This window comes from Narcine bancroftii, chromosome 11 (assembly GCF_036971445.1).
Source record: "Narcine bancroftii isolate sNarBan1 chromosome 11, sNarBan1.hap1, whole genome shotgun sequence".
Classification (NCBI taxonomy): domain Eukaryota; kingdom Metazoa; phylum Chordata; class Chondrichthyes; order Torpediniformes; family Narcinidae; genus Narcine; species Narcine bancroftii.
This window is the reverse complement of record NC_091479.1, coordinates 80,746,389-80,890,567: the sequence shown is the minus strand read 5'-3', so window position 1 is coordinate 80,890,567 and position 144,179 is coordinate 80,746,389. Positions and strand designations below refer to the sequence as shown.

At 39.0% G+C, this 144,179-nt stretch overlaps 4 protein-coding genes and 1 long non-coding RNA gene across 12 annotated transcripts in view; 2 read left to right on the top strand and 3 right to left on the bottom strand.

Moving 5' to 3' along the window:
• Positions 1-32,336: 32,336 nt before the first annotated feature.
• Positions 32,337-42,039, bottom strand: LOC138745572 (uncharacterized). 2 transcript variants are annotated; one of them, XR_011346344.1, is made up of 4 exons: positions 41,922-42,039; positions 36,308-36,519; positions 34,823-35,261; positions 32,337-32,918 (listed from the first exon to the last, which is right to left on the bottom strand). It is a non-coding gene; the product is annotated as an uncharacterized lncRNA (long non-coding RNA). The 2 variants fall into 2 exon arrangements; XR_011346343.1 differs by lacking the exon at positions 36,308-36,519.
• Positions 42,040-42,096: 57 nt separating this feature from the next.
• wash1 (WAS protein family homolog 1) lies at positions 42,097-68,829 on the top strand. Its single transcript, XM_069903691.1, has 11 exons — positions 42,097-42,131; positions 43,494-43,653; positions 47,118-47,229; positions 48,539-48,685; positions 57,993-58,129; positions 59,620-59,755; positions 61,245-61,449; positions 63,130-63,264; positions 65,857-66,018; positions 66,774-66,842; positions 67,212-68,829. The coding sequence occupies exons 2-11, from the start codon at positions 43,514-43,516 to the stop codon at positions 67,376-67,378; spliced, it is 1,410 nt and encodes a 469-aa protein (XP_069759792.1). The 5' UTR covers positions 42,097-42,131; positions 43,494-43,513; the 3' UTR covers positions 67,379-68,829.
• A 46-nt stretch (positions 68,830-68,875) lies between these two features.
• On the bottom strand, positions 68,876-99,231 carry rtcb (RNA 2',3'-cyclic phosphate and 5'-OH ligase). 2 transcript variants are annotated; one of them, XM_069903689.1, is made up of 12 exons: positions 99,071-99,231; positions 97,203-97,281; positions 95,733-95,800; positions 93,395-93,494; positions 86,426-86,582; positions 80,994-81,150; positions 78,487-78,646; positions 76,101-76,276; positions 75,401-75,589; positions 72,661-72,771; positions 71,697-71,816; positions 68,876-70,274 (listed from the first exon to the last, which is right to left on the bottom strand). In XM_069903689.1, the coding sequence occupies exons 1-12, from the start codon at positions 99,161-99,163 to the stop codon at positions 70,167-70,169; spliced, it is 1,518 nt and encodes a 505-aa protein (XP_069759790.1). In that variant the 5' UTR covers positions 99,164-99,231; the 3' UTR covers positions 68,876-70,166. The 2 variants fall into 2 exon arrangements, with proteins under 2 accessions (XP_069759790.1, XP_069759791.1); XM_069903690.1 differs by lacking the exon at positions 99,071-99,231 and adding an exon at positions 98,703-98,805.
• fbxo7 (F-box protein 7) lies at positions 98,964-116,170 on the top strand. Of its 4 annotated transcripts, XM_069903686.1 has the most exons (10): positions 98,964-99,130; positions 100,766-100,876; positions 103,176-103,328; positions 107,296-107,782; positions 111,251-111,392; positions 112,261-112,344; positions 112,926-113,021; positions 114,141-114,317; positions 114,634-114,665; positions 115,223-116,170. In XM_069903686.1, the coding sequence occupies exons 3-10, from the start codon at positions 103,207-103,209 to the stop codon at positions 115,613-115,615; spliced, it is 1,533 nt and encodes a 510-aa protein (XP_069759787.1). In that variant the 5' UTR covers positions 98,964-99,130; positions 100,766-100,876; positions 103,176-103,206; the 3' UTR covers positions 115,616-116,170. The 4 variants fall into 4 exon arrangements, with proteins under 4 accessions (XP_069759787.1, XP_069759786.1, XP_069759785.1 ...); XM_069903685.1 differs by lacking the exon at positions 100,766-100,876; XM_069903684.1 differs by lacking the exons at positions 98,964-99,130; positions 100,766-100,876 and adding an exon at positions 101,713-101,815.
• Positions 116,171-130,595: 14,425 nt separating this feature from the next.
• Positions 130,596-144,179, bottom strand: part of LOC138746011 (synapsin-3-like) — a 226,831-nt gene continuing 213,247 nt past the window's right edge. For all 3 annotated transcript variants that reach the window (XM_069903681.1, XM_069903682.1, XM_069903683.1), the window contains 3 exons: positions 139,501-139,594; positions 138,478-138,784; positions 130,596-137,211 (listed from right to left, as the gene is read on the bottom strand). In XM_069903681.1, the coding sequence (XP_069759782.1) occupies positions 137,079-137,211; positions 138,478-138,784; positions 139,501-139,594 (534 nt within the window). In that variant the 3' untranslated portion in view covers positions 130,596-137,078. The remainder of the gene's footprint in view (positions 137,212-138,477; positions 138,785-139,500; positions 139,595-144,179) is intronic.

The following is a 144,179-nucleotide window of genomic DNA, read 5'->3' as shown; positions in this document are numbered from 1 at the left end:
GGTGAGTGTCTGATCCAGTGAATACTTTTCACTTGCTGTTCAGCAACTGTTCTCCTGCCTGGTAGGAGTTCTTAGTGATCTAAAAGGAGAAAGGTACAAGGATGGATTGCTCGAGGAAGAGTGGGTAAAATAAATGCTGTGTCTTTGCTCCAGGTGCAGTTTACTAATGTTAAAGTGGAAGAAGAGAAAGGTAATCTTTAACGTGGAGGATGAGACATGTAAACTATCATCTACAATGGTCTCTAAATAGGCAGTGGTGAAGAATTCTGCCACAGCAGCTCCCAAAAATGATTAGCATTTTTTTCTTCATTGAGGTAAGCCTTTAGCCCCTTTTCCATTGGCACAATGTCCCAGGAATTAACTGGGACAGGGTCCAGTGGAAAAAGAAAACAGTCAGCATGCCAGCATCAAATGACGTCATTTCACACTGGGATTGATGGCCTCTACACGTATCCCCGGTGTCAGCATGCCGATTAAACCAGTGGAAAATAGACAGCAGAAAGTCACCGGTTTCCAGTTGAAGGTAGATGCTCCGATCCCTGGACATGAGTGTGTTCAGTGGAAAAGCAGTCACGGTCCGAGTTAAAGGTGGCCTTGTGGAAACAGCACAAATGGCTTCCTATCCCGAGACACTGCACGACTGGGATGCCAGTGGAAACAGGGCTATTGATGCCAACTGGTATGTTGGTGCTGACATTGATTGTTTGGCAAATTCTTTTGTCTACATTCACACTGGCACTTTATCCCAGCAATTAACTTCCAATCTACTAATTAACGTGCCAGTGTGAATGCTCACGAATCAGCCCACAGGCATCAGATCACCTTGGGGATGGGCTGCCTTGGGAGGCTATATCATCGCCAGGGATGATCTGACATCTGAGTACTGGTTAGCCCAATGCGAAAGGGACATGGGGTATCCTGGGACAAATTAGTGGAGGATAGGTGCCTCTCTCCCCTGGGATGCCTGGTGATGAGTGTGAAAGGATGCAGAGATCCAATTAACAGTGGTCCAGTGTGAACAGCAAAAACTATTTCTTGAACAGATTCATTGAACAGCCAATTTTCTGATTAGCCATTGTGAAAGGAAGAGAAATAGGTTTGTCAAATATGCAATATGTGTGGTGATGTGTCTGTGTGATTGAATAACTCAGTCCTGCAAGCTCAGAGGTGCATGCACGAGATCTGAAGTATAGGGCTATAGAAAAATATGATTGCTAATCCCAGACTGATAGTAAGTGAGAGACAATAGTGTTTTAATTCAGCTCTTGATTAGGCTAAAATGTCATGATGTCCTGACTGATCGCAAGTGCAGAGCCATTAAGCACTGCAGACGTATGCCTTCTGGCTTCAACCTCAACTTCAATGTTCCTTGAAAATGGTTACATAGAAATCTGGCCCCCTGTTGGAACCAAAAGAATGAGAGAAACAGCAACATTTTTTTTTTTATAAATAAATTAGGAAGGAAAACTGACAAAAAGAAAGCTAGTCAGAAATGTAAGAACTGTAAGAGTTTCTGTAAATATTTCAAAGAGTTAACAAGATGAGCACTGTCTTGAGAAAGTGAGTTAGGTGATTAATAATGGTAAACAAGGAGATGGTAGATAAATTAAATGGGTAGCTTGCATTAGTCGTCACTATAAAGGATCCAAGTAACATTCCAAATATAGCTGTAAAATTATTCAGAGTGGAGGTGGGTGGGAGAGGGGGAGAACTTATTTGCAATTGTAATCTCTAGGTTTGATGGCATCTGCACTCTGCCCTGCCCACCCAGTATCTCATCATGTGTTAAACATATCTCGAACTTCTGAGCTAGTAGTTGCAAAAGTATCAAATCAAATCATCATGGTTCTCTTGCTGCTGCTGTGGGCCTAAAGTGCAGCCCTTGGGTTTCGAGAATAAAAACAATGGAACAAAAGTAATATTGTGATTAGATGGCCAAAGCAAAACAGGAGTGCTTCTACCCCATGCAGACTGTAAAGCAGAAAATAGTGTGGTGAGGGAAGGTAAGATGCAAGAAATTGAAGCTGCAGCAACTAATTTTAATCAATGACAGGACTTATGACATAATCAGCAATCCCTGTCCTAATCATGGTCAGTACCATCTCGCCCAGATCATTTAGCTTGTGCAGGCACACCCTTCCTTTCTGTTACAGCACAACGGTCTCAATATGTGCAGCAGGCATCTACCACAAAGGAAAGTAAAATATGTCAGTGCCAGGCAATTTGTTTGGATAATACCAGTGACTGAGGAGCTAGCAATGTGAGGAATCTGTGACATATGTTCATGAGGCTTGCAGAAGTGTGAGGGGGTGGAAGGATATCTCATACAATATAAATGTTAGCTACAGACCTGAACAACAGAGACCATTGAGAAGTAAGTAATGGAGTGTGATGCAGTAAGGCTACATTGAACTTGTGATGTTAGTGAGATGTGGCAGTAAAAGTGCATTTTTATATGATGCACTGCCCTTGGAAATCACTCCTACTCCCAATTCTTCAAGTTGGACTGGAGAGCCTCCTGGCTTCTTGTGGACAGGACACATTTTTTCCTATTTTGCTTCTCTTCCACCAAGGTCTCGGTGTGCCATTTTGAAACTGGCCTCTCTCCAGGGCCAGATTAACATAGTAGCAAGAATAGCAAATCGTATGGGCCCTGTAATTTCAAGGTCCCCCCATTTATGTACAGGTACTATGAATTATGAGAAATATTTTCATCTTTGTGCAGTGGCCATCAGATTCCACTGATAGTCTGTGTTAATAACCCCATTTAAAGGTGATAATTGTCTAAAATCATTAACCTTAAATGAAGGTTAGTAATTTTAGCCAATTATCAGCTTTAATTGGGGTTATTAACACAGTCTATAGGTTTGTTGTAATTTGTGCAGCGCCAGCGGCTATGAGAACCCACACTTGACAGACTGTGTTAATAACCCCAATTAAAGGTGATAATTGGCCAAAATCACTAACCTTAAATTTAACTGGGGTTATTAACAGACTATCCCTGGCAACTTGCATGACATTGCAATCAGGGAGCAATGGCCATCTTAGTTATCCATAATCCCCACACAGCTGAAACTGCTCTGCGTTTCCCTGGCGCGGACTCTGGCAGAGCGGTTCCAGTTGTGTGGGGGACATTGATCCTTCATGCCACTAGCCGCCGCCACTATAAGTTTTGTTTTAACAAAATGTGTAAGTAAGTTTTAACAGGGGAAGGGAGAGGATGAGAGGGGAGGGGCACAATTTCAGTGCAAGTGTTTTCCCCCTCACTGTGCATACATCAGCTGGGACAATTTAGGGCCCCTTTAAAATATTTGTTACAAGCCAAACAATACCTTAACCTGGCATTGCCTCTTTCCTGTGTTGGGCTTTCTTCAGTTTCTCCAATAATCAAAGCACAATCTGCTGGAAGAACTCTGAGTTGAGCAGTGGGAGAAAAAGAATTGTTGATGGGGCTGTTTTTCATGATCACTGGTTGTGAACAATGCAGATTGAGCTTTAACTAACAGCAGTCAATCCCAATATTGGTACTCTACTGATATCTTCTTTGGCTTGGCTTCGTGGACGAAGATTTATGGAGGGGTCATGTCCACATCAGCTGCAGGCGCGTTTGTGGCTGACAAGTCCGATGCGGGACAGGCAGACACGGTTGCAGTGGTTCCAAGGGAAAATTGGTTGGTTGGGGTTGGGTGTTGGATTTTTCCTCCTTTGTCTTACGTCAATGAGGTAGGCTCTGCGGTCTTCTTCAAAGGAGGTTGCTGCCCGCCGAACTGTGAGGTGCCAAGATGCACGGTTTGAGGCGATATCAGCCCACTGGTGGTGGTCAATGTGGCATGCTCCAAGAGAATTCTTTAGGCAGTCCTTGTACATCTCTTTGGTGCACCTCTGTCTCGGTGGCCAGTGGAGAGCTCGCCATATAACACAATCTTGGGAAGGCGATGGTCCTCCATTCTGGAGACGTGACCTACCCAGCGCAGTTTGATCTTCAGCAGCGTGGATTCGATGCCCAGCCAATAAACAGCACAATTCGCAAAGGCTGCATGCTGAAGTCATTGAAGTGAGCAAAGTAGCCTGAGGCCTGCATTACAATCAATGGGCTTGTGTTAATCTTGAACTGCAGTCATGGTTGTTGTTTTCAGGTCATTCACTTTAGTCACAAACCATATAGGGTTAATGTGGGTGATGGCTCCGCAAAATGTGTCATCAGCTCTTTGCCTCAAAACCATAACTCTGCATTACTTTGTAAGATTTTGTTGAATAGTTCTGAGAGTTCTACATTTATTTTACTTTACAAGCAGTCAATGGCAATTAAGCAGTTTTGCACCCAAATCATAATGGAAAAATCTTACTTTCAAATCAATTCTTAAATAACTTGATGTGCTTCCCTATGCATTTAATAGAATAGCAGGGACTTCCAAGATCCCTCCATGATCAAACAGCATTGTCATTAGCTAAAACTGTCTCAAATGGTAAATCCATTTAAATCATATTTATTTATTTTATTTTTATGCGTGTTAATATATTTTAACCTATAACAAGCAAATATCAGTTACAGAAAGCAGGTTTTGAATTTGTGAACCTAAACACAAGCCTTTGCCAGAAAGTTCACCATCACTTAGAATGAATTCTGCTGCACAATTATGGCATCATAGATCCCATTCTGTGCACGAACGTGATCCTCATCTCCATTCATGTCATACGTCGGTGTCTAATACAATTATTGCACCAGTTCCCCGTTGATGGTGGATGAGATAGTGAAATAGAATTTCAAACTGAATTTAAACCATCTCATTTACAATCAACAATCACAGAACAAATTCCTCATTTAACCCATTTCTTCCTCCCCCCCCCCCCCCCACCCCCGCTCCATTTGTTCATATCTCACTCAGTTCCTTTCACCCCAATGTAGAAAATAACTTTTCTTGCTGGGAACAATTTCAGTTGGGCAGTTCTGAAAAACAACATCTAGTTGTAGACTAAATGCTAACACGATAATGACCAATCATTACATTAAATATGTCACATCAGTAGCACTTTCTTGATTTCAAAGCAGGCCACTTCTATATTTAATCAAACCCCTGGTATTTTTCCATCATATTCACTTTCATGTTCAACATATCCTTTCTTTCACTCTCAAAGGGCCAAAAGGACACAGCTAACTAAAATTGTCTGGCAGATGACTTTTCTTAAATAATACACCATCTAGGGGCACAATTGTGCAATGATTATGTGACTGGGTGAATACGCCAAGAGGTAGTAAATTCAAACCCTCGACAATAGTTTCAGAGTTAAGATTTTTTTTAAATGTTCAAAATTAAATTGTTGAACATCTTGAATTTTTTGTAAACATCCAAATAATTAAAGTTTAAGTGTAGGAATCTGATGTTCTAATTGTGTGATTTCACAGCAACAATTTAAGAGCACTTCAGTCACATTTGTCAACATGAGACAACAATGGCTTCTAACCTCCAAATTTAATATTCTCACTCTCCACCCTGATGACTTGTGAATTCTCCATCGAATTACCCCACCAATATAACTTGTGCCTTCAGATGCACTTCCTTAAACTGCTCTGCTCTATACCTTCTGGAAATCTGGAAGTCAGTCCCCAGAGAATTTCACAAGTTAATTGACAGTCTCACATCAAAATAATAATTTTCTGTTGATCTAAAACAGATATTAAAAATGAGTGCAGATATAATTGAAGTACATATCACTCAACCTATTTTAATGTCAAATTGCCCCAATCGACTCTCCATGCTGTACTTTATTTAGGATCCACAGTACAATCTACCTTTTGACTATACTTTTGGGACTCCTGCAATACAGCTGTCTTTGGTTCCGTCTTCATTTAGTTTTCATCCTACATCTGCAGGGAAATTTGGAAAATGTTTCTACATTAAATGAGTTATATTACTGCAAGTCATTCATGTTATATACAATGGACCTGCAAAGCTGGATTGAGGCTCAAAGTAGGTAGAAAAAGTGCACAACGCACTGCTGTTGAAAGTTTTTGGTGAAACAAAATGAAGTGAAACCTGGTGAAAATGGTTTCTACCCTCATTAGCAATCATTTATTACAGGATGATTGATTTCATCAAAAGGTCATTTCTAAGTTTTGTGCATCAGCGGAATGAATGCCTTTGTTCAATTTATTCCTTTACAATAATAATTTGCAAGAACACCACCACTCCCATTGAATAAAGGTTTCCATTTGTATTGAATTCTTCGAATTGAGTTTCCAGTTGAAAAGTTAGCATGCACAGGTAGAAGATAGACTGAAGTTACTGAGACATTGTTAGTACTGTACAGGGATTTAAAAAACAAAAGTCTCCAGACTGGTTGAAGCTGGAGAAACTCACAGGTCAAACAGTGTACTTTTTTTTATATATATAAAAATCACCAAGATAAATATACATAACCACTGCTTCGGTCTTGAACCATTCAAGGAATGAAAAAATAAAATGTAGACACAGGCACTCCAAGTTAACAATGGGGGAGCAGGGGGAGGAGTACAGTCCTAAAAACAAGGGTTCATAGGTGGATAAGGGAGGGAGGGCACACCAGAAAGTAGGGGGAGGGAAGGGGTGGAGAGTTGGAAGAAGACAAAGGGAAAGGAGGGAGAATGGGGTGTAGGCTAGCAGGAACCAGAGAAGTTGATGTTAATGCCATCAGTTTGGAGAGGGCTCAGGAGAAAAATGGAGTATTGCTCCTCCAATTTTACAGGGAGTCTTGGTGGAACAGTACATAAGGCCATGGACAGACATGCTAGCATGGGAGTGCGGCACAGAATTGAAGTGGTTGGAGACTGGGACATCCCTGTCTCTGATGTAGACAGAACGAAGGTGCTCAACGAAGTGATCGCCCAGCCTACGTCCAGTCTCTCCAACGTACAGAAGGGAGTAAATTTTTGAAGTACAATAGGAGTTTCTATCTGTATCCAGTTTGAAAGACATTGAAAATGTTGGTGATACCAGTAAACCAATATGCAAAATTTACAAAGTCCTTCATTATATAGTAATGACATACCTCATACTAAGCACTGAAATCCAAAAGCCATTTATTCTAATGCAATTACCTACACAGTTTAAGATGGGAATTATCAAGGCACATAAAAAGGTAATTAATGTAATCAGTCAAAGCAGATTGCAATCAGCACACAACTGCACATCAAAAAAAAAATCAGATTGTATATTAAGAATGAAGCATATTAGCCTTCATGATAAACTTAATGGAAAGCTCTGTAATGCAACGTGTTAACTCTATGTTTGATCATAGAATAAGACATTTGAGATTCTGAGATCAAGCTAGGACTTAAATTTACTTTTACACTGCATTTTATATGCAGTGAAACAGAACTGAAGAGTGATTACAAAACAAGAAAAACACATCAAAAGAATCCTATGGATCAAAGTTGTTAGAAACAAAATTACCTTTAAAGAAATTGCTCGAGACAAAAATTGAGAACAAAGAACATTTATTACAACAACAATGCAAAGTTGGGTGCTTCCCCTTACCCTGGGAATACACACATACACTGGGGCTCACCCAACTTTTATACAGTAAATTTCAGTATCAGAATACCCTCCCCCTTACATTCTTCTGCCCCCTGGATGGGTTTGGCAGAGGCAATCCTTCCTGCCTACGTGCAGTTTCAGTATACTTGGAGGACCAGGGGGTATCCTGTCAGTGTCCCTTCATGTTATTGTCCTTATTCACACCTTCCTGATTCTCAGAGCTACAGTCTCTTGGTATGTAGAGTTGGCTCATCCTGTCTAGGGTTGGCTAATTTAATATGTATAACTTTGTAAATCTGTGTAAGATTAACTAATTAGATATGTAGAACTTGGCACTTCTGTCTATCCAGACTACCTCAACTTCCTACATTCTATTGTTCCTTACCACTCCTTATCTTATTCTTATGGTGGCTCATTGATCTTGTCACAAAGACTAGAGGATTCTTATGTTAATCGTGCTGACTCTGCTTTCCTGCATCCTAATTCCCAAGCTCATCCTGTTTGTACTGGTTACAGCCATTAACTGATGTATGAATTTTAGTTTCCTTCATGTTCATAATTTTAGATCAGTTTTCCCATCTCTCACAAAGTTAAGGGGCAAATACCCACCAAATGACAGAAAAGTTCTGTTATTAGCAGCAAGGACTAAGAGGACATTTTGAGGGATAGGCAACAGCATATCTAGGCCTAATGGCCTTCATAGCACTTGAGTATATTATGCAACTCGGACACATTACATAGTCTGCGACAGAAGACTATACCCAGCACACGCCATCCCTGATCAAAACATCTACCTTGATCTTCAAACCTGTGATAGGACAAGTGAAAGAGAATAAAGACCCTGCTTCCACCACAGACTTGGGCTAAAATTGAAGACTGAAGGGGAGAGAGCTTCAATTTTTCAAAATTTATTCTTGAGAAGCAGTTTTTTTTTTATATATAAATGTATTTACTGATTCACAGGTCATGAGCATTACTGATGATGCCTGTATTCACTGCACATCCTTAATTACCCCTCAACAACTGAGAAGCATCAACTTCATGGAGGCAAGACTGAGTAAGGGCATAAAATTTCTTCACCGCAGAATACTTGACCTCAAAAATTTAAGGTTAGGTTACTAAGAAGTGTTTTTTTTAATTTCAGATTTTAATTGAAGTATCCATTATCTATATATCCATGTACAAAGTTATCTCTGGAACAATGATCCAAGCCTTTTTTTCCATGAGTCGAGGACTTAGCCACATACACCATTCCAAATATGGAATTACCAGTATACAGAGAAGCTTGTATTGAACTGCAATCTCCAATACTGCAAGTATTTTTGATGCTGAGATTACAACATGTTCGATATTATTTCTGCACAATTTCTGTTAAAATCTGTTAGCTCTATTTCAAACAAGTAGAATATGTGTCATATCTATGAGGCCGACCTCTGCGATTTTCACTTTTTCATTTAATCGACCAGACTCAATGCAATGAATGTAATGGAATATACAGAGCAACTTTCATCATAATAATTTGGATTAATAATTGACAGTGCAGATTGTCAGACTGTCATGGTGAAAAATAAATTATGTTCTTGAAACTATCCAGGTTCCATAATAATCTATTAGATCACCATCAAATTGCACATTTTAAAATTGTGACAGCTGATAATCCTAGAATTTCAATATTTCTGAACTGTGGATCATAAAGGTAAAACAGTTGTTAATTAGTACAAGGACTGCTTAAAGAAATCTCTTGGTGCCTGCCACATTGACCACTGCCAGTGGGCTGATATCGCCTCCAACCGTGCATCTTGGCGCCTCACAGTTCGGCGGGCAGCAACCTCCTTTGAAGAAGACCGCAGAGCCCACCTCACTGACAAAAGAGGAAAAACCCAACACCCTACCCCAACCAACCAATTTTCCCTTTCAACCGCTGCAACTGTGCCTGCCTGTTCCACATCGGACTTGTCAGTCACCAACGAGCCTGCAGCTGACGTGGACATACCCCTCCATAAATCTTCATCCGCGAAGCCAAGCCAAAGAAGAAAGAAAGAACTGGAGGAAGAGGAGATCCTTGTCCATGATTTGAATGGCAGCTATCTGAATTGAGGTGATTAGACATAATTTACTATGGAATTGATGGTTAAAATTGCAGAATGATAAAGTGAATTTTGGTAGATTAACATGGCTTCTATTTGAAAGCACATCAGCTAAAGAATATGCACTTGAAAGCCTCTCTGTAAGGCCTATTTATAAGAGAGAGTTCAATGAATTTTATATTGAATCCTAGTCATAACCAAAATGTTATTGAGCTTTGCTGCAGACATTGGAATGGATAGAGAAAAAAAAAATTTAAACTATAATAGGTATGTATAGACCATTCAGAAATACTAATGGCAGAAGTTTTTGACACTGGTAGAGGAGCAAAGAAAAAGTGGAACATGCTGTAGACCAGACTGAAATGAAGGAGAATGCAAAGACTGAAAGAAACATGATCAAGAAGGAATATTATTCTTAAAAGAAATCTGAGGGGTAGAGCACCAGTGGAGGTTGATGGAAATGAGACGAGCAAGTGTGATTTTGTGCCAGAAATTATATACTCAGTGATTTTGTACATTGAAATTGCATTGGAAGGAATATGCAGATTCAGGATTAAAAGCTTTAAACTGTGTATGATGAGGTTTAGTGAATTGTTTTTTTTTTAAATATATTTTTCAGATCTGAGTATCACTGCCAAATCAGCACTTATTGTCCACTCCTTATTACCTCTGAACCGAGTGGCTAGCTAGGCCAACTATTAACCAGGATTATGTGCTTCGGTTTCGGAATGGACATTTTCCACTTAAGATTTTAGTTGTATACATCGCTACAAATTAAATTGGGATAGGTTTTTCTCCGGAAAAGATGTACGAGGTAAGTGGAGGACCTTCAAAGTTGAAATTTTGAGAGAAAAGAGTTTGTGATGTTCCTGTCAGGATCAAAGACAAGGTTAAAAGATCTAGAGAATTTTGGTTTTCAAGGGATATTGGGGATCTGGTTCAGAAGAAGTGAGGAGTGTATAGTAGGATAGGTAACATGGAGAAAATGGGGTACTTAAGGAGTATAAAAACATGCAAAAAAAACCTCAAGAAAGAAATCAGGAAGGCCAAGAGAAGACATGAGGTTGCTTTGGCAGACAATGTGAAGGAAAATCCTCATGGTTTCTACAGGCACATTAAGAGCAAAAGGATAGAAAGAGACAAAATTGGTCCCCTTGAAGATCAGAGTGGTCGGCTTTGAATGGAGCCAAGAGATGGGGGAGATCTTGTATAATTTCTTTCTCCCTCCCCCCCACCCCCCCACCAAAATCAGTATTCACTCAGGAAACAAGCAGAGTTATGGGAAGTAAGGAAAACAAGCAGCAAGTTAATGGAACCTATAGAGATTAAGGACGAGGAAATGCTTGCTGTCTTAAAGCTAATGATAAATCTCCAGGGCTTGACAAGATATTCCCTTGGACCTTGAGGGAGGCTGGTGCAAAAATATTTAAAATGTCCTTATCCACGGGTGTAGTGCCAGAAGATTGGAGGATAGCTCACGTTGTTCCATTGTTTAAAAAAGGCTCAAAATGTAATGCTAGAAAATAGAGGGTGATAAGACCTATATTCAGTGGTACATAAATTATTGGAAGGTGTTTTAAGAGATTGGATATACAATTATATGGATAGCCAGGGAATGATTAGGGATAATCAACATGGCTTTATGCAAGGTAGGTCGTGTTTAACCAATCTTAGAGTTTTTCGATGAGGTTACCAGAAAAGTTGATGTAGGAAAGGCTGTGGACTTTATTAAGGCCTTTGACAAGGTCCCGCATGGGAGGTTAGTCAGGAAGGTTCAGACACTAGGTATTCATGGTGAAGTGATGAACTGGATTCAACAACGGCTGGATAGGAGAAGCCAGAGAGTAGTTGTGAAAGATTGCTTCTCAGATTGGAGGCCCGTGACTAGAGATATGCCTCAAGGATCAGTACTGGTACCATTGTTGTTTGTCATCTATATCATTGATCTGGATGATAATGTGGTAAATTGGATCAGCAAGTTCACAGTTGATACTAAGATTGGAGGTGTTGTGGACAGCAAAGAAGGTTATCAAAGCTTGCAGAAGGATATGGACCAGCTGGTAAAATGGGCTGAAAAATGGCAGATGGAGTTTAATGCAGTCAAGCGTAAGGTGTTGCATTTCGGAATGACAAACCAAGAAAGGACATACACAATAAATGGTAGGTCACTGTACAAAGGAGTGCAGTTGAACTGAGGGATCTGGGAATACAGATACATAATTTCCTGAAAGTGGCGTCACAATGGTTAGGGTTGTAAAGAAAGTTTTTTCACATTTAGGCTCCATAGGTCACATTTAGGCTCCATAGGTCACATTTAGGCTCCATAGGTCACATTTAGGCTCCATAGGTCACATTTAGGCTCCATAGGTCACATTTAGGCTCCATAGGTCACATTTAGGCTCCATAGGTCACATTTAGGCTCCATAGGTCACATTTAGGCTCCATAGGTCACATTTAGGCTCCATAGGTCACATTTAGGCTCCATAGGTCACATTTAGGCTCCATAGGTCACATTTAGGCTCCATAGGTCACATTTAGGCTCCATAGGTCACATTTAGGCTCCATAGGTCACATTTAGGCTCCATAGGTCACATTTAGGCTCCATAGGTCACATTTAGGCTCCATAGGTCACATTTAGGCTCCATAGGTCACATTTAGGCTCCATAGGTCACATTTAGGCTCCATAGGTCACATTTAGGCTCCATAGGTCACATTTAGGCTCCATAGGTCACATTTAGGCTCCATAGGTCACATTTGGAGTATGGTGTGCAGTTTTTGTCACCTAACTACCAGAAAGATATCAAAAAGATGGAAAGAGTGCAGAGAAAATTTACTAGGATGTTGCCTAGACTTCAGGAATTGAGTTATAGGGAAAGGTTAAATAGGTCATATGCATTAAATGGTAGGCTATTGAGATGTGCAGAGCAACAAAGGGATTTAGGAGTGATGGTAAATAGTACCCTCAAGGCTGATACTCAGGTAGATGGTGTGGTGAAGAAGGCATTTGGAATGTTGGCCTTCATAAATCGGAGTATTGAATTCAAGAGTAGGGAGGTTATGATGAAATTGTACAAGGCATTGGTGAGGCCAAATTTGGAGTACTGTGTACAGTTTTGGTCACCAAATTATAGGAAAGATATAAACAAATAGAGAGAGTGCAGAGAAGGTTCACGAGAATGTTGACAGGATTTCAAGGTTTGAGTTACAGGGAAAGGTTGTGCAGACTGGGGCTTTTTTTCTCTGGAGCGTAGAAGATTGAGGGGGGACTTGATAGAGGTGTTTAAGATTTTAAAAGGGACAGACAGAGTAAATGTGGATAGGCTTTTTCAATTAAGAGTGGGGGAGATTCAAACTAGAGGGCATGGTTTAAGATTGAAGGGGGAAAATTATAAGGGGAACAGGAGGGGAAATTTCTTTACGCAAAGGGTGGTAGGGATGTGGAATGAGCTTCCAGCAGACGTAGTTGAGGCGGGATCATTGGTTACATTTAAGGATAGAGTGGATAGTTACATGGAGAGGAGAGGACTGGAGAGGGATGGACCGGGTGCTGGTCAGTGGGACTAGGAGGGTGGGGATTTGTTACGGCATGGACTAGTAGGGCCGAACTGGCCTGTTCTGTGCTGTAAGTGGTTATATGGCTATAGGTTAGGACTTTATTCCCTGGAGCATAGGAGAATGAGGGTAGATTTGATAGAGGTATTTAAAATTAAAAGGAGGGTTGACAGAGTAAATGTAGATAGGCTTTTACCACTTTGGGTAGGTGAGATACAACCAGAGAGGACATGGGTTAAGGATGAAAGGGAAGAAGTTTAGGGGGAACACGAGGAGGAAATTCTTCACATAGAGTGGTGGGAGTGTGGAATGAGCTTCCAGGTGAAGTGGTACATGCAGGTTCAATTTTAACATTTAAGAAGAATTTGTACAGGTACATGGATGAGAGAGATACTGAGGGCAATGGGCTGGGTGCATGTCACTGAGACTTGGGGGGAAAAAAATGGTTCAGCACAGACTAGAGGGACTGAGGTGGCCTGCTTCTGTGCTATACTTTTTCAATGGTTCTAGAGTCCTTATTGGAACATTTGAAATCTTATTTCATTTTGAACATTGTGGAATTTGCCTGGGAACATGGCTTAGAAAATTGTCCAATCCAGGGAATTTTAAAAAAGTAATGTCTGACTTTCAGCTTCTCAACTCAAGGATACTTAGACTAAATTTATGAACCCTGTAGAGTTCACCTAACAGTTGGAAAACTGGAATCTTCCTCATTGTATGACTCAGTTACTCACTGTATGGATGTTTCAACTTGCAATAAAAACTCTGGTCCTATACTGCAGAGAGGATCAGTTGAATATTCATCGTCTGATACCACGGGACAATGAAGATTTTGCTTCCCGAATACTTTTGGATGTATTTTATGGATTTTTGGCAGCTAATCACAAAAATCACCTTTAACATTTTCCTATCACATTTTTTTTTAGATATTACTTATTCTTGTGATTTCCTGTCATATTTTAAGTCTACCTCAAGCATAAAACACCATAAAGCACAACATGTCATTGAAAATTCATTTTCTGCATTCTCACTTGGAGTTCTTCCCTGCTGATCTTGGTGCAGCCAAATGATGAACATGGCGAAAGATTTCATCAGGACATTGGGACTGTGGAAAAGCAGTATCAAGGCAACTGGAATCTATCAGTGCTGGCCGACTATTGTTGGACACTGACATGAAAGGCATCAGATGCTGGGCACAAACAAAGGTCAGCGGCAAAATATTTTACGGCCATTTGAACTAACAATTTGTCAGTAGCATTGTGGTTCAACATGCTATATTCAATAAAAGTTAATTTTCCTATGTGATACAGTAAATCAGAAATGATCTTTGCACTCAGCTTGTAGTTGAGTATCATAATTACCGCCCCCCCCCCCCCCTCATTATTCAGGAAGTAAGCCTTTTGAAAAAAATTGTCCAGTGTAATTAATGAATTAGACCATGCCAGTTTTGGCTTGTTTGATAGCATTTCGATCGGAATCAAAAAGTTATGGGTTCACATCCCACTGCAAAACCTGAACATACAAGTTTAAGTTGGCGCTGGTATAGAACGGAGTGCTGTGCTGGCAAAAATGCTGTCACTTGGATAAAATATTCAATCAATGTTTAATTGACTCCACCACTCTTACAGTAAATAAATTGTAGATCATTATCACTCTTTGCACATTAGAGTTTCCTCAAACTGTTGTACATTTTGCTCATCATTTTAAAATCGCCATTTCCTATTCTTTGAACAGTCTGGTAACAATAGCAACTTATCTCTATTTATCTTGTTTAACTGGATTGTGATCTTGTACATCTCTATCGAATTTTCTCTCAAACTGTATCTCCAGTTGAATCTTGTAGCTAAAATCCCTCATTCCTGGAACCATTCTTACAAACCATTTCAATATCTTCACTAAACTTAACTATTGTTAGTCGAAAAGTGTGATGAGCTAAACTCTGTGCAAAATTCAAGTGCCTAGAAATTGGAATATTGCCATTTTTAATGTATTAAACGGATCCAATAAATATGCTGATGCCAAATTGCAAGTCACAATACAAATATGTAACTGGAATATACCCACTTTGGAATCATTACCAGAGTTGCTTCCCTTTTAGAGTGTTAAATCTCAACCTACACACTTCACAGACAGAAGATGCTTTCTAGACAGGCAGCTGCCACATCATTTGCACACTGGCCAAAAGAAGTGGGTCAAAGCTTTTAAAAAGTGCTTTTCATGGCCTTTGGCTGCCATGGATCAGAGAGAGAACGGGAGTTTAGAGTGGGAGGTGAATGCATAATCAAAATTTATTTCATGAATATGTCACAGTGCAAACATTTGTACAAACAACATTCCAAAATAAATAAAACTGCAAGTTAAAAAAAAGACCAAGTGAGGTCATTCAGGAATCTCATGACAGAGTGCAAGAAGCTGTCCTTGTGCCACTGAGTGTTCATCCTCAGGCTCTTGTACCTTCTCTTCCTGCCACCCCACCGAAGGTAGCAGAGTGAAGACGGCATAGCTGCTTTCTTAAGACACCGCCTCTTGTAAATATCCTCAATGGAGTGAAGACTGGTGCCTGTGATGTCACAGGCCATGTTAACAATCTACTAGAGGTTTTTCCTGTCCTGAGCATTAGCACCTCCATAATCAGACAGTGATGCAACCAGACAGAATGCTCTCCACAGTACACATGTAGAAGTTTCAAAAGGTTTTAGTGAAATACCGATTCCCCTCGAACTCCTCACAAAGTATTGTCATTGGCAAGCCTTCTTCATGATTGCATCAACATGGAGGCTTCAGGACAGATCCTCAGAGATGTTGATACCCAGGAATGTGTTCTTAACCCTCCCTACTGCTGACCCCTCGATGGGGACTGGTTAGTGTTCTCCTCAGTCCACAATCATCTCCTAAGTTTTCCTAATGTCAAGTGCAAGATTGTTGTTGTGACACCACTCAACTAGCTGATCGATTTCCCCCCCTATATCTCATTGCCATCTGTGATTCTGCCTGTCATGCAAAACAAGGGTGGGAGAGAGTCAATGGCACATAGATCTTTTAGGAATGACCCCTGTCTTTAGAGCAAGCCTATGAATCCCCTAGATCACAGGTGACCCCAAGATTACTTAATCAGAACCAACCATCAGATTCACAGGCTCAATCTTTTGAAATGACTTTTTAATTTTTTTAATATAAATCAGAGAATTTAGTTTGACATTTGAAAATCATGTTCCTGGAATCACTTTAATCAACATATAGCTTATTGGTTTCTCAATGCTGCACTCCTTCTCATTCAAGATTCGATTTATTGTCATAGTAATAAAACAGTGCCATATTACATGAAATTTCTTTTTGTCTGCTGCAAGATAGACAGATTCACCATCGGCAGGAATTGCCTAAGCGCCTCTTACAGTCAGAGAGAGAGAGAGAGAGAAAAGCAAAAGAATCCCTCAGAGTCACCAAGTGTCCATAGATTCACCACATAAAGTCCAGTCCACACCATTTGTAACCCAAGTTCTATATCTGAAACTCAGGAACCCTTCAGCACCTCCTCACATCCCAGTTCCGATACTTGGTACCCTTCCAGCCAGTCTCCACAGCAGTCCGCAGCCCAGCATAAGTCTCCTAACAGCAGTCTCCAGTAGCCCACCACTTCCACGGTTTCCTCGCTTTGAGTCGCCAGCAACCTGCCGCATGAACTGGCCCTTCAGCCGCAGAACCCCTCACTGGTCCGCCACCATGGTCACCATCCCCGTGGATCATCTCCTCTACTTCTCCTTCTCAGACCAAGGGTTGCAGCGGGGGGGGTGGGGGGGGGGGGGGGAAGGGGATGATTTTCCTTTCCTTTGGTGCCCTGCTCCAGTCTTCCACTTCCCCGGAGACTGCGGGACCTCGTGGCTACTGCTGATTTATAGGCACTGCCATCTTTTCAAATAAAACCACCATCAGCTCCCTCAATGGGCCAGTAAAAATCTGTGCCGAGCCGACGGGAGTCAACTGGGCAGATGGACCCTGTGGGAGCACTGCATCTCCTCTCCCCATGGCTCCACACCAGTAGCAGTGTTGCCGCTACAGTGGCTCTGGCAGCGCCGCCATCCTCCTAAGGCTCTTTATCTAATTATAAAGATCATTCATCATGACCATTTGATTTGTTTTCTGTCATTAAGTCATTAAAATAAGCTGCACATGTTAATAATCATATCGTATGTACAAAATACAAGTGAAATTTGTATTACGTTGAATTATCACAGGAAGTCGAATTCCCCAACGATCAACTGGAAACAAGCTAATGATTCACAAGAAATGCAAACAATCTGCATTTGCACAATTTACAGATAAAATAAAGCTCAATTGGGACCAATTTCTAAGCACAGTTATGGCCTACACTAATCTTTTCATAAAAGTTTAACATCTCCTATTTGCTTTTGTACCCCAAGCTTCAAGAAGTGCCAAGCAAAGATTTTAGAACATTCCATGCTTCTAAAAGACATTATAATAAAAACATCATTTCTTGCAGATGAGGAACTTGCAATTGTTAAATTTTATTTCAGATAGGTGCAAAGGTAATACGGGTGTTAATACATTTGGAACTACTGTACTTTCTTGTTTGATGTGCTCAGAGGACAAAGTTTAAAAAAAATGATTTTGAGGATCTCAAATAAGATACAATCCTACTTTACATTTTAATTCCTTCAAAAACACTTGATATGAAAATTCTCACACTGTTTTAATTGGCAATAGCTTCATCTTTTGTGGGCTTCAGTTCTGTTTAGCTGCTTTATAGTGGCTTCATATAGCTCAACCTAGCATTATTCAAATTACAAAGTGTAACCTGACAAATTAATGACATTCTCTTATATCACCAGGCATCTCTGCATCACATGTCTCTCTAAGCAATCCACCCACTGCATCTATCAAAACAAAAATCAAATAATTGCAATACTAAGTTGCCAAAAATGCAATAAACAAACAGAAAATAGCAAATGGTGATAGCAATTAAACAATCTGAATCATTTTGCAAAGTGGTCATGAAAGGTACAAACAAAATCTTCATGTCCAAGCTTTGGGTATCTAACTCATCTTTGTTCACCTGTCCAGGGTGGGCACAGGAACTAAAGTTTAATAATTTATTTGAAGGAGCACTTTAAACAGAACATTTTGTGTAGAGTGCACATACGTCATGATCATTGGGAGAGCCCACTTTGCCTCCATTTTATATTTACTTCCCAGTAGCTTATACTGATGGTTCTGCTTTCTTGAAGGTTCATTCCCTAGACTCCTTGGAAATAGTTGATTTGAGACCAGGCAGCAATGGTGGTAATGCTATAATCATCTCAAGATACTGACATCAAGGAATTTCCATTCCTGAATAATATAATGAGAGCACACTTGCTGATAATGGATTAGACTGGGTCCAGAAATGGCCAACATCTACACAGTATTTAAACAGTGCACTGTCAACATTAACACAGAAGTGGCCACCTGAGAAAGAACCATACCTTGGTGTGTCAATCAAGTTATGAGGAGATAAATGGAGAGAGAAAGGACACGGAAATTGTTAAAATAGGATTATCATTGTTGAAAAATTAGTAAGACACTGTAGCAATCAAAATATGATCATTATGTAATTTGAGTGGTCATACATGTCACATATGGAACTAATTTCCTCAGTGTATTTTGCAACCAAATTCCACTGAGGAGTTATTCAACAATGGTCTAAAATTTCTTGTGCCTTGTTTCATATTGCTAAGAACAGTTAATGGAAATTAGGATCGGCCACATTTCTAAAATATTCACAAGGCAATCCAATCACAAAATGAACCAATTAATTATTCCCATTAATCATGATTTGCCTCAGAATCGTTTTCATGCAACTCAGCATGAATTTATAATGTGGAATCTTCTGGGAAGGAAAACTTATATTTGAATTTCAATACACTTTATGACTGAACTAGGCAACATTACTGTTTGAAAATCTATATTTATTGGTTCAAACAATAATGCTCCTTGGAACTCATCTTTCTCATATGTAATTCTTATAACACTTTCCTTTGATTCTAATATATAATTTATTCCTGGCATCCATTATTTAGTACATAATTTATCAAAAATTCTTAATTTGTTGCTTGATTGGAGTTCGCTACTGGAAATGGTTGTTTGATAGATTTTAGCCACCAATCCACCCTGTGCTTTTATTGAAATTTTTAATACTATCTCTAGGTCTGGTCTTAGTTGATATTAGCAGACAGTATAATAGATTATGGATCACAATATTTCCCAGTTTCTATTGCACTGACTCAACTAGATTACAACTGTTGACCTCAATATCTCTAAGGGATAAGGGAAAGGACAAAAAGATTAGTCAATAGCCATTCGCTTCTATATTGATAACTATCTAAAGTTCAAATTTATTGTCAGAGAAAACATCACATATAACCCCGAGATTCTTTTCCTACAGATTTTCTACTTAGTAGTGCAAAAAAAATTGTACTTGAGAAAAGATATATGTACAAAAAGGGCAATAAGAACAAAGAAATGTAAACAAACAGTGCAAAAGAGAGAAAATTATAAATATTTCACATTAAATAATGTGCACAGTAAGAGCCCTTAAATGAGTATCTGAGTTTGTTATTTAAGAGTCTGATGGTGGAGGGTAGCAGCTGTCCATGAACCTGCCAGTACAAGTCTTTACTAATGGCACTAGCGAGAACTAGCTGTTTGGATCCTTGATGATTGCTGCTGCTCTCCGATGGCAGCATTCCATGCAATGTTCTGATGGCAAGGAGACTTTTGCCTGTGATGTGCTGGGCTGTGTCCATTCCCTTTTGCAGGGCTTTTCACTCAGAGGTATTGGTGTCCTCATACCAGGTCATGATACAGCTGGTCAGTACACTTTCCACTGCTCATCTGCAGAGGTTTGCCAAGACTTTTTTTGCTGTCATACCAAACCTCCAAAAAGTCCTGGGGAAGTAGAGGCACTGATGTGCTTTCTTCACAATAACATTAGTGTGTTGAGTCCAGGAAAGATCCTCCAAGATCCTAACTCCCAGGAATTAAAATTTCCTCCCCCTCTTCACATTGGATTTCCCCCAGTGATTACTGGTATACCTCTGGTTTTCCCTTTCTAAAGTCCTTTGCAATCCAGTGCAAGAAAGTGTTCATTAGATTCATCAAGTTCAGATGGGGCATAATGTTTCTCATGCTCAATTAACACATGGAATCGGTTCCTCCATGAATAATAATTGCTTGACTAAAATATCAGAATGCTGGGTATCCATGTGGTCTTCCCTTCATGATTAGTGGAAAAAAAATGATCATTTTTTTAACCCTGGTTTGAGTAACAATTATGGCAGCCTTCTTAATGTGACATTAGTTATACAAAAATAGTCATCACAGTAAAAAGAAACACTGAAATGAAGGACTGTCAAACCTAATCATGATTTTTCTTAACAGTGGTTTAAAAAAAGGGTTATCAATGATGACGTGCTCTTCCCACACAAGGCTGGAACTGATTGTCTTACTAATCCTTGCACTAAACATTTTTAACCTTCACGTTAACCGTGACAACTTGAAACCTTTGGAAAATAAGCCTGTCAGCTCTTTTGGCTCTGATTGCTTCTAATGGAGGCCTTGTTCAAGTGCATGCAGAGAATACAAAATGTTCTGACAATCCCTGCCACCAACCTCCTCTAAAAGTCATAGTATTTATGATGAACAGGTGGTTAGAAATTACTACTGACAATATTAGCTGACTTAATGTTAAATCTTAGCATAACCAATTAGTTGTGTTTTTTTCCTTTACATGCCTCAAAAAAACTTTATTAATATGGGTTAATGTCTCAGTGAAGTCCAGTCCTTTTTAAAAAAAAAAAGACCCAGAAAACCTGGAAGGATCAAGGTTACTATTCTCCAGGCCTCATGCAAATCCTACAAAAAAGATGTGCTAACATAACAAATAAAAACAGGGGGAAGCCATTCAGCTGATAAAGCCTATCCCATCATTCAACAAAGAACTTTTTACCTCCAATCCAGCTTTTACATTTTTCCTCATATCCTTTCAAGCATTAAATCCAAATACCTTATAATATCTACTTTGAATTGTATACATGGTCAAGCATTTACAGTCTTTCTGGGTCGAGAATTCAGAAACCTCCTGAACCAGCCAACTTCTCTTTCCAATAGAATTTCAAGTGTCAAGCCAGGAAAAGATCCTTTGTTATCCCATTTCAAATTTTGTATATTTTAATCAAATCACTTTTTTCTAAACTCCATAAAAGAAAGACTTGTTTTTTTTTTAAAACCATGGGACAAGCATCCATTCCAATTTCATAAACATTCAATGTTCTTCCACTTAGACAAGGAGTCTAAAACTCAATACCACTGAGGATATCACCACTCCTTTGATTATGACCCCCATCCACCATCTAAATATTTATTTCCTCCACCACCAACTCTTGGGTGTATTCTCTACTGTAGTTATTAACCCAAGCTACTCCAACAAGAAGCTGGCTCATCAGTGCATTCTTAAAGCCAATTAGTAGGAACAATAATTGCTGGCCTAGATGCAGATATCCTAAAAACCAGATAAACTAAAAACTTCTCACCAAATCTAGATATAATTGCAGTAAGGACTTGTTTACTTTTATCCTCCAATTCTTTTGCACCATGGCTAAAATCCCATTTGATTTTCCAAGTGTTTGCTGCCTCTATCCATCAACTTTCTTTGATTTGCATACAAGAACTCTATGGTCTACACATTTCCCTGAAGAAAGTTTTCAATCCCTCATGAATTCCAGAAATATGTTCTCCATGATGCACTCTAAAAGGAGGTCAATTTTCAGATTCAAACTGCAGTCACGTTCTTATTTTTTCAACACCAATTTCTTAATTGAATGTTTTTCATCAGATCCAAAACAGGTAAATTCTCAATAACTATCCTTGCTGGAATTTCTTGGAGACAAGATCATTTGGTTACTACAAATGCCAATTGTCACTCCTTTTCTAGTTATTAGCATTTGCATAGTTATATCAGTAACACATCATCCTACTTTGCAGTACTTTTTGAAGGAACTTGCACTAATCAAGATCAATATAATAAATGGAATAATTATTTCACTTTGTTCTTAGAATCAACATCATGCATACCCAGTTCAAATACAACAGGGGTTCAATATTTAGGTTAATTAAGAACCATTTTGAATTTTCGAAAGGAGGCAAGGAAGTATTTGATCCTATTGCTCCTAGATGAAATCCAAACCAGATTTCAGAGGTGATTAGTGTTAATCAACTGCATCACTTAATTATTGTAATCAGTCAATTTTCCACCACACCGATTCAAAATTCAATCCTGTATGTTAACAAAGCAATTTTCCCTCAGATATTATCTTGACAGACATCAGACACAAACTATCATGAATATTTATTTTATGCCACTTTAGATTATATAACTAAGTAATCTCTGTCAATTAAGATGTATAAGTCATTTAAAGTTAAACAAATTGATAGATTTGGTAAAGGGAAAGTGCAAAAGACCTCGGATAATTGTATAACAGTATTTTCAAGCATTCATTTAGGTGCAGGAAACAGTTGGTAATGGAAATGCATTACGCATTGAGTACAGGAACAAGGATTATTGCTGCAGCAGTACAAGGCATTAGTAAAAAGTCTTCTGGAGTTTTGTGTGCAGTTTTGGTTTTCTAATTTAAAGTATGGAGAGAATACTGCAAAGGTTTATGAAGACTGGGTTGGTAAGACTGATAGACAAGAAGAGATTGGGTAGTTTGGGCCTCTATTCTTTGGAGTGTAGAAGAATAAGAGGGAAGCTCATAGAAACCTTTAAAATTCTTCTGAGACTTGATGTTTGTAGTGGCTGGAGAACCCAGAATTACAGGGCAAAGGGAGAGAGAGGGAAAATGCAAGTTAAACTGTCTTCAACAGAAGGAGAAGACAACGAAATGAACTGACTCAGTATATAAAAGTAAAAGAAAAATTTCTTGTTTATTTTTATTGAATGACAACATTGTTTAATGGGTTTAATGTATCTTATAGATTGAACTTTGAATAAATGGGAAGGGGGTGAGGGAGGGAAGGGGGTGAGGGAGGGAAGGGGGTGAGGGAGGGAAGGGGGTGAGGGAGGGAAGGGGGTGAGGGAGGGAAGGGGGTGAGGGAGGGAAGGGGGTGAGGGAGGGAAGGGGGTGAGGGAGGGAAGGGGGTGAGGGAGGGAAGGGGGTGAGGGAGGGAAGGGGGTGAGGGAGGGAAGGGGGTGAGGGAGGGAAGGGGGTGAGGGAGGGAAGGGGGTGAGGGAGGGAAGGGGGTGAGGGAGGGAAGGGGGTGAGGGAGGGAAGGGGGTGAGGGAGGGAAGGGGGTGAGGGAGGGAAGGGGGTGAGGGAGGGAAGGGGGTGAGGGAGGGAAGGGGGTGAGGGAGGGAAGGGGGTGAGGGAGGGAAGGGGGTGAGGGAGGGAGGGAGGGAGGGGGAAAATGGGGAGAAAATGACACTGTATATATTCAAGAGAAAAATGTCTGCATGTATTTTGGTCAGTATGGTTTATAGTGTGAAAAATTTTAAAAATTAAAAAAACTAGAGGGTGATGAACTTGTGGCATTCTCTACCACAGCCAAAAACAAATTATTATATTCATAAAGGGTATTAATTAAAATATAATTATATTTTTAATGCCAAATGGATTTAGGGATTATGGGGTGAAGGAAGAAACAAATTACCTGGATGATCAGATGGTGAACAGCCGAAAGGTCAAATGGCTCTTATTTTCTATGGAGATATCACCACACGTTCTTATTGCTGTTATGCAAAATGTACTATACATTGACAGGCACTGACATTGGAACACTTCAAACCATCTATTATCAAATGGACGGAAATTATCCCTTTACATTATCAACATTGTTTATGCATAGGAGCATGATGGTAGCACGAACCATATAATTAGTGTTTCCTCTTCACACTGCTCTTCTTGTATTCAATGTCAATAACTATTGCTATGTACATTTTAATCTTCAGAAGACTGTTACATGCCAGCAAAGCATCATACAATTACTAAGCTCCAAAATAAACAGATAGGCTATAGAGCAAGACTATTCAGTAATTTAGAGCTCAGCAAACCTTATTCGATTAAGCAACATTCAATTGCAATGATTAAAATGAAGTAGTCGTACACATGTGGAGAAGATACCACTCATCTTTTCAATAAAATAATGTGCTAAAAATTAATTACATTAAAAATGGAAAAGGTTTTGGAAGAATATCTTTATTTCCTCTTGGACAAAATGTCTAAGCACGGTAAAGTATTTTTTCAATAATGTCCATGCACACAAGATAGTTACCCTTGTTGTCAAATATAACCAGAGTCTGCACACTTTTCATATTCAATCTTAGCATGTGAGGAATGCAGGTGCATGACCCAATACTAGACACCCTTTCACAACAACTGACGCAGTACAGCACAGTGCGGACCATTCAGCCCACCATGTTGTACCAACCTGTGTAAACAGACTCCATGATCATTCTAATCCTTCCTTCCCTCACAACCTGAATCCTTTTCTTCCATCCATGGGTCTATCCAAAAGTCTTTATTGTATCAGCCTTCTCCACCACTCTGTCTCCTAGACCTAGACATCTCTCCTAAACTTTCCTCTGCTTGCCTCAAATGGACATATTTTGGTATTGCCCATTGCTGCCTTGGATAAAATATGCTCACTGTCCATTCTATGTATGTTTCTCATAATCTTTTACATCTCTAGAAACCTTGGACCAGACACCTTGGATATTGTTATTGTCTAATTGGAAAATAATTTCTGTAACTAAGCAGGTGCTCCTCCAGCTATGATATAGCAGTAAGTAAAGCCACATGACAAGCAGTAGTTCAATCATAATGAAACTAGGCAGAAATACAGAAACAAGTATTTCTATCTCATAATATGGATTTCACTTGCTTTTGAAATCATGTAAAGCTTCAACTAAATTACTTGCAGTTGGTCAAAAATTGTGATTAAAAATACTACTATATATTTGTTCCAACCTAAACAGAATAGATAAAGGATGAAGTATGGTTATTTGGACATTCAAAATGGCCTTTGATAAGGTGTTATACAGACCTTCTTTAATAAAATTAGAGTGACTGGAACTGGAAAAAAAAACAGGAATGGATTGAAGATTAGTTAATGGATTGAAAAAAAAAGAAAAAATGAGCAATTTTAGGATGTTATGTTTGTCAGGCCAGTACTCTACTGAGTAGAGGAAAATAAGTGGCAATTTCATCGAAATATACAAATTTTTAGAAGGTTTGACAGATCCAATGCAGAGATGACATTCTTGCTGGCTGGCATGCTTAAAGTCACCATTTAAAATAGGTGTCACCATAAACATAAAATGAAGATAAATCTCTTCAGCCTAGGAATGGTGAAGTTATCCAAGAAGGCTGTGTGGTGACTGAGCATATTCAAGACAGAGACTGATACAATAATGGATATTGAAGGAAACAAGTTGAGTACAGGAAAGAAGTGTTGACACTATAAACGTACTCTTTGGCAAAGTAGGCATGAGGCATCAAATGGTCTATTCTAATTTCTTTTTTGAATCTTCTTCTATTCAAACTCTCTGCTTCAGGAACTAAAGAAGTCAGGATAAATGAGGTCGCTGCTCACCAAATTATATTTCCTTGTAATATGCTTCCATTTGTCACACTAATCAACCAATCTACAGTATTGATATGCACATCAACTAGGGGGAAGGAGAAGGATAAGGTGCATTTCAGTTCATGCCAAGGTATGAAGATCTTTTTACAATTTCAGATGTGTGCTGAAACAATGCTAATCTTCTGTGGGCATTATAGTGAAGTCAGAAGTAATAATGTTAATTTTTTATATATATATATATGTTTATGCAGATGGACAGAAAGAGGCAAACACAAATACAGTGAGACAGATCAGCTAGAAAGAGATACAGACGAACAGAATAGCAAATAAAAAGATGTCAACACAAAGGCAGAAATACTCAATAGTAAAGACAGGTAGAAAATAAAGACACTTTCACTTGTGTATTCTCAAAGCTTAAAGCCAGTGAAAGGAACAACAAGGGCACAGTTAAGTTCATCCTAACACAGAGGAAAATGCAGGGGCGAGAAAAACTAAAGTGGACACCGATTAAAAAAACATTTTGGGAAGCAGAAACAGAAAAAGAAAAAAAGAATTTAAGTAAGAAGGAGTCAGAACCAAATGAATGAATTTGACAAAAAAAGACAGGCAGCTATGGGAAAACAGGAATTAGATATACTCCATCCAATCAAAGAATTTTTAATTAGTTGCAAACACAAAACTTAATTTTTGCATGGTCACATTTATATAAATATACAATGATTAAGAAGTAGTTTATCAGAGTCCACATTGCAATGTAACCGAGAAGAGTCTCTTCAAATTCCTGTATTTACCTAAATAATAGTGTGTACATGCGTGCAGATTGTTGAGGGTTAAGAGAGGTTGGAAGGAACATCCAGCACCAGCTTATCAAACAATTAATATATCCAACACACAAAGCTAGGCACAAAAAGCAAAAACATCGAGTTGATGTCTTTAATCGTCATTCACAAGCTACATTTATTTGCCATTGCAATAGTTTCTGAAATTCTTCACTCTTCTTCCCCTGTGTGCAGTAGGAATCACATTTTCCAAAAAAAATCAGTCTTTGCTTGCCTCCTTCTTCAGTCTGACTTATACTGCAAGTTATTGGTTCAAATCCACTTTTCCCACCCAATCCTCCTCAAAACTAACTTGAAAACACTGATAAATAAAAGAAGTCAATGCCCTGTACTTCGGTTTAGTGGACCATTAACCTCACTAAACAGATCTTTATAATTGGCGTCTTCTTCAGTTCAGTGAGGCATTTCAGTGTCAGTAAATAAACAAACGTGGGTTATGCATTTTCAGCTTTGCCAGGTGTGTGTGTGTGTGTGTGTGTGTGTGTGTGTGTGTGTGTGTGTGTGTGTGTGTGTGTGTGTCCACTACATAGAATGTTCAGTGGGGATTTTCCACTCCAACTACAAAGCTTGCAGATGAAGAATCTAAACTCCACTATGAAAATCTCCTCGTGTTTTGGATGATCAATCCTCTAAAATAATTATTCGCCCCGAGCACTGGGGCAGTTTTGATATAAACTTGGACGCGTTTCTGCAAAACGAAGGCTGGAAATAATACATTAAGATGAATCTACAGACAGAAAAATGCCGCGGATCTGAATGAGATGGAGCAGAGCTCGGTTACATCAATAGACACGGATAAAGTTGAGGAGGTGCGGGACTCACTGTGGGCTGCAGGGAATCGGTGCCCTGGTGCTGATGGCGGGGTGTTTGTGCTGCGGGTCCTGCTGGAGATCTCGTTGATGCTGGTGGTGGTGGTGGTGGTGGTGGTGGTGACGGTGGGGGCCGCCGCCGCCGCTCGCCGGCTGCTCTTTGAGGCTCCGGTTCTCCTCCAGGAGCTCCTCCACTTTCAGCTCCAGCTCCCGGATCCGGTGCCTCTGGGTCTGTATGAGGGCCTGTTGGTTCTGCACGATGGTGGTCAACTCTTTGAGGTACAGCACTGCCCTCATCGGATTCTCCATCAGGCTCTCCATGGCCGGGGAGATGCAAGAGACGGGATGCAGCTGCTCCGCACTCAGGCTCAGCTTCTCGTGGACCAGCTGGAAAGTGACGTACAGCCACGCTACTTAAAGGGACAGGCGGCCTGAGTCCGGGATCACCTTCAACCGCGCACCCACAGCATTCAGCGACGTGTCCTCCCTGGCGTCACTCGAGGGGGTGCAGACCGCACCAGGTGACACCGTCACGGGGTGGAGGGGGGGGGGGAACACCAAAATGACTGTCTATAAATTTTCGTGCCGTCTTTCAACAGAAATGTATTATTTTTTTCAATAAAAATATCCTTGTAATTAGTTATAACAACAAAAACATTTTTCGTAAGCTCATCAATATACCGACAAGGCTAAAACTCGATGCTAATTTACTTTTTGAACCTTGTCAGAGCGGTCATTATTACCCAATTACAACGACGCTTCGAATCACGTGGTTTCATCTGCAGCGCTACAAGCAAGCGCTGTTGTTTTCCTTGCTGCTGGTGTTTTTACAATTGCTGCTTTCGTCAGATTTTCTAGTGTTTTAGCTACAATATTGTGGGAATTAGTATTTGTGAACCTATATCAATAACTTTTTTTGAGAATGTAGTATGATATTGCAATTTAAAGGTGTAATATTAATTTTGCTAGTTGTTTATTTCACTACTATTGCCATTACGTTCAATGATATACAGGAATTACGATTGACGAGTAACATTAGTACAAGAAACCCTAAGGATTCTGTATGGCCTGGTACAGGAGGAGGTCCATGAGATGGGTGGGGGGGGGGGGAAGTGCAACACTATGAATTACCGCACTAGGTGACACCAACCCTAGGGACGCCACTGCGTATATGAACCTCTTGTGATCTACAGCCTTATTTCCATTTTCTTCCATGACTTGCTTATTGGAGCAACATTGCATCTTTGATTTGCAGATCTTGAAATTTATTGTCAGAGTACCTACACGACATCACATACAACCGAGATTCTTTTTTTCCATACAGGCTAGGTAGTGTGAAAAACTGTGCTCATGTAAACAAATAAAGAAATGTAAACAAACTGACTGTGCAATACAGAGAGAAAAAAAATCAATAAAGTGCAAAATTAAGAGTCTTGAAAGGAGTCCCTAATTGAGTTTGTGGTTGAGGAGTCTGATGGTGAGGGGGGAGGGGGGGGGCGGGCAGCAGCTGTTCCTGAACTTGGTGGTGCGAGTCTTATGGCACCTATTCCTCTTTCGTGATATGTGGATCCTTGATGATTCCTGCTGTTCTTTAATCGCATCATTCCTTGTTCTTGATGGAGGAGAGGGTTTTGTCTATGATGTACTGGGCTTTGTCCACTGCCTTTTGCAGGGCTTTACATTCAGGGGTATTAAAAATGTTGAAGGGGAGATGGTGTTTTATATTGAGCTTTCTTTTATAATCCTTACAAAAGCACTAAGAAGCTTGTTCCATACCAACTTAATGAAGGCTGCTGGCAGAGAGTGTAAATGGACCAGAAGAGTTTTTAATTTGAGATGGAAATTATGATTCTTTGATCATTTTTCAGGATGTGGGCAAGGTTCTAGAATTAAGAATCAGTGATAATGAAGCAATGGCAATAGGTTTCCAAGTCATGATGGTGTGCAATTTTAAAAGAGTGGTGCTAAGGTCTAGAGTGAATGAAGAAGTCCAAGGTCACTCCCACTCACCAGTATACAACTGCTTTATTATAGGGGATTATAAATTGACTGGGTCATGTTCTCTAGAATTTAGAATGAAAAATTATCTAACTGAAACATAAAACAACATTATAGGGCTTGATAGGGTGGATGCATAAACAAAGTTTCCCATCGCTGGGAAGTCTAATTGGATACTTGGACTTCTCTATCTAAGAGGACAGTGAAGGCACATTCTCTGAAGTATATTGAAGGCTGAATTTGATAGATTTTCATTTTTCATGGAATCAAAGAACACAGAGTCAATGCTGGAAAATGGCACTGAGAGAACATGTCAATCACAGTTTTATTGTATAATGTAGCAATTGCAAGTGGATGAATGGCTTTCTTCTGTTTTTATTTTGTTTGTTATGTTTAATTCTATTCCTCTTGTCCATTCCGTTAGTTTTACACTGTATAATTAATTCACTTTCTTTTTTCATCAATGATTTCCTGTCAAGTACAAGCTGCTCAACAAATATTTTGGATCAAAGAGCAAAAACTGGGAAGTATTAATGTGAATGGAAGAGAACATGAGAAATGGAAGCAGAAACAGGTTGTTCAACCCCTCACACCTGTTTTGTCATTCATTGAGGTCTTGGTTGATCTTTTATCTCTGTGGCAATCCCAATTTAATCCCATACTCCGTAATCCCCTCAAAAATCTATACATCTAAATATCTTTTCTTCCTTCTTGTTCATATACTAAGCCCTCTTGGATGGAGTTCCAAATATTAATTCCCCTCGAAATACATTTCTTCTCAGCTCTGTGTTGAATGGCTGACACTTTGTGTTGAGATGGTGAACCTTAGTTTAGATACCCCATTTAGGGGACACATCAACTCCACTGTGTCATTAGAGACACAGATAATCTTCATTAACTGTCTTAAAGCATGGAAGAGACACCATCTGTGCCTTCTCTGGATAATCCTCCAAATCCTTAGGTAGAATTGGTGAAACAATGTCCACAATCACTCCCCAGCTAGAAGGTTTTAATCAGGGATAACCAGGTCCAAAGGTGGGATTCATCATCCAAATTCCTGATTCTGAATTCATGATGCAGGTAAGGGAAAATACTTCAAGTATATTTTCAAATACTTTTTTTAATGTAACTTCTCCTGTTATCTCAGCTTTGATTATTCAGAATGAAGGAATATCCAAAAAGCAACACATCAAGTTTCTGCAATTGATACTCATGCACAAGCAGCAGGACTATACAACAACCCCAAAACCTACCCAATGATTACCAACCCCCTCGCCTCCTCCTCCCTCAATCAAATGTCACCTTCCCCATATGCTGTTGCATCTGTGGATCCTGTAAAGAATTTAGTCACCTTAGAACCTTAAGAATCCAAGCAACCCTCAGAGAGACTGTCAAAGAAGGATAGCAGTTAGCTCATCTGCCATCAAAACTGCCTTAAGTGTTAGACTCCTGCTATGATGCACAGTGATTGAATGGAAATGCATATTGACAAAGCATCAGTATACTTTTAGTCAGGACTCTCAACCTTTTTACTGGCCTCCCTGTACATCATTTTGTTCCCCATATACATGAGATACATTTTTCTGCTCATGGCAATACAATAAAAAATCTGTGTAAATGTTCTATTCACTGAAACTAAGAGTGATGTCATCACTCTCAATTAGATATACCCAGTGCTGCCACTACCTCCAGGACATGCTCCTGCTTACATGCTTCACAAAGTCAGACCGTCTAACTCACTATCTACCCGACTCAGATTGGAATCTTTTCACTGTGTTTGGGACAACCACTGTCGCTACTTTCACATCAAAAGCTTGGCTGCAGGGATTGAGGTTTTCAAGTTGATTGAAGTTGAATTGCTCGTTATTCCCAAGTAGTGCAAGTGAGATGAAGTGAAAATACTGTCGTGATGCCAGACTCCCCTTGTCCTCTCTCACCAATTGGGCATTTTCTTCATGCTGTCCAGATAATATGAAGATGGAAAGAAGGTGAACTTGGGTAGATTCATTCTTTAAGTAGATAGCTTGTGAGCACTGCTAGAAATTACATGCTGAAGTTGTATTATTACCGATTGTATTATGAGACCTGACCATTAAAGTAATCTGATCTCACTCTAAATTGATGTGTTTCCAAAGATCAGCTCTGCCTTATGGACAAATAAAAACACACACACACACGTGTGCAATCTCAATCACTCCGGTATGTTTCTAGGGGAAATAGTCCCTCAAATAGCGGTAAAGTGAACTAATATAATTCCATAAGGGATAAGACTGTTGGAGATAAATACAATTTCTTATACAATTGGTAAGATTTAATGAAGTGTTTGAAGAGTCCATGAATCATAACCTGGTCTCTCTGACAAAAGTTAGCACCAACAGTGAAATAATTATTGAAATGATTTTATTTAAAGTTGCTGTCTTTGAAATTGTTCCAAAACAGAAATAAGATATTTTTATGGTTATGATTTCATTTATTTCTTTTGAGTTTCTTGGGTTCACACCAATGTTGACCAGCACTAAACCTCCAGATTTGCTACTGAACTGTGTTGACGAGACTTGTTAATTCACTAAACCAGCATTTTTATTTACTACACCTTCTATCAATACTTCCCCTACCCCAATTCTGTGAACCCTGGAACAAGTCATCAGCTTCCTTTCTGAATACATTAATTGATATGTAGAGTTTAAGTAACAAAGAAGTGGAACTGAGGAATGAGCTGGTACAGAAAGGCAGAAAAGTTATAGGGAGACAGAAAATGAAGGAAAGAAACAGAGAAAAGTTAACTATTTAGTAGTCAGAGAAAGAAAAATAATATACTGAGAGAAAGAACATAATGACAAACATAAAGAGAAAAAGACCATCCAAGAGATAAGGAGTAAAGGATAAATAAACAGAACAGATAGAGATGAAAAATAGACATTTATACGAATGAAAGACAATAAAGAGAGAGGAGGAAAAACAGTCAAATTAAAAGAAAGACAGAGTAATGGTGAGTTACATTTAAACAGAAATATAGATGGAGAAAGACAGAAATGCATGTGGGCAAGTGAGTAAGGACCATCATTCCACATACACTATTAATAAAAATAAGTAAAGGCAGACCCAGTTGGAGGTACATGAATGATGAAAGCTTTTAGCTAACAGCATTTCTCCATGGGTCTTGTACTGTGATAAAACTGAGCAGTGATGAACAATGTGATCCAACAGTGATGGAAAGAATTCCCCTTCTGCAGCTTATGACTACTTCAAATTGCGTTATTTAGTTCTATCTACATAGCCCAAGGCTATGCAAAACAACCATAATGAAATTATGCATTCATTTCGCATGGAAGACAGTGAAGCAGCCTCTTGAATTGTACTCCAGAATGTCATTGTAGGAGAGTGAAAAACTTAAAAATAAGATATATGCAGATCAGTCATATTAAAGTAATGGTGGTTTAAAAGCTTTGGCACGTCTCCAATGTTCAAGTTGTGTGATTCTTCTACCTAAAAAAAAAACACAGGATTTCTTATTTTTCCTTGGAACTTTATTTTTGTCACGTCGACTGCAAATTATAATATAATTCTGGAACTAGAACACTTAAATACAATTTTGATCTTCTTAATGCACCCAATGACAGGCAGAATTTAGCTGAAGTACAGTAATAAAAACATAAGTAGTTAAGTCAACTACTGCTGGAGTTTGGGTGAGTAAAACAGGCTTGAGATTAAGGTTTAGATTTGGACCGTAGTAACACACACAATATCAAATAGAGCCACTGTGGTGATACAACCACTACACTGGCTGCACTCCTACCAGCCTACTGCAGGGGGCAACCACTGTACCTGCAGGTAGGCAACCTGGGAGGCTGGCCCCACCTGCCAGATGTCAATCAAAGGCCATGTGTAAAGACTCCAGTCGACCCCTTCGGGGACAGTCAGACAAGTGGAATATACAAGTTTAAGTTAATTAAAGCCTGTTGTAGAGTCTGTGGACTTTACGTCAGAATTATTCACACAGCAGTGCTCACAGCCACAAAATCAAATAGCATGGAAACAGGCCCTTCATTCCATTTATCCATGATAAGTAAGATGCCTACTGAACTAGTCCTATTTGCTTGGAGTATTGGCTTGGTCCATACCCCTATAAACATTTCTATCTATGTAACTGTCCACATGCCTTTTAAAAACCATGATTGTATCTGCCTCTACAAACTGGCAGTTTGTTTCAAATATTCATCACCCTCAGGTCTCTTAAATCCTTCCCCACTCACCTTAAACCAATGTCCTTTAGTTTCAGACTCCTCTACCCTAGGGAAAAGATTAAGATTATTCATCTTACCAATGCCCCTAAGGTCACTCCTTAGCCTCTTAGGCTCCAGGGAAAATAGTCCTAGACCTAGCCTCTGCTTATAATTCAAGTTATAACTCATGAATCACTTTCTCACCCGATCAAGTTTAATGACTCTTCCCATAGCGAGGTGACCAGAACTGCATGCAGTATTCCAAATGTGGCCTGTCTAATGTCTAGTACAGGGGTAACATCACTTTCTAACTCCTGTAATCAATACACTAACCAATAGGTATACCAAACAACTTCTTCACCACCCTGCAAAGCCATGTTGTCACTTTCAGGTAACTATGTACATGTATGAATTAATATTTTAATAATAGTTCCTTGTTTTTTTTTTAATTTTTTTATTTTTCACACTATAAACCATATTGACCAAGATACATACAGATATTTTTTTCTCTATAATATTTCCTTGTTTAGTGGATAATATTGCTGCTGGCTAATTAATTAATGCATGAAAAATGATGAAAGTAAGATATGTTCCAAATATTTTTCTAACTAAAGTATAAATTTGGTGGTGAGAGGACAGTTTGACAGATCACAATGTTTCAATAATCGTGTAATTTGTTGTTGTGTGATTGATGTATTCCATAAGTCGGTTATGTGTCTTCAACAAGTCTGGAAAGTATGAAAATCTGGTAATTCTATACATGATATTCTTTAACTCCCATTCTCATGAACCTTGTTGGGAACCAGCACTCTCTTTAAGTATAAGCCTAAGAGACATAGTTCCTTCTTCTGAACTATTATAATCTAGATAGACTTGCAAATTGGCATGGTATGGCAGAAAATTTGTCTGTGCAAAATGGATTCTCCTTCCTGTTCTATGTATATTTACATATTCAGATCAGCAAAAATTTAAAACAAAACTCCTGATATATTCCATGGGTACTATTGGTGCCATGTGAGAGATAATTCCAAAAAAGGTGAAGACAAGACATTGCAAGCAACCCTCAAAAACTCAATAGTGCCTGATAAAATCTGAAGCAAGGATCTAAACATTATATTTTGAATTCAAGAAAACAAGTACATTTGCAAAAAATTAAAAATCACTTACCACAACTTAGCTGTCTTGAGAATATAATCTTAGGCCATGTTTCAAAGTAATTTTTTGTTATTTCTTCTTTTGGTTTTCTGAACAGGATTTCTGTCAATGCTCATCCTGAGGGAACCATTCAAACAGTTCAGATATTCCAGTTTCTGCAGTACGGAAGGGTTCTTGACCGCTGATGTCTGTCCTTACTGAAAGCATGGCAGATGGAAGAAGGCTACACAAGACCATAACAACGTTCAGAATGTTGTGGCATTAACCAGCACTTTAAAGCAGCATTCTCCGCATGTTGCACTATCAATAGTGTCATCTCTTCGACGAAATATTACATCAAAGTTCCATCTGCTCTTCAGATAAATGTAAGGATCTTCCTGGTAAAAGAAGTTGTTCTACTGGCCAGTAATAAACCATTATTGAATATTGTTCATGAGTGAGCAGGTGGCACCTTCCATTGAGAAGAGAAAATAATTTAACAAGGGTTTGTAATTTCTTAAAAATTAGACCTCCAAGTGGCAGATTAAATTTTTATAAATGAAAACAAACTAAACAGTTTCTGTAAATTTAACCTAAGCAAATTGTTGAAGATAAAATTAAATGTATTAATATTAACCAAGCTTTTAAACTATTCTGAGCTGAGAGGATTGTGATGTTTGAAAATAAAAAGCTGCAAGGATTAATTTGCAAGGGTATGGTGTGAAGCAAACCAATTATCCCTGAAGTAGAAACAAACAGCTGATCCCAGTCTCTCGCAGCTTTTGTTTCTGTCACATCCTTTTGTATTGCACTGAGTTCTAGTTACCTACCCCCCCCCCCTCCTTCATTTAACACATTGTCTCTTCTGGTGTTGATTTTTTTTCCTTTTAATCAAACAATTGATTATACTAACAATATTTTCATATATGGCTGTCCTGCAATGAGCTACTTCGTGGTATCAATTCTCTTCTTGGTCAAATCTGTAATTGGATTATGCCATTGAGAAGTGGGGCAAAGGTGGCTGCAAAGTTCAAAGTTCAAATTTATAGGCATACATGACATCACATGCAACCCCAAGATTCTTTTCCTGCGGGCTAGGCAGAATTTCTACTTATCAATAGTGTAAACTGCACTCAAGCAAGGATGCCGATACAAAAAGAGAGAAATGTAAACAAACTAACAATGCAAAGACAGAAAAAAATCCAGTAATAAATAATCTGCAAAGTAAGAGTCCTTAAATGAGTTGGTTAGGAGACTGATAACGGAGGGGTATCAACTATTCCTGAACCTTGTGGTATGAGTCCTGAGGCAGAAGTGAGAACAGGGCATGTCCTAGGTGGTGTAGATCCTTGATGATTGCTGCTGCTCTCCAAATGCTACGTTCCATGTAGATTTTCTCAATGGGAGAGTTTTACTTGTGATGTACTGGGCTGTGTCCCCTATCTTTTGCAGGACTTTCTGCTTAGAGGTATTGGTGCTCCCATACCAGGCCATGGTGCAGCAAGTCAGCACACTCACCATGACAGATCCGTAGAAGTTTTCCAAGGTTTCTGATGTCACACTGAACTTTCGCAAACTCCTGAGGAAGTGGAGGTGCTGACGTGCTTTCTTCACGATGCCATTAGTGTGTTAGGAAAGGCCCCCCCCGCTCCCACTGAGGCAGTGACTCCCAGGAATTTAAATGTCTTCATCTTCTCCACGTCCAATCCCCCAATGATCACTGGATCAAACTAAAGAGAAAGAGCAGAACAACTAGTACCACCCTTTCTTAATTGGCTTATAGCAACAAGATTCCTAGGAAGAAAGCACAGACCATCAATTAAAAAAATAAATAAATAAAATTTGCAATGGAATGAAAACTGCTGTAAAGCAAAATAAAAAATGAGTAATTAGTAAAAATGCATATGGAGTACTTTGACACATACAAACCAAACACAATTAAACTTTAGAACTTGGTTAAGACTGTTGTCTATGTTTCTCAACTATACATGGTAATCACATCTGCAGAACAGTCTACAGTCTTTGTGGGAACTGGGCTCAGAAGATGATAGGCTGGAGTCAGGATCAGTTGCAGGAAATTTTGACACTTAGAAAATAAAAACTGAAACAGACTAAAGCCAAAGTGGAGTTATGAAAGTAAATCATGTTTGATAAATGTTAGATTTTCTTTAGGATGTAACTAGCTAAATTGGTCTCACTACAACAGGTAGCCCTCATCCTCACTGAAATATTTTGTCTTATTCCACTTTACAATTTGACTCAAGGTTTGTTATTCAATTTTATCCAAAGTATCAATGGGTGCATTGTGCACACTCTGTTCATTGGTCATGGAGTCAAAAAGTCATGGAGAGATTCTGCGAATGAAATAAATCATTTAACTCACCAAGTATATGACAACCATCAAGCACTTATTCAAACATCCATTTTATTTTCCCCACATTAATGTCAACCCCCCCTCGGATTCTACTATTCACCTACACACTTGGAGCAATTTATGACAGCCAATTAACTGATCCATCCATATGTCTAAGGGACATGGGAGGAAACTTGTATAACTTGAGTAAACCTGTGCAATCACAGGAAGGGCACACAAACTCTACACAATCCACACCGAGGTCAGGATTGAGCTCAGGCTGTTGGAGATGAGAGGAAGAGCTCTGCCCCACTCTGTTGCCATCAAGACTTTGCATGCTTCGAGTATCTTTATCAGGAGCATGTGCATGTAACAGAAGGAATGAGCAAGAATTAAAATGTTTGATGGGGTGTGTTGGCAGCTGGGATGTGTTGTAGCTTGTGTGTGCTCTGGCACATTCTGTTACATACATTTGATTTCTTTATGTTCTCATGTGCAACTCTAATGCACAATGCCCTTCTGGATGCTTCATTGTCACTTCAGATTACCTTGGCCCAGCAATTCCTTTAAATTACTGGGGACATTATCTTTTTTTAAGTATTTCCTTTAAAATTATTCTCTGTCCCCCTGGAAATTGCTTGTTGTTATGGAGCCCAGAGTGGACTGCTTGCTTTGGGAGTCTGGTGATAGGCACGTTAACATTGTGCCTACACATCAAACCTGGTTGAATGCAATTAGGGGATATTGGTCTGGGATATGACACTGATCTTTCAAGTTCAAGTACCTTTATTTGTCGCTTTAAAACCATCCAGCAAAGCAGTGGCACAGTAAAAAAAATGACAGCATTCTCCAAGACCACTGTGCTACATAAAAACAAAACAAACTACAAAAACAGCATAAGTACAGTAGCACCAGGTCTGAAGAGGCCGCTGCAAGTGACTGCCACGCTTAGCTGCTACTATATCCCCACAGGGCAATAAAACATCACAAAAGTAAATTATTTCTCTTTCACTAAGACTACAATTTACACAAAACCAGTTAAAATATCTGAAAAACAGTGCTACAATACATTAATTATCAAAAACTAGGCAATGGGCACAGTAAAGACAGGTTACAATGTCATTAGATTCTAGATGGTTGTAGAGTGCGTCGAAAGAACCAAAGACTTGTTGATCCAAACCAAGGTTTTTATTAACTAGAAGAATGGAGCATATCACATGTAGGTCGACCAGTCCAGAATGACCTGGTCTGGCTCGGAGCTTTAAGACCTGCCAGTAGGCGTGGCTACGCTCTCAGCCAATCACAGTCAACCTACACTATAATCTGTACATATACACATTGGTGATAGAATCTGTGTTATCACATTGGTAAAATGTCTGAATGAAGAAACCGTTTTCCCAGTCCGGAGAGGCCACTGTGGGCCATCTTAGGCCTGGTTTACCAGAATCTATGGACTCTAGATGTTAAAAGTCCACCAGCTTGTGAGGAAATCGCTCACAGTTCACAATCCCTTGGAGCCCAAAGCCTCGGCACCGTCCACCGCAAGGCCCCATGTTCCAGGACAAAGCATCCTCTAGGAGCCCCAAACCAAGCACACGACTCCATTGCTCCTGATACCACAGAACTCCTCCTCCGACTACGCCACGCCAACGGCAACAAGCAACACCAATGCTGAAGACCGAAGGCCACATCTCTACAACAGTGGCTCAGTCCCCTCAACTGTCAAGGCCACAGCAGAAGCTCTGTTCCGTCACCAGTTGAGTTTGCCCAACTTTGCAGCTTCTTCGTGGAGGTCTGCTCTTGCTTGGCGATTCCCTTATTGCAGCACCCATCTTCATCCAATCAAAGATTGTGCACGGCACCTACTTAGAGTCACTGTAGCACCAGATCTGGAGAGGCCATTGCGGGCTGCTGCCACGCCGTCATCTTTGACACTTATCCCGCCAGTAAATGTCAGGAATATGTGGATGCAACTTGGTGGTAATTCTTCAATATTTTGAGAGGCCTCCACAAATTCGCCATATCTCTGACACAACAGGAGGGCCTAGTTCACTGTGGCTCAGCTGGTGCATTCGTCACAGTAAAGCCGTAATATAGGATACCACAGGCTTGGTGTTCAGCCCACTGCTTATTGCAATGTATATTGATGATTGGGACCTCAATGCAGTGCAATTGATAAAAGAGGTTGCAGATGATAGAAACAAATGATCATGGGATTGACTATGAAGAGGAAAATTTAAGGTTGCAGGAACTTAGCCAGTTGGGCAGAAAATTGGCAAATATAATTTAGTCCAGTAAGTGTGAGGTAATCTGTTAGGGAAATTGCAAAAAAATGCACAAGAATGTACAATAAATGGTGGATTTTGACTTGAGTAAAGAAATAGACAGGCTTTAATATCCCTATCCGAGGATGACATGCGGGCTATCTCCAAGAGAGTAAATCCAAGGAAAGCATGCACTCTGGACGGAGTACCCAACCGAGTATTAAAAATTTGTGCTGACCAATTTGCTAATATATTCTTGGATATCTTCAACATTCACTCCAGCAAAGCGTGGTACCCATTTGTTTCAAACAGATGTCAATTGTACCCAAGAAGAGGGTAGTAACCTGCCTGAATGACTATCAACAAGTGACAATCACTTCAACAGTGATGAAGTATTTTGAAAGGCTGGTGTTTAAGCATATCATCTCCAGTCTAAGCGGCAGATGCCACCTCACTGGCTCTGCACAATCCCTGGAACACTGGGACAGCAAAGATGCATACATCAGATTGCTCTTTATTGACTGCAGTTCAGCATTTAACACCATCAACCCCTTAAAATTGATCAGCAAACTCAAAGACCAAGGATTCAACATCCCACTGTGTGATTAGATCTTGATTTCCTCACTGCCAGTCCACAATCAGTGAGAATATCTTCTCCACAATCCCCATCAGTACCACAGGGTTGCATTCTTAGCACCCAGCTCTACTCACTATATAGCAATGATTGTGTCACTTGGTATGACAATAACATCATCAACAAATTTGCTGACGAGACCTTGGCACCTTATTCCTATGCTATCCCTATGTATATTGATTCACTTAATATCCAGAAATCTGCTTTGAATGTATTTCAACGTTTGACCTTTCACAGCTTCTCAAGATAGAACTCAAAAGATTCACCAGCTGTTAAGTGATGAATTTTTTTCTTTATCTCAGTCATAAGCCTATTCCTTATTTTAAGATTATGGCCCCTGGTACTAGACTCTCCAGCCAAACAAAACTTCTTCCATGCATTCATCTGTCAAGCCCTGTAAGAATGCTCTAAGTTTCATCATAATCAATATGATTCTAGAGAATAGACCTAGAGTACATAAAGCCTCTTTTTATTCAAACACCATTGTAGGAAACAGTCCAGTAAATCCTTGCATGTATATCCTGTTTCAGGTTCGTGCATTTGTTGGTGCGATGCCGTTACAGTGCCAGCAACTGGGGTTCGAATCCGGCGCTGTCTGTAAGGAGTTTGTATGTTCTCCCTGTGTCTGCGTGGGTTTCCTCTGGGTGCTCCTGTTTCTTCCTACCATTTAAAACACACTGTGGTTGTAGGTCTACTGGGTGGCACGGGCTAGAGGGCCAAAAGGGCTTGTTACTGTGCTGTATATCTAAAAAAACATTCACGGTATGGTCTCACTTAAGCCAACTTATCCAATATTCTACTTTTTACTCATAATTTCCTTTAGTTTCTTATCCTCATTTGACTCTTTGTTGTCTGGTAGATTTTCTTTCCCTTACTCAAAGACAGACACAAATTCTTCCATCTCTTTTATTTGCTCTTGCGAGTTTATTTTTTTGTAGACCCATGGATGGCCTGGTAGCACAATTTTTGTTTCTTGCCAGCTTATTCCAACTTCATTTCATTTCTTATCAATTTCTTGATTGACTCTTTGCTGACTTCAAAAATTATCCCAATCCTCAGGCCTGGTGCGTTCCCCTTAATTTAATACCATCTGTAAAACTTCACGATTAGGTTGGATAGCTCTTTCTCAAATAGGACAGATTTAATGAACCAAATGGTATCTATCAATCTCATAGCTACTCTGATTCCAAAAGCAGAGTAGCCCTACTGGGTTTAAACATCACATTTATTTAGACTACATTTGGAATAGTGAACAGGCCTGGTCTTCATTAAAAAAAGCTATACAAGCATTGTAATGGCCCGCCCCCTGATGACACTCTCACCTGGACTCCTCCCCTGGGACCCAGGCCATTATGGTCAGACCACTTTTCCCTTCTAAGCACTTTCCTTGCCAGCTTAAGTCTTCTGTACAATAAAGCCTATTGTTCCCCGCAGTCTTTGTCATTGGGACAACTGGTAGTGCCCAACAGCCTTTTAACAAATAGTTTCAATACCAAAGCAGAGATGTTGATGAGATTTCTATTGAGAAAATGTGTGGCCTTTTCTCAATGATCTGGTAGAAATGTTCAAAGTAACAGATTTTGAACTAGGAAGTTGTGATTTAAATTATCATGCGAAATTAACAGGAGCCAAAAGCACAATTCGTATAGTGGCCAGCACAACGACTGGGTTCGAATCCCGCGCTGTCTATAAGGAGTTTGCACGTTCTCTTCACCCCCCCCCCCCCACCAAACCCCGGTGTCTGCGTGGGTTTTCCCCACCCTTCAAAACGTACCGGGCGGGGCCTGTGGGTTAACCGGGGGACGGGCATTTGGGAGACACGGGCTGATGGGCCAGAAGGGCTTCTACTCAAAAATAAAAAGAAATGCGTATAATAATTACAAATCAATCCAAGGAGCAATGAGAAGAAGTTCATCCGGCAGGGACAAGGGAGGGCGCGGAGATCCCGGGCCGGTGGATCGAGAGAGCGGCGGAGCCAAGTTTCACCGGGCAAGGGCAGGCGCATGCGCACACCGTGTCCGGTGGTGGTGGCGGGCAGGTGCATGCGCACACTGTGTACGGTGGTGCGCAGGCGCCGGATCATTTCCTGAGGTGAGATGATGGAAGGTCGATGTGGGGCTGGAGGGAATTGATTGAGCGATTATGGGGTTGCGTGGGGGCGGTTGGGTGGACCGCGGCATCGAGGTCACAAGCACCTGACCCAGCTTCACAAGTGAACGATGTCGGCGCGAGCAAGTTGCCGGCAGGCCCCGGGTGTTTGCGCAAGTTGCCGGCAGGCCCCGGGTGTTTGCGCAAGTTGCCGGCAGGCCCCGGGTGTTTGCGCAAGTTGCCGGCAGGCCTCGGGTGTCTGCGCAGGCGCAGAAAGAAAGCTGACTCGGTTCAACAGATGAATTGCAAACGCTGGGGGAGAATGGAATGCACAAAAGTGACCGAGAGACTCAGCGCGTCCCGCCACGTCCATAGGAAATAAAGGCTAACTTATGTTTCACGCCCGAAACATTGTTTACTTATTGCTTCCTAGAGATGCGGCGTGACCTGCTGAGTTTCTCCAGCACTTTTGTGTATTGGATTCAACAGTTGATCCCCGAGCCCTGGGTCTGGAAGGTTGAATGCGGGCACCCGCTGGCCAGGTTGGTGCTCTGGCACCTCTTAACAGCACCAACCCCCCTCCCCAGTTCTTGGCAGCGATCCCCGCTCCCCATCCCCGGCGCCAAACCCCAGTGATGTTGGTGAATGTTTCTTGGTCACATGAAAGAACTATACTTGTTATTTCCGATTAAGGGTTTTAGCCTGAAATGTTGACCATCTGTTGCTTTCTATGGACCTTGTCTGACCCACTAAGTTCCTCCAACATTTTGTGTGTTACTCCAGCTTTCCAGCATCTGAGGGCTTTTTTTTTAACCATAGGAAAGAACTGGGTATTTAAGTAGTGGATTCAGCTGATGTGTATTATGCAAGTTGGAAATGGTTATGTATTTGCATTTGGGTGTTCTTTAGAAATCGTCAAGCATTTAGGACCTCTGATCTTGATATAAATTTGTTGCACAGCTCAGAAATCAAGTTTTCTGTTAAATGAAAACTTGAATAGTTGTTATTCTAATTAAAATCCACACGGCTGCACCTTGATCGTGGCATAGCCTCGCATTCCAATGATCCTGGCCCAATCAATTCTGTCCCAGTGCTGTCTTTGTGTAGTTTGCATGTTCTCTCTGTAGCTATTGTGGACTTTTGACAGATTCTTGGGTTTCCTCTCAAAGTGTAAAGATTGGAAGGAAATGAATTGCTCAGCTAATTGGCAACTGTGTAGATGTGGTAGAAATTTGGGGGAAGATTGATGGGTATTTGGAGAAAATAGTTTTCAGATTTCTCGTGAGAGGTGAATTAATTACAATTAAAGGACTGAATTGGTCTCCTGTGTTAAAAGGAAATATGGTAATTAACTTTTCTTTTCAGTTTTACAGCATTGATTTAAAATGATGCAGAAGTGCTTCACTGAAGGACAGGTATACACTGTTCCAATCATCCAGTCAGACTTGCGTCGTGAGGAAGCCATTCACCAGATCAGCGATGCCCTTCAATATTTACAGAAAATCTCCAATGATGTGTTTACTAGGTATGGGTCTTGAAAGTCTCTAAATAGATTTCTTGGTGATACTTTTGATAGCTTTTGTAGAGCATAACAATTATTATTTACATGTATTCAGTTCTGCCCATACAGCAAATTAGCCTGGGTGTCATGGCCAATATTCATCACTCAGTCTAAAACCCATGATCTGTTGATTATTCTATGCATAAATTGTCCAAAATCCTTACAATAGAGAGAATATACTTCAAAATTACACAATTGCATGTGAAGTGATGTGGAACATTTTAACGTAGGATAAAATTATAAATCAAAGTATTTTTCAATTTTTTTTAAGCATGTAAAGGTGAAAGAATGATTATTGAGTCTTTAATAAAGAATGTGTCATAACAGTGGGGTTAATGAGACTTCTACAGATGAGTTTAGGGAGAAAACTGGAGGTCGTTAGCTGAAAAGCCTTCTCTCTGATGCAAAGGAATGGAAGAATGATGCCCAGAGGCTGAAAGCTGATGGATAATGGTCTTTAATGTGGCCGTTTGAAGACATAAACTTAGTATACAAAAAATTGCTTGTGTATGAATTGGTTTGTCCAGGTCAGGGACAAAAGATGGAGTAAATGGTTATGAAGGGTACAGTTGGTATGCTGGATGTTGCAAGAAAAATTAGATTGCCTGGATTGATAGCATTGATCTTTACTGATATTCAGAGTATATTTTTTAGATGGGAGAGATGTTGAAAGATTCATGAGAAGGAAGGTATTTCATTGATTGTGTTAGGAAACAAAAAACAAATGGAAGATTACAAAGAAAATTGAATAGGTGCTAGATTTGATCAAATTGTAGATTAATGAGATACATTTCAGGAGAAATTCAGATAGATAAAGGCTACTCAGATAATGTTTCAACCACAAGCAATGGATTGGTATAAGAGTGCTTCCTATGTTCTTGTATACCTGAGAACATGGATACTGCTCAATACCCAACTAACTTGGATCTATGTTTCTCATAGTGGTGTGATGGAGATAGTATAATATTGAACCCAGGCTAAGTGAACAGAAAGAATCCATTTCTAACCCAACTAATTGACATAGGTATATGTTAATTGGTAGAACCATAAAAGTCATTATTTTCTTTTTAGAGAAATTTACAGGAAACTTTTCCCATTTCCAGTTTTACAACGCTGAATTAAAATGATCCAGTAGTACTTCACTGAGAACTGATGTGCTCTCTTCCAGTCATCCTGTTAGGTTTGCATCATGAGGAGACTATACACTAGATTAGAGACTCTCCTCAGTTTCTCAAGAAAAAGATTGTGGAAGCAGAAACCCTCGTCAAATTTAAGAGACTTAATTTGCACATGACTGTATTTGTCTAAAGGAATATTGACCAAAAGTTGAAAAGGGGAATGGGCACAAGCTGAATGGTCCTGTTGTCTGAGAAGTGGTCAAGTGGTTGATTTCAGTTGATTTCAATGAAAGTAACAATTGGGAATGAAGGACCTCTTCTCAGTTGCAGAGACTCAGAAGAGACATTAAGAAAAAAGAAAGGAAGTAATGTTTAAAACCAAGATGTATCAGAGATAAATTATGTTGCCTTCTACATGTACCAGTCACAATAGGAGTGAGGGTTTTTGAATATTTTATTTAAGTTTCAAGAAAATACAGAATATAGTACTCAATTAATATAATAACGTAGAAAAACATTCATAAGGCCTCTTCTCCCAGCACCCCCTCTCCAGGTTCAGTTAAATTATGGTGTCAGTTAGATTTTTATATGCAAGATCTGCAATGTTCATAGTTTCATTGTTACTGTACATTGCAATGTTAACTATTCATAGCACCATTGGCACTAATTTGTACTCCCCCCCCCCCCCCCCCAAGGGTTACTATCCCTTCTGTTATTTAATGAGCTTCCGCACCAATCTTAGCCTATGCAATTTGGTCGAGCACATAAATAGTGGACTGCCTTCAGTTGAATTGAGTTACTCTGAATAAAGTTGACTATTGAGGTCTTTGAAGCTGCACTTGTGGCTGGACGGAGAGTATTGCATCTTATTTCTTATTGTGTTGCACCTAGTGGAGTTTAGATTTTCGGGTTTTGTGCAAGCTTCTGCAGACAGGTTTACAAGTTCTCGTCACTTATATTTTATATTGTACCCAAGCGGAAAACCTCAAACTTCATTTGCAAAGTTTGTGAACCTTGTACCTGTAAATCTTTTTTTATTGTATACGGCACCAAAAGTGATTGAAATTCAACATATAATATGCTGTCTTCTTTGGCTTGGCTTCGCGGACGAAGATTTATGGAGGGGTAATGTCCACGTCAGCTGCAGGCTCGTTTGTGGCTAACAAGTCCGATGCGGGACAGGCAGACACGGTTGCAGCGGTTGCAAGGGAAAATTGGTTGGTTGGGGTTGGGTGTTGGGTTTTTCCTCCTTTGTCTTTTGTCAGTGAGGTGGGCTCTGTGGTCTTCTTCAAAGGAGGTTGCTGCCCGCCGAACTGTGAGGCGCCAAGATGTATGGTTTGAGGCGATATCAGCCCACTGGCAGTGGTCAATGTGGCAGGCACCAAGAGATTTCTTTAGGCAGTCCTTGTACCTCTTCTTTGGTGCACCTCTGTCACGGTGGCCAGTGGAGAGCTTGCCATATAATACGATCTTGGGAAGGCGATGGTCCTCCATTCTGGAGACGTGACCTACCCAGTGCAGTTGGATCTTCAGCAGTGTGGATTCGATGCTGTCGGCCTCTGCCATCTCGAGTACTTTGATGTTAGGGATGAAGTCGCTCCAATGAATGTTGAGGATGGAGCAGAGACAATGCTGTAATGAGGAATGAAATGATTAATCCAATGGCATTAGGTCAAACATGCTGTTGTAATAGTTTATCTACCTTTTAACACACTTTCTCAGAATTTATCTTCCCTGTAGCTTGGTCACTTTTATCTCAATGGTCTCCTCGAGAGTAACTATTCTGACTTTTCTGGTTCCATCCGTAACTTCTCAACCTGTCTGCAGAAAACAGTTGCCTCCTGAACTATAGACCCCTCTGAGAAGCTGCTTGTAAAATGTGTTCCCCAGATTTCAGATTTATGGTCAGAGCACATACATGACATCACATACAACCCTGAAATTCCTTTTCCTGCAGGCAAAGCAGAATTTCCACGAATTGATCGTGCAAAAAAAAAACTGTCCATACACAGCATAAACATGTAAACAGATAAAGAACTGTAAACAGAAAACGGATGTAAGCAAACTGACTGCAATACAGAGAGAATTTTTTAAATCCATAAAGTGCACGTAAGAGTCCTTAAACAACTCTCTGATTGAGTTTGTTGCTGAGGAGTCTGATGGTGGAGGGAACATTCTGTCCATCCAATTTGAATCTATCTAACTATCTTTGCATTAACTTCATCCATTGAAATTAAGACGTGGTAATTACATTTTCACAATGGTGTTTGACCTTGTAGAAGAAAATCTTAACAGGATGTCACATTACAGGGTTTCCCAAAATGTGGAAAGTAACCAAACTCGCTTGAGGTCCATCAGTGAACGGATCAATCTGGCACAAGCTAAGATCAAGAAAATTAAAGGCAGCAAGAAAGCAACTAAAGTAAGGGCTGAATTCATTATTTTCTTTGAGTAAATGTGATTTGAAACTGACTTTATGAAAACATGGTGCCATTTAATTTGGGAAAAAAATGATCACATATGATCACATTCTATTGCATGATTTGAATTTAGATGTTCTGATATTTTCAATCCAAAATTGGAAAAAGAACAATTGAATCTGCACTCCAATTAGGGATGGAGAATGAATGCTGGCCTTGCCAGGAATGCCAAGGTCATGATAAATGAAATATAACTGCAATCTGCTTGTTTCTCACCAGCCTACTCTTGAATCGCTTTTCCAATCCCGTGAGTTCAGTTTTCCCCTTTGTATTTTGAATTTTCCCAATCTTCAGGTTTTGCTGCTTTTGGTTTTATAAACTTTTTCCCTTAATCTAACAATCCACAAATTCTGTCAATAGTCAAATCTGATTTACTTTACCTGTTTTTTTTGCCTAAAGGTATACAAAACTTAACTATTATTAGTTCTTTAAATGTTGGCTTTTACTGAAACTGTCCTGCTTTTAAATGTAGTTTCCCTGGATTACTGAGATGAATATATATATGGAAAAAATTACACATAACTTAAGGAACAAATAATGACATTTATTAAGATATGGCAACCATATTTGGATCATCTAGGGTCCCAATTGTAATTATGAATATAATAAAAAGAATAATAATAAATGCTGCTGAAGTATAAATACAAGTGACTTTCCCATATAGAATTTTTAGTGTCTGGATTTATAATGTGAAAGGGGGAGGGGTCGTTTTATTTGTCTTTTTGTAAAGAAAAAGTCTGTAATCTTTGTGAAAAATTCTATCATATTCTGATCAATGTTCCCTAAAGCCCCATTAAGTACTTGATCAGAGGTGGCCAAACTATGGCCCCCAGCCATTTGCAGCCTGAGGCCCATTTTGAGTGGCCCATTAGTGAAAAAAAAATGGCAGCGCTGCTGTAACAGAGAGCAGGAAACGAAGTCTCTGTGCTCCCTCACGGGGTCCAAAGCCCCCACCCCCAAAGTCTGACTGTCTCTGGCTCCGCACTGGCTTTAAATAGCCTGTTAAAGGTGGTTGAAAACTGCCAAGCATAATGTTTGGCCCGCGACTCATTACATTTTTCTATATGTGGCTCACGACCAAAAATGTTTGGCCACCCCTGTACTAGATCGTCATTAGCTTATTCTTGTTACACAATACTCTTTCTAAAATAATCTTTTCCCTTACTGGTTCCTCAATATGCTACCATCTGTTATATACTGCACAGTATTACTGCTGATTTGTTTTGCTTAGTATATATTTGTCTTTTACAGGTGTTTTCCAGTGCAAAGTATCCTGCACCTGACAGACTTCAGGATTATGTTTCAATTTTCACTGGTGTAGATGAGTCCACTTTGCAGAAACGTCCACGGTACAAGATTCACAGCAAGTTTAAGCCAATGGACGAGAAAGCAGTACAGGTATCAGTCATTCATCAATGACTCATTTGTGAAATAATTCCAAATTGGCCACGTGTTCTTTTGGATCTTTCCAGAGTCTTTGTATCCAGAGTATTTCCAGTATAAAGTCGGTTGCAAAATTATCTTGTACTTTTAAATTTGGACATTCTTGTGCTGTGGGTGCATAGTTTATTGAGAATGAAAACCATAATTTTCAGGACAAACCAGTTTTTGCAATATTTAGGTTTTATTGCAATATTACATTTTTGCATCTTAAATGAAACAGATTTGCTTGTCATAATAATGATTAGTTACACCATTTTTTTTTTACTTTTTACAAAAGTTACTTTCAATCATTTTTAAACACGAAAACAGAACCACACTTCAACTCATCACTACTGACTCAACTAACCTGACTTAACCCCCTTCCAACTCCAAGCGCACATGCATATAATATGCGTACAAGTTCAAAAAAGTTCCCTGGTTCACAATCCAAACTCCCCTCATTCCTCCAAGTTCACCAGTTGCAGGCAACTCCCACACTGTGCACAGAATGCAACATTTACAAAGTTCACCATGCTTTGGCGCCTGAAAGGTAAATGGCCACTGCTCAGGAAGGCTCTCGTCGGTCTTCAGAGAGAGACAACTGATTCCTTTTTAATCAGCCACCTCAGCGTCCTGCCGACGAAACCCGCCCCATCAGGGTTCTCCAGATGACAATCTTCCTCCTCCAGGTCACCACAGAGATCCCCCCCTGTTTTCCTCATTCCAAGTGAATTCCTGTCCTTTTGTATGACCCACAAGGGCTTTGACCAGGCTGAATTAAGAATTCACAACCCATCTTCCAAATGGGGTTTTCCACAACCTTGCCAGCTTGTCCTATTCCAGTCCCAGCTGCCGCTGTTAGCTGTAACACTGTAGAACTGATCTCTCTCTCTCTCTCTTTCTCTCTCTTTCTCTCTCTCTCTCTCTCTCTCTCTCTCTTTCTCTCTCTCTCTCTCTCTCTCTCTCTCTCTCTCTCTCTCTTTCTCTCTCTCTCTCTCTCTCTCTCTCTAAGAGAAAAAAGCCTGTTTGACTTCTCTGCTTGCCAAACCACTTGACCTTCTTAGAACAGCTCCAGACAATCTGTGGGAGTTACACCATTCTTGACGTCAATTGAAACTTGTGCTGCCAAGCCCCAAAATATGCTGGGTTACTGGCAACTTGTCATGCATTGTAGTTAAATTAATTTTAAAGCATATAAAATACAAAGCTTCAATTCTGTTTACTCCAGTTCTGTGCTTGAAACCATCTTCATGATCCACAATGTGATTCATAAATATGAATTACTGTGCACATGAGGCTGAAGTGTTTTCCATCTTCAAAATTGATGTGAATGATCTAAAGTAATGATCTCACTCGACTTCAAATTACTGTGCTGTACATTTCTAGTTAATGCATTGAACCTTTTCATTTCTTTAAGCAGTGTATTGTTCATTTACAATGCAAAGTAAATTGAACCAGAAAACAGATCGAGCAATGAATTATCTTTTCAGTGCTGCTAGTTCCTAAATGTTCTCAAGGTGTTGAAGGGGCAGGAGAATGGGTCTGGTGGATTATTCTGCATAGACCTGGCTCAAATTTGATGGTGCAGATGGTCACATTCCAATGATGTGAATATTTTGATTGTCATTCAAGTCTTACTAAAGCAGTACAGGTGTAGTACAATTTTATTAACTCTTTCACTGCAAATTCCATGGGTTATTTGGGATGACAAATACTAGACATATATGGGTGCAAGCACCCCTTTTGACCAGAGCAAAAATCAGAATTTATTATCATGAATGTCACAAAATTTGGGTTGTTTTTTTTTGCTGCAGTATCATAGTGCAAACATTCATATAAACCACCTTACAAAATAAATAAAAATAGCAAGGAAAAGTCAAAGTCAGGCAGTGTTGGTGGTTCAGGAATCTGATGTCAGAGGGGAAGAAGCTGTCCTGTGCCGCTGAGTCCCCGTCTCAGGCTCGTTTACCTTTTTCCTGATGGGAACGGAGTGAAGAGGGAGGTGGGGACCCTTGAGGATAGAGGCTTCAAATCTCTCTCCAGCTCAGCAGAGAAGTCGAAAGGACTGACCTGAAAAATGGTGAGAAATCTAATTCATCATTAAAAGAGAATTTCCAAACAATAAATAACCTATAAAGAGACATCCAAGCATTTAAAAATGTTGGTGCTGAAGTCTTCTTTTTCTCTTGAGAGCCCATCTTGTTCTTTGGCATGTATTTGCCATGCAACATTTCAACAGCGATGTCAAAAGGGCACCACAGGTCGACTGACATCACTGGTGTATACATGCAGCTTTTTATACATTCATGAGTTTCACAGTTGGAAACATACAAACTAGTCTTCAATTATGTGCTGTGCAAACTGGGAGACTTGCTTTTGACTGAAGCGGAGTGTAAAGAAAACATCCTCTCAGAATCAAATTTTTAGACCAGGGTTCAAATACAGCTGCTTTTTATTTTAAATTTATTTTGTCAGCATTGTGAAGGTAAGTATACAACACCAGCTTGATGTAAAAGTTCAGCTGGTTCATTGATATTCTTCAGGGAGCCTAATTTATATTTAACTATACTCTTATTCTGGAAAAAAATTAACATTTTACCCATTCTTGAGCAGAAGAGATTGCAAGTCATTCCTTTATTATGCCATCTGATGTATAAAGGCAGTGTGAGGAATAGATTTCATTACATTTTGCTTCTGAAGTTGTACATTTTTGGAAATGCAATAAATGCATCACTAGAATTTAAATATATATATATAAAATTGTTGCTGAGTTTATCTTTTGTGAACCATAGAATATTACAGCACAGACAAGTTCCAATAATTTTACCCACTCCTAAGGGAATGAGAAAAAAGCAAGTTTGTGATAAAGTGGGACAGAAATGGTTAAAAACAGATAGTTTCTATTAAAAGAACAAAGAGAGCATTGGTTTTGTGGCAAGTGCTTCTGGGAATTTAATGATAGAAAACAAGAAGAAAGGAGAATTAAACAGGTATTTTCCATCAGCCTTCATGATGCAGGATACAAGTAACATTGCAGAAATAACTAACGAGAACTAGAAGGGAGAAATTGGGAAAGTAAGTCATTTGGGCAGAAGTACTTTGCAAATTATTGGAGTTACAGGTTGCTATCTGTCTAGTTTCTGGTCAACTGTATCAGAGTTTCTTAAGAGGTGGCTAGTAAGATAGTTGGGTCCTGATTTTAATTTTCCAGAATAGACTAGATTACAAAATACTAGTAGAAGTTGGCCCTCTAACTCTGCTCTACCATTTGTCAAGATCATGCTGAAAATCTATCTCAACACCATTTTCCAGAAATATCACCATGTCCCTTAAATTCCCTAACATTCAGAAATCTATCAAACTCTGTTTGAAATGAACTCAATAACCAAGTCCTCAGCTGTTCAGGCTATAAAATTCCAAAGAATCTGCCTACCTCAGATTGTGGAAACTTTCTTGTCTTAGTCCTAAAATTTTTTATTCTTCAGCTGTGTACCCTATTCCTGGAAAAGAGGACATGCAATGGTCTTCCCAAAACTTTAAGAACAGTGGAAGCAAGAGAATAGTTGAGGAAAAATAATTACCCTTCAGGACTGAATAAGAAATCTATATGGAGTGAGGGGACATGAGCAGGGTCCTAAACTATTATTTCTCAGTGAGAAGGATGTGGAGTATGGGAGCTAGGGCATCCATAGGATACAAAGATATTTACCAATATTTCAGGACTGAGTCTTTCATGAAGTTGTGAGCAAAAGGCAGGTAGGCATCTGGTATGTTGGAATATGTCATTGTCTGCAGGAAGAAGTGTGAGGGATATTGGCACTCATTAAGGTGGACAAATCCTCAAGATTCTATGGGAAGCAAGGGAGTAGATTGCTAGAGCCCTAATAAAGGTTTTTGCATCTTTCTTAGTCATGGATGAGGTACCAGAAGATGGAAAAATAGCCATGTTGTTCACTTATTCAAAGGGAAGTATGGATAAACCAGAAAACTACAGGCTAGTGAGCTATGTAACAATTGTGGCAATATAGAGGAAAAAGCTTTCAAAGGGACAGAATTTGTGTACACTTGGAAAGGCAAGAACTGATGAGGAGTGAATGTGGCTTTGCGCAGAGGAAATCCTGTCTCACAAATTGGACATTTTTCTTGAGAAGGTAGCTAGGAATCTTGAAGACAACTGTTTCCAATTAAACAGACCTAGTTTACATAGACCTTAGCAAGACTTTTGACAAAGTCCTTCATGGTAAGGTGGTCCAGAAAGTGAGGGCACGTGAGATCCAAGGTCTGTTGTCAAACTGTTTTTAAAATTGGTTTGTTGGAAGGTAGAGGGTAGTGGCTGATGTCTCTCTGCTGGTGGGAATCATGTTGTAGGTGGTGGAAATTGCAGAAGATAACATCTTCTCTGGTCTCCATTAGGGCCTTCCTCTGACTCTTTCTTTCCCTCTGTCTCCTTTCCTTAGCTCCCCACTCCCTTTCTTTTTCAATTAAACAATTCTTCCCTCCACGTCACTTCTCAGCTTTTTTCTTTTCTGCCCTCTCGCCTATATCCCAGTGGTCTATGCTCCTCCCCTGCACCTTTTTATTCAGATGCCTGCCTACCTTTTGCTCATAACTTAATGAAAGACTCAGTCCTGAAATATTGGTTATATACTTTTGTATCCTATGGATGCCCTATGACTGCTGAGATTCTCCAGCAGTTTATGCCCATGACTAGATTCCTTAGGATAAACAATCTTTCTGTATTCTAGCCTGTCAAATCCTTTAAGGATTGTGTACGTTTCAATGGATAATTCTCTTCTAAACTTAAGAGAATACAGTCCCAGTTTATTCAACTATGCTGTGGATAGCAAACCAATCCATTGAATCTTTGCTGAGCTCCCCCTCTGGCAAGCACATCCTCTCTTGGGTACAAAGCCAAAATCTGCACAAAATAATTTGGAAACATTCTCTCAATTACAGTGGACAACCTTGTCTCCTGTTATTATAATGAAGGCTAACAGTTGACCTAATCAATGGCTACAATGGGATAATCACATTCAGAAAATAACATGCAAATATCCCCAGTTCCCTTTGAATCTCAACACTACTCAATCTCCCACCTCTTAATAAATCATCGTTTTCCACTTGTGTTCATGAAAGTGAATGACCACACATTTTCTCACATGAAATTCTATCTGCTATATTCTTGCTCATATCCCCGTGAAGAGACTTTGCATCCTCTTCCATTCCCTCAAACCTATCCAGATTAGAATTTGGAAATCATATTTGGTCCCCTCAATCAAATTGTTCCTATCTATTGTGAATAGCTAAAGATCAAGTATTGAACTCATTGGTACCCATCTGTCATAATCTGCCAGCCTTAAGGCAATGGACCTGTAGTTGTTCAAAGGTTCAATTTATAGTCATAATTCAAAAAATGTAGTATGCATGATATACTGAAACTTTTGCCTGCCATAAAGGCAAGAAAGGAGTTGCCATGAGTATTACCCAGCACCCTCAATAATAAGACCAGAGAAAAAGAAGCAAAAAGGATTCCTTCAGAAGCACGGAGTGTCTGTGGATTTGCCTCCGGTGCTCACGCAGCCTCACAGACTCCTGTTCAATCCATTGGCAACCCAAGCTTCAGATCCAAAACTCAATATGATCAGGATGCTTTCAGCACCCAAGCCCTTCTTCCCCCAAGCACCCACTCAAAACCCTGTTCCAATACGTGGTTCCTGTGAACCAGTCTCCAGCAGCCCACAGCCTGGTGATAGTCCTTTGACCACAAGTTACCTGCAGCCTACATAGGTCCTTCAACCGCTGAGCCCCTCACTAGTCTGCTGCTGTTGTTACCTTCTTATAGAGTTGTTTCCCAGGCTTTTCAACAGGGAGTGTTCCCCTGATTCTGGTGCCAGTCCACTGCTCCCTATGCTACCCAGCATAGGTACCGCTATCTTTAGCACAGACCTCTGTAATTACAGGATGTTTCAGTGACGTACCATTTTAAAGTTTGTATGGAACTGTTGGCATCACGATCGGGCAGTTGGACTCTGCAGTGGAGCACTGTGTCTCCTTTCCCCACTATCCTGTGTGATGGATTATATATTTTATATTGTATATAGATATGTTTTGGAAGATAAATTGTGGGTTTTTAGTGTAGGTCACAAACAAATGCAAACACTTCACAACACAGATCTCATTTAAAATGCCAGAGCTCTGCTCAAGCCAGACAGTTCAGGCTCCCAGTGCCTTTGTAAAGACAATGGAAACTGCTTTGCTGAAGGATTTCACAAGTTGGTGTTAATTGGACATGTTGTGCAGCAATGGATTATTGTTTTGGAAAGCAACAGATGAACAGACTCAGAAGATCAGATTCAGTGCCACAGTCTGTCTAAATGCAGTTTGCTGTTCTAGGAGGGTCATGTGAATTTGCAAGCAGAGAGAGTCAAACAGTTTTTTTTCTCTTAAGTGTGAAACAGAGAGAGAGAGAGAAACTGCTGGTTTTCTGCAGTGGCTTTTGGAAGCTTGTTTGAAAACCCCATTTTGAAGATAGGTTGTGAGTTCTGAGTTCAGCCTGTTCAAAGCCCTTGTGATCCATACAAGAGGAGATGGCTGGCTGCATAATATTTCACCTGAGATAAGGGAAACAGAAAAGGAATTCTGTGGTGACCTGAAAGAAAGAGGTCATCATCTGGAAAACCCTGACAAGGCAAGTTTCTTCGGCAAGACACTGAAGTGGCAAGGAAGGAATCAGTTGTGTGTGTCCAATGAGCAACAAATCTCTCTCTGAAAACTGACAAGAACCTTCCTGAGCAGTAACCCCATTTGCCTTTCAAGCACCAAAACCTGGTGAAGATTCATAAATTTTAAATTCTGTGCACAGTATAAGAATTTCCTGATACCAGTGAACTTGGAGGAGTGAGAAATGAGATTGGATTGTGAATCAAATAACTTTTCTGAACTTATGCACACATTACATATACGTGCGCTTAGAATTCGGAGGGGGTTAAATTAATAGTAATAAGTTAAAGTTTGATCCTGTTTTTATGTTTAAAGAAAATTAAAAGTAACTTTTGTTTAAGTAACCATTTGTCTTTGTGAATTTCTATTGCTGCTGGGCTTTTGGGTCCTCTGGCCCATCACACCTGGGTCTGCACTAATGACAGCTCTGCCATTGTCTCAAGTTTGATGAGGATTTTAATGCATTGGAAATAGTTCAGGGAATGTTTATTAGACTGATTCCTGAAATCAGCAGATTGCAAAAGCCTGGCTTGTTTGTTAGAGTTTGAACAGTGAAACCCTCCCCACCATTGAGAACATCTACCGGGAAAAAGGCCGTGGGAGAGCAGCAGCAATCATCAAGGATCCACAACATCCAGCACATGCTCTGACCTCTCTGCTACCATCAGGAAGGAAGTGTAGGTGCCACAAGACTCACACCACCAGGTTCATGAACAGCTGCTATCCCTCCACCTTCAGACTCCTCAACAACAAACTCAATCAGGGACTTACTTATGGACCCTTACTTTTCCACTTTATTGATTTTTTTTACCCCCCTCTGCATTGCACAGTCACATTTCTTGTAAAAACACAATGCTGGAGAAGCTCAGCAGGTCAAATAGTGTCCTTTATCTAGCAAAGGTAAAGATACAGAACTGACAATTCGGGCTTGAGCCCTTCAAAATACTGTATGAGAAAATGCTGGCAGGCTTCTAAACAAAAGAATGGGGGGAAAGGCAAAGGCAGGAGATGATAGGTGGAGAAAGGCAGGAAGGGACAGCAGCAAAGAGGGGGAGGAGGGATGGCTGGGTGGATGGAAGAACTAGAGAGACAAAAAAGGGGGGAGGGGAAAGAAAAGATGAGCAGGTTTAGTGGAAACCAGTAAAGTCAATGTTCATGCCATCTAGCTGGAGAGTGCCCAGATGGAAAAAAAGCCATAGACAGACATGTGAGCGTGAGAGTGTAACTTGGAATTGAAACTGTTGGCCACTGGGAGGTTGCTGTGGTTGCGAACGGAGAGGAGGTGCTGAGTGAAGCGATCTCCCAATTTGTGACCAGTCTCTCTGATGTCGAGAATGCAACAGAGGGAGCACTGGATGCAATAAATAGGTCCTCTGGATGTACAAGTGTTGCTTCACTTGAAAGGCCTGTTTGGGGCCTTGGACTGTGGTGTGGGAGGAGGTGTGGGTGCAAGTGCTGCACCTCTTGTAGGCACAGGGGAAGATGCTAGGGGTGCAATGGGCATAGAGGGTAGAGTGCACAAAGAAATCGCAGAGGGAACAGTCCCTATGAAGGGCCGAGAGGAGAGGAGAAAGAAAAATGTGTCCGGTAGTGGGATTCTGTTGTAGATGTGTTGGATGTGGAGGCTGGTGGGGTGGTAGGTGAGGATGAGGGAGATTCTATAATTGTTGCATCTGGGGGCAGAGGAGGCCAGGGCAGATGAGCAGGAAATGGAGGAGATGTGAATAAGGGCTGAATTGATAGTGGTGGAGAGGAAGCCATGTTTGAGGAAGAAGGCAGACATTTCTTTATTTGTTCTGCCTCACCCGCAGGAAAAAGAATCTCAGAGATGTATGTGATGTCCATGTGAGTAACTCTGACAATGAATCTGAATCTGAAAGGTTATTTGATTGATGCATAAGATTCTGAGAGATATTGCTGAGACATTCATGGAGAAGATATTTGTTTTATGAAAGATTCCAGAACTTTGGGTCACTGTTTAAGAATAAGGGGTTACCCATTTAAGACTGTAAGGCAATTTTTTTTCTTAGAAGGTTGGGTGTCTTTAGGACCTCTTAAACAGTTTTGGAAGAATCTACCATTTTTAGGAATATAGGATAGATTTCTGATAAAGGGGTGGTACTGTAAGTAGTTGGGAATGCAGACATTACAGTCAAACCAGTCATGATCTTGTATGGGAGGAGGACTCTGTTCACTCTCCTGCTCTGAATTTGTACCCTTTCTCTGGAGTCTAATTTCAGTGCAGATGGTAATGAAACGTTTGTCAGAGATAAGATTGTGAAGAATCATCTGAAATTGCTGTATCTGAATGCTGAAGAGAGAGTTTCCTCCAAGTTAAAAGGGCATGTGAGATGAAGGTAAATTCCCTGACTATAATTCAATCTGCCAAGTTTTGACTACAAAAAGAGACCAATCTTTCTGTCCAAATCTTCCCCTGAAATTGGAGATCAATTCCAACAGTCCAGTGAAAACCCTGTAGCCATATTAGCAGGGCAGGTGCTTCTAGCCCTGGTGAAGACTTGCTGTCTAAACTAATTTAGATATTTTCCTTAACTTATTTTAGGAGAAAGCAAAGCTTTATCCTGTGTGTTTAAACACTAAGTCACGGGAGGACAATGAAACGGAAGAAGGATTGGGGAGTCTTCCTCGAAATATCAGCTCCATCAGTTCTCTTCTGCTGTTCAACACAACTGAGAACCCGTAGGTACCATTGATCCTATTAAGAGAGCAATTCCGTGTATCTAGGATACATGTAAAATATAAAGGAAGATGGTCCATTGTGCAAAATGAAAGTTACACTATTAAATATTGATATCTTGGGAATACTTTTGCAGAATTACAGGCAGCATCATGTTTTAAAAAAACCCGACTACTGTTTACGGAGTGAATGTTTACGCACCCCTGTGTCTCTTCCTCCAGCCCTAGATTCACAGAACCACACCCTTCCTTTTGCATTTTGGCTCAGCCTTTTTCTTCAGGTTCCTGCCTGCTTTTTGCTCGTACCATAAGGAAGGGATCAGGCCCAAAACATTGGCTATACAGTATATCTTTACCTACAAGACCTCCTGAGTTCCTGCAGCAGATCTGTTGTTTTACTACAACTGTTTATTGTTGATTCTATGTATGACAGTATCTCAAATGTTTCAAAGAAGTCTTAGCTGTTGTGAACTGGAGCAAAGAGGAATAAATTGAAAAACGTGAATAAAGCACTAGTCTTAAACTTTTGCTTATGTGTAGACAGCCCAGAATGGATTTTCATAAATATAAACTTGGAAGCTACACATTTTGGATGAAAGTTGTTATTTTTACTAAAGGACTTGTCATTACTTTGCAAAGCCATTTTAATCTTGTTGAAGTTCATGTAAAGGAATTTTCTCTCAATCTCAATCTTCATATCTACTCATCCTTTCAAAAAGCAAATTATATAAATGTCCATTCCTGAGCCAAATGAGTATAGTGTGAAATATATTCATAGGTTTTAATTCTAACAGAAATAGTTATCCCAACAGAACTATTGCTGTGCCACCTGAAGGAGATACAAATTATTTAGAGACAGAAGAGACTGCTGTTACTGGAACCAGAGGGGAGAAAAAAACAGGAACAGGTCAGGCAGCATCTGTGGAAGGAAAGACTTTGGGTTGAGACCTTGCATCAGGACAGAGAGTGTAATGGGGGGGAAAAAACCAGCATTAAGATGTGAGGCAGGAGGTAACAAGTGACCCAGGTGAGGAGGGCTTAATGGATGGGTGGGGAAAGAGAAGGGTGGAGATAGCAACAGAGATTGGGAGGTGATGAGTGAAGACAAAGGACTGCAGATGATGGAATTATTTAGAAGTTATTTCAACCTTTGCATTTAGGATCTTAATGTGGGTGTCAAATGCATTTTTAATAAACATAAACTATCCTTATGAGTCTGTGGGAACTAGAACTAGTTTGTACATTTCACTGTGACATCCCCTAATGATAGAAATTCTGGACTGGTTCCAACACACATTAAACTTTTATGGCTAAGTTCTAATTAGGAAGTTTGGGATGGAGTAATTAGGAATTTTGAAGATTATAATGGAAATTTATCAAGAATATATAAAATGTATTTCATTGACATGCAGCTTGCAATTTTTGTTCTGTCCTTACTGAAAGCCAAGTCTAAAATATTGAACTATGTCATGTTCTTCTCCTCCTTCTGGCAGCTACAAGAAATATGTTCTGTTGGATCCATTATCTGGTGCTGTGACAAAAACTCATACTGCATTAGAATCTGAGAAAGAGGAAAAGCCATTTGATGCACCGCTCTCTATCACCAAGAGGGAACAACTTGAAAGACAGGTAAATATTGGAGAATCTGATCACTTGACATTGAAGAAGCTCATGACTCAGTCTATCCAGCTACATAACTTGCTGCACCACAAAAATACTGTATATAATGCAGGGTACATTTTGATCAAGTAATACATTCATGTGTAGTGCAAAGTGTGCTGACCAGCTGCATCATGGCCTGGTAAGGAACACAAATACCTGATTGAAGCCCTGCAAAAAGTAGTGGACAGAGCCCAGTACATTACAGTACTCTTCCCACCACTAAGAAATCTATATGGGATGCTGCCGTCGGAGAGCAGAAGAAATCATCAGGGATCGATACCACCCAGGACTTACTGCTGCCATCAGGAAAGAGGTATAGATGCCACAAGACTTCTACCATTAGGTTCAGGAACAGTTGCTACCCCTCCAGCATCAGACTCCTCAACGACAAACTCAATCGGATTCATTCAAGGACTTTTACTTTGCACAATACTTATTACTGAATATTTGTTTTTTTCTTTTGTATTGCACAGTCAGTTTGCTTACAGTTCTCTTGTCTTTGTATCTTCTTGAGTACAGTTTGCACTTCTTATGAGTAGAAATTCTGCCTGGCCTGCAGGAAAAATAATGATGTACTCTGTACTCTGACACTAAATCTTAACTTTATACTTTAACCGTGTTCCAACAAGCATATATACTCTGTGTCCCCATTTTTGCTGAGCTACCATCAAGTGCATATCTCCTGGTTCTGGTTTTCTGGGACTATTTTATACCCAACTGGTTTGAACTAGTGTTTGTATTATAAAGGTTCACCCACGGACCAGTCCACAATATATATTATGAAAGGTTAAAAGTGGCTGGAGTCCAGTGAGTTAATGGACACAACTTTGTTTCATGCAAAATCAATATTTATCACTTGTCATCTTCTGGAAGCGACCTCATTGAATGAGGCCAGAACAAGCAATATGTACTTGGAATCATTTGTAGTTCATGAAAGCAACACTGCATCATTAGCTGAACAAAAACGAATGAACGAGTTAATTTTACAGTCTGTGCGCATAGGAATACAGTTCTGTGCACAATTAAATTGCCATTTGTGCATGTTCACTGCTGCAAATCATTATCATTACAATATCTTGGACTGATGCAGAGGTTTGCTTTAATTCTATCAGGTTGATGCTGGCTGAGTATAAGATTTACTTCCTTCTACTTGTAATGTGTTCATCAAGGACCTCCTTGCTTGGCGTAAAGGGAGAAAATACCAAAATCTAAGCTTTTGAGTTTGAATCTGGAACAAGCTTCTCTTTAGTTTTATGAGCTTAATATAGGATTTGGCAAACTTGAAAGGAAATGCTAATAGAATGTTGAATTTGTAAATAGTTTTCTGGTTTGTGAATAAAAGTAAATGCTAAGATGATGCAGTTTATTATTAGCGCACCAACTCCAAAATTGCTGCAAGATATTTTTTGGCTGTTTCTCTTGGGTTTCTGAATATGGCATTTTCTTTTTGTTTCAGACTACTGAGAATTATTTCTATGTCCCAGACCTGGGTCAGGTCCCAGAGATAGATGTACCATCCTACTTGCCGGACTTGCCTGGCATCGCAGATGACCTCATGTATAGTGCTGATCTAGGTCCGGGTATTGCACCCTCGGCACCAGGAAGCAATATGCCTGAACTGCCTAGTTTCAATACGGAACCTGTTTACACAAATGGCCCAGGTAACACAGTCTACAGTTGATGCTGTGGATATTACTTTCACCCATCAGGAGCACCTGAGCAGAGTACGTTTTCAAAATATTCAGCGTTGATTAACCTGTCTGTTTTATGTTTCTGAAATATTTTGACAACCTTCTAATAGTAGACCAAGTGACCAGCCTTTGCATCATCTTAACCCCACCCCCCACTATGCCATTTATTTCTTGGGAAGGTGTATAAAGGAATCAATTGTCCTCTCTGCCTACAGAACATTTTTATCAGTGTCATTCATGATTGACTCTTCTCCTTGATTTCTCTGTTTTGATCTTATAGTTTGGTGATCAATATCCTTTTCAAAATGAGGACTTTGCTCTATTTTACCAGTTTATGTGCCTCTGTATCTGTTCTGAAGATGTGACTTTCCACAAAAATGTCTCTGGTACATTTTTTCCCCCGAACCATGGCTTTCCCTTTACATTGTGAATTGTTTCTTTTCAATTTTCCACATTCGTGCTCTCCAGCAAGGGCAAGGAGGGGATTCCTATTTCCTCACCTTCTGTCTCAAACTCCTCACTCAATGGATTATCCTTCAAAGAGCTTCCTCTATGAGACACCGCTTTTCCCTTGCAATGAGTTGAACCAAGGACGTTATTTACATTGAAGGAAAGACTGGATAATTACATGGAGGGGAGAGGATTGGAGGGGTATGGACCAGGTGCTGGTCAGTGGGACTAGGAGGGTGGGGATTTGTTCCGGCATGGACTAGTAGGGCCAAACTGGCCTGTTCTGTGCTGTATATGGTGATATGTTCTTTGATCCTTCTGTTTCACTCTCCTACCTTCACCAACCAGTCTGGTCCCCAAAGCCATAACACTTTTCCATTCATACAAAAGCATTGCAACATCTACCCATTCTGCCTTTCACACCATCCAGGGACCCAAGCAGCCCATCTGTGTATGGTAGGAGTTCACTTGCACTTTTTCCTGCTTAGTGCACTGCATTCAGTGGTCTGTTCTCCATTGGAGAACTAAACATAGGTTGGGTGACTGCTTTGAACTGCTGAGTTCAATCATTCTCATGCCTGCCTGTATCACTTTTTGACCCCTCTTCTTATTATCCTTGTATGCTTGAGAAACAGCATTCCATTTCTACCTCAAAGTGTTCTAGCTATTAGGACTCGATAATGAATTGAACAGTTTCAGATGAATCATCTCTCCTGTTCGTGAGAGAACTGGCCAGATTTTCCACCTGTAACATTAATCCAGTTTTTCCTATCTGCACCAATGCAACATGGTTTGCTGAATGTTTCCTGCATTTTCTTTTATCTGAGAATTTGTGCAATAGCTGTTTTGCTTCTCACAGTTGTAGCATTTTTTTTGGCTCACTTACACTTCCAATAAACTGATCTGCTATGATTTAAACATTCGTCACTTTCAGGTGGTACAAATAGCATTTATGTTTCCTGGATAGTGTGGTCTCCATCACAGATGGTCTCTTTTTACACTTCCCCCCCCACCCCCCCATTTCCACATCCCCCAACTTAAAGCGTGCTCGTCTTCTCCCGTTTCTTGTTTGAAAAATCATTGAGCTCAATCAAGAACTCTGCATAACTGTTCCCTGACTTTGAGTGCCTCTAGCATTTTCTGTTTTATGCCTATTCTTCAGGTTAATGAAAGTTCACAAATGTTGTTTTCTTATTTCAGATCAACAGAATACTAATCTCTCACTGCCTTCAGTAGCACTTCCTCCACCTAATCTGTGGACGCAAATGAATGCTCCACCTCCGCCCCCACCACCCCCACCACCTCCAGTTCAGGCTACCAGTAATCAACCACCAGGTTTGTAAGATCTCTCCTTAATCTAGTCTAAAATTGATCAATTTTCTCTCCTGTGAGACTGGGATCAAGACAGCCAGCAAATAACATGATTGTTCCTTATAAGCTGTGTCTGAACCATCTCATAGACCTATGCTGCCATCAGCAGGGATGTAATAGGATTGCAGGTTATTGCAACAAATGCAAGAGCAGTATTACCCAAAAAGTACGCATAACCCAATCTGAATGCATTGTAAATACTCTGAATTAAGTTTAATGAACTTAAAAGAACCCTAACTCAGGAATTCAGAAACCATTAATATTCATAGAATAAAGATCACCTTCAGAGGACTTTGCTTTTTTTTTTGAAATAGTTTCAAATTATTAAATGACCAAGTTTATTCCATATTTCCTCACCATCACTGCCCTAAAAATCCTGTAAGATCATAGCATTTCAAAAATGCCTTCTATCTTTCCAATATCATTTTGCAGGAGTGCTAATAACATCTCCTTCAAGAGCTACATCTAAATCACAAAGAGAACTTGAATCTGTAATTTTGAATTTCAAATTGAATAGCATTCCTTGGTTAACCTTTTTAAATGTGGAATTATACTGTATTTATTTTTAATCTGTTTTTGGGGCAAAAGCCTATGGATATAATCCAGTTCCTCAATGTTTCTCCCTGCATACTTGACCAAAGTTTAGTAGTGGTTTCTCATCTGGGCAAAGTTGGGAATTTAACACTTCTCTCACAATTCCTTTCAGTTTTTGAGCTGAGATGCTTTCTTATTTTAACTTTATTTAGTATTTTTTCAATAAAAATAAACAGACTTTTACAGAATAAGTAGTCTAATAATAAAACAAACCCATCCCCTCCCCCTCCCACAACAGATCCCTAAAGGGAAGCATTAAAAATAAACAAAAACATTCAGTAATTTACAATATTATTAAATTCATATTCTTCATATAAGGTGTCCACATCTTAACAAAAAGATCATAATTATTATGTAAATGTTATGTTATTTTCTCCATATAGATACACGACTTCAACTCATGATGCCATCGAACTACATTTAACTCCGCTTCATCTTTCCAAGACATTTACAAGCAAGTGCCAATGTTAGATGAATAAACGCTGTATGAAACTTATCCAACCCCAAGTCCACTAACGAAGTAAAATAACCTCACAAAAACATTTTGGATCTAAAGGAAATTGAATTTTATACAAATGTTGAAGAAAACGTTCAAATTGGTCCATTTGCAATATATTATATTTTAGCTTCAATTTTGTTAAAAAAGCCTTATTATCTTCTGTAAAATTCCTCTGAAATTCCTTTTCTAACTCTGCTATTTGTTTTTCCAAACAACTGAGAGTCTACCAGAAATTTCTTCTTTTCCTTTGATGCATAACTAATGATTTGACCATGTAGAAATGCCTTTAAAGTATCCCATACAATAAAATTATTCCTGACTGTATTCTTATTCAAATCTAAATAAATAGCAATTTGATCCTTAATAAATCTCCAGACCTCTATCAAATTCAGATCTTTCATCAAGGAAACCAATTGAACCGCTGCTTTTGATTTTTTTCACAACTTTTAGAAATTTATCCAATAATGGGTCTAACACACAATTGAAGTCTCCCCCAATCAAAATATTCTCCTTAACTTGACCTAAAGTTAAGAAAGCTTCAGACACAAACTGTTCATCATCAACATTAGCTGCATACACATTCAATAAGGACCATGGCTCAGCAAACAATTAATTATTAAAATACGACCAACTGATTCCGACAAAGAAACAAGTTCAAAGCAATGTTTAATGTTCAGGGTTTAAATAATCCGATTAAGAGAAAACGTGTTTTAGCTTGTATAAAAAAGATGAAAGTTGACATTGCTTTTTTGCAGGAGACTCATTTAACCGAAAAAGAACATTTGAGATTGAAGAGGGACTGGGTTGGACGTGGATTTTCATCTTCCTTTAATTCAAAAGCAAGAGGAGAGGCAATTTTGATTCATGAGCTGAGATCCTTTGATGCAGAACTGATGGATTGGAGCATTATTTTTGTTGTGGGTTCCTATTGAAGTAGTACATGGCTTGTTTGTTAAAAGACCCTGGTGTATTTGGCAACATTCTCGCATTTATCAACTCAACTAGAAACAGATTAAAAAAAGAACCATTTAATGAACTTTGCTTGTAGATGAAACAGTTGCTCTGTTTGCAATGATATTTGGAGATTCTACAAAATGCTTTCTAATGTCCAGGAACCATAGTAAATTCAGTCTCCGTGGGATGTTAAATTAGATTTTCTATATCAAATATCTATTGATATAAAAGAAAGCTGAAACTGTTAGAAACACCCAACAGATCAGGCAACATCAACAGGGGAGAGAAATTGTTATTTCAGGTTGACTATTCTAATGGAAGGCTTTTGGCAGAGATGCTGCCAAACCTACTGAGTGGTTCCAGCATTTGGTTTTATTTCAGACTTCTGGCATTTGCAGCTTTTTCTCCATCTTTTCACATCCGAGCTGATTATACTTTTTTTAAAATTGGATTGATTTGTTAAGTATACATTTCCTGACTTCTGCTTTCTCTATTTTCTTTTTTGGAAGATGGTATTGTTCAAGGAGCACCTCAGGAAGTCGTAAAGCCCTCAAATGGAAGAGCCAGTCTGCTGGAATCTATCCGGCAGGCAGGAGGAATTGGGAAAGCCAAACTGCGCAATGCAAAAACTATTAAAATGGAAAAGAAAAAACAAAAAGAGCAGGAACAAGGTATTATCCCATCTAACTCTTTGGTTAGCACATGACTCTGGATTTTGAAACCATTGTTTACATTTATATTTAATATTTGGAGCTGTTAAAATATTTTTCATATTCCCTCATTTTCAGGAACTGTTAATACCTGCTACATATTTGGGGATTGGTTTAAATAAAATGAATATCACCTGTTGCAGACATGAACCTTTTCATGCTGATGGTTGCAAAAAATGGCTCCCATTTGTGTTTCATTTGTTGAATAGTAGAAATATTCTGCGTGGAGTGGCTTTTTTTTCCTCCTCCTTTATTTTCAGATAGTTTGATACAGGTTGTACCTTTCATCCACCACTCTGTGGTCCGGCTCATTTGAATCTGCTGCCGTTAGTAATAACTCCTTATAGACAGCACAGACTCGAACCCTGGTCCCAATTGCTGGTTCTGTAAGGCATTGCACTCACCACTTTACTGCCTCACAGTATAATTTTCTTTTTTAAGCTTTGTTCTACTTTTGCTATACCTACATGGGGGGAGGGGTTCCCTTAGGGGTCAATTTCTGTTTTCCAGCATTTTTTGTGGCCCAGCAATGGCCAGGTCCCAATGACGCCGGATTAAAGAGGTACAACCTGTAATATGTTTGAGAATTTAAAATGAAAGCAAGTATTTAGTACAACTACAGTAATGGAACTGGTTGTTTCCCCGCCTCCACTCATTGATTTTGAGTAGGGCGAGGATGAAGTGGACATTTTGCTAAATGTGTCTTATGTTTGTAGGTGGAACAAGGGAAGGAGGTGGGAATATGATGGCTGATCTTTTCAACAAGCTTGCAATGAGGAGGAAAGGTATAAAACCCAATGACAAACAAATGTTGATTTTTAACTTCAATTAATGCAAATATTTAAAAAGAAAAGTTTTACTTAGGTGCTATATCCAAAGTGTACAAAAACTGTTAATACAGAGCTTCCACCTCTAATCCATTTCAGTAGCATTTTCATAGTTGGTTCGCTTCAGGACTTCTATTGAAACCAGTTACCATTTAATATCAACCTATGGACAGGCTTATGCTTCCAACTATTTTCTAACTTGATTTTGAGCTGAGGATGTGCTCCCTACTGATATTTTATTCAGAACTGTAGCTTGAGCTACTTAACTGCAGCATAGCATTAATATTCAATAAGCTGGTTCAAATTTGCAGGTTTAATTTCTTGCAGGTATTTCAGGTAAAGGCCCTCAACAACAAAGTGAAGGAAGTGGTGAAGTAACTGGAAGCGATGTTTCTGCACCAGGTGGTGCTTTTGCTCGAATGTCTGATGCCATTCCACCTCTCCCACCTCCGCAACAACAGACTGCTGAAGATGACGATGACTGGGAAGCATGATATTGTCTGAATGATTCAGCAAGGATGTACGCATTTAATCTCTGGTTCCTGTGAAAGCTTGAACTCTAGTGTCTTATCAATTCTGGGTCAAGATTGGAAATGCTTTTTTCTTTTGAGAAGAAATGTTGCCTCCAATTGTCATTAATGCCTTTGTGCTTGAGACGTGGACACAGCTTTTTAATCCTACTGATTCAAGTTCACTAAATTAATGGATTAAAGACCATATTAATAAGATTTTTTTTTATCCTACTCTTGTATTAAGTGGTCCAGTCTGCAATACAAAAGCTAAAGTATGAGTTGTTGCTAGGATATCTGCACTGTTTCTAATAACAAACCATTCATAGTTTGTTTTAAGCAAAATTTACTCAGGTATATTTTTTCCTTTTATAAAATAGATTTTAGGTTTGGAAATAGTCACGGCTAGGATTAACCTCTATCTTTGAATTGCAAGGTCATTCTTCACAGTAACTTATTTTCAGGCTCTGCCAAATCCCCTTACCAATCATCATACAGAAGGTGATCAGGAAAATTAGTGCTCCAGTGCTGCACTGTCTTGAAGGGTTTTTGATTACACTGTACCTAATCCTCAAATGTTTAGGAAAATCATGATAAAATATTAATTTCTATCAACTGACTAGTTTAGAACAGTAGTAAAATTTAGTCTAATTGTAAATTTTGAAATATAGTCAGCAATAGTTTGGTCAATATAAATATTCTGTAAAAGTTTCAAGCAACATGCTTGCTATCACTCATTTCACTATTGCATAAATACCACTTGAATAAGCAATGTGTCATGGATGATATCATCTTTTTGAGGATTAGGTTAGGATTTATTGCACGAGCTGGTGAACTTTAACCTAACAGTGGAACTTTGCTGACCACAAATGGAAGATTTGTTCTAGCAGTAAGCTTTAATTCCAATTGCTATGAAGAAATTGACGTTTTTCCACCAAAACAGGTTACATCAATCTTTACCTCTACTATAGCTAAAGAATCATTCTTTCAATTTCTTCTCAAGTACACTGAAAGAGCAGACTGCAATAAAATCCCTGGTCTTAATGGTCATTAAGCATACCTGGATCACACTTATTGCAGATGCAGAAACAATGCCTAACGATAGAATCAGAGCTGTTGTACTTTTCAGAGCTGGATGACTAAGCCACTATGGTCATTTTGTCTTTACTTAATTGACATTACAATTCTGTTCATTATTCCAGTTGAACCTGGTATTGTTTTTCCTAATTGACCATGGACATATGAATATATAGAAATTAAATGTATATGATTAATGTTTTTATTTATCACGATTGAATCATTTACCCATTTGCTTGGATGTTAATGACAGTTTTGAATTGTTATTGAGTAGAGCAGCAAAGATCAGCTGTAATATGAAACAGGTCACCATAATTCAACACCAACTTTGTTTAATAAACTTCCAACGTATTTCTGCATGGGATGACTGGTTCATGCTTGATGGTTAAAAAACATCTCAAGAAATTAAGATCTTTCAGACACTATTTATTGTCATGTAATAAAACAAATGCAATATTACACAAAATTAGTCTGCCATAAGGGAGACAAAGATTAATTATTAGCATTGCTCAGCACACCTTGGTCAGAGAAAGAGAAGCAAAAGAGAGCCACTAGAGTCATGCAGTGTCCATGGATTTGCCTCCAGCAATCTGCAGCTGCACAAGACTCCAGTCCAAACCATCAGCAACCTAAGCCCAGATCCAATCCTCTGAGACAATGAGGAAGCCTTCAGGACCCTGTCTTGTCCTCAGCGCCCTCTCAAATCCTGGTTTCAATACTTGGTACTCATGAGCCAGTTAACATCAGCCTGCATGGATTCCTCATCTGCAAGTTGCCAACAACTTGCTGCCTTTGTGTCCGTGAGCCGCAAAGCCCCTTGCGGATCCGCCGCCACCCTTTTGACGTCGTTTTCTTTCACCCACGAGCTTTTACTTCACGTGCTTGATTTGTATTCAAGGTGTCCTCATTTAGACGTTGTTAGTAAAGTGATAAGTATATTAATCTGCCTTCCAAACAAGACTGGTTGTAGGAACAAAAAACATGATTGATCCCTATTCAATTAAAATTACATTTACCCTGCTTGAGCCATGTCTCGTGTTCCAGAAGAATTATGAATGTTTTCCACTTTAAAGTAGCTGTTATTGAGGGTTATGGCATAATTGAAGGAGACTCCATAGGTTAATTATCTTTTCCTGTACGTGGGCTTTTTACAAACCTCCAAGATGCACACAAAAGCTATTCAAGCATTGAAAGGATTAATTCAGATTGGTCTCTTGCTCTCATTAAAAATCCACTTAAACTTTCTAACCTGAATTATGAAATTGTGATCAAGTGTGGGATTGCAGACTACTTTATTCCTCCATAGTATTCCGATTAATTCTAGCACATAGCACATCCTCTTCTATCCTGAATGAGACCATCATATACTTCATAAACAATGTTTTGTTGAGTTTCTCTAATATTGACCAAAATCTTTCAAACAAAATACAAGATTTGATTCTTAATTTATTGTACTTGAATTGAATCCATTTTATTTATTTTTTAAAAATACATGCTTTCTCAAAATAAAAATTGGAAAGAATTGTAGCACAATTCACAAGAGCAAAAAGGTAATTTGAAGTTGAGATTTTTGAATGAAGCTTAATTCTTTATGATGAGCAAACAGGAAAAATAAATGAGGTTTTTCACAAAATAGTACACAAATCTTACTAATGTTGTCAGTTCATCTAAAGATTTAAACTATCAACATTTCCCATCAACCTTTTATAACACCAATAGGTCGCAGTTTAATAGCCTTTTTGCTGATTCCTGCATCATGACAAGTGTTCACAACATCAGTTACATTCTTGTAAGATTCAGGTGCCTAGAAGAGAAAAAAAAATCTTTAATTGGTGATAGTTATTTTTATTCAGCATCTTTTATAATTAGTTTGAATAGGAATTTGTACTTAAAGGGCACCGAGCAGAAGTACATCATATTATTCCAACATAATTGAAGACATTAGTGCAGAGTTCAACCCTGACTTGCAGTGATGCCTGCAAGTTTGCACATTTTCCTTGACACCATATTGGGCCCCCGACCTTAGTAAAGATGTTGTTGGAGAGGGTGCAGAGAAGATTAGGATGATTTCTGGAATGGCCTATGGGGAGCATTTGACAGCTCTTGGGTTGTATTCGAATAAGGGGGGGGATCTCATTGAGACATTTCAAATATTGAAAGGTTTTGATAGAGTGAATGTGGATAAGATGTTTCCTTTGATGGGTGAATCGAGGATAAGGGATCTTAAAATTAGAAGTTATCCAATTAAAACAGAGAGGAGGAAGAACTTTAGTCAGAGGGTCGTGGATCTGTGAAACTCACTGCTGCATGAAGCAGTAGAGGCCAGATCACTGGGAGTATTTAAACAGGATATGGATAAGTATCTCGTTAGTAAGGGTATCAAGGGATATGGGGGAAAAAGCTGGAAATTGGAACTAGGTGTGAGCATAGCGTAGAGTCACGGAATAGACTCGATAGGCCTAATGGCCTGCTTCTGCTCCTTTAACTTGTCAACCTATTTCTTCCCACACATAGACATTCAGGTTGGAAATTAATTGGCTACTCCATGTTGCCCCAAATATACAGATTAATCCAAGAGAGCTGATGGGAAAAATGATGGTAGAATGGGATTGCTCAGAGCTAGTAGTCTCAATAACAAAAAAATGCAGTCACGTGATATCTACTTCATGTATTAAATATTGGCTTTGCAAGTACTGTCAATTTAAAGTTAGCATATGGGTTTAATTTGCAACCATAATAAATGACCAACACGGTCAGCAGAGGTCACCTACCAAGGGTTTTTAAGCATAGAGCTTTGGCTTAGACCCTTGAGCAGTTCGTTAGCATATACTTTGACTTGGCCTGCCAGTACTATTCTGTAAACTTGAATGAGCATTTGACCAAGCCAAGTCAGCCAGAAAAAGCTTTTAACTATAGTTTTTTTCCCCAATTTATATCCATACAAAATCTTCATTGTGGACTGGGTTCAAAATCTGCCCTTGGTCATGTGTGTTAAATGAAAATCAAGCTCCACTTCAGAAATTTGCCTCTATTAACTTCAATAAAGTTTGACATTTCGTCACTGTTATCTCAATTTTGGCATGACCAAGAGTGAATTTGTACTTCAGAACCTCCAGGTTCAAGTAACTTAAAGTGCACAGAAAAACAAAAGCAAACTGCTTCCACAATATGTAATCATTTTCAACAGAAATCCAAACTCAAAACAAAAATAGATTGCAGTACTTACCTCTTCCATTACTAGTTTAGGTGAAGCGACACGGATAGCAATTCCCATATCTGCAAGTCTGTCCAATACATCCTGGAAATCAAGATTTCGTCGGGATTTTGCACGAGACAAAGCTCGTCCCTAAAAAAAAAACCTAAAATTATATTCCAACTTCTTTGTCCACATAATGATATCCAAATCAGAAAGGAACATGTGTAATGACATTAGGTTAGAGATAAACACAACTCTTGAGCCTCTCCAAGTGACTCCCGTGTTACAGCTATCTAGGTCATGTAAATTTGACCTTACAAAAAAAAATTAGATATAGATTAAGATTTGCTTTCATGAAGTTTGTGTGGAAAAAATTCCCACTAGTTTCTTGACATAGGCACAGAAATGAGATTTTGCATTAGGAAAAATTGCAAGTTTGTCATATGTAAAAAAAGGTACAGAGAAAAGGTTTGCGTTGCATGCTATCCAGCAAGTCTATCCACATGCAAGTACAGCAGAATAGAACAGTAGAATTACAGTAAGAGATATGTTTGACCAATGTAAAAGCAACATTTTACTACACACTATTTATACACACTACACATCTGTGTATATGTATATATACTCACACATACAAATATATATATTAAACACAAATGTGTGTATACATATATATACATACATATATATATATACATACATATATATACATACATACATATATATACATACATACATATATATATACATACATATATATATATATATATACATACATACATATATATATACATACATACATATATATATATACATACATATATATATATACATACATACATACATATACATACATACATACATATATATATATACATACATATATACACACACACACGATAGAATTTTAAATAATTTAATGAGGTAGTTGCTATAACTGACATATCATGCATTGTGCTTTTCCAGTTCTTTATGAAAGTTATTAATTCCTTACCGCCCCATGGCAGGTAGTTCCAAACGTTTCTGTCATGCCTTGTTCAGTGCCAGTAAGAACATAGCTACATGTTCCCATTGTTCCACCAATCAAAACAGGCTGTCCAGTCAACTAAAGAGTTCAAAAAGCAACAATAAGAGGGGAAGACAGGCATCTTGACACTTGTGCTGCCATGGAAGTCATTCACTGGCATATTTGCTGTATGAAAATCCATCTAATCAAAAATTTTCTTGAACTTTTTTTGCCACATGGGAATCACATCATAATGGACCCAAACTTTGATTAGCCTTATATACCTTACAATTGGAGTATACAAAGAACCGTTGTATTTGATGCATACAAGACTACCGCCTCCCCCCCAACCCATTTCAGCAGGAAAAATGTATTAATTTATTTTTTTTTAAAGTGTATTTATGGGTAAGTTGGCCTTCTCACCAGGGGAAGTGACCAGTGGTGGTTCCGGAAAGCCCGGACCACTAGAGGAAAAGTGGACTACGAAGCTGCAGGCCCAACTCCTGGACAGCACCTCCACAGGGCTTCTCAAAGCTGGGCGAATAGCCGGCAACCTGCTCAATTTAAACTTCACATAGGAGACCGGAGGAGTATTTTTGAGCCAAATCTTGGGGGGGGGGGGGGGGCGGGGGGGCGGGGAGAGCGTCTCACATGCCATCAAATACAGTACCTGCTTATAAAGTTCACCATCTCCCCACCAAGGTTAATGTTCTGCAACCAGCTATTTTCCACTGGATCTAACCTCCCTTTCTTTTAATCTTTTACAAGTCTCAAGTTAAATCAATGCCCTTTCTCAAGAAGAAAACTCCTTTGCAAGTCTGGAGTGGAAACTATAATCTGGGAATAATACAAAAAGCTGGAAGAGTAAAATTAGAGAATAAAGCAGGTTACTTTTTTAAAATTAGTCAATAAACTTCTAAGTCAGAATTTCAACTACAATTGCTTAACATTCATTGACACTTCCCAATCTCCTACATCTTGATTAGATGTACGGTTTTATCGACAAGGATAAAAAAAATCAATGTGCCCAGCCACTTGATAAGAAAACAGTTGACATTAAAGTTGCAAAACCAGATCATCAAATATTAAATGTCGCCTTTATCCACTTTGAACAATTAAGTATATTTCAAATATAATTAAATGCATTCATGTTAACAATTTTACAAAATTCTTTTGAAAAAAGATTCTAATGAGGATTGTACAGTGGAACCCCGTTATAACAATGGTTCAAATCCAAAAAAATTCGGATCACAAAAAAAGCAGGGTCACATTAAATCGGTTCACGAAAACAGCGCTTTCAAAAAAATAAAGAATGCATGTACAATACCTGTATTTGCAATCATCCTTTTTATTTCATATAATCATTTTATTTATTAAAAAAGCAATTGAGTTTCCTGAACGTAGCAGGACGCTGGCGGTGAGCGAAATCCAAGATGCTTCTTAGCTGGAGGATTTTTATGTGATCCACATCCAACGTAGGCTGTCCTTGAAGAGTCAATGGCTTCAGACACTTTTGGGGGTGGGGGTGAGGGTGAAGGCTCCTCATTGTCGGTTCAGGAACCGGTGCTTTAGAAACATTACAGACTATCTCAGATCCATCAGATGCTCATATGTTGGGTATTCATCATCACTGGTGAAAATCCTCTGTTAATTTGAAACAGCCTCTGTGTCTCACCCACCTCTTCATCTGTGAAGCTGTCTAATTCTTGATCATCATCTTCCTTGGTGGATTTTTGTAATGAAAAGGCTGGACCCAGACTTCTGCCAGTGTTTTTCCCACACACGAGGAGCTGACTGCTGCTCAGCCTTTCCCATCTAAGAGGCAAACTTCTTTAACATTCATGCTTTTCAGACAGTCATCCAGCATTGTTGATTCTTCTACAATTCTATGAATTAATTCACGTCTATAATTTTGCTTGAACATTGAGATGATCCCCTGATCTAGTGGCTGGATCTTAGATGGTGTGTTCTTTGAGACGTAAGTAAATTGGATCTTTCCGTCATGGCAGCTGGCGGGTGGGCAGGACAGTTGTCTTGCAAAAGAAGAGCTTTGACTTCTAGCTTTTGCTTACACAAATGAGCATGACAGCAGGGACAAAAGTTATGTAAAATCAATCCTCAAAGATCATGTTATATCCGGGTTCGCGTTAAATCAGGGTTTAACTGTATTTCAAATCAGAAAAGTTATTTATACATCTCTTTGGTGTATGCACTAAATAGTGTGCTAGTTTTCAATCTACAAAATAATGTAAAAAGTACATCTTAACAGAATTTCAGATTCTCATTTTCCAAAAATTCTAAACTGAATCATATTTTTAAAGTGAAAGCTCAACCTTTGGTATTCTATCAGAACAAGCCCATAAGCAAGTGCAAGTAATCCTTAACCAAATTATCTGAGGAAATAATTATACCAAGTGCCACTGTTTTTATCTGAGCAGCTCTAGAGGTTATTGAGGTTATAGGGGGTCGTAGAATTCTGATGTGTTTAAAGTCAAACTCCCCTGTTCAAATTTCACAGGTTAAAGTGGGATAAAAGTTGCTGCAGTAATTCTCCTTTTGCATAGGTACTAACATTTCAAATGATTAAAAATGTAATTTTACTGCAGATAAAATTACCCCCAGTTTTAAATATAGATATTGATAAATTTAGATACTAAACCATCTTTTCTGTCACATGCACCCCAAATCTCAATAATTTGAGGTGTCTACATTCCACCTCAGCAGTTACCTGATAATCAACAGGGATAAGAGGATGATGAGGAGGAAAGGCTCTTGTGGAACCTTTTCTATGGATCAGCAAAGTCTTCTGTTTCCCATTAACCACATGTTCTTCCACTTTGGCTATGTTGTGAGATACATCATAAATCACATGCATATCCAGATCATCTGGAGTGGTGTTGAAAACTTTAGCAAATGCCTAAAAGAAAGTAAAAAGGAGGAAAAGAGTAAATGAAAACACAAGGCAAAAAAAAAATCCAAAGTTGGAAGCAAATGAGTTGGGAAACATGGTGAGCAGAATAGCAAGACAAGGGAGTGTGTGCCAAAGAAAATTAAATAATCATCAAAAAATGAGAGAAAAAGAATAAGAAATTGAAAAAAGAAAACCAGTACAACAGTAGTTACATCTACAAATTCTTTTCATATTTCCAAATGCACATTTTGACATATCAGGGTACTATGTGCATTTTTTTTTAAATGGGCAGCGAGTTGCAAACTCACAGAGATTAGCTTTAAGAACAAGAGAAAGATGCTTCCAAAACAAAGTAGTTTTACTCATCAGAAAAAAAATTGCTTGTACAGAACCATGAGCTAATAATCTTGATGGTAAATTTACCATCTAGCAATAAAATTTGAAAAACTTAAATTAAAATAAATTAAATGGATAGCAAACAGTTATGCTGAATGGAACAGATGAATATAGATCCTACCTGTCGAGTCAAGAAGGTCATAGAGGAACGATTCACCCATGCATAGTTACCAGCTGCTGCCATGCCTTTAAGGTAATCCTGACCTTCTTGGGAATTGATCCTGGCACATGCCAGCTGCCTGTCATTGACAATAATATTATCTCTCTTCATTGCTTTCTCCATAGCAACTAGTGCATCTGGAAAATTAACCAATGCCTTGTCTCAGCTACAGCATTTTAAGCCATCGCAAAGAACCTAGATTTGTTAAATTTAGCTAAATTCGTACTGGAGCTATCTCAAGAAAATGAAATATTTATTCACATATTCATAATATTACTTCTGGGGTGCCAGCACAAACCTTTATATCAATAAAAATGACATCCAGCAAACTTCTTAATGAATAAAGGAAAAATAATTCACCGTATGTAGCCCTTGTGGCACACATATTATGCATTATTAAAATATACTCGAGCCAAAATGCATCAATCACCGTCACTATTGAACAGCAGCAAGTTATACAAGATAAATATTTCAAGCACCAAACCTTAAGATTTGATTTTTCATGTTTTTCCCCTCCCCCCCCAAATAATCATTCAGAAACAAATAACTATTTGAATTTTTTAAAAGCATTTTATGCATGCTAAGGGCAAGAGAGGGAATGAGCAAGAGCTAACAGGGACCAAAGGGATAATCTGTGCATGGAGACAGAAAACACAAGTGAAGTTTTAAATGAATATTTTGTATCTGTATTCATTAAAGAAAAGGACCTAATAGTTTGGAGGATTCAGGGAACTGGATGGCAAAGTTCTGCAATATGATATCTTTAGGAAGGAAATATCAGACCCTGGAGGTTTATCATAATGGTTTAAAAGTTGGATAAATGGCCAGGGTCTGATATGTACTCCAAATTCTTAAGTGAGACAAGACAGGAGATAACAGTGGCCTGACAAAGGTGTTTAAATGTTCACGGCCATAAGTGAGGTATCATATGGCTACAGGACAGCAAATATGTTGTCTTTGTTCAAAAAGAGAGATCAGGATAAACTATGTAATTACAGGCCAGTTAATCTTATTGTTAGTGGCAAGGAAGATAATAGAAACAAAAGTCAGAATTAATCTACACTTGGAAAAGCAGGAGTTAATCAAAGATGGTAAACAGTTTTGTTAGGTCCTGTCTGATTAATTGTATTTTTGGAGAGCTAACAAGGTGATTTGATGAGAGAAGTGTGGTCAATGTAGTATATATAGGTTGCAATAAGGCCTTGGTCCCACATGAGAAAGTGGTCCAAAAGGTTGAGCCCAAGGGGAAGTTAAAGAAGGCAGAGAGCAACAGTGGATGATTATTAAGTTAAACAAGATAATCTGCAGATCTGGTGTCAAGCACATTACTCAAACATGCTGGAGAAACTCAGTAGGTCATGCAGCATCTGTAGGAAGAAAAGGGTAACCACATTGGTTTGCCTTTACTTCCTATGGGTACTGCATGACCTGCTGAGTTTCTCCAGCATTACAGGATTATTTAGTGATTGGAAGCTCATGACCCATGAGATGAACCCTGGGATCCATGCGGTTTGTTTCACACATTAATGATTTGAATGTAAATGCTGGAGGAGCGATTAGCAAGCTTGCAAATGACAAAAATGAGAGGTTGTTGATAATGAGCAGGGTAACAGCAGATGTAATTTAATCTTAATAAATGTAGGGTGATGCATCTTGGGAGGACCAAGGAGATCGGGACTCATACAATAAATATCCAGATGCTAAGAAAATAAAATGAATGGAATACTTGCCTTCATTAGCCAGGGGAAAAAAAAAACAGGGAGGTTATGGTACAGCTTTATAAAATATTTTGTTCATGCCAAGCTGGAACATGATGTGTAATTCTGATCACCACAGTCCAGGAAGGACACTATTGCCCTGAACAGGATTCAAAGGAGAATCACCAGGACATTGCATGGGATTTATGAAAAGAAACTGAATAAACTAGGTTTGTTTGTCTTGAAGCAGAGGTGGCTGAGTGGGCACTTAATTGAGATGTACAAAATTATTCTCAGCATAAATAGGATAAATATAGTAGAGGTATTTAAAATGGAGGGAAAAGATCGAAGGCAAGAGATTTAGAGGAAAGCTGGAGGAGGGATTTCCCCCTCCCATCTGAGTGGAACCCAGATTGCACTACACTATAGTGTGGTGGAGACAGAGACACTCACATTTACAGTATCTAGACAAGCATGTGGAAGACTACAGACCAAGTATTGATAAATTAGATTAGTACAGATGGGTGTCTGATACTCAGATGAAGATTTGTTTCCATGTTGTATGACTGACTCTATAAACATGCTTACAGTAAATGATACATGAGAGGCACTTCATCATTCTTAGATCAGCATAAGTGCATGTGTTTTACCTGTTGCCACCTGGTGACCAAATCCTCTGCTCCCACTGTGGATCATGACACAAACCTGGCCCTTGTGGTCAATACCCATTTTACGTGCTGCATATTCATTGAAGATTTCATCAACCACCTGAATCTCAGCATAGTGATTTCCAGCGCCCAACGTTCCCAGCTATATAATAAAAAGGAAAACAATTACCAGACTTGTGCTGACATTTAATTCAAACACCAGAAGGTGTTTGATTTATTTCAACATTGTAAGAAGTGATCTGCAAAGGTAACTTTCCAAAACTGAGAATTTTACACACTGAACACAAGTAGTAGTTGGGCATTCAACCTGCTTCACCTTCAAATAAGAACATAACTGAGTGCCAACTAGATTCACACATTTTTCAAAGATATACAATGCACAGGTTTTTAAGATCATTGTCATGAGTCACACGTTTGTGAACAAAACCACAAAAATATTCAATATACTATGCATGTTGGTATATAAGGCGACCCCTGGAAATTCCACTTAAAATGTAGGTTTTCAGCTATACTCATTGTATAAGACTACCCCAAGTCTGGCACTTACAGTTGAGAGCTTACTGTCCCAGAAGTCCTTTACCAACCATCTGAATGACCACAACTAAACACACTACTAAACCGCACAGTCTTGGTTATTTAAAATTTAGCAAATTCATTTCAAGTAATGACAAAATAATGTCAATTACCCACCATAATATACACCAAAAATTCCCAGCCTGTGTATCGTAAATACTAGTGAAGTCATTACAAGACAAACATGGTGTCAAGTATAATTTTACCATTTACTTGAAATTGATTTACTTACATATATATAATACTGTCATATTATAAACATTGAGATAAAGTATACTGCAGGAATTTTCTTTAATTTATAAACTCAGTCTTGCCTCACAAGACCATTGGAAGGACTGTGTTAGAACCCAGGAAGAGGGCCGCTGTTTATGAAGGAGTGAAGACTTGAGCCTTTCCAAGAAACCCTGTCAGCTGTTGCAAATGGCAATTGTCAGCTTTGTTTGCTGTGCTGTTATTTTAAGGTAGGTTAGACAGTTTTATAATACATTTTTATTGTTTTAATAAAACATTACTATTAATCCATCTTACCCAATGAAAATTTCAGAGGAAAAATATTTAGTGGTAGGATCGTAGTAATTTTAGGCTGTTCTCCATTGCCATGGGGGACAGGGCACTCTAAACTGCAAGATGTTAAGGTTTGGATTTTATACTTAGCTTACAAGATGATTCCTGGTTTTAGGGAGACATTTTTTAGTTCAAATTCCATATTATACACCAACATATTGTGACAGAGTATATAGATATGTTTTTGGGAGATAAATTGGAGCAAGGTTTGTTAGAGTAGGTCACATACAAACACTTTAAAACAGATCTTATTTAAAATACTGAAGCTCTGCTAATACTAGACATATCAGGACCTCAGAGCCTTTGCAAAAGCTTTGGACAGTGCCCAAGAGCCTTCACTAATGGACTGTTGTTTACAAAAAGGCAACAGATGAAAGAGCTTGTCGGGACCACCTTCTGCCTGGAAGGGAACTTGCTGTTCTAAGAGGGTCAACCAGAGGGAGAGTCAACCAGGCAAAGTGAATGAGTGAGAGAGAGAGAGAGAGAGAGAGAGAGAGAGAGAGAGAGAGAGAGAGAGAGAGAGAGAGAGAGAGAGAGAGTTCTACAATGATACAGTCAGCAACAACAGCTGGAACAGGACAAGTTGGCAAACTTGTGGAAAACTCCATTTGGAAGATGGGTTGTGAGTTCTTAGTTCAGCCTGGTCAAAGCCCTTGTGGTTCATGCAAGAGGAGAGGACTGGCTGTCTAATGTTTCACTTGGAACAAGAGAAACAAAAATGAACTCTCTGGTGACCTGAAAGAAAGAGGTTAACATCTGGAAAACCCTGAGGGGGTAAGTTTCATCAGCGAGACACTGAAGTGGCTGATGGGAGTAAATCAGTTGTGGATATCCTGGAACAACAAATCTCTGTCTGAAAACCGACAAGAACCTTCCTGAGCGGTAACCATTTACCTTTCAAACACCAACGCCTGGTGAACTTGATAAGTGTTCAATTCTGTGCACTGCCTGCCACCAGTGAATGAGAAGTGAGATTGGACTGCAGCCCAATGAACTTTTCTGAACTTACACACACACATTACATACATGTGCGCTTAGAATTAGAAGGGGGTTAAGTTAGGTTAGTTAAGTCAAGAGTGATCCTATCTTCATGTTTAAAGATACTTAAAAGCAACTTTTGTTGAAATAACCATTTGTCTTGGTGAATACCTATTGCTGCTGGGTTTCGGGGTCCTCTGGGCCCGTAACAGTACACAATAGATTTTCCATATTGTTGGGCCTATAAATTTTCACACCACATATTAAAGCACAAGTAAGACAAGAGGACGCTTCAACAGGGAGCGGAGGCTACCCTTAAGAACCTCTGCAGTACAGATGAGGAGGGAAAAAAAATAAAGAGTGGACAAAATTACCTGAGGTAGTCCTCTTTTTTTGGCCTTTGCAGAGACTTTGGAAGGATCAGCTTGCAGCATCCTCCCATATTCTTCACAGTGTTCCTTATCCTCCGCCCAGGCATAACCTTCCCGCAGGGACCAGTCCACTCCCATCTCCAAAGCCTCTTCCAAATCTCTGCAAAGAAACATCAGAGAACAAAGAGAGATAATCAGAGATCTTTTTTTTAGAATTCAATATACAGAGGAATGGCATGATCATGCAAACAGATTTTTTTGGGCTCTCAATCACAGAATAATTCAAAGCTGCCCCTCTGGCAGCATGAATATTAAAATAAGAAACTACAAACTATTAAACATATTATAATGAAATTGTGGCTACACTATTCACCAGATGTCAAAATAGTGAAGTCAAATCATCAGGCTATGAAGTTATGTTTATAAAGAGACAAATGTGAACCGGAGAAATTGCTCCAAATTTCTTGCCATCATTATTCATTAGTAATTTCATTACCGACATAAGAATTGCATTAAATGTAGAATAATTATTACTTCGCTTGCATTAAAAAATGAAGCACGCTTGTCTTAAGATGCAATACTAATGTATTATCTTGCTACAGATAAGATTTTCAAACAACCACATTCATGGGAAACATACCCACATTTAGTTCAGTACATTGTCACAGCAGTCTATTCAGTCTCTCAGCAATTGGCTTAAGGGAGGAATCAAGCCACACAGTTCAAATATTACCATACTGAAAGAGAGAGATGCACAGACGGCTGTCAAGGTTAGCAGCTTTCTGAATTCACCAAATGGTTATTTAAATAATCGTTTGGCTTGGTTGCACTCGACAGGAATGATTTTCTTACACTTTTAAGATTGGCAAAATTGATTAATAGTACAGCCACATGAAGTGTTAAGTGCAATTCACAGGAATAATTATAGTTTGTTATCCATTGCAACTTTGGCATAAAGTTAACCATATAAAAGGTAAAACCAAAATAGTGTCCATGGTGAAAACCTAAAACTAATGCAGAAAATCATTAAACTCTCAAATAAAGCAGCATTTGATGGAGAAAGAAAAAAAATAACACTTAAAATATGATGAGCAGTTTCTAATTGGGCATTTCACACTCTGGAAGCTTCCTTGACCCTCTATATTCAGCATTTGGTCTCATTTCAGATTTCTAACTAAAGCACGATTTTTGCTATTTTGTAACCAAACACTGTTTACTCGATATCCCATGGATTTAAAATTAATAATTTACTTGGTGTGACTTTTTTTATTACAAATTATTTTTCTACCGTGGCTTAGTTTTCTTACAAGAATGCACTCCACGATCAACTAGCTAACACGATGAAAGAAAAGCCAATGTTTATATGAAAACATTCAAAGATATGAGAGTAGACTACTGTGAAAAACAAACAGCCTGAGGTAAAACAATACTCGTCAATGCTAATTGAATCTAATGTGTCACTGCATTCTGTCAAAATAAAATGAAGGTTTTTTAAAATAAATGCACTGACTTTGAAAGTTAAATTGTTAAAACTACTTTGTTTATAAATCCAACATCAGACTGTCTTCTTCTTTGGCTTGGCTTCGCGGACGAAGATTTATGGAGGGGGTAAAAAGTCCACGTCAGCTGCAGGCTCGTTTGTGGCTGACAAGTCCGATGCGGGACAGGCAGACACGGTTGCAGCGGTTGCAGGGGAAAATTGGTTGGTTGGGGTTGGGTGTTGGGTTTTTCCTCCTTTGCCTTTTGTCAGTGAGGTGGGCTCTGCGGTCTTCTTCAAAGGAGGTTGCTGCCCGCCAAACTGTGAGGCGCCAAGATGCACGGTTTGAGGCGTTATCAGCCCACTGGCGGTGGTCAATGTGGCAGGCACCAAGAGATTTCTTTAGGCAGTCCTTGTACCTTTTCTTTGGTGCACCTCTGTCATGGTGGCCAGTGGAGAGCTCGCCATATAACACGATCTTGGGAAGGCGATGGTCCTCCATTCTGGAGACGTGACCCATCCAGCGCAGCTGGATCTTCAGCAGCGTGGACTCGATGCTGTCGACCTCTGCCATCTCGAGTACTTCGACGTTAGGGACTGTAATATCCCATCAAACAGCAAGAACTGACAATACAGACCATTTCAGATCCCGCTGTTCACCAAGCGGTAATCTGCTTATCTTTTTGCTCCAAGAACATCGCTCATCGTATTGCTGAGATGGAATTTATATTTCTCAACCAACTTCGTTTGCAGTGAACCAGGCTATGCCAAGACTTTGCACCACTACTCAAGTAGTCATAGTTTTATGGCATGGAAACAGCTCTTCCAGACCAACTTATCCAGCTGACTAAATTCGTCCTATTTCCCTGCCTTTGGCCCTTGTCTCTCGACACCTTTTCTGTTCATGTAGCTGAGTAAAATATGAAGGTCTGCAGACAGTGTGCTAAAAGGCCAGCTGGAGGAACTCAGCTGACCTTTCAGCATCCATAGGAGGTAAAGATATATTACTGACATTTCACCTAAGGAATAAGCAGAATGACCCAAAAGCAGAAGATCTCAGAATTTAAGACAATGATGGCTGGTGAGGAATCCAGACCATCAGAAGGTGTTAACTGGATGTGTTAAAGAGAAAGGTGAGAATTTATCACGTCTGTTCGAAAGGAGACAGGGAAGGGAGAGTTAACTGGATGTGTTAAGAAGAGAGGTGAGAATTTATCACGTCTGTTCGAAAGGAGGCGGGGAAGGGAGAGAGAGAGCTGGGGTAAACGATGGTTTTGGGGGGTTGGTTTAAATGAAACCCAGAGAAGATTATATTGATGCCATACAGTTGCAGGGTCCCAGTCAGAAGATGACATGTTATTCCTCTAGTTTGTGGGTGGTCTCAGTCTGGCAGTCCATGAGACCATGGACAGACTTGTCAGCAAGGGAATAGGATGGGAAGTTGAAATGGGTGGCCACTGGGAGATCCACGCTTTTGCAACGGAGAGCTGAGGTGCTCAACAAAGCGATCTCCTAGTTGGCGGCCAGTCTCTCAAATGTAGAGGAGACCAAAGCAGAAGTACCAGAACGGGTGTCCCCTGCAGATTCACAAGTGAAATGTTGCTTCATTTGGATGGACAGTTTGGGGCCCAGAATGGTGGTGAGGAAGGAGGTGCAGGTGAAGGGGAGCATCTCCTGCGGTCACAAGGGTAGGTACCAAGGGGACAATTGGTGGGGAGGAAGGAGTGCACAAGGGATTCACAGAGAGAGCAGTCACTGCGAAAGATGGAGAAGGGAATATGTGTCTAGCGGTGGGATCACGTAGTAGGTAGCGGAAATGGCGGAGGATTTGGATGCAGAGGCTGGTGGGGTGGTAGGGGAGGACAAGAGAAATCCTGTTCTTGTTGCACATGGAGGCGCGGGGGTGGGGGGCAGAGCAGATGTTCAGCAGTTTGTTGCATACACCCAGCACCCTCTGTCAAAAAAGTTACCCCTCAGGTTCCTATTAAATCTCTCCCCACCTCATCTTAAACCTATGTTTTCAAGTTCTCATTTCCCCTATTCTGAAACAGTGTTGCACCCTATCCATTCATCAAATGATTGTGTACATTTCTATAAGATTACCTCTCAGCCTATGATCTTAGGAAGAAAGGTCTAGTCTGCTCAACCTCTCACAATAACTCAGGCTTGTGAGTCATGGCATGACATCCAGTTTAACATCTTTCTTACTACAGATACCAAAACTGAACACAATACTCCAAATGTTGTCTCACCAACTTCCTCCACACCAAATTCTAACCAATGAAGGCCAATATGCCGAAAACCTTTGACCACCCTATCTACCTGTGATACTACTTTCTCAAGGTATCTGTTTTCATAGATGCCCTGTTCTGCAACACTCCCCAGAACCCTACATTCACTTTGCATGCTCTATTCATGTTAGACTTCCCAAACAGCAATACCTCACATTTCTCTCTTTTAAATTCCATCAACCATTCCTCTGCCCACCACAAAACATTGACCATTTTTTTTCCCCCACACTGACGTTTTTCAACCCACTGAGTTCCTCCATTTGATTGTTCTTTACTCCATCACCCAGATTTGACTTCTCAAAATCATCTTGTCAAGATTAAATTCAATCTGCTACGGCTCCATCCGACTTTCTGTGACTTAATATCCTGCTGAGGCGTCGGACACTTACCCCACACAAGGTATTTTCATGTCATCTACAAACGTACTAATCATACCTCACTTATTGGCATCGAAGATGTAGCATGGATCATAAATAGCAAAACTCCATAGCAAAACCAATTCCTGTGCAACACCACTGGTCAGACATATCTGCCTCCCTTCACCAAGCCAATTTAGAATCCAATTGTCACAAGCAACTCCCCCTTCCCCCACCAATCATTCTTCCAAGCTGTTGCCCCTCCAGGTATCACTCCCACTCCTTGCCACTCAATAGATTTATTGCACTGTTGGTGCATCACTGTGCATCCGTTTGCTGTGCTGCCCAGCCAGATCCTCAACTGTGGCTCCTGTGGGCAAGGCAGAAGATTCTCATTTGGAAGGTGCAGCCTTGTGTCTGGGCTGCTTCTTGCACCAAGCCCTGCTCATCACAGGCATGCCCATACAGTGTAGAAAGTGGCAGGATCTGCTCCTGAGTGACATCACAGAAACAGCCTTCTGCTCTTTAGCCATATATTCATTTCTCCTCTTCCTATTTTAACCTTAGCAGCAGATGGCACAAGGAGCAATCCCAAGAATATGACTCTCAGAAATACTTTTTCTTTTAAAACTTACTACCCAACACCCCAAATTAATTTTGTACTGGCAGTCATGCCTACCTTTTCACAATAGGTCTGCAAACTTGCTTTGAAGCTTATGAAATGGGCCACTAAACGTTTACAACTGCAAAGGTAGTGAGAGTGAGAGCTGGTTATACAGGGAATCGCTGTAATTACAGCATGCTTTAGGCATTTGCATAGACCTCTCAATCTGATTGACAGTCTCAAAGTAAAAGCTAAACATCGAATTACCATCAGGCAAACTGACGATAATGAACTCATCTTTGGGTCTTCACGGATGCTTGTGTTCCATCCACAAGAAGCAACAGTAATGGCACAACACAAAGAAACTGGTCGATGAGCTATGATTCAATTTTTCATAGTGAAAGGCATCAAATCTGTTTGGTAACAAAGTATTCCAGGTCGTAAACATTACATTAAACTGCATCCAAATTAGAACATTTTGTTGTTTCCTGCTTGGTTAAGAGTTCACCAAGCACATGTTGTAACCAGTTCTCTCAGGTACGAAGCTAGTGAGTGATCAACAGGGCATTCTTGCCTATCAATAGCACAAAGAATGAAATTCACAAAAAATCATATTGTGATGTACCAAATATGCATTATTGTCTCTTGTTTCCCCTTCCTATCTATCCTTATTCATCATTAATTTTATGTTTTTGAAGTATTCTTACTTAGCACCCATTGGGATTACTCCTTTAGATCCAACTCCTACGGGAATGTGATCAAACATGGCTTGAGCCAGTTGTTCCTTCACTGGCTGCACATCTCCCTCATCAAGGTTCGTTCGCAGCAAACGCACTCCACAATTGATATCAAAACCCACACCACCTGCAAAAGAAAAATATACTTTAAAAAAAAAATCATTCCTTTTGCATTCTCCCTTTCTCTTGCCCACCTTCACCATCTGAAACTCAGGCAAAAAAAAAAATCAAAAACCACATTCATCAATATCTTTTTTTGTAAACACAACCTTCTTCTGTGCTGAGTAAAAGTACAAATGCTGGAGAAACTCAACAGGACAACAGTGTATAGCAAAGATACATCACCAACATTTCAGGCTTAAGCCCTTCATCAAGGTATGAGCAAAATGTAGGCAGGTGCTGAGTTTCCCCAGCATTGTGTTTTTACTTCAATCACAGTGTCTGCAGACTTTGCGTTTTACTCCTTTTGTACCAACATTGGTTTGAGTGAACCTAAACATCAACAATAAGAATGGATTCCCAAATGGAAGAATCACTATTATGTCAGAAGTTTAGAGTCTAACACATCTATCAAAAACTTTAAATGGGGAGAAGTCACGTGATGGAGTAATGGCCAGTAGGAGAATACCAGCCCTCTCCAGAAAAGAAGAAAAAAAGTGAAGGAAAAGCAAAGCCCCAGATACACAGAACACAACAAACAAAAGATAAAGGTGTGGAGAAAAGAAAGAAAATGGAACCTAAGAAAGAGAAACCATGGGAAAAAAAAGGAAAGACGCCGGAAGAGAAAGGAGAAGGCCTTACCTGCATGAAAAAGCAGGGACCCGCTGTGGAAAGAGGAGCCCGCTCCCCGAGGTTAGTGGAGACCCCGCAGGGTCGCGACCTACTGACCGCAGGACGGCAAAAATGGCTCACTGCGCCAAACAGAGATGCGCGATGCGCACAAAGACAAGGAAAACAAAGATGGGAGGGGGGACCAGCTGTGGAGTGAAACTACACAGCACGAACAGCTGAGAGATGCCCGACAGCAGAGCTCCCAGCTAGAAGAAAAAGAAAGCAACGGGAAAGGGAGGGATGAGAAAGAAAAACAGAAGCAGGAGGCCCAACAGATAATCAGCCCAGAAGAAGAGGACCAACATCAAGAAACCATGAAAAAAAATACCCAACAAACTGAGACAAGCAGCTCAACAAGAAAGTCAGAAGAGACACAGATACAAGGAAGAGAAGTAGAAGACACAAACCCAAGAGCAGACACAGAAGAAGAAGATGACCAAGCTCTACACAGAGGAATAGAAGGTAAAATGAATGAATAGTACATAGATTAAAAAAAATTTCAAGAACAAATGAAAGCATTAAAAGAATGGCTGACACTAGAATTTAGTGAACTGAAAAGAAAAATGAAAAGTACAGAAGAAAAAGTGAGTAGAATAGAGCTGGTCATAACAGATGTAGGGAAAGGATTAGAAAATGTGGAAGAACGTGTAATGGCGGTAGAAATGGAAGTGAACAACTTAAAAAGAACATTGGAAGAAAGTGACAAAAAAGTTAAAGAAACACAAGAGTTGGTAGCTCAGAAGCTGGATATAATGGAAAACTATAGCAGGCGAAACAATATAAAGGTAGTGGGCCTAAAGGAAGATGAAGCCGACAAAGATATGAAAGAATTTATAAAAGAATGGATCCCAAAAGTCCTGGGAATACAGGAAGGAATGGAAATAGAAAGGGCACACAGAACATTAGCCCCAAAACCACAGTCACAACAAAAACCAAGATCCGTTTTAGTAAAATTTTTGAGATACACAACAAGAGAAAATATATTGGAGAAGGCAATGAATAAAATTAGAGAAGACAAAAAACCACTGGAGTACAAAGGCCAAAAAAAAATGTTCTACCCAGACTTAAGTTTTGAGCTCCTGAAGAAGAGGAAGGAGTTTAACACAGCAAAATCGATCCTATGGAAAAAAGGCTATAAATTTATGTTAATAAATCCAGCAGGGCTTAAAATAGTTATCCCGGGGGAGCAAAACAGACTGTTCTCGGATCCAGAGAAAGCACGAGAATTTGCAGAATGCCTGCAAGACAGAAAGAGAGATGAAGAGATGTAACAAGAATGAAGAACGACAACAAGCTACATATAAAGATGTAAAAATAATGTATAAATAAGAACTAAAGGAGGGAAGAAAAGGTAGAAGGGGGGGGAAAAATAAATAAAAGAAAAAGAAGAAAAGAGGGGGAGCTTTGTTTTAATGTGAAGATAAAAGTCTTTTCTGGAAGGGGTTGGGTGGGAGAGAATAACAGTCACTGCGAAATCAGTTGACACTTGCGATCAGGTTCGCAGTCCGAAAGGAGAGGGGAGTTGTGGTTGCCCGGCAAAGGACAAGGGATGACTCAGAGAGGGGGGGGGGGGAAAAAACACTTGGGGTTAAGGGAATTTTAGATGTGGGAGTGGTTGAAGTATTTTATGTTTTAGAAGTATTGTCATACATTACATTCAAAAAAAGGAAAACTGAGAAATGAAAATGGGGAAAAGGGGAAAGGTGGTGGTGAGGAAGCAGAAATGAGATGTAAACAGAGTATGAGATGGCCATATTGAACTATAGGACTATAAATATTAATGGAATACGTAATCAAATCAAAAGGAAGAGGCTATTAAATTTACTGAAAAAAGAAAAAATAGATATAGCATTCGTGCAGGAAACGCATCTAACTGAAGTGGAACATAATAAATTAAGGAGAGACTGGGTAGGATACGTAACGGCAGCATCATATAATTCAAAAGCCAGAGGTGTAGCTATATTAATCAATAAAAATGTACCAATCAAAATAGAGGAGGAAATGATAGATCCAGCAGGGAGGTATGCAATGATAAAGTGTCAGATATATTCAGAATTTTAGAATTCGCTCAATATATATGCACCTAATGAAGAGGATCAAAAGTTTATGCAAGATATTTTTTTGAAGATTGTAGATACGCTAGGAGGGGACTTTAACCTTAATTTGGATTCAAAGATGGATAACACTGGACAAAATACTAACAAAAAGAACAAAATAGCCAAATTTATGGTTAAATCAATGCAGGAAATGCAACTTTTGGATATATGGAGGAGACAAGACCCAAAGGAGAAGGAATACTCATATTATTCAAGTAGACATAAAACATACTCAAGGATTGACCTGTTCTTGTTGTCAGCCCATATCCAAGGTAGAGTTAGGAAAACAGAATATAAAGCTAGATTATTATCTGATCACTCACCCCTGTTATTAGCAATAGAACTGGAGGACATCCCACCAAGAACATATAGATGGAGATTAAACTCCATTCTACTTAAAAGACAGGAATTTAGAGAATTTATTGAGCGCCAAATTAAAATGTACTTAGTAAGTACAGAAAAAGAACTAGCAACAAGGGAAGATGCAACAAAAAGGAGAGAATTGGCGGACAAAAAATAAAATACAAAGCACTACAAACGTATAAGGTGGAGAAGAACATAATGAAGATAAAGCAGAAGTATTATGAGCTAGGAGAAAAAACACACAAAATACTAGCTTGGCAGCTTAAAACAGAACAAGCTAAAAGAACGGTATTGGCATCAAGGAAAAAGGACAAACTAATTACATATAACCCAACAGAGATCAATGAAAACTTCAAGGAATTCTATGAGCAATTATACCAAACTGAGAACGAAGGGAAAGAAGACAAAATAGATACGTTTCTAGCTAAAATTGAACTACTGAAATTGCAAGAAGAGGAACAAAACAAATTGATGAAACCATTTGAAATAGAGTAAATACAGGATATATTAAAAAAGCTACCGAACAATAAAATGTCTGGAGAGGACGGACTCCCAATAGAATTCTATAAAACATTTAAAGAGTTATTAATTCCTCCTCTCCTGGAAGTAATGAACCAGATAGAAGAAACAAAACTTGCCAGATTCATGCAAAACAGCAATAATTACTGTAATACCAAAGACGGGGAAAGATCCACTAACACCAGCATCGTATAGACCAATATCTCTACTTAACTCAGATTATAAGATAATAGCAAAACTATTAGCAAACAGATTGGCCGACTGTGTACCAAAAATAGTAAAACTAGATCAAAATGGATTTATTAAGAAAAGACGAGCAACAGACAATGTCTGTACATTAACTTAATCCATGCAGTACAAGGACATAAGACACCAACAGTGGTGGTTGCTTTAGACGCAGAGAAAGACTTTGACAGGGTAGAATGGAATTATTTATTCGAAGTATTACAGAGGTTCAACCTACCAGAGAAATATATTAATTGGATTAAAGCATTATATAAGGGACCAATGACTGTAAATGGATATATATCGAACCAATTTAAATTAAGCAGGTCAACTAGACAGGGATGTCCACTATCTCCCTCACTGTTCGCTTTAGCAATAGAACCATTGGCAGAACTGATAAGAACAGAAAATAAAAGGGATAAAAATAAAAGAGAAGGAATATAAAATCAGTTTATTTGCAGATGACATCATAGTATACTTAACAAAACCAAAATTATCAATAAAAGAATTACATAAGAAATTGAAGGAATATGGAGAAATATCGGGGTACAAGATCAATGCAAATAAAAGTGAAGCAATGCTAATGAATAATGCAGATTACACAAAGTTTAGAAAAGAATCACCATTTAAATGGCAAGCACAAGAAATCCAATACCTAGGCATTAGACTAGATAATAATCTAGGCCATCTATACAAATTAAATTATCAGCCATTAATGAAGAAATTACAAGATGACTTAGAACATTGGAAAGATTTACTACTAACACTGATAGGAAGGGTAAATTGCATTAAAATGAATATGTTCCCAAGGATACAATACCTATTTCAATCGTTACCAATTCCCTTAACAGTGAAATTTTTCAATGAACTAAAAAGAATAATAAGGAAATTCTTATGGAAAGGGGGGAAATCGAGGATAGCGCTAGATAAATTAACAGAATGGTACAAACAAGGTGGTTTGCAGCTACCAAACTTTAAACATTATTATAGAGCAGCACAATTAAGATATCTATCAGATTTTTATCAAACAAGGGAAAAACCAGATTGGACCAAGATAGAGCTAGATAAAATAGGGGAGAAGGTACCAGAACATATACTTTATAAGTGGGATAAAAACTGGTGCAATATAGAAGTTCACCAGTACTGCACCATCTACTCAACATTTGGAAGAAAATTCACGTAGAAAGGAAAAAATAAATTACCAACTACCAAAATTATTATTGACGCAAAATCAACTAATCCCTTTTACAATAGATAACCTTTCCTTTATAGAATGGGAGAGAAAAGGAATTAAAAGAATAGAAAATTGTTTTTTGGGAAATGATTTATTATCATTTGAACAAATGAAGTACAAATATGGAATAACTCATGGTACAATGTTTGCATATCACCAACTGAAAACCTACTTAAAGGACAAATTGGGAAGCAGACTGAGATTACCAGAAGGAAGCAGCTTTGAATATGTGATTACAGACATAATGATAATTAAAAGATTTATAACAAACATGTACATCAAGCTGCAAGAGAAAGAAAATGATGAAATAATCTATAAACCCAAACAAAAGTGGGAAAAAGATCTAAACAAAGATAAAAAATGAAATATGGGAAAAGTTATGCTTCAGAAATATGAGAAATATAATAAATATGAGGTTATGCATGATACAGTATAATTGGTTACACAGACTATATATCACGCCCCAAAAGTTAAATAAATGGTACAGTAAACATTATCAAATAGATGTTTTCACTGTAAGAAGGAAATGGGAACAACAGTACATGCAATTTGGGCATGTGAGAAAGTGAAAAAGTTTTGGGAAGATCTAAATCAGATATTAAATAAAATCACAAAAAGCAACATACCAAAAAATCCAGAGATCTTTCTTCTAAGTAATATAAGAAGTAAAGAATTAGGCCTTAAACTGGATGAAGCGCAAAAAAGACTTATTGTGATAGCCTTAGCTGTAGCAAAAAAATGTATAATGTCAACCTGAAAATCAGAAGAGAGCCTGAGAATACAGCAATGGTACATGGAAATGAAAAAATGTATTCCATTGGAAAAAAATAACATACAATTTAAAAAATAAAGTCACATTATTTTAACAAATTTGGGATCCGTACATGGAACACAACAGAGAGGGCCTACTGCAGACCTCGTATTGAAATGATAGAATGAGAAGACGACGAAATGAACTGACCCAGTGTGTTAAAGCAGATGACACTATTTTCTTGTTTATTTTCATTGTGTGATGACATTTTTGTTTAATGGGTTTATTGTATTGTACATGTTGAACATTTAATGGGTTTGGAGGCGGAAGGGAGGGGGAAAAAAGGGGAGAAAATGACACTGTGTATATTCAAGAGGGAAATGTTTGTGTGTATTTTGATTAATATGGTTCATAGTGTGAAAATTTTTTAAAAATTTAAAAAAAAACTTTAAATGGCACCCTCTGTGACCAGATCTGATGTGCAATTAATAAAAGGTAAAATGTCTTCTGGGCAAAGATGACTAAATAATCCTTAAAAATCATGAGCTTTCGTTCCATCAAAGCCCAGAACTCTTACATCTTTAGCTCTAAATTTCTAGGATATGTAGGAGCTCACTATTTGGTCAAAAATAATCAATGCATTGATGCAATTTTTTTGTATCCTGGAAATCCAATCAAGCTAAAAATCCAATGGTTCTGAATGTGCTTCGTACATACTAACATTCAAGGCTTATTCAAGATCTCCATTCTTGTCCATTGACCTGACAGTACTACATTTTCCACAATCCCAGTTATTGTATTGTGCACATTCATAAAAGTGTAACAGAATTCTATCCAGAACATGAAGTAAAAGCTTCAGATACAGCAATCCTTAACTAAGTAGCAATAGCAATCCAAATAAAGTAATTATATTTTTTTACCTGGGGATACTACAGCCTCTGGGTTACTCATGTCAAAGGCTGCCATGTTTCCAATTGCAAACCCATAACCTGAATGGACATCAGGAAGTCCAATGGATCTCTTTATGGAAAAAAAATAAAAATGCTTCAATAACGAGAAGTCTGATAAGCCCTCAAATGTTTTACCATAGAATTGTGAGTTGCTTTTACAGAAATAATTAAGAGCCCAACTATATAATAAACTTTACAACATTTAGAAATTCTGATGGCTCAGTATTTGGATCACAACTGAAGGTTTCTTGCACTCCCCAGAAATCCATCAGGCCCCTGGGTTCCAGGCATCCGACAAATTTAGTTTCACTGGAAAATATACCGTGCAACAACTTTAAAAAGTGTATTTAGAGTTCTTTTGTGCATTGATAGCATTCAATAGTCCAAACGTTCTGGTAATCCAACACCAAAATCCTGAACCTGCTGGAATATCGGAGTTTTACTGTACCTAAAATACTTTATATGCAGCAAGTTTTAAAAGTATAATCTTGCATCTGCTTACAGAACTTCAACAAGTGCTTAGAAATGTAATTTTAAATTATGCTGCTAATGGGAAATATAATCAGAAAATATTGTAAACACTGCAAAGGTCAGATAGCATTTGAGGAGAGAGAAAAACAGTCAATTATTTTGCCACAATTGCTGGTCCAACATGCTGAAATTTCCAGCAATTTGACTTAATTACACTTAAAGCATGCTCATTACATGGATATACCATACTTCCGCATATCCAACTAAAATGTCAAGTTTCAGACCAAGAAACAAATTAAGCAAAAAAGCATTATAAATCAATGTCACAATGCTTCACAAGCTTTCCTAAACACAAAACCCTCACAATGGCATAAGGTGACACAGTTTGCACAGCGGTTAGTGCTGCATCCCCTTTACTTGGCCGCGGCAGGAGTAAATGCATGGAGGCCGATTCCAGGGCGCATCACTCCATAACTGTGGACAGCGGTCGTAGATCTCCAGAAATGGTTCGACCTAAAAGGGGAGGCAGGCCTCTTCAGCCCGGTTAAACAACCTGCATAGGAGAAGGTCACTCCGATATAAAACCTACGACCCAAGGACCTCGCTGCCACGTCCCAGCTTGCTTGGCCACGGTGCAAGAACCATGGGTGTAAAGGGTGGGGCCAGTACTGCGCACACTGCACTCCCCCTAAAAGCTCCTTTGCGCAGGCCCGAGGACAGGTCCACGTCCTCCCCCCACTCATAAGAGCACCAGTGACCCAGGTTCAAATTTACCACTCTAAGGGCTTTGATCAATCTCTGTGTGTTTGCAAGGTGCTCCAGTTTCCTCCCACATTTCAGAGACGTATGGATTACTAGGCTAATCGGCCACATGGGTTGATTTGGGTGGCACCTGCTTGTGGGCCAGAAGGCTCTGATACTATTCTGAATCTCGATTACAGTTATATTAAACAATGGTTTATTGGTCAAACAACTTGTGCACTCTTTTTGCTGCTAGAACAGTAAGTGGAGAACAGGCATAATCAAAAACCTTGGTTGTCACTTTTGAATTCACAGACATTGTAAAGAGCTCAGTTTCAGAAGTGGCCCAGATATGATGGCAGTATTAATAGATAGGACAAGAAGGATCACTGTTATGAAGAAATAAAGTAATCTTCAAGAGTGTGCACAGCATCATTTAAAGTAAAATTTTAGTCCCAATTAATCTGCTCTCTCTGACTACACTGCCAATAAACACAACTATGAAATAATTGGAGTAAATACCCCAGCACACACATTGGTAAAATTTAGGCTTGGGTATTCCATTCATTCTCTAACCTTCTGAATTTTAGTTGTTGCCTCCCCTGTTCTTCTTCGGTGAAGGCTCCATCTTTGAGCTGAGACCGCAGTCGATGTTGAGTTCATGATTATACAAGGGAAAAATACTGAAGTGGTTCTGTTACCTTCTTCAGTTACAGTGTCCATACTGGACAGGTAACCCTGGCCATTGATCAGCAGATTCAGCTGCCCAGTATTTTTAGTTTTACAACCATAAATTCCAATTCGTAGAATCCGCTTGTAAAAACAATCTAGTATCTGCAATCCATGGCTTCACGTCACCCCAATTGGGAGGCTAAACAGGTACTATACCTTGCCCAAGAGTTACCTATAGGCTATCTGATGGAAGGAGCGACTTACACCTCCTTTTACTGAGCAATTGCGTAGCACCAACACAGCAATTTAGGATAAATTTAATTTTAAATAGCATAATACGTATTACACATAACCAATTTCCTATATAATCCTACAACTGGATAGCTCTTGGAAGCAAATTTTAATTACGCGATCACGGACTCACATGAACAATCCCAGGCAATGCTGCTACGTTTCCAATCTGTTTCATGGCTGGCAGGAAGCCACCCACACCTAGGCAAGACAAAAGATTAGCTTTTTAGCTTTCCTATAGTTGCAAGCTGCAATGTGCCAACAAAAGCATATACATTTACACAGAAGATGAGAATGACCCTGACCATCTCATTCAGCACAGCCGAAAACTACCCAATTTGCTATTGATATTTTAACAGGTTAGGGAACCTGTTAAAAAGGCAATATAATGCATAATCTATTCTCCAAATATTTAGTAAAATAAGAGTTGAGTAAGAAAGTTATGAAGTTTCACAATCATATAGATACAGGTATCAGCATATTTATTCAGGAATGAACTACTTAATTTCCCTCCAACATCCCAGGAATTAACTTCAAGAAGACCAATTATAAATCCAATTTAAAGATCAGAGGCTAGAGAAATCATGTAGGAAAATGTGGATAAAGAAACTATCCTAAATCTTTTAACGTAAAGATAATAAACTGTACATTAATGCAACTTAATGTGTTTTACTGCATTTGGGTATCACTTTCCTTGCCAAGTATACAGCATTCAAATGTCCAGAAGTGGGACAACTAAAGATAAAAGAAATTTGTTTACAATTCAAAATAGTCAATGAGGGTCCATGATCAATGTTGAAGATTAATTTAGGTTTGAATGAAAGCTTCAACAAGACTTAAGCAAAATCTCTAAATCTAAAAAAGCCCTGCATCAAGAATACTTGAGGTTAAGGCAATCCACACCTTACATCACTTTAAAGTTTCTTACTTTTCTGAAATAGTATCATACCTTTTCCAGGTGGATAGGTAACTCAACTTAGATAAGTAAAGGATAACTGGGAACTATCAGTAATAGCTGGAGAAAACGTGGGCTGGATCACGTTGATGGCTCAAGAACTCCCAGGTAGTTCCAATGATCAACCCGTCACATTCAAGAGTCCCATGTCTGGACAGTGCAATGCACAAGTGAGCAATGCACTGGGAAGTCAAATGTGGGCTTCAGAATGTTCTGCTGTCTAAAGCTTGGTTGAATATGCAAAGAGGTGGCTCATCAAATCTGGGACCCAGCCCACATTTTCCAGGATTTGACCACAGATCTTCAAAGCCTGAGAATCATCTTTCACAGGAGCAACAGGGTGATGGAGGACCTTTGCATCTATTAATTGCAAGGCAAGGCTCATTCTCCCAAATGCTTCAGTGAACAAATCAACAATAACTTGGAGTGCAACTTCTGAACATCTGCACACCCTGGTGTTGTTTGCATACTCAAATTCCTAGGCTCTAGTCTAGTGGTACTCAACCTTTTTCTTTCCACTCAGATACACTTTATGCCATATGCTCTGTGATTAGTAAAAGATTGCTTAAAGTGGTATGTGGGTGGAAAGAAAAAGGTTGAGAACCACTGCTCTAGTCTACATTGTACACCGTTGCAATCTGTTCTTACCTCCCCCACGGCATGAATTTCGAAGTTCATCAAACATCAATTTTTCCAGGGGGTCATTGACATAAAATACCCCTTCCACCTGGAATGCAAAAAAAATTTTCAGTGTTAAAGAAATTAGATTCCGTATTAACATCTGTCAATTTCTGCAATAATCTAAGATACAATTACCCGAATACAGCATTGGGAATGGGAATTTCTAACAAGATTATATCTGTTACAATCAACAATAATTTGCATTTACATAGAATCTTTAATTTAGCAAAATGTCTAAAATGCTTCAAAAGAGATTAAACAAAATTTTAAGCCAAGCCACAAGGAAGCGATAGGGTAGACAATGAACAAATTGTTTAGAGGTAAATTAAGGAGTGTTGACAGAAGAAAAGAACGCCTAGTAAATTCCAGCTAATAGACAATAGTATGATCAAAAATAGAAGACGAGATTAAGGAGTGGTAAAAATGATGGGAGCAAATAAAGTCATGAAGGTGACGAAAAGCAATACTGTGAATTTTAAAACTCAAGAATTTTCTGATAATTTTCCTATCTTATTGGCTGTCACATGTTCCAAAATATCTCAATCAAATTTTGTAGATTTCTAAAACTTGCCAAAATTTGATGCTTCCCATTCTTTTTACCAATGAAATATTAATTTTGTTGAAATTTGACTTAGACTTGGGAACACAAGCTACAATTTCTATCTTTGCTGATAACACCAAGTTATCAGAACTGAAAAAGGAGAGCGTGAAATATTGAGGCAAGATATACACAGTTTGAATGGTAGATGAGAAAGATATAGCAAGACGACCGAGGCGATCCAATAGAAGCACATAAAATCACCAGCATCCCAGAGCAGAATGCTTCCTTTTAGCAGGGCAAGGTTAGAAAGCACTGCCTTTGGGAGTGGTGGTGGAGGCAGGTTCAACTGTAGTCTTTCCAAGGAAATTGGAAAATATCTGGTGAAGAAAACTTTGCTAATTTATGAAGACGTGGCCAAGGTGTGGAATTAGACCATGCATGCAAAACCCAGATAGGTTGAGCATGCTGTGATTCTTCTACACATTATTCTCCCCCCCCCCCCCCCCCCCCACCAATGGTTTCGTATCATTTACTTCTTATACATTTCAAACCAGTTTTCCTTGCTACTTTAGCCCTCTCTAAATATTAAAGGGAGCTTCCCAAAAGTCCACAAGCAGCAGAGGAGCTCCTAACCTATGTCACCTTGAATATCAGACAACTCTCTCCTGCAATCCACTAATTTAAGACAGGACTCCTCCCTACGCAAAAGTCCGCCTAAATTAGAAATAGGAGCACAAGATGTCAATTTAAGAGCAAGACGGGTTAGTACCCAGAAATCCACAATGCAAATCTGCCTCCTTAAAGAGGAGCATTCCAAATTCTGGACGATGCACTCCACCCCGACTGTCTGGGCCACCCATCTCATCCCACGGTCCTGAAATACCGCATCCCTAAGTAAAATCCTATTCATCTACTCCGCTCATTACCAGCAGTCAACAAGGCTTATTTCAAACTGTTGCTGCCTGGTGAACTGGGTGCTGTGGGAAGAGAGGGGCCAGGAAAAGTGTCCCCTTGCATCCATCCCTCCACCTTCTGCGCCCAATGGCTGAAAATACAGGTCACTCGCCGATTGCACAACGTAAAGCCACACGTAACAAAAGATGCAGGTGGAGTGAAGGGAGGAGAGGCGCCCGGGGGAGGGGGGGGGGTTCATACGGGGGCGGGGAGGGGGAGAGAAAATGTGCTGGGCCCGGAGGAGGAGAGTGCAGCGAGTCGAGCTCCACCCGGGGAGGTGGGGAGGATGCAGCGTCAGGTTGCCCCAGCCCATTCCACATTTCTGCGGCGGCGAAATGACCTGCATGTTGGGCACGAATCCATTCTTGATCCTCCAACAGTTCTTGTGAATCTTATCCAGGTAACCGAGTTCGTCGTTGTAGCTGCGACTCATCGCGACAATTGCCCCGATACCAAATGACTACACGCAGGCGGCGACCCCTCCACTACCGGTCCCGCGGCAGCTCAAAACAGCCGGACGACCAACCAACGCGTTTCTGTTTTCAAAATGCCAACTCGGGCCAGAACTTCGGTGTTTGAATCTCATAACATTCACGGGACACGCATCAACATTATACTCACAGGAGCACATTTTGAAGCTAAAACTATTTTAGATAGCCAGTTAAATGATCTAGAGCAGGGGTGTCAAAACTCAAATTCACAGAGGGCCAAAATTAAAAACTTGGACTAAGTCGAGGGCCGAACTAAATATTTATTGAAAATTTTCAACAACATCTGCATGTTTTCTCTTCTTTCAACATATGTAATGTTGAACTTTTTCTTATTAAAATAAATGTTTAATAATAGTTTTGGGATAAACTCTTTCGTTGTCATTGGCCCATTTCCTTTGGAGATCTGAAACCGTGCACATGACGAGTCAATGAGGGATGATTAAAGCAGTGGTCTTCACACTTTTTCTTTCCACCCACAGACCACCTTAAGCAATCCCTTACTAATCACAGAGCACCAATGGCACAGGGACGCGAGTGGAAAGAAAAAGGTTGAGAACTGTTGTATTGTGGTAACTCCACATCTGATTAGGTTAATTGTTAGGCAAGTGGTCAGAGAAGGACCCCCCCCCCCACCCCAAGAAAGGCTTAAATCACAGGAACAAAATAAGCTTCCGTCTCACTGCTCCCAATCTTACACACAGTCCTGATGTGGAATGTGGGGTCGCAGCTCCACGTTCACCCGAGTTCAGGTGCTGTCTGTGTGGAGTTTGTACGCTCTCCCCTTGTCTTGGACCAACAGGTCGGTCGCCTGACGAAGGCACCCGAACCCCCCGTTGAAACGCCGGCGTCCGGGGTGGTGGAGGAATTGGATGAGAAGAGCGCGTTGCTCCCACCCCCCTCCCATGGTTGGAGAGGGATTAAACTGCGATCTCACGGCGCCGGGCTCGTCTCCAATAAAAGGAGCGGGAGGCAGGGTCCGCCGCGCACGGAGCGAGGGGGTAGGCATCGCCAACGAGACATTCGGTCCGGCGTCGCCACTGAAGCGCAGACCCAGGGAGGATCGTCCCCAACTCCAGCCGCGTCTGTGTGTCTGGGAGCCGGGTGGGCTGAGTGCGGCGCTCCGATCCCCGGGATTCGGGACTCTGAGATCCCTCCACACCTCCGGCGTCTTCATTCTCACCTTTAGTGTGCATGCGCTATACTGGCGCGGCGGCCAGCAGGCCAACTGTAATATATATTTAATATGATCTTGTGGGCCAAATATAATTATATCGCGGGCCAGAGTTTGACATGTGCGATCTAAATGATCAGGCACTTGAGGGTTATATCTTGAAGGGTCACCTCCTGCTCCCACTTTTTATTTGTTCTTTCCTGGACAGACCTCAAAAATTTTATCCATCTCCAATGTCAACCTTCAGCCTCTATGCCAAAGTAAATAGCAAAATTATTTAATCTTTCCTCATTGTTGCCACATTCCTTTCTTGTCAATATCCCTGTATGTTTCTTGTGTTTTTCTCAGTATATTTCCTCAATATTTTTTGAAGGCAAAGACATCAAAGGAGAAAACTGAGATCAACCCTAATCCTACTAAATCGACCAACCGGTTCGACCAGAGTGTAAAATGCGGATTTTTAAAAAACACATGTTTACTAAAGGTAAAACACAGGATTCTGTTAAGTGAGATTTAAAAAAAACACAAATGCTGGAGAAACTCAGCAGGTCATTTCGAGCTTAAGCCCGAAACGTTGGTGATGTATCTTTCCCCTTGGCTTCATAAAGGCACAGTTTGACCTGCTGAGTTTCTCCAGCATTTCTGGGTTTTTTTTAAACACATGGTTACTAAATGTCTCTAAGACTTTCTGCTTCTCACCTAACACTCAGATCGCTATGGATTGCTTACTGGAGAACACAGAATCGTTTTTTGTTTGTTTTCAGAACCTGCGTACGAAAATATTAATTACTGATTCGAAAGTGTTCGCAAAATATTGTAGGTGTTGTAGTAAGGAGGGATAAATAGGACTTTTTTAAAAAGTGGTTCTAATGTATACCAGTAACATGTGAAGGTTTCCCAAATAATAAACAACAGAATTGAAAAAAATCTGCAATGTATTAGAGTTCGAGAACTCCATATGGAATAAGTAAAACGCAGTGCCTGAGAAACTCATCAGGTCAGAGGATGGAGCAAAGATAAAGATACATCACCAACGTTGAGCCCGAAAAGTTGATGATTATCTTTACCTTTGAAGTTTGACCTGCTAAGTTTCTCTAGCACTGTGCTTTTACTTCAACCACGGTGTCTGCAGACTTTCGTGTTTTACTTCTATATGAAAGAAAAGTTTTCAGAACCAAGTGATGCCTTTATTAATAATGGCGGAATCAAATCGTCACAGCTCGGAGTGCCAGGAAGATGTGGACTGGCGCAGTCGGTGACTGACACCCTCCCGGTCTGAAGGCGGGGCTGTGGCGAGGCTGATGTCTCGGAGTAACAATCAGCATAGTGACCGCTGATAGCTCGTGTCAAAGCCAAACCGGGGGACAAGTGGGGGGGAGTGGGAAGGAGGAGGAGGGAGAGGGCAAGAGTCGGCCTGTGTGCGGTGAGTTGGGGGAGTTTCCCGACAGCTGTGGGTCCTGGCAGTTAGGAGCGGGTGCTAGGCCGCAATTCACGCCAGCTCCGGCCCGTCAGTCCGGGGTGGGGTGGGTGAAGGTTAGGGGGAGGGGGGGAGGTTGGGGGAGAGGGGAGGTTGGGGGAGAGGGGAGGTTGGGGGAGAGGGGAGGTTGGGGGAGAGGGGAGGTTAGGGGGAGGGGGAGGGGGGGGAGGTTAGGGGGAGGGGGGGGTGAGGTTGGGGGAGGGGGGGGTGAGGGGGGAGGTGGGGGAGGCTAGTTGAAATGTCCTGAGCGTCTGCGGCTGCAGTGGGGAAAGCAAACCGGGTCGTGGGGTAACTTCGTGTCGGGAAGGTGGGGGGGGGGGGGGGGGGTGCGTTCTGTTCGCAGAAGCCAAAGCCCCGCATAGTTTTGCATTTAGAGCCTGCCTCTTCGCAGTGCTTTTCAGACATTTAATATTGCAATTTTCTCCCGAGTGTGTTTATTTATTACTCATGCAACTGGAGAAGCATTTTCTTAATCTTTCCCAGAGCTCTGCAATGAAGCCAGTCGATGTTCCTTGTTCCTGCTTAACTTGCTGCGATGCCAAATTGATCGCTGGTCAAAATCCCCGAGTCGCACTTGGAGGATGTTCCAAATATCTTTGCAGCTTTTCCCGAGCCTTTTGAGACTGGGGTCTTATCAGATATTAAAGTTGTCTCGGTGCGCCACAGGAAGAGCTGCTGACCTAAGTGCCCATATTCCAGCCACTCGCTGGCCTTTCTACCTGACACCACTCTGAAGTGTGGTGGAATATTACCCACTTGCCTCGGGGAGTGCGGCTTGGACAGCCCAGTTCGGGAACAGCCAGCACCGTGGGAGTACCTTCCCTAGAAGAATTACAGTGGTTCAAGAAGGTGGCTCCCTGTCACCTTCTCAAGGGCATGAAATGCGAGCCTTGCCAGTGATGCCCAGTCCTGAAAATACATTTTAAAAATGAGGAATTAAGAGTTTTCATCTTCCTGAGGGCATCAATGTTCAGTACCACAGAACCTGCAGCTGTGGATCAGTTCCTGAAGCCAATTGTACTTGTGCTATCATAATTATCTTTACAAATTTGTGAGGAAGGGGGTTATTCTTGGATATATTTACTGGAGATCATGGATCTGTCTATTGTTCTTGCTGGCCAGAAAATAAGTTGCTTGGTATTGCATGGGAATTAAGTGTATGATCCCCCTCAAAGCCACAGTGACTCACCATAAATGCCACAGAACTAATGAACACAAGTCGCTTAAATTTGAGGTGCAGTGGTACAATGCAATTTTGGATGGAATTAATTTTACTCTTCCCTTTCCATCTCTACTCCTCCAACAGCACGTAACACCTTTATGTTGAATCAGCAAAAATGAAACTGCGAGTGCGTATACAAAGACAGAGAGGCTGGGTGGAGTTGGAACAGAATGAGCCTACTCTCGGTGACCTGCGCAGTCAGATTGCCAACTCTTTTCTACCATCATTAGGATACAAGTAAGTTGTACTGAGTTAAGACATGGATTCTGTTATCAATTATTAGTTGCTCATACAGACTGCAACTTGAACTTATTAATGTCTTTATTTTTACATTGTCAAGCTTATTTTTGATCATTTTATTGCACAGACTTGTATTTCTTGACCTGTAACTTTAATAGTTTATGCTATGTCGCAGAATAGTTTTATAGAAACTAACTGGCATGACATTCCATGAAAATAATACAGATAATGTATTCAGTCATTCTAAACTTTTTAGTTATGCCTCCTTAGGACTTTGCTCAGTTTATGGGCCCCCTTCCCTGTGAAGCAGTCAAGTTTAGTTGGTGTCTTTCATGTTTCTCTCCTCCCAACAAGAAAAACCAAAAGAATTAATGATTTCAGTCCTTGGCCCTAAGTGGGGAACAGGTGGCTGATATAATCGCAATCACTTGCAAGTCCAGCTCCCCTCTACTTCTAGCATGGTGGACTAATGAACAGTTGTTCTATGGGAAAAATAAATCACATATAACAAAGAACAAATATGACACTTTTATAAAGGTCTGGCAGCAATACCTAGACCATATAGGGGCCCAGATACAGTAATAAAAAGGGGGGGGGAAAAAGGGTTATAAAAGTAACTATTATACATACAAAAACGTAGTTTCCCAAACTGTACTCTATATTTAAAATATATGTAAGTTCTGATGGTGAATGGATCTGTATGTATTGTGGGGAGGGGGAGAGGAGGAAGGGACTTTTTTGTTTTTGTTTGTTGTGTTTGTAAGAAAAAAGTTCAATATATTGCATATTTAAAAAGTTACTATGTATATTTTTGAAAAAAATTTTAAAAAGAGAATGGCTTATAAATGATCTTTTTGCCATTTTAATAGAATGTTGCCATTTGTGAGAGTCCTGGATAGATTGAGATCTTTAACTGCAAGATTCATAGCAAAGCACTATTGTCAGATTTCTTTGTGTAGTGGGAATTACCCACATCCACTGTACCTTTGCATGTGGAAGGAACAATAGATAAAGTCTTCATTGCTAAGAGTTTTCATGGGATTCCTTTTACAGTCACAAAAGGAGATGCTGTTGAGATCAGCCAGCATTTGCCAGGAATGATCTTGAGTCTAGCAAGATAAAAGTGGTCAATGAAAGATGCAATTTTTTAAACTGTTAAGTCATTGAAAATGTTGGTGTTCAGAAGGATTTGTACACAAATCACTGAAGGTTAGTTTTCAAGTACAACAATCAAATAGGAAGGAATGCAAATATGTTGGTCTGTATTGCAGGAGGATTTGAGTACTGGAAAACCCTTGCTCCAATTATATGGAACCCTGATGTGACTGCATCTGGTACATTATGTACAGATTTGGTCTCCCTACCTGAGGACTGATACACTTAACATAGACTGCAGTGAAGGTTTACCAGATTGATTCCTGCTGTGGGCTTATGGTCTTGCTTTAAGAGGCTTACTTATACAGACTGGGCCTTTGCTACCTGGAGTTTGAAAAATTAGGAATGCAGAATTGAAGTTTTCCCTGGTTGCCTGAGTAGTCAGCTATTCAAAGCAGAAATAAGAAATTTCTTCTCCCTGAAGTTAGTAAATCTTTGGAATTTTCTGCATAAGATGGTTGTGTAAATTTAAGACTGGGCTGGATTAAGAGAGACAAATGAAATGGGGTTGATGTAGGAGAGTGAGACTGATGGAGATGATCTGATCAAATGGCAGTGCTCATTCTTTTATTTAAGCAGTGTTATTTTTCAGGTCAGTAAAGTTGAAAATCATACCAGAAATGGACTTTGCATAGAGTGGCCATTCCAAAGGAGGACATGGTCAAAGGTTACCATATTATCATATACAGTGGAACCCTGCTATAATGCGATAGTTTGGGTCCAAAAAAATTGTGAAAAAAGCAGGGTTGTGCTAAATTGAAATTTCAATAAATGGTTGTAGTTACAGTTGAAATTAAAACAAATTAATTTTTAGTAAACACACCGGCCTCTCTCCCAGCAGCAGCCCGAGATCCCGGCTCCCAGTGGCAGCCTGATGCCCAAGTCCACTGACTCATTGTTATATCTGGATTCGCATTAAATCGGGGTTCTATTGTGTGTATATATGTGTATATATATGTATATGTATATATGTGTATATATATGTATATATATATATGTATATATATATATGTGTGTGTGTATATATGTATATATATATGTGTGTGTGTATATATGTATATATATATGTATATATGTATATATGTGTATATATATGTATATATATATGTGTGTGTGTATATGTGTATATATATGTATATATATGTGTATATATATGTATATATATATGTATATATATATGTATATATATATGTATATATATATGTGTGTATATATGTGTGTATATATGTATGTGTATATATGTATGTATATATATATGTATATGTATATATGTATATGTATATATATACACAGTTTGTTTGCATTTGTTGTTTATGCAGTACCATTTCAATCTTTAAAAAATTATTTTTAAAACATGCTGTGTGTGTGCATGCGTGTGTTTTTTGTGTGTGTGTGTATTTATTTTTTTGGTTGGCCGCCCTAATTTTGGGCCTTGCTCTTGTCATCTGGGGAAAGATTGATGGTTTACTGCAGTAACAAAGTTTATCGGAGAAACTAAATCTCAGACCAAAATTACTGACAGATGTTAAGTCACCAGAGAAGTGTCCACAATTGCTCTGTGTCTGTTACGTAATGCCTTTTTGTTTTAATTGTGCAAGGGAATTTCTAGTCTTGGGTCTTCAGAGGCCTTGCTTGAATAATAACCACTGCATTCATCAGAGCATCCTACAGCTCTCCAATTTGTTAAATCTTTCAAGTCATTCTGTGATGACATATTTCATATAACGGTTGGCACCACTAGTATTCTACCAGAACTGTTCTCTGAAATAGGGATTGAACCTATAATGCCCTGGTATTAGAGAAGCAATAAATACATAATTATGAATGAAAAACACAATTTATGTTCTTGGAAGAAATTCTGGAGGCCCGAGACAGTGATTATTGAGGTAAATGAACCTATGAAATTATTAACTTGAATAATAGCAGCAGTTAAGTATGACAGAAGAGTCAGCTGGGGATGTAGAAGGAAATGTACTTTCTGAAGGGGACAATTTATTTGTCATGGGAAAAAAACCCAAAATGACATAAAGCAACAGTGGCATGAGGAATGAAGTTAACTGGATTAGAAGTGTTTCAAAGTTATAAAATAATAGTGGTAAAAGCATTGGTTCAGATCTGGTTGAGGGAATTGTCCATCATAGAAAAGGGAAACTTTACTTGAGAAAGCGACAATTCAATTCTTGATTTGAAAGAGACACGAAGGAGTTGGATAAAACTAAATCTAAAGAAGTATCCCAGTGGGTTGGGAGAAATTAAAAACTTGGAAGTGTATTAGTAGATATGGAATAATTAGCAGACATTTCCTTGGATGGCGTATTCAAATAAGTTAAAAACTAAATAATTGCATGTTTTTGAACATCTGTTTTTCACTTGTAGATTTATTGTTGGAATGTTAGTAATGTAATAGCTGACACAATTACAAGTAGTAGTTAATTTATTAAAAATTAACTTGCAAAGTTTACAGTTTTTACTTAAATAGAAATTTGTTAACTTTCATTGATATTGTGTCATATTCTGCAATTTTAAAAAAAATAACTTTTTACTTTTAATGTGATTGAGAAACGTGTAAAGTAGAAGTGAGTTGATGGGGATAGTGGCGTTTGGTCTATCATGTCATGTGCCAGGCTCTACATTATTAGCTTTTACTTGGCGTTTGTTTCCGTATGTGAGGTGGATTTGGAGAGGAGGGTAATGGTGCAGAGGGATTTTTTTTCTTCATTTCAACAGGGAATTGCAGCAACACTCTGTACTTTCATTTTATTCACTTTGCAAATTTTAATTTGTAAATATTTCTGCTCTTATTTTACAGTTCTGATACTGATTTTAAAATCAGTTTAAATGGGAAAGATGTGATGACTGATGACCAGCAAAGTATGAAGTCCATTGGAATAGTCTCTGGAGATTTGATCTGCTTAATAGTACCAGATTCTCTAGCTGCCTCTGTCTCTGCTTCTTCAACTGAATTGAATGTTGGGGAGCAACCATCATGCTCCCATACTGCCTGGAATCAGACTCTGGAGAATAGTGTGGGTGGACTTGAGACCAGTCACAAAGAATACTCCCCCACAGTTCAACATTCTGAAGAAAACCTCCTGATTTCATCGTCTGATGACCTGTCTATGACATTTGAGGAAGCAAAATATCCACACGAGCCAATGTTGTGCAGTGAAGCAATTGATGGACAGGTGCCACACTCGTTAGAAACACTTTATCACTCAGCTCAATGCACTGACCCAAAAGATGCTCTGATTGTGGTACTTCATCTCCTCATGCTTGAAGCAGGGTATATTCCACAGGTAAACAATTTTAAGAGTGATTTAATATGTGATTGCGTAATGTATAATAATGCTCATTCATTGCTTCAAGTGTTACATTTATGGAGATGTTGAACAGATAAAAATAAATTTGGTTCTAAATCAGTAGGATCACAATTAATCCTAATATCTACTACCTTGTTTTGAACACAGATTAGTAGAAGACCTTCAAAAGAAATTAGTCATTTATCTAGCTATCTGTGATTTTGCCATATATAAATTGGCTGCATTCTTTCTATCCATATTCTCTAATGACACAGGAGGCCATTCCACCAAAACAAATTTTTAAAAAATATTTTATTTATGGTTTTCCAAACTTAAACTCAGTTATCAACATTTTCAATGTTAATGTTGACAATATCAGCATTGACTACAATTTACAATTATCAGTTTTATACAAAGATTTCTGCAGAGTTCAAATTTTTTTACATTCCCCTCCCTCCCTCCCTCCCCCCACACCCCCAACATTTAACACTTAACTAACCACAGTTACCCACAACATTCAAGACACTTACAACAAAGGTATAAGACATATATCATGACTCTATGGCCTGTGCTCAGACTGTTTACTTCACGAGTTTTCCTGGTTGGGATGGGATGGACTGGGAAGGTAGGGCAGTGAGGTGCGATGGTCCACACTATAATTGGATATACTTTTTTCTTAAGTTTTAAGTAATTTTCTCTGGGGATCTCAGCTTTGCATTTCTTTGTTCCAGCGAGTAATGCTCAGGCAGAATTCGGATTTCCAGGTAACCGCTATGCACTTCCTGGCCAATGCCAATGCGATCATTACAAAGCGGATTTGAAATTTGGACAGATTCATTATCGGGCTTATGCCCATTTTTTCCCCAACAGGAACAACTCAGGGTCCTGCAAGAATTCTTTACCTCTAATTTCATTCTAGGACTTGGCCCACTTCTACCCAGAAGAGTCTCACCTTGGTACATATCCAGGTTGCGTGCACAAAAGTTCCTGTCTCAACGCCACATCTAAAGCATTTATCTGGCAATTCTGGTTTAGATCTGTTCATATTTTTTTTGCAGCATCAGGTACAGTTGGTGTAGAAAGTTGTATTGTACCAGCCTGTAATACACATTAATGATTATAGTCATGCTGGTTCGACACAAGTTGCTTGCTTGGAGCAAGAAATACATTGCCGAGATAAACTTCCATGTGTTCCCTCTTCGAATCATTGCCTCTTATATCACTGCACACTGGTGGGGCCATAGTTGGACCTAATTTATCCTGCAGAAAAGATCTTATCTGAAGATGACAGTGGAACATCTTATTTGATAAATCATACTTATGTCTGAGTTGTTCAAACGACATTAGCTGCCCCCGCTCGTAACAGTCCTCTACGCACCTGATGCCATGTGTCCAGGATCTTGTTACGTACTATCAATGGTATTAATCTATTTGGAGTCGGGTGTTTCTGGGGACAGGCATTTGTAATTCACCCAGACTATAATCCCAGGTCAATTTTTCCATAGAGACCCTGGCTACCTTTCCATTCCATAGAAATGTTCTCCAAAACAACTTTCAAAGTATTCACATCTGTTCCATTTTTTTTCTGACATCCTTTGATTCTCATGTTACCCACCTCCAGTAGATACAGTTTACTGAAGCTAATTTACCTACCAACATATCTTGGGTGGTGGGAGGAAACAAGAGCACCCATTTCAAACCCCTGTGGTCACAGCTGGAATGTGCAAACTCCGTAAGTAAAGCACCAAAGTTCTGTAATGAACCCCACTCAGTGAAGCTATGTGGCAGCAGCTCTAAATGCCATGCTGCTCTGCCACCTTGTAGTTAGAGGAAAGTAGAGGAGTGAGATTTAGGTACCAGAAAGGACATAAAGTAATTTTTTAGTAGGGTACAGGGACCGACACTAGTGTCGTAGAACAGAGAGACCTTAAGGTTACAGTGAGTTATCGTGCTAAATCATACAGTGTCTAAAAGTGTTATGGAAATAAAACATTGGCTAATTCCTTTTTGAATATGATTACCAGTATAAAACTTGAAGGGAGATCATCGACAGGGCTGGAGGTTGAGATTAATTTGTTAGATCTCCAAAAAGCCAGTAAAGACGTGATTGAATACCTTCCTTTCTGCGATGTATTATTCTGTGATTCAACTATTTAATACAACTATTTACACCTTACATTTGATTTGGATGGGAATTAATGGAAATTGCTACTTTTTGCCATGACCATTAGTAATAGTAGCTACTACTCCATAATGTTTATGTCACAACCGACTCAATAATTTTCACCTTATTACTTTTGTTTATCATCTATTTCAATTATCTGGATGATAATGTAAATTGAATCAGCAAGTTTGTAGATGACATAAAGAGTGGGGACATAGTGGACGGCGAGGAAGGCTTTCAATGCTTGCAGAGGGATCTAGACCAGCTGGAAAAATGGGCTTCAAAAAATGGCAGATGTAAGTTAATGCAGATGTAAGTTAATGAGATGTTGCATTCTGGAAGGACAAACCAAGGTAGGACATGGTAAACAGTAGAGAACTGAGGAGTGTGGTAGAAGAGGGATATGGGAGTACAGATATATAATTCCCAGAAAGTGACATCACAGGTGGATAAAGCCTAAAGAGAGCTTTTGGCATATTGGCCTTCACAAATCAAAAAGTATTGAGTAAAGCATTTGGGATGTTATGGTAAATAAGACATTAGTGAGACCAAATTTGGAGTATTGCATGCAGTTTTGGTCACCGAACTACAGAAAATGTATCAATAAAATTGAAAGATTGCAGAGAAGATTTACTAGGATGTTGCCGGGGCTTGAGGAACTGAGTTACAGGGAAAGGTTAAATAGGTTAGGACTTTATTCCCTGGAACATGAGGGGAGATTTGATAGAAGTATACAAAATTATGATGGTTATAAATAGAATAAATGTAAATAGGCTTTCCCCACTGAAGGTAGACAAAATACAAACCAGAGGAGATGGGTTAAGAGTGAAATGGGAATAATAGGGGGAACTTCTTCACACAGAGAGCAGTGTAGGTGTGGAGTGAGCTATCAGCTGAAGTAGTGAATGTGGGCAAAAGTTTGGATGAGAGGGGCATGGAGGGATATGTACTATGTACAGGTCAGTGGGACTGGGCAGAATAGTTTGGCACAGACTAGAAGGGTTGATGAGCCTGTTTCTGTGCTTTAATGTTCTATGGTTCTATCCTTATAAAATTAGCTTGTTCAGAGTTAATGGGGAAATTAAAGTGGAAGATAATCTAATAACCGAAATACAGGATTTTCATAGTGCTTCTTCAGGTGGGTTTTGTAGAATAAATGGAGGTGTCAAACAGAAGCATCCCCTATCTCACTCATGAACATCTCCCACTTTTATTGAACATTTAATCCAGCCTCTTTACTGCTGAAACCTATGCTGGAGATGAAAATAACTTGAAAAACTCAAAACTTTGTATTTTCCCAGGATCCTGGTCAGAAGGTTGCCCAAATGCCTGAGAAATGGAAGAACAGAGGTCTTTATAGATTGCAGTACAATCATTCCTTGTGTGAAGATGGGTCTGCTACACTCAGCTGCATCCCCATGGGAAATCTGGTTGTAGTCAATGGTATTTTATAGTGGCTTCACACGAAGAGTTTGTTGCTTATTTGTCAAATATTCTGTTGTTTTATCTTGCATGATTTTTCTCTATGTTGTGATAGCTGTTAAGTGACACATCTAATTCCTGATTTTTAAAAAAGTTTTTTTTAGCCATACAGCAGTAACAGGTCATTTTGGTGCATGACTCTGTGTAGTCCAATTTGCACCCCTGTTACATTTTGAATGGTGGGAGGAAGTCCACGCAGACGTGGGGAGAATGTACAAGCTCCTTACAGACAGTATGGGATTCAAACCCTGGTCCCGATCACTGGTCTGTAACGGCATTACTCTAACCACCAAGCCAACCATGGTGCCCCATGGTTTTAATCTTTGATCGAAACAAATAGTCCTCTTCATTTATTTTAAATTGGCTTCCTTTTGCTCCCTTGCTTATAATCAAATGATCTGTTTCAGAACTTTTATTTCGGGGAGAAAAAATGGTTTGTTTCTGGAAGAAATTCACATTGTACTTTTCACTATACAACGAGATGTGTATGTTATTTAATTCCAAGCATTGGATATGTGTAAAAGGGAAACAGTCATTTTCTTTTAAAAAGAGTATAGTAAATGATTTTTTAAAATGTAAATAGTTTAAAATGTGTAATATGGAACTGAGATTTGGAACTTCTCAAATTTTGGGAGTGTGTGGAGAGAGAAAGTGAACTTGCTCCCCACCATGAGTGAGACTGTATTGAGATACCAACATGGCCATCAGGACCTTTAAATTTATGCAGGATTTATTAACCAATGCTAGAATAGTGCAAACACTTTAAAATATTTTGTTTTCTTGTGAATTAATTAATGTGTACTGATTCCATTTGAATGGTCTTCTTCAGCTACATTGAAGATCAACAAGAATATCAAAAGTGTAAAGAAAGTTCAGTTATCTCCTGCATCGTATGTTCATTATGGTAGACTCGGTAAGCTCTGGTGTAGTTGCACTATTATTTTTATTACTTAGTTATGGAAAATATCAGGAATATATATACATATTGTATGAATTTTACACAAATAAGTTATATTTACATTTGGTGACCGAGAGTTTGAATGGCAGCATAATCAGCCCAACATAGGTTTTGAATTAATATTGTTCACTTACAATTTCTTCTGTCTGTTTGAGGAACTTTGAGTTCTTATCTGATAGATTGAGCTGGCATATGTTGTCTACCCTTTAAATATTCAAATATTAGAAAATTGTATCTTTTTTTTTAAAAAAAAGTAACTACATTAGATGTTAGCAATTGTATAACAGCTTCAAAACCTTTTGATGAGAGAAATTTGGATTGATAGCCAGGTCTTTGTTTTTCTCTCTGAAAGTGAAATTATCCTATTGCATAGATAGCACAGTAGTTTCACTAATTTGAATGCATTAAATGACCATGACCTCTTTCAAAATTAGTGTCAAATTACATTTACAGGTATAATCTCTGATAAACTCAACAATTTTAAGATCTATTTTTACCAGTAATTCCTAATTCTTCCTGTTTTACTTCTTTGCAAGGTGAGAATGCTGCACAAGTGTATAAAGATCTACAGAAACTGTCCTGCATGTTCAAAGATCAGCTCGTGTATCCTCTACTTGCCAGTGCCAGACAAGGTAAAGTCTTGGCCTCGATGCTTCCTTCCAGTACATGTAATGCAATGAGGAGGAGTGAGAGGACCAAGTGGGAATAATTTTTTATTGAAAGTATTGCTTTCCCCTCTAGCGCTAACATTTTCTATTTACTACCTTCAGTCTCTCAAAACTGTAACAAAGCTGAACAAGTCACTTGAGAAATTATTTTATGCCTTGGTTCTTGGAGTTGTGGTTCATCGTTCCTTGAAGGTGGATTCCCATGTTGACAAGGTGGTTAAGAAGGCATTGGTAAGGCCAAGTTTGGAGTATTGTGTTCAGTTCTGGTCTCCAAATTATAGGAAGGATATAGATAAGGTAGAGAGGGTGCAGAGAAGATTTACCAGGATGTTGCCTGGCTTAAAATACCTAGAGTACAGAGAAAGATTGAAGAGGTTAGGACTTTATTCATTGGAACATAGACAGTTTAGAGGGGATTTGAAGGGAATAGATAGACTAGATACAAGTAGACTCTTCCCCCTGAGAGCAGGGGAGGTTGAAACAAGAGGACACAAATTGAGGGTAAATTTTGGGAGAAACATTAGAGGATGCTTCTTCACTCAGAGAGTGGTGGCTGAATGAAATAATCTTCTGGAGGAAATAGTTGAGGCAGAGTCAATTCTTTCATTTAAGAGGAGGCTGGGTATATACATGGATAGGAGGGGGGATCTAGTGGATTTGTTTGAGTGAACTGGCGTGGACTTGAAGGGCCAAAATGGCCTGTTTCCATGCCATAAACTGTTATGTTATATGGTTTGGTTCCAATGGCATGGGATTACCTGGCTTCAAAAACTGATGCTTCCAAATCTGCTTTGACAGGAATCTCTTTTACTTCTAAATCATTAAGGTTCTCAACTACAATATCTTTCAAACATTTCAGGGCTGTAAAGTTTATAGCTGCATTAACTACTGCAATAAAGTTTCTTCTGTTTTTTAAAATTTTATTTATTTTATGCATTAAGTGCTATGATTGTACAACTACCAGCAGTTGCATTTAAAATCTTTTTGAAATTAGAAAACAAATATTAGCTTCTTTGCAAAAGAGTTTTTTTTAAATCACCGAGCTGCAGAAGTAACTATTCCAAAAATTTTAAACCCTTCCAGCTTTGAATCTTCCTGATGTTTTTGGTCTTGTGGTTCTTCCTCTGGAACTCAAATTACGAATTTTCCGTCTCTTGGATGTAATCTCCATCTTGTCCCTCTCAGCGGTTTGCCGAGATCTTCATACAGCAACCAACGACCAATTGCTTTGGCGATTTCTATATTTCAGGGACTTTAGAGGTAAATTAACGTTTTTGCAGTTCAGTGAAAGGAAATAATTAATGGAAGCAGAAAGTTAATAGAAATGTTATTATTGAAGCACAATGGCTGTCATTATTGAATATTTTAGTATGAGACATTCTCAAAAATAATATCCTGAAAGTGGAAATTGCAGTGCATTTCATGGAAAATAATTTAACCTCTTGTTATTAATTCCTGCATAATTCCAAATGTGAAATTTATTTTTAATTGCTGGCCACCATCTATTTAGCAAACCTTGTTTCCACGGTGTTTCATTGGCCTACCTTATAAATTGAAAATTATCTTTTCGAAACAGATTCAAGAACCATCAGTCATGACTGGAAGAAAGTAAGTACATCTTTTAATAAAGCACATTTTATTCTGAAATTACACAAGTCACATCGCAAAATAATAATTGGTTGTTTTAAATGGGAATCAAATGTTTGCTTAAATATATTTTTTATGTTTACTTCACCTGCCCTGGGATAAAAGAGAACAATTAAGTCAAGGGAACATTTAGTCAGCACATGAGACATGTTATTAACTCCAGCACAATGGTCTAATGGATAAGTGAAGATGTCCACTAAGCAACATGCTGGTACCACTTGTTGAAATACCTCTCAACATGACACACCTTTAAAAGGAGAGCAGATTGCAACAGAAAATTTATTGTTATTTGACTAGAGCTCAAAATTGTGATGCTGTTAAGGTGATAATACAAATTCTCAAATGTACATTTTTGCATTAAGGAGGGACTATCACCCACTGCATTCTTGTATGTACCTTGATTTCTTGGCTGAGACAATAAATAATAGGGAGAAAAAATAGATAATGTTGCACTTTATTTAACAAACCTTGTTTGTACAGATATTGTTCTAAATTAAATTTACCATTTATTTTTTAAGCTATACAAGGAAAAGTATGCAATGAAGAAAAAAGCACTGCAAAGATTTCCCTTGTACTTGCCCCCAGCTTTGCCCTTATTTCCGGGTCAGCCCAGCCCCTTCAATCCCTTTCAGTTTGAGCCTCGACAGTTTTATCCACCTGGCATCATTGGAGGAGAATATGATGAGCATCCTCAGCTGCCTTACCAAGGAGATCCTGTTAACCGCTTTTTACCTGGTTCTGGACCAAGATCAGGACCAATGCCAGGGACATTGCCACCATTCAGACCACATTTTGACCCATCAGATTCTATGCCAGGTCAGTTACCTGCAGTGCCTGGATTTCACGTCAGCAGATTTTCAGAAGGAACTTCTGGAGGCAGATCAGCCAACATAAGGCGTGGAATCATTTAAGAACACCATGGAAGCTTTGGGACTTTGCTTATGTGCTCTTAAAGGATGGTTAGTTTCTGCATCCTTAGCTTTTGTCAGTCCATTTTTTTTAAAATTGTGGTTGAATTTGAATGGGTTGATGAACTTGCACAAGGTGTATTTTCTTTTGCCATTCCAAATCTGAGAGGTGAAATGAGGCCAACAGAAAATATGGAAAAAGAATCAGTTTCCCCCATGATTGAATATTTGTACATTTTATTTCAGGAGGAGGGAAATAAAATGTACAAGTTAGAGTATTGCTGCAGTTTTTTCCTGTGTTTGCCACTCTTTATGGATATTCACATGGCAAGGGTAAATGCTTGTCTGAACAGATTGTCACGTAAATCCAATAGGATGAAAGCAACTGCTGCAGAATTAGTACTCTGCAAAGTAACAGTATAAATAATTACTCTCCTGCATTAAGAAATGACCAAATAATGACATCTATATACCACTCTCAAGAAAAATTAAGCTTATTAAAGAAACAGCAATTGTAACATTTACTTCAAAGACCATGGAAATAAATGGATGTAAATATTTTTGGAGTGATTCCTTCTTCAAAGCTTAAGTTGTTGATTGCATTATTTAGTTAAAGCAGAGGTTCAATTGCAATGATTAATCATTCTGAGGATATTACTATTTATTTTGGAATTTTAGACAATTTTTGTACAATTTGCTACTTCTTCAATGAGTTGTCATACATAATTTTTGCATCAGTATTTACACAGAAAGCTGGCATAGTGAATAAGGATGGAAGGGAAACAAATAGAAGTGTCATGGAACATATGGAGTTTAAAGGGTAAAAAGAAAACAACAGATGGTCAATCCAGAGGAAGAACAGAAAGAAGTGGAAGAAGAAGAGAAAGGCAAGACAATGGATGTATCTTTTTTTAAAGAATATATGGAATCAGTGAAAGAATGGCAATTACAAGAATTTAATGAGATAAAAAGAAGAATTAAGAATGCAGAAGAAAAAATGAATAAAATGGAAATGGCCATATCAGAGTTAGGAAAAAGAGTGCAAAATATGGAAGTAGAAGACTTAAAAGAGAAATTAGAAGAATCTAATAAAAAAGCTGTTAGCTCAGAAGATAGATATAATAGAAAACTATAATAGGAGAAATAATATAAAGATAGTGGGCCTTAAGGAAGATGAAGAAGGCAAGAATATGAGAGAATTTATAAAAGATTGGATCCCCAGGGTCCTGGGAAGACCAGAATTACAGGAAGAAATGGAAATAGAGAGGGCACATAGAACTTTAGCCCCGAAACCACAACCGCAGCAAAAACCAAGATCCATTTTAGTAAAATTCTTAAGATATACAACAAGAGAAAATATATTGGAGAAAGCAATGAAGAAAGTAAGAGAGGACAAAAAGCCACTGGAATATAAAGGTCAAAAAAATTTTTTCTATCCAGACATAAGTTTTGAACTCCTGAAGAAGAGGAAGGAGTTCAATACAGCGAAAACGATCTTATGGAAAAAAGGATATAAGTTTATGTTAAGGTACCCAGCGGTACTTAAAATAGTTATTCCAGGGCAACAAAACAGACTATTCTCGGATCCAGAGGAAGCAAGGAAATTTGCAGAACAACTACAAAACAAGCAGAGAGATGAAGACATGTAATAAGAGTAAAAATGATCACGATCTATATGTGTGTGTGTGTGTATATATATATATAGTGTGCATACATGAATGTATCCGTATTTAGAGGAAAATATATAGAGTATAGACAAGAATTAATAAGGGAGGGAAATGGAATAGAGGGAATTAAAAGAGTGACCTTTGTTACATATGAAAATTGAAATCTTTTCTGGGGGGTACTGGGTGGGGAGGAGTTACGGTCACTGCAAAATCAGCTGACGTTTGCGAGTGAATTCGCAATTCCAAATGGAGAGGGGAGATGTGGTTGTCCGACAAGGGATAAAGGACAACTCAGGAGGGGGAGGGGAGAATGGGGTTAAAGAAGTTTTAAATAGGAGAATAAGGAAAATGTTTGATGTTTTAGAAATGTTGTCTTATAAAGTGTTCAAAACAAGAAAGCAGAAATGGATAAGAAGGAAAGGTGATGATGGAGAAACGGAAAGGGAACTGAATTGGAGCACAAGAAATTAAAGAGAGATTGGGTAGGACACGTAACAGCAGCGTCGTACAATTCAAAAGCAAGAGGAGTAGCTATATTAATTAGTAAAAATGTGCCAATTAAAATAGAAGAGGAAATAATAGATCCAGCAGGGAGATATGTAATGATAAAATGTCAGATATATTCGGAGTTTTGGAATGTATATTCACCTAACGAAGAAGATCAAAAGTTTATGCAAGATATTTTTTTGAAGATACGCAAGGGAACATATTAATAGGAGGGGATTTCAACCTGAATTTGGATTCAAATATGGACAAAACTGGGGAAAAAAATTAACAGAAAGAACAAAGTAACCAAATTTATAATTAAATCGTTGGAAGAAATGCAACTTTTGGATATATGGAGGAAACAACACCCAAATGAAAAGGAATATTCATATTACTCGGCTGGACATAAAACATACTCAAGAATAGACCTATTTTTGTTATCAGTTCGTATGCAAGATAGAGTAAGAAAAACAGAATATAAAGCTAGAATATTATCGGACCATTCACCCTTAATATTGACAATAAAGTTAGAGGACGTCCCTCCAAGAATGTATAGATGGAGATTAAACTCCATGTTACTCAAAAGGCAGGATTTTAGAGAATTCATTGAAAGACAAATTAAAATGTATTTTGAAATAAATACGGAATCAGTGAAAGATAAGTTTATACTATGGGATGCAATGAAAGCGTTCATTAGAGGGTAAATAATAAGTTATGTAACCAAGATGAAGAAGGACTATAATCAGGAAACAGAGCAGTTGGAAAGGGAAATAGTAAATATAGAAAAAGAATTAGCAATGAAGGAAGATACAACTAAAAGAAGAGAATTGACAGATAAAAAAATAAAATATGAAACTCTACAAACATATAAGGTGGAGAAGAATATAATGAAGACAAAACAGAAATATTATGAACTAGGGGAAAAAACGCACAAAATTCTAGCATGGCAGCTTAAGACAGAACAAGCTAAGAAAATGGTATTGGCATCAAGGAAAAAAGACAAACAAATCACATATAATCCAAAGGAGATCAAGGAAAACTTTAGAGAATTCTATGAACAATTATACCAAACTGAAAACGAAGGGAAAGAAGGGAAAATAGATGAATTTCTAACTAAAATTGAACTACCAAAATTACAAATAGAGGAACAAAATAAATTAACAGGACCATTTGAAATAGTAGAAATACAAGAGATAATAAAAAAACCCACCAAATAATAAAACACCAGGAGAGGATGGATTCCCAATAGAATTCTATAAAACATTTAAAGATTTATTAATTCCTCCCCTCCTGGAAGTAATCAACCAGATTGATAAAACACAAAGCTTACCAGATTCATGTAAAACAGCAATAATTACAGTAATACTAAAGCAAGGGAAAGATCCACTCGCACCAGCGTCATATAGACCAATATCATTACTTAACACAGATTATAAGATAATAGCTAAACTATTAGCAAACAGATTAGCAGAGTATGTACCGAAAATGGTAAATCTAGCCAAACTGGATTTATTAAAAAAAGACGCACAACAGACAATATTTGTAAATTTATTAACTTAATTCATGCAGTAGAAGGGAGTAAAGCGCCAACAGTAGCAGTTGCTTTAGACGCAGAGAAGGCCTTTGACAGAGTAGAATGGAATTATTTATTCAAAGTATTGCAAACATTCAGTTTACCAGAGAAGTATATTAATTGGATTAAAGCATTATATAAGGGGCCATTGGCAAAAGTGACAGTAAATGGATATATATCAAAGCAATTTAACTTAAGCAGGTCAACACGGCAGGGATGCCCACTATCACCCTTATTGTTCGCGTTAGCTATAGAACCACTAGCAGAATTGATAAGAACAGAAAATAATATAAAAGGGATTAAAATAAAAGACAAGGAATATAAAATCAGTTTATTTGCAGATGATGTTATAGTATACTTAACAGAACCAGAACTATCAATAAAAGAATTATATAAGAAATTGAAGGAATATGGAGAAGTGTCGGGTTACAAGATTAACGTAAATAAAAGTGAAGCAATGCCAATGAATAATGCGGATTTCTCAAAATTTAAGAAGGAATCACCATTCAGATGGCAAATGCAAGCAATAAGATACCTAGGTATACAAATAAATAAAAATCTTGGCCAACTATATAAACTCAATTATTATCCACTAATGAAAAAATTACAGGACGATTTAGAGCATTGGAAAGATTTACCACTAACACTAATAGGAAGGATAAACTGTATTAAAATGAACATTTTCCCAAGGATATTATATCTATTTCAGGCATTGCCAATACACTTGACAGAGAAATTCTTCAAGGAGTTAAAGAAAATAATAAGGAAATTTTTATGGAAAGGGGGGAAACCGAGGATAGCACTAGATAAATTAACAGAATGGTAAAAACAAGGAGGCTTACAACTGCCAAACTTTAAAAATTATTATAGAGCCGCACAATTAAGATACCTATCAGATTTTTATCAAACAAGGAAAAAGCCAGATTGGACTAGATTAGAATTAGATAAAATGGGGGAAAAGATACCTGAACACATATTATATAAATGGGATGAAAAATTGGTACAACATAGAAGTTCTCCAGTATTACATCATCTACTCAATATTTGGAAGAAGATTCATGTAGAAAGAAATAAAACAAATTATCAATTACCAAAACTAATATTGATGCAAAATAAGTTACTCCCTTTTACAATAGATAACCTTTCCTTTAGAGAATGGGAGAAAAAAGGGATCAAAAGAATAGAAAATTGTTTTTCAGGAAATAGATTATTATCCTTTGAACAAATGAAAGATAAATACAATATAACTCAAGATACAGTGCTGGCATATTACCAATTGAGATCCTACTTGAAGGACAAATTAGGAAGCAGTTTGAGTTTCCCAGAGGGAAGTAACTTTGAATATGTGATTACAGATACAATGATAATCAAAAGATTTATAACAAATATGTATATTAAACTGCAAGAAAAGGAAAATGAGGAAACAAATGGTAAAACTAAACAAAAATGGGAACAAGATTTAAATATAAAGATAAAAAAGGAAACATGGGAGAAGTTATGTTCTGGAACGATGAGAAATACAATAAATACGAGGTTACGTATGATACAATATAACTGGATACACAGGCTATACATTACACCTCAAAAGTTAAATAAATGGGACCCAACAGTATCTGATAGATGTTTTCGATGTAAAAAAGAAATGGGAACAACAATTCATGCAATCTGGACATGTGAGAAAGTAGAAAAATGTTGGGAAGATCTAAACCAAATATTAAATAAAATTACAAAAAACAATATATCAAAGAATTTGGAATTGATTTGGATGGTGCACAAAAAAGATTTGTTAAGATAGCTCTAGCCGTAGCAAAAAAATGTATTATGTCAACCTGGAAATTGGAAGATAATTTGAAAATACAACAATGGTATATAGAAATGAATAAATGTATTCCATTAGAAAAAATAACATATAGTTTAAGAAATAATATTGAAATATTTGAACAAATATGGGAGCCTTACATGAAACACAATAGAGAAAACCTACCGGGGACATTCACTACCTAAATTAACGAAAGGAGAAGGAAATGAAAAAAATTGACTCAGTGGAATTTCTTGTTTATTTTTATTGAATGACAGCATTGTTTGACTGGTTTAATGTATCCTAGATTTTGTACTTTAAATGGACGGGGGGGGGGGGGGGGAGAAAATGGCACTGTATATATTTGAAAAGGAAAAAGTATGTATCATGGTTAATGTGATTTATGGCGTGAAAAATAAAAAAATTAAAAAATTTTAAAAAACGAACATATGGAGTTTAAGGAGAAGGATGTCCTTGCTGCCTTGCAACGAATAAAGATAGACAAATCCATTGGACCAGATATGATATTCCCCTGCATCTTGAGGGAGGCGAGTGCTGAAATTGCAGGGCCCCTGACTGATGTCCTTAGTCACAGGAGAGTCTGCCAGGAGAGGGAGTATTTGAGCTAAAAGTTATGTGCCATCAGTGATGAAGTTTTCTGATGCCAATTGTTCAGATTCACTTGAAGCTCAATTGTCACCTAAAAACTACCAAATGGCACTACCATTTGAAATAGAAATACAGGTACTCCCATACTTTCAATTTTTAATTCCGATCTGTTCCCGCGCTTGCGATATGCAGTACGCTACTCCCTCACAATGCTGACTAAACCACACTCGCAGTCTCTGTAGCAAACAAGTGAAATTAATGACCCTGTTGCTTTAGCATCTCCACCATCCAGCAATTAATTTTAATTCAATGCTTCAAACGTTCAGCTGTGTACATTAATAGTTTTTTTTTCAGTGTAGAATAAAGGTATTTAAAATTTAATTATAAAAAATTACTAGGTCTGGTATTCTTTTTTGACTTACGATGGGTTTGCCAGCTCAAAACCCCATTGTAAGTTGTGAAGCACCTGTACTTTTTCTCCAACATACTATTTATATACAAATATTTACATACTCACCTTATAAACTTCTTGTCACTACATTTTCATCCAAAATCTTCAATTTATCTGCTTTATAATTTCAAATATTAAGCAGTATGAGCATTGCATAATCACTGTATCCAGTTTTCCCTTAGAGAAAATCTTAAGTTCATAAAATTACAAAATAAGGACCATCATATAACAATCACAGTACAGAAACAGGCCATCTCAGTGCCTCTAATCCATACCAATTTAAGTGATCTCCTCTAAACCCACTTACCTGCATCCAACTTTTACTTAAATGACAAAATTGACCTTGCTGCAACCACCTCTTTAGGAAGGTCATTCCACTCAGGGGTGTATTTATAACCTTCCCATATTAAGTTTCAAAATCTATATTTGCATCAATAGAGAAGTACGTTTATATTCAGGTTGTAGCTTGTTGGACATCATGGTTATGGCTGAGAAAAGGCACATGCCAGGGTACCACCGGAACAGCTAATTCTGTGAACCAGCCACATGGGAATACATTGAATAACTTCACTCAAACTAGTGAGGTTGGAATTTTGAAACATACTTTGCTAATCTGCTTTATTCATAACCTTTCCCTTCACAAATGCTGTCAAATTTGCTGAGTTATATCTGTCCCCATCCAGTTTTAATTTCAGATTTTTGCTATTTGTTTCATGTAATAAACAAAGCAATTGTAGAGTTTTTAAAGAACTTTTGACATTGCTTAAGTCCTGCAGATGTCCCTCTGCTAGGCCATTCCAAACTTTGAAACAATCAATCTTCCTGCCTAAAATTAGCTTGCACATCCAATGCATCTCTAGTAGTGTGCTGGAAACGATGGCTCTCAACCCATGCCACTGGACTCCAGGAAGCTCCAGGTCATCTAGATGCTCCTTGCACCTATTAATGTCACACTCAGTGGTAGAAAATGAAGAACACAAGATTAGTCAAATCATTTTTTAAGTTGTCTTTATTTTTATGAATAGATATTTTCCACAGAATACAAGGTACAAGAGCAGAAGTAGGCCTGTCAGGTCTGCTCTGCCATTTAATCCTTATCATTCAGCCCCATTCCCCAGCCTTCTCCCTGTAACCCTTAATGTCCTGACGAATCAATTAACTGTCAATTTCCATCTTAAATACAGCCAATGACCTCGTTTCCATTTTTCACAGACTCACAACCCTCTGGCTAAAGAAATTTCTCTGAATTTCTGCTTTGATGCTATTTTATCCCGAAATTGTGGCCTCTTGTCGTAGACTCCCCTACCATGGGAAACAACTTTGTCAAATCTACTCTGTTGAGGCCTTTCACCATTTGAAATGTCTCTATGAGGTTCTCACTCATCCTTCTGTATTACGATGAGTACAGTCCAAACGTTCATCATATGTTAACCCTTTCATTTCTGGTATCATTCTAGTAAATAATCTCTGAACCTTTTTCCAATGCACCCAAAACTGTATACAGTAATCAAGTGAGATCTCACCAGTGCCCTATAGAGTCTCATCATTTCATCCCTGCTCTTGTATGCTGTTCCTCTAGAAATGAATCCCAACATTGCATTCACTTCACTGGAGGTTAACCTTTGCACCTCTGAATTTTCTCCCCATCTAAATAATAGTCTGCCCATCTATTTCTTCTCCCAAAGTGCACGACTCTTCCCAACATTGTATTTCATCTGCCATCTCTTTGCTCTTTCTCGTAATCTATCCAAGTCTCTGCAGGCTTTCCATGTCCTCAGCACCACCACCTATTTTGATGTCATCTGCAAATTTAGCTGCAAAGCTATCTATTCCATTATCCAAATAATTTATATACTCTACAATGTAAAAAGAAGCAGTCCCAACGCTGACCCCTGCCATACACCACTGGTAACAGGCAACTGACCTGAAGGGTTCCCATTCACTGTTTCCTGCGTATTAACCAATGCCCTACCCATGTTAGTACCCTTCCTATAATTCCATGAGCTCTCATAACAGCAGCTGGGTAAATTTTAATTCTTTCATATAAGTAAATAAGAATATTAAATTTATTTCTGTCATTTAAGTTTTTTTTGGTTGCAATTTAAACCATATTCATTAATATTTTCACAAAGGGAATTAGTAATTTGTTTCCTTGACAGAACATAAAGTATTTACCTGCTCAACTTTTAAACTGTTGGTGCAGAATTCCAGCCCATAGTATTCTCCTATCAGATCAGGATCATTGTATGTACAAACACACACATACATACATACATACTCAAAGATATAATCCAGTTTTTCAAGTAAAATACATCTCAAACAACAACTGTAAATCTGGTCTAGAGACTTTTTGGAGTCACCTTGATCTGCTTGGTTTTGGAGTTAGCCCATTAATGGAGTTGAAAAGACTTCACTATTAAAATTTTTGTTTCTTTCCTAAAATCCCTTAAACACAACTTCATGATTGAGTTTCATCACCAACAGAGATTGAATTTAATCCACATGAACACTTTGGATTTTATCTCTAACCAAATGTCTCTTAGTTCATGGGTCAGACTAGTTCTGCTTTGATGTCAAGACAAAAACAAACCATGTAAAAATCTTCCAAAGAACCAAAACCATGAAATAATAAATAAATATATCCCCTCAGTGGCATTAGAGGGAAAAGCAACTTTTTTCCTTTTCATCTGATTCATCCATTTTCTTTCTTTGAGCAACCAGTGGTTATTCATGATAACTTTCATGGCATCCTTTTTCAGCCATATCTTAACATTATCTTTTTTTTTGAACTCTTCATCTAACTTCCCCAATTATTAAAATTGCCTCCTAGATTTTGTATTACATATTATGCATCACTCAAATTTTTTTAAACCTGATTCTTTCAAGAATATGTGTTTTATTCAAAGTTAACATCTGCCTGGACAAGTTTTTATGCCAGCTTACCGTGGAATATCCTCTGAGATAAATCTTGTGTTTAAAGGGCATTGCTCTCTTACCCCACTTTGAGCCTCTCCATTACATCTTATTTTCATTCCATGGTAATGTTTCCTCTGCATTTTCCTCTTTCCATTCTATGTCCTCATTTATTGGAGACAATCATTATCTCCTTCCTTCCAGGACCTCAAAGAAATACGTGGAAGCAAGAAAACCTTACTCTTCATTTAAAATCTGCAACAATTAAACATTTAAAGATAGTGATACCTAACCTTAATTATTGATTTACCTCCATTCTTTTTCATTCTGGATGCACATTGCACTATGGCATTTGAACGTCTCTCTGCCAACATCACTTTGAAAGTGTGTTGAAAGCAATATCCATTCAAAAAAATTAGTTCAATCCAAACCTCATACACTTCAAAATAATTCTATTTAAGCATTCAAAACTTCTAAAAACAAGAGTTTGTATTTGCTGGTGTAACAGTAGATTTTAGCCTCTAGTAATAAAACCATAAGAGCAGAATCAGGCCATTCAGCCTATTTGAGTCCACTCTGCCATTCCATCAGAACTGATCCATTCTCACACTCAGCCCCACTTTCCTGCCTTCTCCCCATAACCTTTGATACCCTGACTATTCAGATAGCTATCAATCTCTGCTTTAAATAGACCTCCGCCGTTGCCCGTGGCAACAAATTCCAGAGATTTCCAACTCTGACTAAAATAGATTCCTCCGCATCCATTTTCAATGCGCGTGCTTCAATCCTGAATTTATGCCCTCTTGCCCTTGGCGAAACAACTTTGTCAATATCTACTCTGTTCTGACCTTTCAACATTTGAAATGCTTCTATGAGGTCTCCCCTCATTCTTCTGAACTCCGAGTACAGTGCAAGAGCCATCAAAGGTTCCTCATATCCTAATCCCTCCATTCAAGGAATCATAAATCTTGTCTGAACCCTCTCCAATGCCAGCACATCTTCTTAAATAAGGAGCCCAAAACTGTACCCTGTGCTCCAACTGAGTCCTCACAAGTTCCTTAACAAGCATCAACATTACATCCCTGCTCTTATATCCTATTCTTCAAGATATGAATGCCAGCATTGCATTCACCTTCTTTACTACTGACACATCCTTGAGGTTAACCTTTAGGACAGTGGTTCTCAACTTTTCATTCCACTCACATACCACCTTAAGTAATTACTAACCAGAAGTGCTCTGTGGTTTGTAAGTGATTATTTAAGGTGGTATTTGAGGGAGAAAAAAGGTGGAGAACCATCTGCTTTAGGGTATCCTGCATGAGGACCAAGTCCCTTTGCACCTCCAAATGTTACATTTTTTCCCCAACCAAATAATAGTCTGCCCTTTTATTCCTTCTAACAAAGTGCACTTTCCAACATTGTATTACATTTGCCATTTCTTTCCCCATTCCCCTGATCTATCCAAGTCTCTCTGCAGCCTCTCCGTTTCCTATTCACTACCTGCTCCTTCACCTATCTTTGTATCATCTGCAGTTAGTCACAAAGCCATTTATTCTGCAATCCAAATTATTAACATACAATGTAAAAAGCGAGCCCTGCGGTACACTTCCATAACTAGCAGCCAACCAGACTACGATCCCTTTATTTCCACTCTCTGTTTCCCACCGACCAGCCAATGCTCTACCCATGCTAGTATTTTTTCCTGTAATTCCATGGGCTCTCATTTTCTGAAGCAGCTTCATGTGCGATAACTTGTCAAAGGCCTTTTGAAAGTCCAAATGTACAAGATCCGCTGCATGTCCTTTGCCTACTTGCTTGTGGTTTCCATAGAAATTGCAGGAAGTTTGTCAGGCATGATTTTCACTAAAGGAACCCATGCTTGGCTTATTTTGTCACACACCTCCAGTTACTCCTTGACAATCAACTCTAACAACTTCCCAACCACCAATGTTAGGCTAACAGATCTATCATTTCCTTTCTCCTGCTGCCTCCCTCTCTTTTTAAACAGCAATGTCCACTGCAATTTTCCAGTCCTCCAGAACCATGTCATAATCTGTTAATGCTTGGAAGATCATTACTAATGTCTCCATAGCGACTTTATTCAAAACCCAATGGTACATTCCATCTGGTACAGAAGACTTATCTATTCTTACACTTTCAGCTTCCCCAAGAACCTTCTCTCTGTTCATCATGACTGCACTCACCTGTCTTCCCTGACACCCTTGAAAGTTCAAAATACTGCTAATGTCTTCCACAGTGAAGAGTGATGTAAAATACTTATTCAGTTCCTCTGCAATTTTCTGGCTCCCATTAAAATTTATCCAGTGTCATTTTCTATCGTCGTACACCTACTCTTGGCTTTTTTTTCACTTTTAATATACTTAAAAATTATTTTAGCATACTTTTTTTTTCACACTTTTTGATATTTGATAGCCCTTTCAAAGTTCATCTTTTCCTTCCTAATGACCTTCTTCGTTACCTTCTATATGCATTTAAAAACTTCCCAATTCTCTGTCTTCTCATTAATTTTTGCTTCCTTCTTTGCCCTCTCTTTTGCCTTTACTTTGGTTTTGTCTTCTTTTGTCAGCCACAGTTGTGTCATTTTTACATTCAAATATTCTTTTTTTTTGGAATATGCATGCCCTGCACTTTCCTTATTTCTCATAAAAACTCCATCCTCCCTGCCAGTGCGCCTTTCCAATGAACTTTTGCCAGCTCCTCTCTCGTACCTCTGTCTGTCCCCTTTATTCCACTGGTATACTGACACCTCTGATTTTAGTTTCTCCCTCGAACAACAAGATGAATTCTGATCACAAAACCCCCAAGGGTTCCCTTACCTTCAGCTCCCTTATTAACTCTGGTTCATCACACAATACTGTATCCAGAATTGCTATTGCCCTGGTTGACTCTGCCACAAGCTTTCCTTCAAAGCCATCTCTTAGGCATTCTACAAATTCTCTCTCTCCCTCTCTTAAGATCCAGTCCCAACCTAGTTTTCCCAATCTAATTGCAGGTTAAAATCCCCCCCCCCCCCCCGCCCCCATGACTACCATAACATTACCCTTCTGTCATACCTTTTCAATTTGCTTTTGGAATTTGTTGTCCACATCCTGGTTATTGTTTAGAGGTCTGTATGTAACTGCCAACAGTCTTCTTAACTCAACCCACAGTGATTTTATATCCTCTGGCAATTTCTAATGATTTAATATTATTCTTTTCCAACAGATACCCCAACCTCTCCAGTGAGACATCAATGATGGCCACAACTAGTCAGTGCAAATTGGAAACCACGTCTCCTCCTCACTGATCATCAACAAAGCTGTACCACAAGAATGCGTGCTTAGCCCACTGCTCTACTCACTGCACACCCAGGCACAATCCCAATGCTATGTACACATTTACCAAGGACAGTTGTCAGCAGAATCATAAACAACAATGAGGAAGTGTACAGGAGAGAGAGACAAGCTCGCTGAATGGAGTTATGCCCTCCACCACCATTTGTCTGTGCTATCTTCCTGTTCTGACCCTCTCTAGCTTGTGGCACTGAGAGCAATACAGAGATTACTACCTTGGAGGTCCTGCTCTTCAACCTCTTAACTCCCTAAACTTACTTTGCAGGACCTCTACCCTACTCTTGCCTTTGTCATTGGTACCAGTATGTACCATGACCTCTGGCTGCTCATCTCCCCTTTAAAAATATTCTGTACCCACTCTGAGCTATCCTGGACCCGAGCAACATTCTATTCTGGAATCTCCTATCTGCTCCCCTGACTATCGAGTCCCCTATGACTATTGCTCTTCCTGACTTCACCCTTCCCTTCTGAGGCTCAGAGCCAACCACAGTGCTATTGGTCCAGCTGCTGCCTTGCCCTGATAAGTCATACCCCCCCCCCACCCTCCCAGCAAAGGGGTATACTTGTTGATGAGGGGAATAGCCACAGGGATGTTCTGCACTGGCTGCCTATACCCCATCCATCTCCTAACAGTCATCCAGTTACCTGCCTCTTGCCTCTTAGGTGTGACTGTGTCCTTATAGCTTCCGTCTATCACCCCTTTGCCTCTCAAATGATCCAGAGGTTATCTAGCTCCATTTTCCGTACACAACCTGTAAGAAGCTGCAGCTGGATGCAGGTGCAGCCATCAGGAACACTTGTGCTGTCCCAGAATTAGAAGGGGGTTAAGTTAATAGTGACAAGTTAAAGTGTGATTCTGTTTTCATGTCTTGGTGAATATCTATTGCTGCTGGGTTTTGGGGTCCTCTAGACTCCTAACAAGCCCTTCTGGCCCACATTGCCAAAATACCCCAATTAGCCTACAAAAAAGTACATTTTTGAAGGGTGGGAGGAAACCGGAGCACTTGGAGGCAACCCATGCAAACACAGGGAGAATGTACAAACGCACTAATCACTATCCTAACCATGCCACCCAAGAGAACACTAATGCCCCAACAACATTGATCTATTTCATATTCGTAAGACCAACAGGGGAGAAGTAGCTTTACTTCTGGGTTCAACAATGTCAAGGCCTTTATTTGTTTTCTTTCATTGGCAAAGTTCTCATAAATTCTATGATTTTCTTATTTTATAAACTTAAATGGCAAGAAAAACCATGTGATTTCAAACCAGACTAAGCAATGCCGAGGGTTAGCTCTGGATTACTTGTAAAATAAAGGGGCAGCAATGGGGGCAGGGAGGAAACTCTTGCAAATTTCTACAAAAATGTGGTAGAAAATTTGCTGACTGGCTGCATCATGGTCTGGTATGGGGACACCAATACTCCTGAGTGTAAAGCTCTGCAAAAGGTAGTGGACACAGCCTAGGCAAAAACATGGACAACATCTACAGGGCACGCCGCCATCGGAGAGCTGCAGCAATCATTCAAGGATCCACATCACCCAGCACCCAGACTGCTCTCACTACTACCACGAGGAAAGAGGTATAGGTTCCACAAGACTCACGCCACCAGGTTCAGGAACAGCTGCTACCCCTCCACCATCAGACTCCACAACAAACTGAATCAGGCTCATTTAAGGACTATTGCTTTTACACTTTATTGATTTATTTCCTCTCTGTATTGCAGTTTGTTTACTTTATTTTCTTAAATATGTACATTGAGTACAGTTTTTTTTGGCACTGCCAAAGGGTGGTAATTCTGCCTTTTCCACAGGAAATAGAATCTTAGAGTTGTATGTGATGTCATGTACATACTCTGACAAAGAATCTGAATCTGAAACAACATATGAAGACAACTTAAGACATGGCTCTACCCCTACAATCAGAAGCCTACTGATGCCATCTAAACCAATGTACTTTGGCAATATATACTTGGATACTTCCCCCATAGAAATGCAGTTGAGAATCATACATCAAAAATCATACATATCAGACGAGCTGAGATAGACATGTTGGGCTGAAGGGCCTGTTTCCATGCTGTAAAATTATGACATCATTGGTTGGAGAAAATACACACCTAAGAATATGACTATGCAGAGCACAAAAGATCAACTTTATTTCAAAAAGAAACCATTACGCCGAATTTATTTCACTACAACATGGAGGTCACTTACAACATTCTTCCTCATCACAAGAAATAAATTACAGCTTCATCACTAAATAGTTTGTAGAAATTTGACAAGAATATAACACAAAAATGTAAATCTGCATTTACATTTCAATACCATCTAGAATGGAGTGATAAGAGGGTAACTAAGAGTCAGTACATTTAAATTTTTGGCATGGGTCCTGGAGCACACAACAAATTAGAATTCTTGCACATAAACTTAGCGTTAAATTTGCATTAGTCTTAATGCTGCAATAGAACCCAAACCTAAAATATACAGTACAACTCCGATTACCCAAAATGGTCAGGACCGGATAAATGCTATTTTCAGATAACTGATCTTTTTTTTTAAAACAGCCCAGTAGCAACAGCAAATCACTTGTAACAGTGTTTAAACAACAAACAAGAAGGGAAGGTTTTTTAAGCATGAAATAATGTTCAATTCTCATCAAAAAAAAAAACAACCTGAACAAAATAAGATAAATCCAACACCAAAAACTCAAAATTCTACTCAGAGGTTTCTCCAAAATGTTTTTCAAACCTGTGACATCAGTTTGGCTCCAAAAGAAATAAATCCTGTTTGTTTCGGATATCCTCATTTACCGGAGGCGAAATGGCGTCATTTCGGCTTCAAAATTTTTCAGATAAATGAGGATTTCCGATTTTTCTGAAACCCTCAATTATCTGAGAAAAATTATGGAGCCATCAATGGATGTCACTTCCAGGTCCAAAAAATTTAGGATTTCAGGTAATCAGGAGTTGTTCTGTACTAGCAGAAAAATTATGATATCATCGTAAGCACCTGGCCTCCTCTTCAAACATCCAGATCTCAGCCACATCTCCACAGGAAGAGTTAACTTTAGAAAGGAAGAACCCAGGAGCAAATTGCTAGCTATTACAACTGCGTTAATGATGTATGAGGTAGGGAATCTCAAAAAATTGATTGTGATAGAGTGAAACAAAAGAAAGTGATTGTTTAAATAATTATCAGAAAGTGAGAGCTAATCAGTACAGAAGGGTGATACTAATTTACCCTCATCACCTGAGCTGGCGACTTCAACTTGAATATAGGTTTCCAAATTTCTCATCACATGACTGGAGTTGCCAGCTGCCCACCCCTACAATCCTACTATTGGGTGTTCACTCTGCCCATCCTTTGCTTTCACAAACTGGAGAGAAAATTGTTCTCATTAACCAATTGGATGATTCTTGTCTGTCAAATGCATTCATTTCCCCCATGTTTAATGTCCTAATACTGGAAAATGAAAGTGTTCAAAAAAAATGGCATTCTTTCCCCCACTTTTTATGCGGCTTTTCTCCTGGGGTCGCCTCCAGCAATATTTCTAGGGATGAGTCTTAAATCCCGGGGAAGTGGCACTTTACAGGAATGTGGTTCCACTAGGTTGTGTTTCCTCCAGTGAACCCAGTGTGGATAAGCAATATATTCTCTTTAATTAACCCTTGGGTCCTGGATGTGGAAGGTACATGATGTTCCAACCCAAATGTTAAAGGGCTTCTTGATCAAACAGCTGCAAATAATAGCACTTTAGGCTCACACATGGGAAACTAACATTTACTTTGAGATGCTGAAGTCCAATAAATATGGCTTTCAAAAAATAATGGAAAACAATTTAACATAAGCAATGCATCACAAAAGCAACAGCCAGCTCTTCGTAAGACAATCGTGCAGATTTGGCTCACTAAACCACTACTGATTTTCTATTAATAAGTTTGGAGGAAGACAAGGTTATTATGAAGTACGTTTACAAAAAAGAATAGAAAGTAAACATTTCAGATGATCCTCTGGCAGCTGGACATTGTTAGAGGATTTGTTAGTCATGCAACAATTATAAATGACAAATAGTAAGAAAAAACAGTGAAACAAGGAAGTCTGCAGATGCTGTGTTGTAGTTGATACACAAAAATGCTGGAGAAACTCAGCAAGTCCCACGAGATCCATGGGAGGCAAAGATAATATAACCAACATTTCAAGTCTGAGCCCTTTGTCAAGGTAGAGCCCATGGTTATATATCTTTTCCTCTTACAGAGGTTGCAAGATCTGTTAAGTTCCACCAGCACTTTGGGGTATTAAATAGTTAAGAGAATCCTATTTACTTGAACTCACTGCAAATATCCTCCTGCTCATTTGAATCACGTCTTGAACTAAATTGATGATTCTTGATTTCTGCTCTCCGTAGATTCCCATTATCTTGATTACATATGCAGGATTTACAAATTTTACTATTTAATGTATCTTATTTTAAATTGAGTATCAACTAATTTTTTTTTAAAATTATGCACCAGGTCTTATTTGATTCATATAGAGGTAGCAAAATAAAAAAGTGAAAATAGTTTTCCTGATCTTGAAGTTGAAAAAATATTTGTTTTATATCTAATGCTTAGTTTTTTTTATGCATTTATTTGCTTCTGTAGTAGATCATCTACTATTTTTCTTGATTAATGAAGCCTGGTGCATCCATGTTTCTCATCCATAGTTCTACTCATATTATATTTAGAAACCTATCCTAGGCTTTGATCACTCTTTACGTGGAGGAATTTCTTAATTTCAATCCTAAAATCTTTATTTAGTTTGACCTATTGCCTCCAATTCCACCTGCACATCAATTTACACATTTCAGGATTACCTTATTCAGCTTCTCAGCTATTTTCTACAAGATCACCTCAGTACTTCCATTACCTGCTTCTTTAGACTTTCCTCATGAATCAATATGAGGAGCAATTTGAAGTGTCTTATTTTTATTGGTGATCAGAAATACATGGGCCATTCAACAAGCATTCTGACCAGAAATTACAAACTTTGACATTGTCTCCTCAAATTTGTTTCCTACCATTTTGACTACATACTTTTACATACCCGTTGACAGGTTTGAATAAATGTATTGAAAGTCAAGTTAACTAAGATACCAAGCTTCGCCGTTTCAATACAGTTGATGGAGGACTGTACATCATCAAATCCTCTTTCAGATGTGCAAAACTTCGTGCTTCTTTGAATTCATTTTATATTTCACCTATGTTAATTTTACTGACCTTCGTAGTGTGATATCACCTTCAGACTTGATTAGTTTGCATTGTCTGAATTTAGTTCATGACAATTTGAAACAAGAGTCCTAGCTCCAAACCATGGGGAAACCCCAAGGTTTAGTAATGTTACTAATGTTTAGTAATGTTGGTTCAGCCCAATCAAAATGTTTACAGCATTCAGATAATCCAGCAAAAAAATGTTTCACCCTCCTTTCATGATGTCTAGTTTCTCATTTCCACTTATCCTACACCAGTGGTTATCAACCTTTTTCTTTCCACTCACATACCACTTTAAGTATTCCCTATGCCATAGATGCTCTGTTATTAGTAAGGGATTGCTTAAGGAGTACATGGGTGGAAAGAAAAAGGTTGAAAACCACTGTTTTAATCGTACCTAATTGACTCGTTATGTGCACAGTTTCATAACTCCAAAGGAAATGGACCAATGACAATTTTTCTCAAAATATTTCAGAAACAATTGGGTCTAGAGCAGTGGTTCTCAACCTACCCTTCCCACTCACATACCACCTTAAGCAATCCTTTACTAATCACAGAGCTCTGATGGCATAGGGATTACTTAAAAGTGGTATGTGAGTGGAAAAGGTTGAGAACCACTGGTTTATATGCACACGCTCCTCAAAATGAGAGATGTTTTTCAAAATGGGTTTATGTCTATGGCTTTGTAACTATTACAGGACATAAATCTCACCAAGGTGATAAAACAATACAACATTGATCATTTATGTTCTGTTATAATTTATGGGGTCTACAACAACCATCCCATGTGATGAACTACCAAAAACATTTTGCAGTTTTGGTTTCTCTTGTTGTTGCCATTGAGAAGCTGCCATTATCCTTTTGAAATACATATCATGTATAAAGTTACTTTTTTTTTGCCTTATTGCTGTTATGTGGTCTGGGAGAAAGGAAAGGAATACTAGCCCATTGCATTTTACACATAATTATGGTAGGTTTTTCTTTTAAAGATCTAACTGATAAACTTCAAAATTTGCTGTTTTGTAGCCTTAGTTAATTATCTGACACAATACATACCATCTAATCTTGTAGTGATTTGTGTTCTAGGCTCATTAGTTAATGAATTTGATGTAGTCTGTTTTTCACCATCACCAAATTTATACTCCAGAAATGCTGTCAGACGTTTATTGTGTTACATAACAAATCTTCAAAACCAAATTCATGATTGAATCCACTAGATCTGATGTACTTCTTGTACATGAAAGAAATTCACAGTTAAAAGAAGCTATATATCTGCATGAATCAAAGAAGACTTCAGCATCATACTAATGTACTTTGATTAGTTTTCTGTGGAACAATTTAAAAAAACACATTGCCCTGATTTCTCACCATGATAAGCATGTCTTTTGGCTTCAAATAGTTATCCAATTTGGCTTTAAGGGATTCAGTTGATCTATCTATTAATTATGCATTCTATGCTATAATAAGTTACTGCACAACAAGATCTGTTATGCCTCATTCCTTTCAGTAACAATCGTACAATAATAATTCCAATCAAAATCCTTTATTATTTTTGTCCTCTCTGATCTGGTTAAAATTGCATCAATATTTAATCACAGGAAATGGGAAAAGCACAGCACAGGCCAGGCAGCATCGGTGGAATAAGAAACAGAGTTAATGTTTCAGATCCAAGATGCTCTCCGACAATGGACTTCGACCTGAAACATAACCTCAGTTTCTTTTTCCACAGACACTGTCTGACCTGCTACATGTTTTTAGACTTCCAGCATCCAGAGATTTTTTTTTCCATTTGCAATATTTTCTCATGCCTTACGAGATACATGGAAACCTTAGCTTTAAGATTCCCTTTCAAGTTAAAGTAAGCCAACTCAGATTACCATTGATTTCAGGCTTATTATTTTACAATAAGGACAATATTGGCAAAGCTGCATTACCACTAGTGTTATCATTTACTTTAATTACTCCAGATGGTGTGACTTGGTAAAATGAAATAAGGATAGCGATTATCTGTCGTTCAATGGAGAATGGACCTCCATGGGGAATTACTAGTTGAATATGGGAGAATCTACCAAGGATCTGTCGAGTTTATCACATCAAGGGAGATGGGATAGTGATGAATTTCTGCCATGCTTGTTAACACTTAGACAATGAAGATTTTGCTTCCTGAACACTTTTAGGTATATTTTATGGATTTTGGGTTGTTGATCACAAAAATCACCTTAATTTTTTTTATCATGTTCCACTTTTGGATATAATCTATTCTTGTGATTTTCTATCATATTTTAAGTCTGCTTCAAGCACACAAAGCCATGAAGTGCCACATGTCACTGAAAATTCATTTTCTGCATTCGCACTTGGAATTCTTCCATTCTGATCTTGATGCAGTCAGTGATGAACATGGTGAAAGGTTTCACCAGGACATTGTGACTATGGAAAAGTGGGATCAGGGCAACTGGAATCCATCAATGTTGGACACTGACACGAGAGGTAATAGATGCTGAGTACAAAGGCAAACCATTTTTATATCAGAACTAACGCAATGTGTCAGCATCTTTAGGCGATTAAACATGCTAAATTCAATAAAAGTTCATGTTTTTCCAACTTCGTATATGTTACAGAAAATCTGAAATTATCTTTGTGTTCAGCTTGAATCTATCGCAATCCCCATTTTTTTTCCCCCCCTAAGAAGAAAATCTTTTGGAAAAAAAACCTGTTGTCCAGTGTATTTATCTCTGCTCTGCAATCTGGAGAAGTTCTTCTGATATTTATTAATTAAAAAATGACACAAGAGATCAAAGCTAATCTGTGACAGTGATCACCTATTTTTCCTTTAAATCAATTGTACTCTCAGCAAAATTATCAAAGCCATGTAGGAAAAGTAATAAAAGATCCAGAAGTTGAATATGGACTGAAGGAAAAGAAATGAAACTAGTGCTTATAGAAGGGGTTTCAAATTCAGCACAGAACTGAAATGTTTGAGAAGATGGAAGAAGTTTAAATAGATGGGTAGCTGCAGCAGTTTAGTTATTGCGGATTGATTATCAGGCAATCTTATATACATTTTTTATTCCAAATAAATGGTGATTCTCCGAAGGGTAACAGCATTCCACATGACACTCAACAACTGCATTGAGAGCTAAAGTGCACATAATTCACACCACACACAGTTACACCTGCACGTCCAGGAATTTTGCCTCAACCTAGTTAGAAAACTATACCTCATTTTACAGCCTTTTATCCACAGACTGAAACAAAACACCCTCTGAACAATCTAAGGATGTTTCCATCCCTATTTCCCCTGAAACTTTCAAATCAGCATTTCCCCAGCTTTACTTATCTATTCCATCATCTGAGAAATGAAAACATTCGAGTTAATCAGAAAAGAGGCTTGCAAAGGATTTCCTCAGGTTTCGAATGGTCTCTGCCTTTGCTTCGTCTTCGTTGGTACCAGCATGCTGAGGGGTCTCAGAAACACGGAAGCTGTTTGTCAGAGATTGTGATTTGCTAGAAATTAAATGGGCACAGGGTTGTGTTAAAGCACAATAGCAGCCATACAATTAATGCAAAAAGAGCTTCTGAACATTATAAATAATTCCCATTTAAAATATCATACTCTTAACTATGTGTTCATCAACACAAATCATCTCATTTTAGCCAACTTCACACTTCCAGATCAATTTTATTACCATTAGGTATAAAAAAAAGTTCAGTCTACTCTGACATATGATTCTCTCTCCCATCGATTTGATTTTCAAAACTCAATATTCACTCTTATTGTAATATTTGGGGTCCAGCTGAGCGCCATCATGACTTTGAATATAGGTTACAAATCTACATTGTGTGGCAGAGTTGTGTAACAGGAAGTAAGATAGTAATTTTAATGGACCATATAAGATTTGCTATCTAGTTACTTTGAACCAGGTGCAAACATTCCATTGTTTCATTTGTTATTCTGAGATTGTTTTCTCTACTGCTAAAACTTCAATCATTGGTATATTTAATTGCATTATTTCACCTGTTAGGACAAATGTATTAATTCTTCCTGCACAATGTTCACAATAGAATGGTTATATTGCCTTTTAACCACAATTACTATCTGTTCCCAGCCATGACGCCATATTCACACATGAAGTGGGACAAGATTTATTGCAAGTTTGAAAAATCAGTAGCAGGAAAAGCCCAGGAGCAAGTTGAAGTGAGGAGAGGGGGAGGGGGAGCTGGTGGTGGGGTGTGGGGTGGGGGGGGAGTGTTGGAAGGGTGGCTTAAGTTCTCCAGTTGAACTTCTAGGATCTCCACTCTGCCACTAAGTTACAGAATGTTTCACTTCATACCTGCCCATGCCATATCAATTGGGACTAGGAAAACCTTGATACATCTCACAATAAAAGACAATGGGACCTATCACTGTGCCAAGTAAGCCTATTTTGGAGCATTCATTCTGCAGTGTCTGAAATTCTGTTAGACTGATATGCCAATGAAGATCATAGGAATGATTATTTTTAGCTACAGGGAGGCATTCTGTGATTAAGATACCAGTATGGCACAGAGTGAAGAAATAGAGCATTTAATTGCATTTCCACTCAAGATGTACTGCATCTCAGTGCTCTGAACAATGGATGAAGTGTACAAGCAACAAACAAATAGTCCTTGTGCAACTCATTGTCACCATTCATGCAGCTGTAGTAACTTAAATGTGCAAGTACACGAGCTAAGAAAATGAACAGTAAGTCCACAAAACCGAATACTATGTTTAAAATTCACATTACTTACTTGAGCAGTGGCTGTGGAGCTGCGTTCTGTTGCTGTAGTGCTGCTACTCCAGATCCTGGCTGAGAAAGGACCTGACCCTGACTGGGGACCTTTGACTGAAGGGCCACAAAAGCTCCTGGCTTGGACGATTGGTTAGGAGACGCCCCGGCAGATTTGATCTGCTTTGGAGAACCTGACCCTGGTGATTTCTCCTGCTGGCTTGTGGCAGACTGTGAACTCTGGGTTTGGTGCCCTGTTGGAGAAGGCCTTTGATGAGGCGCCGTGTTGGACCGTTGTATCTGGGGGCTCTGCGGTTGTCGTGGACTTCCTTCATGGAAGAGAAAAGACTGTAAATTTGTGGTGATGTCATTCCTTTCCCTTAAAACTTTTCACAACATTTACTTTAAACGAATTTCCATTTTTCTGTGACCTGGAATAAACCATTCTCTGGCATTTTGAAACACATTGGCTAGAATTTCCAAATAAATAAAGCAGAAAATTCATCAATGGATTAGAAACATAATTGAAGAAAAGCAGCAAGATCAGGCCCAGAGATGCCAGGAATATGCAGAGTTATTAATTACATCAATCCTTGGCAACAGAATTCAAAGCAGCTTCAATCAATCTCCAATATTTCAGCAAGAACAAGGAGATAGTGTACTTTCTCCTCATTCCTTGGACGCTTAGAGGCCAATGAATGCCCCATGGTTTTGCTACCTTGAGGGTTAGCACTGGGAACTTGAGCGCAGCAGACTGGAGGAGGTTTCTCACCAGTTTACTTTTCATGAACTGACAAAACTAACGCAATAAAGCCCATTGGTTTCACATCCAATAGGAAGCAGTCTCAAAACATGGTGGATTCAGCAAGAAGTGTTCCCCTTAAACACCCACCAAAAACAAAGTTCGTCCAACTCATGGTACTAATTATTTATTAGTTCTCTTGATCGCATTGTTATTAACTGTTTAAAAAATATGTGCAAACAGAGTTTGTTTGCTTGTTCTAATGTAGAGTAACATTAAATAGTTGCCCATGGTATTACCCACCTTGAGGTGGTGGGCGTGCTGGGGCTGTCTGCCCCCAGTGGGGAGTGCTTCCTGGTTGAGAATGCATCTGTGTTTTTGTCGATGGAGCCTGGACCTGTTGAGGATTTAAACATTTAAAGTGAAATTAAGAGTACAAGAAGTAGGACTGGGACTTGGCCGCAAGACAGTTGAAGCTGCGTTACAACCAAGTCAGTTAAAGACTGATGTGAACTCAATTTCAACTCCATTTTTCAGCATGAGCCCTGTAACCTTGATTCAAACATAATGAAACAGAGCCCACTGTATAAATCTCAATCTCAAGAGTTAAGTAAGAGAATCTGCAGGTGCTGAGGTTGAGTTGCATACATAAATATTCGGGAGAAACTCAGTGGGTCACACAGCATCTATAGGAAGTAAATGGTATCCAACATTTCAGGCCTTAATCAGGTAGAATATACTTAATGTCTTGACATTCATTGCTTCAAGGGATTGGGAATAGCAAAGATTTACAACTCTCGGACAGAAGGAATTCCTCTCCATGTCAGACCTCAATGGCTGTCCCTTTTTTTGTGTGTTCCCTGCTCCAAGGTAATATTATCTGAGCATCCCCTCAAGCCCCCTCGGATTCCTATACATTTCAACAATATCATCTTTCCTCTCCAGAGGATCATTCACTCATTTTACCCCCCCCCCCCCCTCAGCAAACCACCTTTTAGCTTAGGAATCCATCCAGATATTTTCTGCATGCCCTCAAGTCAAGAAAGTTCTTCCTTAAATAACAAGTCTGTAGTGTGGCGGGTGCTCTCATTAAAGCCTTGTTAACTTGCTGCAGGACTTCCTTGTAATTGCACTCTTCCTTCAAAAAGATCTGATATTTACATTTCAAAAGGATACAAACATATTAGCCGCAATATTATCACCTCGAAGATGTGAGAGAGATGATGGGAGGGAGGAGATTGGAGATTAAGCAATCAAACATAACCCTGATGCACAACACACGAATGCTAATGTGTTCATGGTGATGGGTTTTTAAAGGGTGGAGTTCTGTCATGGGAGCAACATTTGAGAAAACAATTTAAAATTAAATGCCTCAGATTTCCACAGAATAAGGAAAACGGACAGCAAAACAGAGGCAACCTTGGTAAAGTTATCAGTCTCAAAAACATTGACTGTCCAGTTCTCTCCTTGACTGTTGCCTCTCCCACCTTCTCTTTGTTCCCTTTGACCATCAGGTCTGGAACGTTTCTGTGCAAGAATATCCAGGATAGTCTCACCACTCCACCTTCTCTTCGTGACCCTGCAGATTCTTTTATTTCAGGGACACGGAAATATAAATTTGTCAGTGTAGAGCGCATCGAAAGAATCAAAGGCTTGTTGATCCAAACCAAGGCTTTTATTAACTAGAAGACTGGAGCGTATCACATGTAGGTCGACCAGTCCAGAATGACCTGGTCTGGCTAGGAGCAACCCTTTAAGACCTGCCAGTAGGCGTGGCTACGCTCTCATCCAATCACAGTCATCCTACACTACTATCTGTACATGTACACATTAGTGATAGAATCTGTACTATCACAGTCAGTAAAAACACTTCCAAGAAATTGATATTGATTTGAGGCATCTTCACAAGACCAAAGAACAGAACTAGCCCAGCTAATCTAGTTTAATGATTCCTTGGAATCCTCCGAGTTGTCAGAAGGATCAAACCTAACCTTGACATCTTTTATATTGAGAGCTGAGAAATGAGACAGGACTTGTGTTCCTGATCACAACCGAATACAGGGTATGAGAAGCAGAAGACTGAATAGACCATCTGGCCATTTCAGCATGATCCACTATTTTATAAGATCATGGCTGATTTGGCCATGGACTCAGCTCCATCTACTTGCCCTTTCAATATACCTTAATAAGGTAGCCTCACTGCTTCTTTGGACAGAAAATTCTGCAGATTCACTACTCTCTGGGAAAAGAAGTTTATCCTCATCTCAGTCCTAAATTTATTCCTCTAGATCACACATGTCAAACTCTGGCCCGTGGGCCAAATTTGGCCCGCGATATAATTATATTTGGCCCGCAAGATCATATTAAATATATATTAGAGTTGGCCCGCTGGCCGCCGCGCCAGTATAGCGCATGCACACTGAAGGTGAAAATGAAGACGCCGGAGGTGTGGAGGGATCTCAGAGTCCCGAATCCCGGGGATCGGAGTGCCGCACTCAGCCCGCCCGGCTCCAGGACACACAGACGCGGCTGGAGTTGGGGACCATCCTCGCTGGGTCTGCGCTTCAGCGGCGACGCCGGACCGAACGTCTCGTTGGCGATGCCTTCCCCCACGCTCCGTGCGCGGCGGACCCTGCCTCCCGCTCCTTTTATTGGAGACGAGCCCGGCGCCGTGAGATCGCAGTTTAATCCCTCTCCAACCATGGGAGGGGGGTGGGAGCAACGCGCTCTTCTCAGCCAATTCCTCCACCGCCCCGGACGCCGGCGTTTCAATGGGGGGTTCGGGTGCCTTCGTCAGGCGACCGACCTGTTGATCCAAGACAAGGGGAGAGCGTACAAACTCCACACAGACAGCACCTGAACTCGGGTGAACGTGGAGCTGCGACCCCACATTCCACATCAGGACTGTGTGTAAGATTGGGAGCAGTGAGACGGAAGCTTATTTTGTTCCTGTGATTTAAGCCTTTCTTGGGGTGGGGGGGGGGGGGGTCCTTCTCTGACCACTTGCCTAACAATTAACCTAATCAGATGTGGAGTTACCACAATACAACAGTTCTCAAGCTTTTTCTTTCCACTCGCGTCCTTGTGCCATTGGTGCTCTGTGATTAGTAAGGGATTGCTTAAGGTGGTCTGTGGGTGGAAAGAAAAAGTTTGAAGACCACTGCTTTAATCATCCCTCATTGACTCGTCATGTGCACGGTTTCATAACTCCAAAGGAAATGGGCCAATGACAATGACAATGAAAGAGTTTATCCAAAACTATTATTAAACATTTATCTTAATAAGAAAAAGTTTAACATTACATATGTTGAAAGAAGAGAAAACATGCAGATGTTGTTGAAAATTTTCAATAAATATTTAGTTCGGCCCTCGACTTAGTCCAAGTTTTTAATTTTGGCCCTCCGTGAATTTGAGTTTGACACCCCTGCTCTTGATCTTGAGGTGGTGTTACCTAGTTCTAGTCTCAACTACCAGTGGACACAACTGTCCAGTCTCTGCCATCTATCCATTTCATAATTTCATATGTTTTTATTAGATCCCTTCTCATTCTTCTAAATTACAACGTCTAGTCCCAGGCGACTCAATCTCTCTTCATAATCTAACCCCCTGTTGAACCTTCTCTGCACCATCTCCAAAGCCAGTACACCCTTTCTCAAGCAAAGAAACTAGAAGGGCATGTCATCCTCCAGATGCAGCCCTACCAGCATCCTGTACAGTAGCAGCAGAACCTCCCTATTCTTAAATTCAATCCCTCTGCCAATGAAGGACAGCATCCCATCTGGCTTTGTGATTACCTGCTGCATCTGCAAACTAACGCGATTTGAAATTCACACACAAGAACTCCCAAGTCCCTCAGCACAACAGCATGCTGCAATCTTTCATCATTTAAGTAAAAAATCTGTTCTTCTAATTTTTCTTCCAAAATGGATGAACTTACATTTATTAACATTGTCCTACATTGGAGGACATTGCTCACTCACTCAACCTATCTGCTCCTCTCTGCCAATTCCCCATATCATCGGTACAATTTACTTTTCCACTCAATTTAGTGTAATTGGCAAACTTAGAAAAGCTACGTTCTTCTAAACCATTAATGTACATCATGAACAGCTGCGGGCCCAGCACCGACCCCTATGGCACTCCGCTCGCAAATGATCATCAACCAGAAAAACACCCATTTATCCCAACTCTCTGAAATCTACTGGTTAACAAATTGTCTATCCATGCTAATACATTACCCCCAGATCCATGCATCCTATCTCATAGCCAAGTTTTTTGCATTGCATCTAATGGAATGCCTTCTGGAAATCCAAGTATGCAACATCCACTTCTTCCTCTCAATCCATAATGTCCCATTCCTCCTATACAAACATTTGCCAGAATATGTGCTCCATAGGCTGCATCACACAATAAAGTGTGTTGCTGGTAAATGTTCACGTGGTTAGAGTGTGACAGCTGAGTACAGCATGAAGTATGGAAGCAAGAATCAATATTAAGAAATGTATTATGTAAATCACACTTTATTATTGTCATTATGCTGGTATACCAACCAATGAAACATGATTACCATCGACCAGAATATAAAATAGAATACAATACAATAAAATAAACCATGTACAATAAGACTGCAATATTCTAAAATAAATTGTTAAAAGAGATTACTGATTCTGAAATATAAGAGCAGCACCACTCAACGCCGTAAATTGGTATTTAACATTATCACAGCTTCATGAAAAAAGTTATTTTTAAGTCTGGTAGTTCTCGAGCAAAGGCTCCTATAACATCTGGCCAATGGTAGGAGAGTAAATAGTTCGTGGTTTGGGTGTGTTGTGTCTTTAATGATATTCCTCGCCCTGTCCAAACATCGTCCCCAATAGACAGATTAAATGGAAGACAATTGCATTCCAACAATCCATTGGGCAGTTTTCACTGCCCGCTGGAGTGCCTTCCCATCTCGTGCAGAACAATTCCCATACCACACT

Excerpts from the sequence above, each read along its gene's own strand:
- wash1 (XM_069903691.1), top strand. The coding sequence starts at position 43,514 with ATGATGCAGAAGTGCTTCACTGAAGGACAGGTATACACTGTTCCAATC. Across the intron at positions 43,654-47,117 it reads TCCAATGATGTGTTTACTAG|GGTTTCCCAAAATGTGGAAA; the intron begins GTATGGGTCTTG and ends GTCACATTACAG. Across the intron at positions 59,756-61,244 it reads GGGAACAACTTGAAAGACAG|ACTACTGAGAATTATTTCTA; the intron begins GTAAATATTGGA and ends TTTTTGTTTCAG.
- rtcb (XM_069903689.1), bottom strand. The coding sequence starts at position 99,163 with ATGAGTCGCAGCTACAACGACGAACTCGGTTACCTGGATAAGATTCAC. Across the intron at positions 93,495-95,732 it reads CATTGCCTGGGATTGTTCAT|AGATCCATTGGACTTCCTGA; the intron begins GTGAGTCCGTGA and ends TTTTCCATAAAG. Across the intron at positions 81,151-86,425 it reads GTAATCCCAATGGGTGCTAA|AGATTTGGAAGAGGCTTTGG; the intron begins GTAAGAATACTT and ends GTTTCTTTGCAG.
- fbxo7 (XM_069903685.1), top strand. The coding sequence starts at position 103,207 with ATGAAACTGCGAGTGCGTATACAAAGACAGAGAGGCTGGGTGGAGTTG. Across the intron at positions 103,329-107,295 it reads CTACCATCATTAGGATACAA|TTCTGATACTGATTTTAAAA; the intron begins GTAAGTTGTACT and ends CTTATTTTACAG. Across the intron at positions 112,345-112,925 it reads TGTTCATTATGGTAGACTCG|GTGAGAATGCTGCACAAGTG; the intron begins GTAAGCTCTGGT and ends CTTCTTTGCAAG.